At 37.1% G+C, this 144179-nt stretch overlaps 1 protein-coding gene across 2 annotated transcripts; it reads right to left on the bottom strand.

Moving 5' to 3' along the window:
• Positions 1–28294: 28294 nt before the first annotated feature.
• On the bottom strand, positions 28295–99554 carry PLPP4 (phospholipid phosphatase 4). 2 transcript variants are annotated; one of them, XM_032191750.1, is made up of 7 exons: positions 99514–99554; positions 64280–64388; positions 58942–59032; positions 55652–55715; positions 53972–54096; positions 30335–30505; positions 28295–28634 (listed from the first exon to the last, which is right to left on the bottom strand). In XM_032191750.1, exons 1-7 carry the CDS (start codon positions 99531–99533, stop codon positions 28435–28437), a joined length of 780 nt encoding a protein of 259 aa, XP_032047641.1. In that variant the 5' UTR covers positions 99534–99554; the 3' UTR covers positions 28295–28434. The 2 variants fall into 2 exon arrangements, with proteins under 2 accessions (XP_032047641.1, XP_032047640.1); XM_032191749.1 differs by lacking the exon at positions 99514–99554 and adding an exon at positions 84479–84672.
• Between the last annotated feature and the right edge of the window lie 44625 nt (positions 99555–144179).

Below are 144179 nucleotides of genomic sequence, written 5' to 3'. Positions count from 1 at the left end.
CCCAGTATTTCATTACTTATTTCTTCACAGTGCTCCTACAACCAGGCTCATGATATTAAACAACTTGTAAGTGGAGAATTGAGATACAGGATATATCCATGTGGTTTATTTTCAGGTAGATATGAACTTTCTCATCTGCACTCACAACCTATGGAAACCTGTGTGAGTTAACAAGGCAGTAAACTCAGGCTAGCAGGTGATGTTAGCTCAGGCAGAAATGCAGCTTTGTACCACAACTTGTGGCTGCTGGTAGCTCAGGTAGAGCAAAGCTCATACTTGCCCACACTGCAATATGCAGAAACTTCAAAGCTTAACTTCCCAGAGGGATTGCAGGCTTTACATCACCAACTACCACAATTTTTTAGAGAAAAACCTGTGGTCCTAAATTAGATGCCTTGACTTCAATTCACAGTGCCCCATCAAAATGTAGGTACCAGGGACCGTAGTGCTAACACTGTGAGCAGGGATTCACCTAAATCTCAGCCTCATGTGCACCTGAAGTAGGAAACTCAGGATGTGAGGAGTGCTACTCTCACCAGAGATGGTGACAACCAATGTTATGACACTACTTCTTCCCCCAACACTCTATGAATAAAAAGTTAAAGTTTTCAGATAGGAAGCTGTAGGAGTTTCCTTTAGTCTGGTCTGGAAAGCATTCTCTTGCAAGTGTATAACTTGGATCAGTTGGATTATAAATCTGCAATACATTTCCACCGTTAAAAGAATGGCTTTTCAAAGCCTTAGGTTAAACCCCTCCAAGAACCTTTCTCAGCTACATCACTATCAGATTTTCCTCCTCCAGGCTGTCCCAAAAATGACATGTCATGCAGAGCATTACAGATGCAGACTGCACTTTCTCTCCTGTGCCCATCATATTTTATCTTTTTTTCCCCCAACCTCACTTACTTATTTCTGCCTCCTGAATTGTACATGGGAAGATTCAGGAACCTATCAAATGACTCAGGCTAGTGGAATACAAGTCACAGGGGAGAGTAAAGGAGGGAAAAATTGAACCCTCTGTCCTCATTTGTCTACCTCCAGCTTACTTTGGGTCCTGAGGCACAGGAGCAGATGCTCTTTGCTGACTCATTTCTTCCCTTTGCCAAACAGCTCGGATAATTTCCCTCTCCTTTATCTCTCTCTTCAGGTAACAGGTAGAAGGAGAGGAAAATTCTTCCATGACTTCCCTTGACTCCTGGACTCAGACCTGTGTCTTATCTCCCAAACTACCATAAGAAAATGATTTAGTTGTAACAATCTTGTCTACTCTGTTGACTAGGTTAGCTGCTTCGTTTTCCACAAGAAAACAGAGCATCAGGTCACTTGGCTGAACTCATATTATGGTTTCGCAGAAAAGCAGCTTGCAGACATTTACAGATAAATAGAAAAAATAAAATATTTGAGACATTTTTGAAGGTGCTTGAAGGAGCCATTAATGCATCCATGGCTGATATAATGGGTCACAGTACGAAAGAGCAAATTAGTGCTGCATCAAGAGGAGAAAAAAAAAAAAAAACACAACACCTTCTACTTAAATTAATCCCTTTTTACATAAAGTTAGCCTAAAAAACCATCAAGTTCATTGGAAAAATTTGCACTTTGTTTAGACAGACCAAGTTATTAGCTACTTTATTAGTCATTACTGAAGAGGGGGCTGTAGGAAATATCTTTTGTTGCTTAGGAGATAATACAATGGAAAAACAAATCAAATTTGTTAAGATTGTTTTGTGAAAACTCATGCATTTTCCCCACTTAGTTTGCATCATTTTACATTTTTCCTTCCATTCCTCAGGTATTATGATATAAATAACAATCTAGTGTCCTCTGTAAACCCAGCAAAATTTTACATATCTTTTTTCTCAAAAATCAATTAAGAGAATACAGCAGTGTGTCATTCAAGGCAGCCAATAAGAGATTATTTATTATTGGATTAAAATGCAGGAAAGCTCAGCCTGGTTCTTAGTTAAAAGCAAGCAATGCTTTGAAGATTTTTTACAATCCCAGGAAACAAACGGTTGAACACATTTACAGACAAAGAAGAGGAATGAAGAAGCACTTCAAGGTTAAAGAGAGGTCTAAATCTCCATGCAGCTCACTCCAGGGCTCTTGTGTTTTCTGCCTTGCCCAGGACCTTCCTCACCAGAGTTCATCTCCCAGAATGGGTCGCAGTGCGCTGGAGCCAGGCATACAATTGTGGGGAGTGCTCACTGGGTACATCTGACATACAGATAGCAAGGGGATGAGTGAACTACAAGAAGATCCAGACTATAGTATTTGGGAAGGAAAAAAAAGAAAGAGAGACATTAAATCAACAAATCAATTATTCTAAGGCCCTGTGGCAACAACTTAAAGCACTCCTCTCTCCAGTTTTAGACAGGCTTACAACATTTGTGCCATGAAAAGTCTAGATTTCCATGACAGATTTTTTCCTCAAAATACTGATCCAAATACTATTGTAATAAAATAAGAAATTCACTGAAAAAAAATAATTAATCCAGAGTAAGTTTTTTGACCAGCTACCTAGTTCATTTTTTTTGTTTTTAAATCAGCTTTCTAAATGAAATACGCATTGAACATAACTCCCCTCCAGCCTACCTAGAGAGTTTTCTTCCTTACTAACAAACAGCTTAATATTTTGCAGCTCCAGTCTCCTACTTCATCAGTTGTCCCTCAAGAATCTACCCAGCTCTTTAGGATTATATTTTCATGGGTCAGTTTTCACAGAATTTTTTATGGTCCTGCTATGCAAATGCTATATAAACATATAATGCTATACAAAGTGCTATACAAATGAAAGAGTATCTCCAATGCATCTGTTGACACAGACAGAGCTTAGTGTTCTTTATTCTGAAGCCCTACCTGTCTCAAAATGAAGATCTGCCTGTTTTCAAATGTTTCTGTGCATTTCTTCCTTGCTGTTTAGTTTTCAGTGAAGCATTAACCATGTTTCCTAAGCTGAAGACCCAACTTTAATTCTGCATACATATCCCTAAACTTCAGCACCATCTTCCCAGAGAATACAGTTCTTGTTAAACAACAAAAAAAGATATCCATAAAATGTGGGCCTGATTCAGGTCTAAAAAGAGACTTCATGCAGGATAACTATTTCAGAAAGAATTTCTGCTCCTTTTATAAATCCAGCTCCATGGAGTTTGGTAAGAACAGTTTGGCTCACTTGGCTTTAATCATGCAATAAAAATTTTTACCACCTTTAAGCAGGATACGGGAAGTGCAATAACTGGTGGTTCACAAATAAAGTAATAGGGTTACCTCTAAGCTGTATCGTTACTGTGTAATATATTGTGTCTGAGCCCAGAATATTGCTTTCATGAATAATGATAATACGTAGCTCTAATGCAATGTTTTGCATCAGTGGAGTTCTAAGTGATTTATAAAACAAACAAGTAACAACTGAGGGTAACTTAGTTAGTTTACTTAAAGGAAAAAAGTTTACCTTAAAATGTGAGAGTAAGCTAGAAACGAAAATTAGAATTACAGTGCTAAATTATACGACTTTCCCAGGCTTCTAGGAGTTATATATCATCGTGACTAGGATCTCACTAAAGCTCCAGAAACCAACATTCTGTTGCTAGAAAGGACGAAGGTAGTACAGGAAACCACTTATGAGTGCACTTCTGACAAACAGCTTCTAGAATTTGCCCCTCCATTCCAGCAGCAGCAGTTGTTTGCCATCATGTCCCACAGCCAGCAGCCCCGATTCTTTTTTCCTTAGTTAAGCTAGACTCCAGTGAATTCCTGTAGAATCTCTTCCAATCATTTTCCCTTCCTTTTAAGATCATGTATGGAAATCATCTCTTCCTTGTATATGTTTCACAAAAATTACAGAAAGAAAAACATTTATTACTCTTAATTGCATTGTTCAGTCCTGAGTTCATTCTGAGATGAGGTACCCAAGAGGTTTAATATAAGACATATCTGCACACCATCACACAAACCTTCCTTGAAGAAATAATTGTCCTGTGTAAATCAACGGACACAGTCATCCAAGATGCAGAGAAACTCAACTAGATTTCTAATTATATTCTTTTAAAAATTGAATTAGGATCAATAGGCTTTCCTGTGGTCTTTGGCTCATTATCCTGTTATCCAAGCAAAAGTGTAACAGTTCACTTGCCAAACAGAGAGAATGAAATAACTCAAGGCTACCATGCCTTTGCATGAACTAAAATCCATGCTGTCATGGAATTGGATGCTATAAAGCAAGAATGATTAAAATTGATAAGTACAAAGGCCTAACACATTTTCCAGAAGCAGTGATACAAATCAAACCAATCAAACTGAGCAATGCAGCACATCCCATCCCATGTTTCAGAGGCTGGCTGAGCAGCCAGACGGCCACCCTGGAACAATGTTTTCAGCATCCTCCATGCTGAGAACATGACAGTTCTGCTCTAACCTAACAAATCCAGTTTTCAGTATGTTAACTGAGCGTAGAAGCAATACCACAACTCTGCCATCATTATAGCTCACTGCCTCAGGTTATGGCCTTCCAGTTGAGAATGTAGACATTGATCTCTGCGCCAGGTGTGTAATGAAAGAGTACATTCTATTTTATTTGGTGCTCCCACTGTCACAAGCAAGTGTCCTGTCCTCCTGTGGCGGTTTTACCCAGCTGGGCAGTTGAGCTCCACCCCAACCACTCTCCCTCCCTCTCCTCAAAGGAAAGGGGGGAGAAAATAGAACAGAAAAGGGCTCAAGAGCTGATGTAAGAACAAGGAGATAATTATTGTCACAGGCAAAATAGACTCAGCATAAGGGAAATTAATGTATTTTATTACTTATTACTAACAAGCTAGAGCAGTGAGAAACAAAGTAAAACCACTTTCTGCTCATCCACCCTCTTCTATGTCCTCCCCGAGCAGTGCAGAGAACAGTCAATTAGGGCTGCAGACAGTCCTTGATGCTTCATCTCCACCGCTCCTTCAGGGCCACTTTCTGCCCATGCTCCAGAGCGGTGTCCCTCCCACAGAACACCATCCTTCCCAAACGGAACCTGTGTGGGCTTCCCACAGACAGCAGCTCTTCAAGAGCTGCTCCAATGCAGGTCCCCCATGTGCAGCAGCTCTCCCCAGGCCCTCTGCTCCTGCATGGGCTCCTCTCCACAGGCTGCAGCTCCGGCTCAGGGCCTGCTCCTGTGGGGGCTCTCCATGGGCCGCAGCCTCCTCCAGGCCACATCCAACTGCTCCACCAGGGGCTCCTCCATGAGGTACAGCGTGGAGATCTGCTCCATGTGGGACCCATGGGCTGCAGCAGGACAGCCTGCTCCACCAGGGGCCTCTTTATTTTTATGATAATCCATTTCAATGACATTTTTAATCAAAAAGATATCTCACCATCTCCTCCAATAGCAACAGAAATTCACCCTTAATTGGATGCTTTTAAATTTCAGGGTACAACCATACCTTATGTGACACACTGCAATGAAAATCAGGTTTACCTTTGAAGCACTGTACTTTCTTTGTAATTTCAGTCAAAACAGTAATTAATTACAAGAACTTATCTGATGGAAGCTGACTCCTGAAAAAAAAAGGCTTCATGAACATATTTGAGATGGCTAAACACACCTGGTGGCTGCACTTTTTATTCAATCACCAAAGAGTAGTAAGTGAGCTTCAGGGAGTAAATTGCTTCTTTTGCATTATCTTTTCTTGAACATATGGCTCATGTAGTGTCAGTGATCTATTTTCTTGTGCATCCAGTTTACTTTTTGACTTCAGCAACCACAAGACCACTTAATCAAATCAAGGTTAACCCAGAGACCAGGTTATAATTCATGGATAAGGGATACTAAATTTTATAGTATTTAAAATAAAAGGCAGATTTAATACAGTTATCTGTGGCTCTAGGGAGATTGAGGGAGTATTGCTTCAAATTAACTAACTATCATGCAGAAAAATTTCTGACACCATAAATGTGCCATCTATGTGTGTCAATTATACATCTTCTTCAAAGGGGCAGGATATATTAGACTAATGTGAAACTTGTCACTCGATATTCAATCTTAAACCCTGTAACCTTGACCTTTACAGAAACAGGTTTCTTGAGCACCTTGAGGACTGTTACTCAATAATGACCTGTTTGGTTAGCCTTCACCATACCTTTTTGTCATGACATATGTTTTTATGCCCTTCATTTTACACAGGATGAAAATTTTATATGGAAATCCAGCCAAGACATGGTTCAACTTCTTAAAGTGTCCATGGATACCAGAAGTACTTTTACTAAAAAAAGCAGCATAAAGAGACTAACTACCGCTTTTGTAGTAAAAAGATTGTCTCAGAGCAAACTGCTGTAGCAAGTTTTTGCAAGAGTAAACAGAGGTTTATCAAAGGTTTTAGCTTTAACGTTTAAAGAGAAGACAGATGCTAATGAAAGGAAAAACACTGAGGTTTTGATGGCAGGGCCAAAACAGAAGGAAGTGTATTAGTGGACAGCTATGGCAGCCTAGAGAAGCAACCTCTATAAGCAACTTCTTGAAGTCCAGGGCTCAACACAGTCATCAGATTCTGCTGAAGGGGTGAAGATTGCAGAGCAGCATTCCAGAGAAAAGTAAAGGGTAAAAAACAAAATGAAAGCACTGGGGTATCATCTAGTGGGTGACCTGGCCCATAGCAGGGGCTTGAAACTAGCTGGTCCTTAAGATCCCTTCCAACCCAAACCATTCTATGATGCTATGACAATGACATTTGAACTTAGGATAAGGGAAAGGGACAAAATATACTCCAGGTCTCCCCTATAGTCTCCTCCTGTCTAGTCACCTACCAGGAGGTATAGCCTTGAAGGCAATAATAACATAAGTACACCCAGATCTTGATAACATTAACAATTCATCTTGTTCTGTTTTTAATGCCTGACAGTGGTTTTCTATCCTTTCTCATTCATAAAGTACTTTATCTTTTAAAATAATCTATATGGAGTGTCTCCAGCTGCTCTGAGAGTTACTCTTTGGGATAGAAAATATCTAAACAAAACATTTAAAGAAAAACAGGGAACCTCATAAGCTAAATCAGGCCCTGCATAAATAACAATTCCATAACAATTATGTATTTTAGCCATAACTTCTGAGAATGGTTCTACTCCTTTTTCTGTACTGTGCAGGCTGAACATTACCACTGTTGATTACTAACAGTAAAAGTTTACCGAGTAACCTCAGTGTCTTCCAGAGTTTGCCAAACTTTTTATTCAATCCATACACATGCTGCAGTATTATGAGATCACAATTACCCAATTTTCCTTCCATTTACTTTTAATTTTATCCTAAGTGAATATTTTTAGTCTAAGCAGCTTGAGTTAAAGCAGTAATTTTCCCTCTCATCAGTCCATGTAAGCCTTCACTTTCAACATTTACTGTGCATATCAGAAAAATCACTTACATTAAATATAAGTTCTGGTACGTTTTACCCATAAGGAAAAAAGTGTGCCTAGAAACACTTTTCTTTTAAATGCATACAGCTTCAAGAGCACAGAACAGAATATTATGAAAAAATGTTAAAGCTTTAGGGAAATAATTTCACTGTTTTCTCTCTCTAAAAAATAAAAATAATAAAAAAATAATTTTAGTTTTAACAAGAAACTGAAGTTTCTTTTCTGATTATTTCTGTTCCTGAGAAATCACTGTAAACTAATACAGAGCAAAAAAGGCTTAAAGTTTTGACCATTAAGATTTTTACTTAATGTTTGGGTAGTATAGAAGGCAGAAATACAACTCATTCAGTAGACAGAAAAATCTTCTATTGCCATTTATCAAAATGTTCATTTATTAGTCATCACAGACAGTTGATGAGAGGAAGAGAGAGACACGGTGCAAGTCTCCATCATCATATGATGTTCAGAACAGGTGGTAAGTCAGGACATATTAGAACTGCTATATTGATAGCAGTTAAGCAACATATAAGATATGTTGTTTAGTACTCTAGCTTTTGCCCTGAATATTTTAATAAACTGTTTTGTTGTTTTTTTTTAAGGAAACAAATTTTTTTGTTCAAAAGACATTTTGATTGAAACTTCTTTGGCAAACTTTATTGGCTGGCACATATTGTAGAGCAACTTGAGATAACCCATGTAGAGTTGGAAGCTCTCAAAAACCTAGGAGTATTTTGCTAATATCAAAATGAGATTGTTCAATTTAATTAATTGCCAAAGTCAACAGAACTTGTGAAAAGACATTTGTGTTTGTTCTTCGCAGAGGTGGATTGCCAGGTAAGAGGGAATCAGATGGAAGTGCAGGCAGACAGCTGAATTAGTCTCTGTACAGCATGGCTGGTGACAAAACAGAACTGGTAATTCATTAACAAAATTCCAACTTTGTGCTCTCAAAGACTACATTGCTTGCCACCTGGAAAGAGAATATATAGGAAGGCAGCCAACAAAGCACACTGAGAATGAAATTGAATTCTTACTTACATAAAGATGCCTACTTACTTTTGTCAGGTCACTAAACTAGATTGTAATTACAAAACTGTTAGCAGTAGTTTTAGATAATACCCAAAATTTGGAGATTAAGGGAACAGTGATAAGTTTATTATATACACAAGAGAATCTTTAGAAGCTTTAGAGCTGAGTAATCTAACATTAAGTAGCATTAAACACAGTCAAAGAGCTACCAAAAAGAGTAAGAAAAATTAAATCCATTCTGAATCTGATTTGTAGGGTTGAACACATCTATATTTCAGAAAACACTGGAAAATATCCCAGAAGAACTGGATTTATGAAAAGCCACTGAAGCCATCTAAGTTAGGAAACAAATGCAGCTACATGTATGACAGGCTGATTTAGGTCTGCATCTCCACGCTTTTGTCTGTAAAGGTTTATGCCAAAACCAGAGATTGAATATCATTTGTTTCTATTCTCTTCCAGCTGTTCAGACTCAAAATGTTCCATATAAACAATTAAATTCTATGATATTGATCCAAACTGAAGTGATGCTCTCAAAGTTTCAGTATTCACTTGTCCCTTCTCTGCAGATTGTAATTTTTCATCATTGGCTTCTTACAGAACAATTAGCTTGGTGGCAGCAGTGATTGGAGAGATCATGAGATGAATGATAGCATTAGTTCTGTGATAAATTTTAAGGTTTTGTGCTGAGCTAGTGGAATTAGTATGACAAATTGCAAGTGATGGCTGCAAATGATCTGAGGAATCCCAGCCTGGAGCATGTAACTGCCTGTGAATTTGCTGAGTGTTTCTGCCTGTGGAAACTCTTTCTAGCAATTTCAGAAAGATAAGAAGGGTTTTTTTTTTCTAGTTACATTTGCCATTCCTTCAAGTGGTCTTCACTTTATGAATTTTATGAGCAAATGGAGCTTTAGACTCCATTTAGATTAGTAGCTTAGACCCAGCTTTTCTAAAACTTCCAGCACCTTCGCTAGCTGACAACACATAGGGCAATGAAGCACTACTCTCATATGTCATATTCATAAAGCATCAAAAGAGTATTCGGAAAATGTCTTATTCATTCACTGGCTAACTTCCTACTCGGTAAACTTGTTTAATAGCTTTTTCTTTAGTCTAAAGAGCAAGATAATGTTAATATATAAGGAAGCATTTTCAGAAAAATTATACTATTATCTGAATGCTTTCCATTTTCCCTTTCATTTCATTAAGTTTCTGTGATACAAAACTGCCAATAAGTCACTGTGTGATTTACTGGTGAGATAGAAACGTACTCTTTTCCAATCATATGGAAAGAGTATATCCATATTTTTGGAAAGAAGTACTAACATTCAGATATGCCTGAGGCTTTCAGTTTTATGAGATAAATGTTTGGGAAGCACGGGAATAGCTTTTGTTGCTGACATTGTAACCCTAGCAGAAGCACACAGCCCAGGATGTTCCTTCAGCACTGCTAGGATGCCAGAAATGAATCTGTTACCAGCAATATAGTAGCCAGCCACAACAGCCCTCAGCCTTCTCCAAGACCTTGGTGTAATAACTACCCAGAGCTCCATTTTTTCAGATTTCAAAAAAGTAGTATTAACAAGCAAGCTCATGCTGGACCTGGTGAAGTTCTCCCTTTTCCCACCACCTACAGTCACAGATCTCCCCTGACCAGATACCAAAACTACTGGTAATCCCAAACAGGGGACCTGCAACAGCTTCTGTGGGCTGGATGGAAACGCAATGAGCACAAACATTTTTGAAAATAGTTTCCTTCCTAACAATATTTTTGTTCAAAATCCAGCCTTTGGGTATAACTATACAAGAACTACCTCTTCCTTAGATAGTGATGAGAAAGAACAAAACACTTTCATATCTATTTCCAAGAAAGCAAGCGAGGTATGAACTGAACATATTACCACTAGACACTAAAACCTGGAGACATGAAAAACTAATTTCTTGAACTCCGTAAAATCCATTACTTTAAGAATATTGAAGTCTCATCTGCTTGCTTTGTCCATGTTTGCAAGTCCAAAAGAGCTAACTGAGAATGATTTGACAGTCAGAGTACAAACAATTCACTAGGAACAATGTCACCCAGTCAGCACATGCAGGCAAGGTCCAAGGACCTGCTTTTACACTCACAAGATCCTCAGGGGCATTTCTTGAAATTCCATTAGGAAACTGGCTATTTTAACATTTCCCTTTCTCAATGTTAGTATTCTACAAGAACATATTTAAAGTTGTCTATTTGAAGCTAAGTGTACTAGCTTGAGATATTCTTTGACTTGCTGGGCAAGTCATAATATCCCACTTGGTACCACTTGTATGAACTGTGCTCTGTTGGTTCAGGGCTCTCCCCAAGACCAGTTTCCCTATGTAATTATTTCCTCATTTTATTCTAGTTGGACTTGAGGAATATTGAACCACTTCTCCTTCAAGTGTATTTATTAAAGAATAAACATCTTTATAATTACCATTATTGGCAAGGGTAAAGGATTTACTCTAATTAAGCCAGTATGAAACTAATTATCCAGTGCATTTATATAAAACTTTAATTCCATGTTCAGCTGTGTTTAGCTCCTTTTATAAAGTTCCCAGTAAGCTAATAACCTTTTGTATGTCTTGTTTCTCTGGAAGAATTAAGCATCCCTCCTTCTTGGGGCTACATTTAAATCTTAGTACTGAGAGCCCCTGTTTTCACATGGGTCATTGCTTTATTGGTCTGCTCCGTGGAAAATGTTTATTGAGCTGTAGTGACACTGAAAACATAAAGTGAACTTGGCTTTTAAGGACCCTCCTGAGCATTCAACAGTCAGATGACCAACCAATAAATCCCACACCTCCCACAGGGCTTTGTGCCCAACTCATTCTTCATCAACCATGCACGACCCTAGAGCCGAAGCAGTCTCAGGACTTTGTCTGAGTGAAATGAAATGTTGGCTGGTGTCTGCTTTTTGCTCAGAAACTTCCCCAGGCTCTATCCCTGGTGCCAAAGTCATTTTCGTACCCTTGGAGACATTATGCCTCCAGAGGGAGAGCACAAACTGGAGGGAATCTGGTACACAGAGAGCTTCATAGCCTAAAAGCCAGCAGGCTAGGGCGAGTAAGCCTTAGGCCCACCCCATTCAGGTTTATCACTCTGAAGCATGCTGAATTCCACATTTTCTTAAATTACTTTAGATTGTAATGAGATAAGGCACACATGGTATGCTTGACAGGCAGTGAGGGCTTCGCAATGCTAATATTATCTTAATGCAATCCAAACATTGTTCATACAGACTGCTGAAAAAAAGATTACTTTTCTTTGGGGGTAGATGCTTTCTTTCCTCAGTTTATCTTTCACCATCTGCTTCAGAAAGATACAGCTACTGAATTTATTGTGAACTGTGCACACAGAGCAGCGAGGGGCTGCAGGCCCCCTTGGCTAGACTTTGGTTAACCATAACCCAAGCCAATAGCCACAGCCATTTGTTGCAGGGCTGCATTGCCTGAGTGGATATTTGTCAGCTCAGTGCTGTACAATTCCTTATATTTGAGCTGATGCTTTGACAATCACAATCAATAAGACATTTTTGGAGAGCTGGTAGATAATTACTCTGTTGACTCTCCTCAAACACATGATCTCCAGTAAACTTTTCTGCCCATTTGTTTATTGACCAGCATGATAATGTTATCTATTAAACTCCATTCAACCATCAGGTAATACAAACACTTTCGTGCAGCTAGATGCAGTCAGAAAGGCCAGGCACACTATTACTGCAGTTTATGAATTTTCTGAGACCATTAGCAGCCTCAAATTGGTATTAGACAGGAAGAAAAAGGATTCTAACAGGAGGACCAAATTATTTCTTGCTGGAATAGAGTTCTGAGGAATGATGGGCACATAAGGATCGTTTAACAGGGATTCATCTAAGCCCTTACCTTTCTATTAGCAATTAAGAGAAAAGTCAGTCAGTCTTCAGGGGTAAAAAAGAAAAAAAAAAAAAAAAAAAAAGTTACTGTAAGGAATTTCTTGACAAACAAGAGTTAGAAACTGCAGGTATCTTATGCAAAGCTCCTCATTCACCTTATCCCAGCACTGGAATCACTTTTAACATGGAAACCTGTTTGTCCTTTGGTGATTCCCTAATAACACAGTCAGCAGAAGCAAAGCAAATCAACAAAAATATCTTGAGCAGGAAATAGAAAAAGTAGCAGTATGACAGCCAAATCCTCAAAAACTGAAGGGAAAGAGGACATAAGTGAAGATGCAAATAGGCCTCTGCCCTGCACCTGTGTGCTACAACTAGTAGCAAATCTAGGCAGGAGACAACTTGTTCCTGATGATATCTACTATTGCAGTATTTGCTGGTTTAATAGTCTTGACTTAGTTCAGGAAGATGGATTTAAATAATGAAATTCTGTTCCAGGGGGTTGAGGAATCACACACCTGCATGAAGCACATGAAGTGTTTTAAAGGAAACCCAAAAAAGCACTAATATTTTATTCAGTTTCACAATCACACTGGAGAAGGCTCCAGGGAGACCACATTGCAGCCTTCCAGTGTTTGAAGAGAGCATACAAACAGGAGGGGGAATGTCTGTTTATGTGTGTTGGTAGTGATAGGACAAGGGGGAATGGTTTTCAACCAATAAATCAAGGGAGATTTAGGCTAGAAATTAGGAGAAAGTTTTTCACTCAGAGGGTGGTGAGGTACTGGAATGGGTTGCCCAGAGGGGTTGTGGCTGACCCATCCCTGGAGGCATTCAAGGCCAGGCTGGACACAGCTCTGGGCAGCCTGATCTAGTGGTTGGCAACCCTTCCCAGAGCAGGGGGGTTGAAACTGGATGATCTTTAAGGTCCTTTTCAATCCAGGCCATTCTGTGAAAACAAATGAACAAACAAACAAAAAAAAATTAAATTGCCAAAATAAAACTGTTATGTATTTGGAATCCCTGTTTTGTCTATTCAGTCCTAAAGACCTGACCTAAATTTCCCTGTCAACCATTGAAGAGTAAATTCCAACCTGAGGAATTTCTCTGAAACTTCTTTGGATCTTTCCAGCTGTCACAGCCACAGTCCACATTGCAACCACAAAGCAATCTCTGGCTTTGAAGATTTAATCAACTTATGTAGATTAATGGATTTTAAAGTAGGAAAAAAAAGTGATTTTTCTTTAGTCTGACTTCCCAATAGTCTCAAATTTAATTAGAGCACATCTACTAGAAAGACATGCAGCCATGATGTATGGTAGTTAAGTATTACTACTACCTATAATTAACAATTGGAAAGGATTAGGCATCTCTCTCTTTGCTAAGATATAACTTTTCTAATTTCCACATTGATTGTATCTGTCTGAGACTTTCTACCACCTGCTCTTGTTCTGAGATTTGATTTTTACTTTAGATTCCCTGCCTTCAGTAAGAGCAGAACACTTTAGGACATCCAGCCAGGGGCTAAGTATTGTCCATGACCTCATTTTGTTCAACCTGCAGCCACATAAGACTATCCCTCCATACAAAGGTAAGCATTGATGTGTGGTGTGCTGGATGTGCGCTGTCCCTGGTGGGAGGGATTTTCCTGCCAGCTCCCTGCTTCAGCACTGAATTGCAGCTAAGTTGCTGCTTAACTTGATCTGGAATGTAAAAGCTGAACTATTATAATGATTAGTATGCCATGAGTGATTAAAATTCATTAGTAAAGATAAATGTAGGTTATTTAGCCAAATTTCCATGTAATTGATCCACATTCTTTCCTGGGTACTTCCAGACTTATCCCTTGGTGGATTTAAAATGAAGTATATCATTTAAAATGGATAATTCATGACAAATTATGTGAAGGAAATAAAAGCCATTCATACATAAACTGTTGGTGAAAACTCAAGAGGAATGGAAGTACCATTTAAGAAGCCAAATTTTAGAGCTCCTGCCAGAACTCATCTGATGCTATTTGCTGATTGAGAGGCAGAAACCTTGCAAGCCAAGGAAGTCAGCATCTGCTCCACTATGCAGCATATTCTTTGGAGCTCTTCAATTTTGCAAAGCTTTCCTTCTCCACTGACATCTGAATGACATTATAACATCAGTAAGGCTTTCATTGATTATTAGAACTTATATAAGCAAGCTACAAGATTTGCTGCCACATTTATTGTTCAAAGAATGATGTTGATTTTGGTAAAGTGAAAATCTTGTTAAAATATGCACATATCCATTAGATCAGCAAAGCATTATTATTAAAGCTAACTTGAGAGGTTTGAAATCCTACTCTTAAATCTTTTGGGGTGTGGCTATACCAGAGCTGAATTTTAATTGTTGCAATGAAAGATTAAGCTGAACATCATTATTCTCCTTACTGAACTTCAAGAAAGAATACTAGGAAAAGCATGCAATTTCCTTGACACCCAAGAATGTGACAGAGTCCGCAAATTGAAGAGCAATACTGTAGCCCCCTTTTTCCCTGGTTTTGCACTCTCTCTATGCCAGACTTTACCAAACTTTCGATTGGCCCAGGCTCTGACCTCTTGCTGCAGTCAGATTTTATAACACCAGTGTACTTTACACACCGCTCCGATTTCAGCATCGCCCAGCAGCTAGAGACACAAAGAGAAGCCAGATTAACTGTGTCCTAAATGCTATGCAGCTGGGTGCCAGAGAGTCATTAGCTCTGTAGTCATCTATCTAACCAAGGATAGACATTCATTTGCAAATTAGTGACCCAAATTCAGACTTTGTGGTTTGAGGGTTTGAAAGAGTCTGCAGGATAATTTATTAGTGTCAATATCTGCAACTTTCCAGATGTTCTTGCTCTGGAACATACACAAAAGAGAAGATCTCAAATGTAATCAATAACGGTTTGGGGACACTTTTGTACTAGGAGGCATGAAGCCTGAAAAACTAAAGATGTTCTCCAGAAGAGGATAAAATTAATGAATGACTTTGAATTGAGGCCAGAGGCAGAGAAAAATATCACTGCAATCTTTCCTGCTTATGTCAGGGTGAAGCAAGTCTCTGATCACTACTGCACAAAGAAAGCCATAGAAGCTCTGCCATGGGAAGAGGGACACCTTCCTGAATGCCCAGGCACTATCCCAGGGACACTATCCCTTTCTCAGCCCCACATCATGCTGATGATACATCATCTCAGGCTTCCCTGTACAGGAAAGGGCTTTGTTCAAGAATGGTGGTAGCCTATTGTGTCCCTGCTGTCCTTCAGCTATTTAATGAAGGTGTACTACATGGACACCAGCCCAAGGGATGCCACCCCAGCCAAGATAGCAGTGGTAACCTCTTTTATCGGTCGCTTTTTCTTGCCATGTTTTATTTTTTGCACAAAGCCACATTCCTCTGGGTTTTACAGGTTATTTGCAATGCTAGATGGGACAATTTAATATAGGCTTACTTAAAACAAAAAAAAAAAAAACAGCCTATGTCAATGACAAATGCAAGTTTATTGACTTGCTAAATTGTAAAGAACAATTCCTGAAATTAATGTGGATCTTACAGAAATACTGTACATCATCAGCAACTGCTTAGTGTCAAAGAACTGAAAGTGTCTCCAGATACTTCTTGTATAGCATGTAGGCAACTCATGCCTGTGAATCTCTTCTCCTTTTTCTCCTGAAAAGGGTCATCTATTCTGTAGACCCATCTACAGATATATAGTGCCCAGTATCTATCATTTTCATTCTTCTGTCCTCCCTATTATATGGAGGGAAGCCATGGTTATAGCAGAAACGAGCAGATGGCTGTAAAGTGTCCACAACAAAGTGTCCACATGACGAGTGAGGCATGTCACTGGAATTTAGAAAAAAAAAAAAAAACAAACCCACAATCTGCCTTCCACATGACAGTCACAGGAGTAAGAAAATTGGAACAAACCGAAAAGGTGAGGCAAAACACTTCTACTGCATTTCTATCCGTATTCAAAACGATTTATTTTTGCCCTATGAAGTCAAAGCCATTAACCTCCATCTGCTCCAGGAAACGGGTTCTACCCCAAAACATAAAGAGACATATCTGGAGCACCATGCAAACATCTACCTACCAGAAAAGAGCCTCATCCACATTTTACAGACAGGTGCAGGAAGATCCTGAGCAGGTGAATCAGCAGTGGATGACAGTTCACCTGTGGTTCTGGGGAAAGGCTGCTTTGGTGCCACATGCCCTGAGTAATTGTTATGCTCCGCATGGCAGATGCAAGCAAGATTTAAGCATTTTCATCCCACAGTCAAGTTTTCAGAGAGATCAAACTTCTATCTTGGAAGATTGCCTGAGTATCCCTCTTCTGCTTGGCAATAAAAATAGGATAGTCAAAAAGAAAGGCAGTCTCTGCTTTCTGTCTGCAGACAAGCAAAACTCAGGTTAGAGCATCTTAGTCAGCTGCAGGCTGCTCCTCTAGCTCAGCCCTCTGCCATGGTCCTATTTCAATTAATTAGGAAGTGACCCTGAAGTCAGGCAAATTTAGGTAATGAGAGCATCACGGCACACAGCCATCTGTCAGTGAGAAGCTCCCAGGTGTCTAATGAAGTTGTGGGGGCACAACACCCAGCCCATCAATAAAACAATCCACAAGACGTGACACAAAACCTCACACTTATTGTCCAAGTTCCAAACAGGCTTTTTGTTAGCACAACACCATAATAACTGAGGAAGAAAAAAATTCATATGTATAATTAGCTATTAGCCTACTTGATATTAAGTACCTAGAATAAAACTCCTATTTAATACCTAACACTTAATAAGGATTATATGGATAATTCTAAGTAGAATTAGACATTAATACTTCATGACTTGAGAAACTCCAGACTGTTATAACCTACATGAACACACTTCTAAACACCTTTTCCCACAACAGAGGGAAGTTTGACAAGGGACAGCAGCCATAGACTTAGATTAATTTTTATTATTTTGAGTTAATAGCTGTCTGTACCAGCAGGATCTACTACATGCTGAAGCTCCAGGAAAAAGGTAGCAGGACTACGCATTCACAGAAGAGGTGATCATATAGCAAGAATTACATTCAACAGGTGGGAAGGTATATGCATATGGGACAACACACAATGGGGTCAGTGGGGTTCTAGCAAGAAAGCCTGGACATCAGAGCAGTACCTCTGGAGGAGAGGAGAGTCAGAGTAGACTAGTGGTCTTCCAGGATTTTGTTGTAGAATAACCATGTGCTATTATGCTTAGTGTAAAAAGAATTCAGTAGCAATTCACTTTGATGGTATTGATGCAACTATTCTTTCCCAAAGAATATTGCATGGATCCAATATGACACGTACATTTTCCCTAGGAATATACCACGCAGAGGAGGAAGGCATTTTCCACAGGCTCATTTATCCACAAAGAAATAATAAATACAAAAAAAATCTTAAATTCAATTCCTCTTAAGACACTTAAAACACTGCTTCTGTGCGAATGATAAACAGCCCTAAACATTAGAAAATACTTCTGTCAAATGAGGAGTGAAGAAACTTCTGCTGATAAATGTTGCCTCTAAAAAGAACCGTTGTCAAAAAAAAAAAAAAAAAAAGTCCTTCCATGATCAGATTGGTTTTACATTTCACTGAACAAAACCTACAAGTCAATAGCTTGTAACATTGAATTTCTAATGAATTTTCTGGTATCTGTTACTGTGACTCCAGAAAGCTTCCTGGTGTGACCCGTGTGCAATTGCACTACTGCAGGCAAAGAGTTGAGGCTCAGGTACAGCAGAGCCACAGGGGACCTCTGAGCACCAGGATGGCAACTTGCTTTTGTAGCACAGGCCTTCACTGTAACAAGCACCGAACAAAGAGAGAGGAAAACAGCTTCTGCCTAGTGGAGTTTACAGGCAGAAGAGCGAAAGGGAAGATGAGATACTTTTATCCCCAAGGCCTTTCATGTCTTTCACTGGTGTTATCAGGAATAACAAAATAGCCTTTACAGGTGATTAAAAGTGATTCAGCCTATGAATATCCCAGACGACTCTCAACCCCACTATCTGCATTTGCTATGTAGCAGGAAAGAGCAAGAGATTGTATCAGAGCTCGAGTACCAGTGTGAATAATTGATATTAAGATCTGCAGAAATGAAACAGTTTGACTGACCTACTTTAAGGCTTCAGGGAGGTCTATATCATAGAATGAGCTAATTTGAGTTTATGACCTGTTTAAGAGTGTAAGCATGCCTGCAAGCACACTTTATCACGGACAATTTCATAGAAAATAATGTACAGTATAATGCTATTATTCCTCAACTATATTTGGCTCCCATTGATTTCAGCAGTGATCAAAGGCAACGCTATTTCTTCATGATGAGAAGTGACATTTGTTTTAGTAAAAATAAATAAATAAATATTTTCCTTGAAGTGCATAGGCAGATGTCTGTTCATCTCAGAGACTGGTTTCACAGGCAGTTGGAGGTTTGAGATCTAGAGCAGCCTGAGCATGAAGTGGTGTGCTGACAGCAGAGAAAGCCCATAGCCACCAAGCCTCTTTTAAGGGCCAACTGTTCAATGAAGCCTGTCTCCAAGCACATTTTTGAGCCACTTCCAGCTCCTATGAACATCTGAGCTGCTCAGCTGTGTGCCTGGTCCTGCTGAAAGCAGACACAAAACTGCCATTTAACTGAAGTAGCAGGAACAAGTGCTTTGCAAAGAGATCTTAAATAATTGTCTTCAGGAACTACTGTTTGATAACAGCAAGCAGCCACAGCAAAAAGAAAATATTGAGCACCGATGTAAAAACCCACAACTGAAAACCCAGCTTATAGCTGGTCTTGCTCTGTCCTAGCAGGAGCCCACAAGGGTTACTGGGAGCACTAACCTAAGCATTTGGAAATGGCCTGAAGCAAACACACAGTTTAGCCTGACAATGTGGTGTGTTTGATGAAAGCACATCACTGGCCCACCAACTATCAGCTGTGACACTACACCAAGAGAAGGCCCAGGAGACTCCGTGGATCTTTAGTTGCCTGAGCATTTTATGATTAGCTTCCCCTTTGAACCTAACCCTTATTCCTTTAACACATTTGGGGAGAGTAAGTTATACCTCTTTGCCCTCATCTGAAACTAAGTGAAAATTCAGTGTGATGGGGAGGTGACAGGAAAGCTTTTAGTGGAGTTCAACTGACAACAAGATATATTTTTGTCCCTCTCTCCCCTAGCAAACCCATTGAAATTCAGGTCACAGGATTGGTTTAGATCATTTGCACCTGTTAGTTCTGGTGTTTAAACAAATTCTTCACAACCTTGATGCACATACATGAATGTCAGCAGCTCTACCAGTGAAGATTTAGCAGAGGAAAAGCAAGCTTCTAGGCCTGAATGTATTATTTACTTCACAAGGCTCTGAGGGTATTATACATTGCATACATTTCTGAACATTAGTGTTAATTACAGTAGTGACTCTCGTTATTTACTAGATCACCACAACATAATGAAACAGACTTCCTATGATTTAATTTGTAAATACCTTTGTCACAGACACATTTACTGCATTATAAGTGCTTATTCTCTAGCTAATACCAGTACCATTAAACAGTAACTCCCTAAACCATCATGTCATGGCTACAGTTTTTAAGAAAGATGTTGGGTAGCACAAGTTTTTCCTCTTATTATTAGTGAGGACAATATATTGGGGGAAATATACACTTACTTGCTCAACAGTTCTATATGACTCCTTAGAAGCTATCATAAACATTAAGAACATACGGATTCAGAAAATTGACTTTTTCAGAACTATCTTTCCAGAAAAAGAATGCTGGAACACGTTAGCAGTCTTAATTTGTTATAAGCCATTGCACTTCAAGCTAGAAGCCAACCTTTATTTAACAGCAGATAGGAAAAAGATTAAGAATAGAAACCCGAGAGCTTCACAGTCTATTGAGCATTAGGGAGGAAAAAAAATAAAAAGTAAAAAAAAATAAAAGAAAGCTGAAGCTCACCAGGAGATCAACTCTCTCTACTGCAGAAACGCTCCCCAAACCAAGAGCTAGTAAAAAACAAGATTAACAGTGGTGCCCCCTAAATTCATAGGAACAAGCAGCTCTGCAATCTCACTGCCTTCCTACTTCAGCTTAGCACATTTTCATCTCAGAGCTAATTTCCACTTACCTTAGGAATTTCCAAACAGAACAGAGGCTGGGTTTCACTCTTCCTGAAAAACATAAATCCATTTACTTGCTATACACTCCTATAACACTTCTTCTTACACCCTCTCCCCAAACTTGCTAGCTCTCATATCACTGATGCAGTGGGCTGCTTTTGTCTGTGCCTGTGCTTGTTCTCAGTTGCCCTGAGCTGAATACTCAGATCAGCTGTGCTATTCTGGAGTTGCACAGGAGTTTCCCTTTAGATTAAAAGAGGGAACTCTCCCTGATGCTAAAATAAAACTAGACAAAAATTAAAATGGAATCATTTCCCATGTGAACAAGTCACAAAACCAAAACAGTTGCATTGAAATTCTGGGGGAGGTTTCTCAGCCCAGTAGAGAATTTATGGTCATATTAGGAAGGTACAAATCACCTACTTGAAAATAAATCCCTTACAGTGGGTATTTGCCTGGCAGCAGTGAGCTGGAAGCCTCAAAAGAGCAAGGGTGGAAATTATCTCCACATGCTGGCAGAGGGCTCTGTACACTGAAGTGTATGTAGGTAGTGCAGATTGTTTCCCTTAAAATATTGTTAAAACTCTCAGTTTTATTAATTTATGGAGTTAAAACTATTTTCTAAACCATTACATCCCTGTGAAATGGAATTGCTCTTTTCCAAACAAACCATCACAAAAATATGATGTCTAGCCCTTTGTTTCATGCAATTATCTGTTTAAAGAGGCCAGCTCCAGTCTTTTTCACATTCACTGATTCAGAGGATGTTTTAAGCTGCTTTTTCTTTGTTGAACAATACCGCAGATATGAATTCCAGCATATTCGTTCAACTGACAGACTTACTGACAGACTTACACCTCTTAGGTTGAAGAATGACACTGTGACATTGGCCGGGTATTTTTTTTATTTTCTTTTTCTTTTTTTGTTTTTTTTCTTTTTCAGTGATATATTGACTTCAAGATGAAGTAGAATCTGAATCTTTTATCCTGGCTTCAATTGGTTGGACTGGAAACAAAGATGAAATGCAGTTGTGTATACACAAATGCTCTGTAATGTTGTTAAGAAATGATGTGTACAGAATTCAGACTAATATAATAGCATTGTATATTCAGTCTGTCTGGTAACAGAGATAGTTATTACAATATATAATTTGTACACATCACCCTAATAAAGTGGGGGTCCTTTTTTCCAAGTGACCCTTACGCAAAAAATTGAATACAGAGTTCAAGGAGAATTGTGACAATAATGTGACTCCAGTGAGGCAAAGCTGTTTGGACTAATAAACCAAATGTTCCCTTGTTGAGACCTCTTCCAGGAATTAAGTAATGGGCTTATATCTTAATTAGGATCTCTTCACTCTTAACCCTGCAAATGGTGTCAGAAAGTCACTCTGAGAGAAATGCTAACAGGAATAGTGGCAAAGCTGGCCTCAGCTATGGTTCTCAAATGGTTCCCATGGCAGCAGATAACTTCTTTATTTCACAGTTTGTTTCCACTCTGCTGCAGTGACCACAAGCTACAAAGTTGAAGGATAGAAATAGACTTGTGACTGCAATAACATAACAGTGGTGGGAACATGGAACAAGTGGAATTGGAACAAATTATTTTACAGAGTTTTTGTACTTTACTGAACAATACTAACAATGTAATTTCATTAGGCAGTGGTCTGAAGAAGAGCAGCCTTATTAGGCAAGCTGTGTCTCTTCTTGAAGTAGTCACATCAGGATTTTTGCTACCTTAAGTGGATGATAAACTGGTACCTGTGCTAGACGGAGGGTGTTTGATGACAGACTAGAAGCTTTTAGTATCTAGATAGGTTCTTGAAGTGGAAGCTGGGAGTATAGCTGCGTTGTTAGACTGCCTTCTGAGGGCATCGTGGGAGAAGTGAGAATTCTTCTGAATTGATGTCCCTGAATTGCACTCTTAAAAGTGCACTCACCAGTCACTCAAAGCATCTAGTATATCAAATGTGCATTTGTTCAACTGATAACATCGTAACGGTGAAGAACAGGAATCTGCTTCTGCTCCAGCTGTGGGTTTGTGCATTTGGAAAAGTGAAAGTGCACTGGGAACGCTTCTCATTACTTACTGCACTTGCTGATTGCAAGAACTGTAAAAGCCACTTCTTAAAAGTGTCCTGCACCTTAAGAGGGAGAGGTTTTGCATATCAAGCAGTGGTAACCTGAAGTCTCCCACTGCAGCTTGTTTTGAGTCTATCAGGCAATTCTATAATGATATCTAGTCCCTTACAAGTTGCTTCTGTGTAAATGTTGTTTAGAATACATAAATACATTAATTATATTCAAAAACTTATAGAAAGTATTGCTTCTGTTAACCCCAAATACAAAAGCTGCCTCCCTGGAACAAGTGTCTATGTAAGGGATTAAGGGGGATGCTATTATAAATATACATTTAATTCTTACTTCCCAAACTATTTTGTTTCAGTGGGTTCCCATTATTAATTTATGTCTAACCATTTCCTCACATAGGCTTGCTTACGGTGGCCACAGCAGGGACTGGGGAGGAAGAGGGACTTTGTTCCACTCACAGAGCATCTCTGGAAGGGGTTTCATGCCTCTTGGACAAAAGTTTCCACTCCGCATGCCTGGTGGACTGCACTGGTTAACCCAGAGGGGCAGGAGGGACAGGGCAGGGCGCACTCCCTTGTGTTGCAGTGCTCGTGGTCCTGTGAGTTATTTCACTGCCTTCAATCTATGTGTGCAGATCCCTTAGTGTCAGCCTATTTATTTCATTTAAATCAAAGAGTGAAAGTTAACCCAGACAGTTGATCCCAAAGCAACAGCCCACTGCTTTCCCTGAGCATGGAAGTAACAGAGTTGCAAATGTTAGGCCAAAACATTGCAGTCTATAAATAAAATCAGGGCTCCGGAGGGGGGTCCTGTTCTGTTTAGTAAGCTGACTAAAGCTTTGACATTAGAAAAAGGCAGTTTCCAAACAGGAACAGGACAGAAATAACAACAGAAAAGAACATATTTAGATCCTCTAATTAACATATAAAGGATAGAGGAGGGTAATGGTGGGAGACAGGCAGGATCCAAGAGAAGGTATTTGTGGATATCAGCAAACATTTCTCTTCCCATTCCCTTCACCAACAAAGTGGCTGCTCTGGAGACAAAGAGAACAAGAAGAAGGGATCTAAAGGAGCTCACAGGGCTTAGGGTTGTTAAACAGCAGAGTTATGCCTATGAACAGGAGACCAAAAGAAAAGCCAACCATATAAAAGTGTTAGAATGAAAACAAAGATTCCTTGTGCTCAGCCCCATCTATTCCTGGAAATAAGCTTGTTTCAGACCACGTGAATTGAATCTTCATTATCAAGAGTTAAATTTTAGTAGGTTTCTAGCATAATGGATGACAGCTGTAAAGCTGCCAGTGAAATTGAGGGCTTTTTTTGCTCTGCTAACAGAAACTCAGTCCAAGATTTAAGATCTACATAGCTGGCTGAATCACATTTGATGTTTGCCGTTCTGCAATACATGTGAACGGGTCCTATGCATCGCTGTGTTGTTTTTATTGAGTCAAAGCACTGAGCGAGGGTTTTCTATTTCATGCTCCATTCATACCTTGCTGCACAGATTGCATGATGCATGCTACCCACTGATGCCCTTTGGTTTTCCTTTTGGAAAGATTTTGAAGCTAGCAACAAAATAATAATTAACAGATCTTTACTTCTATAATTTCTGTATACACCTATTGCAGCTCAGGTGCCTTTCATATGGTTATCTGGGTTTAATCAAGATCCAAATCTGGCCTGAAAGGCAATTTCTTGGCTATCTCTGCAAGTTTCATCAAAAGTCCTGTAGCAATAAACCAATGATGGGATGTGCCAGGCATATGCAAAAGGTGTGCTAAGTGACTGTAGATTTTTGACTTCATCTGAAACTAAATTGAAGCAAGAACCAGCCTACAGTGAGTGAAGTCCACAATCTGCATTGGTAAGAGTGGTATTGTGGAGTAATCCCATGTGATATTGGAGCGTTTGCCCTGGTGTCATGAAGAACAGAATTTCCTTTAATTTCTGCTTGTGTTAATATAAGCACAGAGTAACTCTTTAATAGAGGTGCCATACTGTACTTGTCCCATCAGGCACAGGACTACTGTAAAGCAGTAACACTGGTGGGGTAGACAATACAAAAATGATAATCACTGTTGCCTAATGCTTGCAGCTATTTCCACATTCTGAACATCAAAAGCGACAGAAACAAGTGTCTGACCTTTTCACTCCCATTACCCTGATGCTGCTGCATTCAAGACTTTTCCCCTTGGGTCAGGTCAGAGCAATCCAACAGTTTTCTAACTCAGAAGAGATGTATGTTATCACAAGAAAACAAAATTGCAGTCAAATTGTGGCAATATTTCACTACTTACAGTCCTAAAAATGTAAGAGTTTGAGCAGGAACTGTGTGAAGGCTTTACTCCACTTACTGGATGTGATGTGACTGGTGAAAAACAACAGTTCCACTGAAATTAACATAATTTTACTACCATATACCAGAAATAAAAATATTGTATATTTTTTTATATCCATCATAAATTGTTTTTTAGCCATGGAAGAAAAATGAGGTTTTCTTTTCATATTAAGTACAAAGAACATGCTGCATTCATGAGGAAGGAAGCAAGAGTGAAATCAGGCTAAACTGCACAAAGAAAATCTGAGAATGAAACAGCAGAAATGCTCCAGCTCTAGTCCTAACACATTGCTTGAGATATGCATTCACTACAGGGACATTTTGCTGACTGGTTTGCAATCTTGTGTTTCTCTTGGTTTCAGGATATTTCTGTTGTGTTCTATTAGATCTTGTTATCTTTTTTTTAGTCTAATCGCACTTCATTAAATATGGCATTCTGAGTATCTTTTGAGATATAGAACTTGACAGATAAAAGGGATCTGTTGCAGTTTAGCTGATTGAATATTTTAAAATTTCAGGCTCACGAATTTATACTGCATTTTCCTGGATGAAAGGTGGGTAGCTTATTTTGGTTAAATGAGGTTTTACTAGTAACAGTAATCACTTTTGGAACTGCTGTTTTTCATAAGTAATTCAGTTACATTAGGGCGTGGTTTTTGCAATACTCTCTGTGGTTTATTAATTAAACTAACGATAAAAAATGATAACACACAGATGTACAAACCCACATTCATGTGTTGTTTTATTGGTGCATTACAACATTACATTTCCTTCACATTGAGAAAGCATGAGATTAAAATGCATTGATCCACAAAAAATGCCTTCCCTACACTGACTTTGCACTGGTAATTACAGCATCTACAGATCCCTCCATAAGTTTTACTTAATTATGTCTTTGATATTTTTAATTACATTTTAATCAAAGCTTTTACATTGCCTGTTTTATGACTTTTAATTTAATTATTCCCATTAAAAATGTTATTCTTTACTGCTTTGCAAAGTTCTCCAATTACTCTTGCAACATAAGTATTTATGCTGTATTGCATCTCATATTCCAAATCTTTTAACAGTCCCTGTTCATTTCAGGGCTGTATAAGCATTCCCAATCCCAAAGTAAATCACTTAGTTGTATCAAAAGCCATTAAAATACTGGGAATGTGAACAGCACAGTTAGGAGGCCCCACTCACTTTTGAGAATAAGCCAGATCTATATAAAAACATGCAAAATGCACTATGCACTGGTATTAAACTTCTGATTTTGATTTAAGATTTTATTATTTTTTAACATTTGCATATAACCTGGAAGACTAGGGTTCCTGCTGAAAGAAAAAGCTAATGGCAAAGCCCTATACAATGTAAAGATGACACCCTTACTCTAGGGCTTTATTTTAACCCTCAGATATGAAGTAATAGAAAATGGTATCTCTGTTATAGAATTCCATAGGATGGTTTAAAAACTTCATAGAAAGATAAACCTCCACTGAACTGTGTGGATTTCTACAATAAGACCTCAATTACACTAGAGAAGTGTTCTGTCAAATCCAATGCAAATGTTATGCCAGCACAATTTTCTTTCACATATGCTAGGATCATGACCTAGCACATATACACAGCAAGATGTTTGGCTGTCTCTATTCTAGAGCTCAGAATACTATAACTGTCAGTAAAAAATCCTGCCTGTAACTGACACAGTCAAACTGGCATCAGTTTTACAAGTAAATCAGGCCTAATATCTACTGAACCCTACTGGGTTCATGCCTATTACAATCTGTTCCTTAACATCATTTCCTATTTACAGTTATTTCCAAATATCATATGTCTATACATAGTATGGTTGCATTCTCAAGTACACAATTATTACAGTTTTTTAAAAGGGACTCTAATTTATGTGTTTTCTATAAAAATTCAAGTGTTGCCAATCAGGAAATAGCTCTTCTCAAAAAAATCTACAAAGCTTACCTTTGACAAAAGTAAATGACAAGCGTTACATAAAGACATTGAGCTGTTTGAATCACAAAATGCCTACAAGGCCAACACATATTCCAACAGGAACACATAAATTATAATTATGGCAGCAGTCTCCTCCAGTCTAAAGCACCATAAAAGTAGTTGTTGGTCAATACTATCTTGCTTTAACCAGCAGCCCCTGCTAAGGAACATTCAACTGCCGAGACGCGGTCTAGAACATCTACCTGTATTTTCACAGGATACCTAAGAAAAGAGATTCTGGAATCTGACATTCTGCCATCCAAAGTTACATCATTTCACAGGAATGTGATGTATACTGCATAGTGCATATGTAACAGAACTGGATCCTAACAATAATAAATTAACTAAAGTTGTTTGGTCATACACTTAGTAATCTCTGTACCAACACCATTTTGATTGAGGTGAGTTTCAATTCAGGTACCAAGCCAACCTTTGCAAACACCATGCACAAGAACATGAAGAGCTGAGAATATGGAATGGTTTGACTGGAACATCATTTCCAGCATTCCTCTGGATATACTACAGAGCTGGAAACCCCCATAAGCATTCATAGTGGTGCACCAAAGTCACAAATGAAAATCTTTGCATTTCTTCAGATCACCAATGCTACAGTGAGTCACCACACAAGAATGAGCATGGTACATTGAGATTCACAAAAAAAGATGTTTCTTTATCTTCAAACTTTTAGGATTTTTAACAATTAGTTTTAAATACTTCAGCTTGTTGACTGTGTTCTTTACTCTCATTTTGTTTTGATAGTATTTACTGCAAGAGCTCTCAAAAATGTCAAATGATATAATACCAAGTTTTTGATCCATTCTACAAACATACATTTTATCACAAGCTGATAATTTTAAGAGTGTGGAATTTCTTGAATGGCAGCATCATTCTGAAGAACTACTAATGTAACAATGCTTGGCTCTTGTAATCACTCGCACCTTTTGGCTGCTTGATCATTAGTAGCTCAGAATGACCTTGCCAAAACTTAATACAAAGTTCTTCCAGCATGTGGAGTTTATTATGTTAGAAGGCAACAAGATAAACAGAAGGATGATGCCCTAACTTATTAAATTACACAAAGAAATGTCTGGCTACAACAGACGCTGAACATCTGATGAAAAGTGCTGTGTGTACTCACCACTCATCAAAGTCAATGAGTGCTGAAGACGACCAGAACTTTCTAGGAGATACTCAGAACTTTAAAAAATCTGTTTCCAGATCTACCGTATCCTCAACTACATCTTAAAATTATTCTCCTGACCAATCTCCACATGGAATTGTTTTTAATGTTCTTTTCCCTTCCCTCAGATAATCTACCTGTTTGCAGTAGACTGAAAACAGACAATTCAGCAGTCAACACGAACTGAAAATTTAAATTTAAGTGTATAATGATACTATGGCATTAAAAATAAAATATTCAATTTTTCTTTATAAAAAGGAAAGAAATTAAAGAAAAAGTACAGATCATGTGTACAGTAGGAAACACCGTGTTAAGAGACCAGCTTGGAGAAAATGTGAGAAGGCTAAAAGTTCATTCTGCATTTCTCAAAGTCATACTGGACCTTCAGTTATTCCCTCTAGAGGCAGGCCAGTAGCATTATCTGCTGTAGGTCTCTCTTCTTTCTTCATAGAGTTCTGGTCTAGCAGGCTGACATAAGATTTATGACAAGCTGTATTACCCAAAGGAGGGTAGTGTTGTCTGTAGCAAATATAAGCAAAAATGAGGCCAATGATCCCTCCAACGAAAGCATCTAGACAAAGAAAGCAACAAAACCAGAAGCATGTTACCACAGAAAGGACAGCCGGTACTGAAAACTGTAAACAGAAATCTAAAACGTTAGATTGACCTGCAAGTGTTTAACCCAGAATCTGTGAACTGTGTATTTTCATGAACAATTTGAAGCCAAACACCACAAAAAAAAAAAAAAAAAAAAAATTCTTGCTATATTATACTGCTATATTATCCACACCCAAAACATTACAAACACTTCTTATACTAGTTGCTAAGTGGTTGCAGCAACACTTTTTTTTAAAGAAAAAAAGTATATTCTTTCAGCCTTGGTATTTATCTTTACTTTTTTTTTTTTTTTTTTTTTTTTTTTTTTTTTCATACAAGCGTTCCACTTATTTCATGAGCACACTAATATTCTCAGAGCTATAAACTTATATAGTGATCTAGGGACTTAAAAGCAGCCAATATATTCAGGATTCATAATGAAATATCCTAATGTTCACCAATATCAACACTAAGCTCCTGAATACTACATTTCCTAGGCAAACTGAAGGGACTTCATAAAATACCAATAATGTTAATGTTCTCAGCCCACTATATGGTTTTTTAATGTAAAAATTACTCTACTCCACCTTTCACCTACAGTATGCTGTCCTGGACATTATATTGATGGTCCTTGTTCATTCCCCACAGCATAGTTAAGACTCTATTATAAAGCCACCATAAATAATTTAACACAATTGGCTGACTCTGCTGAACATAAAAGACAAGGCCTGAACTCTGGCACTGCATACTGCAGAGTGAATGAGTCTCTCCCTTGAGATCACAGTTCTCTCAGCTAACGGCATGGGTCACCTGCAAGATAATGTCTGCCAGCATGGTTCTAGCTTGGGAAGAGTTATCTGAGTCTTCAGACCCATCCCTTTGAACTTCAGAGATAAAAATCTGAGCAGCTGTAAATGGACACAGTCAAAACCCTCTGGGGCTGTGTAGTTTCCTTCCATCATATTTAAAATACACCACAATAATCTTCCCCAGAGCACATGTTTCAGTAAATAAATGATTCTTACTCTTGGCAAGTAATAGTACACACTGTAAACACATCCAAAACTTGATTAAGCTGTATGTTGCCACTCATGTTCATTTGCACCCTTCTCTCTCTAAAAGAGACTCAAGCCAACCAGGTCTCCCACAGAGCAGCAGATCTGTAACTCTGCCGCCGGGCAAGGCAAGCACCTCCCGTTCAGCAGCTTTGTTTTGGGGGCTCTCAGTGCCCCTGCGTGTGCTGAGCCCTGCTGCAAGGCAAGGCCTCTGCAGGAAGACAGGAGACTCCTTGAAGAAGATGTTTAGGCTAGTAGATGGTGATTAAGCTGCTATAGGAGAACAACAAGCTGCATGAACACACACACAAAAAAGAGTGAGAAAAAGCATGTAACAGGATGAGTCTTGCTCTGGTATGGAGCCAGCTGTATGAGATAAGAGTGCTTGTTGGGACAGAGGTACACTGTACTAAATTGAAACTACATAGAGGAACCAAAAAATGGGAAGCCAGGAGCATCAGTGCCACGAAAGTCTGCTATAGCATTCCATCACATTGTAACTTGTGATTTCAGTGGGAAAAAAAAAAAAAAAAAAAAAAAGCACTACAAAAAATAAAAAGCTAATTAAAAAAAAAAAAATATATATATATATATAGAAAAAGATATCTCTATGGCTCACCTTGCCAATGGTGTTTGTAATCACACATACGTGACAGAGCAATCATCATGGCACAGTAGAGAGGCAGAATAGCTGCACAAAGCCGCCAGCTCTTCCCCCGGCCATTTTCTGTGAAGCAATGCAACTTTCCAGCTAAGTAAAAGGTGGTAAAGCCAAGGCCTGAAAATGCAACTGAAAGAAAAAACAAATAATTGTAGTATTTTAGTATTTGGCATTATAGTACTTTGTCATTATTGTTCTACACTGTACTATCCCTTAAGATCTGGCAGCAGCATCCTTCTACTGAAGAGAAGTCTTGGGCTTTACAGGGTGATGTTAGGAGGCAAGCTGAGAAGTTGAGAAGGCCTGTCTGCAAAAACTGAGGGAGTTTCATAACTTGCATGGTGATCACATGTAACTATATAAATTATACTGTTATAATTTACTATTTTAAAATAATATATCACATACCCTAGGCAGAGGTATTTTTGCATTTTTTTTTTTAATTAAACAATCATTGTACAAATCTTTATTTAAAAAAAAAAAAAAAAAATCACTACTTTGCAAGCTGAATGGGAAAAAAAATCTCCTATTGTGATGTGCAGATCCATGATGTGCATACGTTCTCCAGAGCAGTGGCATTATCTCTGTAGCAATGCAAGCAATCAGGCAAGTAAACAGTGCAAAGTAAATCCATTTCCTTCTCATATGTACTCAACATTCCCACAACCTGATATGTCTACAAATACCGTGGTACCTATAGATGTTCACCTTTCCAATAGCAATTGATTTTTTTTTTCCTTTAGAAATTCACATTTTTCTCCCAGGAGAGAAATTGGCTGCAGAAAGAATCACTGATTTTCTTTGCGCATTAAATTAAACATTTAGACGAATTTTTAGCTTGAGTCACAAAAGCCTTTTCACGCTTAACCTTCAGCATGTCTTTCCTGATTTGAGATCTATTCTAAAAACCTCAGGTTCAAAGCAGAAAAGGATTCAGTCAGTTTGTACTGACTGAATTGTATTACATTTAAATGATATTTTAGGTTCCATTAACCTGTTTCTTCAGAACATGTTGAACTGACAGCAATTACAGAACCCATATACCAAGTTTTTGTACTGAACTTTTTTCCTCTTGCAGCTGTTCACCTTCCAGATGAGATGCTGGGTGGCTTTTTTATTTTTCCTTTAAATGTGTGTGTGGTTTTTTTTTGTTTGTTTCTTTGTTTGTTTGTTTTTAGACTCTATAATATGTTATATTACTGAAGGAAAGTTAGTACTGCTGCTGAACAGGTAGCTCTGGGAAATACAACAAACATCCACAAAGATCACACGGTTTTGCTGCTGACTGCAGAAATCAAAATAGAACATAAGGATTTAAAGCACAAATAGCAAAAATATAAATATATATCCAAGCACTTGAAATCCTTTTTCTGACTAACCTTTATACTTTTTACCTTTGTAATACCTAGCAACCTCTGTGAGAGGTAACAGGTCACTTCCATAGTACAAAATTCTGTGTTTCTGCTGCTGGTGAATGGAACAGTAAAATTGCCCTCAGGGCTGAATCAGACGTGCATCTTTTTTCTAATCTCCTGCTCAGGCTGTTCAAATGGCCTTGTCCTCATGTTCACAAATGCTAAATGTAATAAAGTAATCACCCTGCATTTTGCTGATCAATCTACGAGATGTACTATCTTAGCTGGCAGCACAATAGAGTGGTTTCATAAGTTTATGCTATACAGCTGTTTGAATGCAATTACTGAAGATTTGCATTTCATCTTCAAACACACAAATAAGTCACTTCTCTGGACTGGATATGGCAGAGCAAGACAGAATGTTAATTAGTCATCAAACCAATACACCAAATATTTTGTTTCCTAGCCACTCTTTCAATCAGGGTAGATTTAAATTAGTTTAAAAAAAAAAAAAATAAAATAAAAGAAGAAATTATTCACACTGAGGGTGGTGAGGCACTGGGATCTGTTGCCCAGAGAAGCTGTGGCTGCCCCATCCCTGAAGGTGTTCAAAGCCAGGCTGGATGGGGCTTTGGGCAATGTGGACTACTGGGAGGTGTCCCTGCCATAGCAGAAGGGGTGGAATGAGATGGTCTTTAAAGTTTCTTCCAACCCAGACCATTCTGTGACTCCATTCTTTGATTCTATTTCCAGGAAAGAATGTAAAAGTTTTTGTGGTTTAAAAATCATACAACCTACAACAGTTCATAAAGTAGAGGGCTTAATGAAGCAGCTAAATATAGTATTGACTTTTCCAAATCTACTATTTAAACTGTTGAGTGTTATCTTTTAATACTAAGAAACCTTCATGGTATGGATATATATTGCACAATCCATAGTGTAGGTGTCCAGTACACACATATTTGTATTCAGAATTACTAGAATTTAACAGGCTATTCCAATGCAGAAAAGAAAGGGAATAACAAGACAAAACAGAACGGAACAAAAACAAGCAAACAACAAACAGAATTTGTGTTTCAGCCTGGACAACGTCTCCTATCAGAACAAAACCTTGTAAGAAAGATTTATGAGCTTTGCACAGAGCACAAGGAGAAAAACAGCACCTGAAATACACCTGTACATTAATGCCTCTGATATACAGAAAACCAGACTTCATCATGACTGAATCAATATTTGCATATTATGGGGAATGGAGAGAAAGCTTTTCTTTATGCACCTAGACTCACAAGTCCTTCTGCGTTATACATGTATATTTTGATCTAAACCTTACTTTCTAAACTGAGCTTTCACATTCATGATTCAAGCAAGGCAAAGCTGACCTGCAAAAGCAGTAAAATGAATATTATAACACAGCAGCATCCAGTAAAATAAAAATGCAGTGCATTATCTTTCAATGACCTAATTTAGTCCCTAGTTAACAAAAGACGTAAAAGAGAACTTTTTTGTCTTTGAAGATAACTTCTTCATTTGTTTTTGAAGTAGGGTTTTAAGCTGAGATCTTCCTTGATATTTAATTGCTTGTGAAAGATTCATCACTGTAGGACTGCCAGAAAACTGACTGGAGAGATCAGCACTTTAAGAATTTGTTCTAATGTAGCTCTTGTAGTAAAGCAAGATTCCTCTTTGGTATAAGACAAATTAATTTTTTAAAACACAAACATAACTACAATCGCATTGACATGAATTATTCTGAAATTGAACAGGAAAAGTGCACATATCATATAAAATATCTGCCGCAGATGGAATTGCTGACAGGAAACCATTCTCCACAATAATCTACATTACAAGCATGTAGTTTGCTGCAATGAATATTTTCAGGAGGTGAAACAGCATACAGGAATACTCTTAGCCAAGTAGCTTTGCACATCTTAATATTTTCATGATTTCTGGACTTGCTTAAGACTCTGTGGATGTTATTTATTCATTTATTCATGTTTAATTATAAATATCCCATTTGTGATCTTGGATGTAACTAGATATATTCCATAAAAAAAATATATGGGTGTTCAACACAATGGCTATAACATACTAAAAGCAAAAGTGTAGAGAAAAGTATAGAGTAAAACCAATTTACATCTCTGGACAAAGTTCAGGAAGTGTTCAGCTTCAAAGAATATAAAAAGAAATCAATGTTTCAATTCAGGAACTTTGCCTTCTTTCTTTAGGTCTGTTCCATCCCATCCAGTCTAAATTACAACCTCCACAACTGCAGCTGTATTATCCTGATAGCAAAGGCCTACAATAAAGGGATCCTTTAATCAAATGCATGGTGGACAGCAGCAGCAGGTTTAGTTAAATGAGCTTTAGAGCAAACCTCGTGATATTTAAAATAAATATATAAATACATTTCCCCATCATTTTTTTTTTCATTCTATTTTCAGAATCCACAGCATTTCCAGAAGGAGGTGCTCATGAATGAATAGAGAAGGTCAGCAGTATGTATTTACACTAGAAACTGAGGCAGCTCAGATGGTCGATATATTCCTCTAAACTGAAGGTCAGGAAGAAAAGAAACTCACATACGGTCCTAGAGGGGAACTTATCTCTAACAAAAGATGGAAATGTAACATAATGATGCTCTAGCTTGTAGCTATGAAACTAACAATCTGTAGAGCAGCTTTACATTGCAATATTGTGAGATTGGTTTTCCTCACCCTGCAGTGTGCACATCCAGAAGAGCTGCTTGACCCTATCTGTGTGTGTGGAGATAGCAGCAGAGAACATGGAATGAACAGCTAAATGCTCTGGGAGGTGGCAGCATCCAATGCAAAGGTAACTAATTATTCTGAAACAACTCAAATCCTATGCACTTCATGTATGTTGCTTATTTGGGTGATAACTACATTTTGAAGATGTGGTCATTCAATAACATTAAGAAAAACAATTCAGTCTTCAATAATCCCTGGATTGTAGGTGATATTTACACTGAAGAAATGGTCAATCAGTAGAATGTATTTGAGCATCCTTTGATTTTTTTTTTCCTTCACATTCTAGACTCCATAGCTCACTGTATCACAGAGAAAATGCAAACACAAGTATACACACATCACATGTCCTACTATATTAGATATGTCTTTTCAAATTGCCTAATGTTATAATATAATTAAAGTTATACTTCTGCATAGAACAGATTCCAAAGAATCAGCAAAGCAATGTTCCTCATCTATAGAAATACTCTTACCAAGTTTGCTTCTTCCTAAATCACAAGAAAACAACAATTTGTTTATATAAATAAAGCATGGAGCTAAATAAAATAAAAGCCCAGCACTTTTTGGGGACATTGACACAAATGAAAATGAGAAAATCAGTCTAAGTTTAAAATACTGTTAACTTAAGGCAGATATAATAAAAATTCCAGATAGAAATATCTAATTAATTTTCAGTGTTCAAAGAGGAGGAAGGAATGATTCAAAAATGAGCCTTTTTGCTCAATCAGTGTAGTTAACACAAATCAAAGTCCTGACATTACAAGTTGTACACAGGGAAACCTCTCCTCTGAGACAAGCCACATGATCTCCCAGGGCTTGGTGAAACACTGTAGATTTTGTGAACATACTGTGCAAATATTCTATATTCTGTCTTTCATTATCAGAGAGAGAACACAGTCCCAAAAAACTTTGCAACTAAGGATACAGATGCAAAGAGACAAGGTGGGAGCTCAGGAAACAGAAGGGATTTGATCAGTCAAAGACAAAACTTGGCAATGATACATGCAGATACTTCACAAAACAAAACAAAACAAAAAACAAACAAACAAACAAACAAACAAACAAAAACAACAACAACAAAAAAACAACAACAAACAAAAAAAAAAAACAAAAAAAAAAAAAAAAAAAAAAAAAAAAAAAAAAACAAAAACAAACAAACAAACAAAAAAAAAAAACAGACCCTGGTATGCCTTCTGCCCAAGGAGCTCATGATCTAAGCCTTTATTTTGCAACTGGATCAAAGCATGCCAAATTTTGCACCATGCAAAGCTTGGTGCAAAGTGGGTGATGGCAGTCTCTAAGGTACCGGGTTCAACCCCTGCAGATGTGATGAGCAGTTTATCAGTAACCAGTGGAAGGGTGAAAACAAGCAATTGAACAGGTTTTTAGATCCAACTGACTGGCTGTAGCCTCCTGTATGAAGACAACATAATGTTACTTTGACCTTTATGTCCTAATAGTTTAGGAAGTACCAACTTAAAGAGCACCTTTTACTCATTTTGTGTAGGTGGGCTGTCTGGAACTGCAACTGGAAGGCACCTTAATGGCCCTTGAAGCTTCTTCTCAGCATTATCTTTATTGGAATATATAAAACCTTGTTAGAATCAGCCTTTCAGATTGTTTCTTTCACTTTCTTTTAGAAAAAAAATAGTTCAGAGAAGAAATAAAGAAAATTATAGCATCTAGGGACACAGCAGACCCCGTTCCAATATCTTATTCTCTCCAGAGAAGGGATCTAGCTGGGTTTTAAAAGCCATCTGTATGGACCAAACCAATTACTGAGTTAAAATGCATAAAGTGAGAAACGGTGAACAAGAACCTGATCTAAAGCCCCCTAAATAAATTATTCATTAAAAATGTAATTGCCTTTGTGGGTGTTTTCTGGAAATTAAAGTACCTCAGGAGGATCTTCACCTTCACCACAAATGGATGCTTTGCTAAGCACACAATACATGCCTTCCTTACACTAAGCAGTTTCTGAACTGAAAAAAAATATATAAAAATCTTCAACTCATTTAAGTGGCAACAAATTATGAAACTGTAGAACAACTCTTACAAATGGCCTATGTAACAACAATCAGAGAAAATGATCCATCTCTTTGTCTGTAATGCCTTATACTTGCAATGATTACTGTATATTTTTCAAATGCAAACACATGCTATTCATCACTGGAATTGCACAGCAGCCTACTGCAATTTTAGCTGGGGTAACTGGTGAATGTTTTCAGTTTCACACTGCTCAAAGACTGAAATATTTATCTTTCCTGAAGGAAAACGTATGATACCAAATGACTGCATAAATTTTAATGCTGAAATTCAATTCAAAGAGGATTTTATAGGAGTACAATTCCCAGAGAACATTTTGAGTTTATTATCATTTGCAATATATATATATATATTTTTTTCCAACTGGGATAGTCAATCACCTTTCCTGTGGCTTAGCTTTATTAATTTATTTTTACAAATAACAAAGAAACACAGTTCAGCAGAAGCAACATGAAAAGCATATCACACAATACAAATGTATTCAAGGACCTGGGAATCAAAAAGAAGATATTGGAGACAGAGACATATTACAAGAAAGATAGACCTATACTATCTGAGAGGCAAGTAACTAGAGTACTAGTCACTAGGGTCATTAGGTTGCTGTTGTAGGACACTCACAACAAATTCTTATGAACCTGTTTTTTTCTTTCTTTCCCCTGACAGTTTATTTACATGTGCTTTTCAAGATACTTCATTACACCTGAAATATCTAAAGTGGTCTCAGGGTGTACATTACTGCTGTGAAAAAATGGCAAAGTTGTTCTGAATTGTTCAGTTAACGATGCCAAAAAGTCCTAAAGGTGGACCTGTTGCATGGCCTGTTTTGCCAATTCTGTCGACAGAAACATTGAACAAATCTGCTTTCTCTCACAACACAGTAAAACAAAGCCTAAAATGTCTCAGATTCTGGATTTACTTTGAAAAGAAAGTGGTCAACACTTAGGCACTAACCAAAGCAGCCTTAGCATTAATGTAAACTGCAACAAACCACCTTGTAAATGCAGCCCTGATCATACAGCTGTGTCATACCAGAAGACAGCACCGAAAGGCACGGTTTTTACTCTTTACTCACTGCCAAGATCTCTGTGTCTCAATCATGTTTGGTGAAACTATGACCCACTAATGAATTTGTATCAGATTTAAACCTAGACAGAATGACATTTGGCATGTGACACTGCTCTAGTGTGACCCCTGGATAATGCATTTTTCTCCTTCCAGGCATAAGGAGTACCATGTGTTGACTGAATAGCTTTGTTAGATCAGAACTGCATTCCCTTATGAAATAAAGTCCTGAAAATTCCCTTATGAAATAAAGGGTTGGAAACTTTACCTCTAACTTCTTCAAGCAAAAAAGTAAAAATAAAAAAATGTTAAAACTGAGGTAAGAGTTGCCAGATTAGTTCAAACAAGTCAGTACTAATTAAAGAGCTACTACCTTGAAAATTATCAAATCTAGAAGATAATTTTCTCTATCTGCTACACTTGAGCAGTACCTAGACACAAGCTTTAGATCACCAACTATCCAAATCTAGCACAAATTATTGTCACCAGGGGTTTATGAGGCAACTAAGTACATAATAAATTGTCAAGGACGCTTTCTTCTTTACAGCTCAACACCAGAATATACCAGATCTCACACACTGAACTGGGGTAACTTCTTGCCTCCTACTTTGCCACACATAAACCATCAATAGTGTCCTTGTAAAGGGATCACATCCTGCTCAACTACTTATCATCCCATTTATTATGCCAGGCATTTTTATCAATCTCTCAGGGACATACAGATTAGCATATGAAATAGAGTCAAACACATTTTGAAGAGTACTTTGATGGACAGAAACTTTTTATAGAAAAGGATTGGAGTGTTTCTGCCAAAGACACAAAGCAGCACAGTAGGGAGCATCAGGGAGTTTACTGGATTATAAAAGTGTTTGTTTGTTTGTTTTTATTCAAGAAAAATAGACAGTCTTCTGGAAGTATGTTTGAGATATAACATAATCTGAATCTCAAATAGACTAGCAGGAGTTGATTTATTAGTAGGGCTGGAGAACTAAGCTTTACAGAGTTCATCTCACAAGCCCCTCATGAATTCAAACAGCCTTTGTTATTGAGTGCTGAGAGGTAAATATGTCAGAGAAGAGGTAAAAACCTTAAAACACAAACATTCCTGAGTATGCTTAGAGTTTGAACTAAGAAGCCAATAAACCCTACAGGAGACATTTTTTCTTGCATATCTAAGACATTCATTCCTTATTTCCCTGGATTCTTCTTTAAGTGGATGAAATATTTCAAAGAGACGTTGCTATACCGTTGTTAATTAAGAGATTTATCTTGAAAATAGGGGAGTTGCAGCAATTACTGCCAAAAACCTGTGGCTTGCAGCTCATCTGTTACTTTAAATGTTCACCCTTAACTAAAGGAAATATGATTATCCTCCATGAAATTTCTAGCTAAAGATAATTAACAGTTCAAATTTAGATACCCAACTATAATTACACGTACTGCAGTAATATTTGACATAAATTATCATAGAATAGCAAACAATTCTATTGAAATTCAATAATTTCTTCATTCTGAAGTACATAAATCATTTTAATCTCTCAGACAAATGAACGATTTTTAAAATGTAAAAATATCTTATTTTCTACAACTGACTAATATCGGTTACTTAGAGATAAAGGGTAGGAGGACCTGGCTCTTCACTCCAAAGCCATATTTTTCCAGTCTCCACCCCCCCCTTTTTTTTTTTTTTCATTTTAGTGACAAAGTATCACGACTACTACACATACTTAGTGCTTCATCAAGGAAGTCTGATGCAGGCATCAACCGTGTAATCTTCGTGATATTAAAGAAGGAAACTCCTCATGGGTAATACAACACTAAGCACTATACAATGACAAATATTAATACATGTGGAATAGATAATTGAAAAGATAAAGGAAACATGAAATAATAAGCAAGTCATCGAGGTTTTTTTGTTTTTGTTTTTGTTTTTGTTTTTGTTTTTTAATTATTATAGCAGTCTTTGCCCATCTAAGATGATAAACTCACACTAAAATTGCTCCTAGCCTGACTATGAGAGACTTTGCAACAGTTTTAGAGAAGGGAAAAAAGCAAGAGATTTCTCTCTCCCAAACCAAGGGGTTCACTGGACACAAAAATCACTTAGGAGTAATCTTGAGAACTCTTTCTGCACAAATAAGCAGAGGTTAGCCATGAGGAATGGGACATACAAACAAATGAAGGCACTGTTACATGAACGAGTTATTATAAACTAAACTTGATAGAGATAAATAGACATTTCCAAGGTATGGCATATAAATTCCTTGGTAATTGAATCAAGGGCAAGCTCTTGAATGAATACATCCCAGTTGTGCTCCTGCACCTCATGTTTAACCTTATTTAACCCATTTAGCTATATTTAACCCATTACTGACCCTATTCCAATAGGCATTTTGTGATACTCTTTTTCCATTCAGGCTCCATTTTTCAAGACAGGATCTTGCTGTGTTCATTCTCAGAAACTTAGTGATTTTAAGCAGGCCAGCCAAAGCAAGGAAGACAGAGAAGACAGGATAATACAATGAAGAATAAAATAAATAATATGATAGAAAACTTCTTGCATTATTGAACACCTCCCACTAATTCAAATTACTTGTAGTTCCAGGTGTCTGTAGAAATGCTTTGCTATCAACAACATCTGATCAGCCATTCTGATTTCTCTTTAATTCTCTCAGCACAACTGCAAAAGGATTTTTCCCTCTCCCCACATCTCCACACAAGAGATCCTTTAAAAAGACATCCTATGCTATTATTTACTGGCAACTTAATCCATGAGGTCTTTCAACATGATCAGGAACTTCCAACATGATTGTTTTCCAAAAGTTTTTGCTTGTTCAAAAAGAATGCAGAAACACCAGTAAGAGAGAATACTAAAAACCGTCTTAGTTCTGACTGAAACAAGTGAAAACTAAAACTCTCTAGAGAAAATTACAGGAGAAACACAGGAAATCAGTTGACTGCAACAAAGCAGTATTAGCTTTTAAACGTTTTGCATAAACACTTTATATGTACGTTTTGTTAGATAAAACAGTGACTTCATTATTTGCTCAGTCCTCTGTACAAGGAAGGAAAAAGTATTACCTATCTACTTACTTAGCTGTAATAGCTGGTACTTTCTATGTAGAACTGACAGTAATAGCAAAATCCAAATGAGGCTTTTTATAGAGGCACTGTTCTTTATGGCATAAATAACATTCATGATTTCCTGCGTTTATTTCAAAGCATTTATCTCAAGAGACATTTAATATTCCATTGTTTTCATCAGACTTAAATTAACATTTCCAGAAATCTTTATTATCAAGATTTCTACATTCTGATAAATCAGTCAGACACCTCTAAAGAAGGGTGCCTAGCATTTTAATTCTCATTTCAATTTTGAGGGTTTTATTGATTTATTTTCCTTTTGCTTACAATGGAATTGTAGTTGAGACTCTTATTTTACTGCAATAATTTTGGATTGACTCAGGTCAATTTGTATAACATGTTTCTGTTATTCAGCTCTATCGCTCTTGCTGCTCAAAAGGGTTTTAAAAGTCAACCAGTGTCATTTGGAGACAGAGCACTGCTAGCTTTTGTAGAGTAGAAAATATGAAGTAGAAATGTCAGTACCATGTTGCAATGGCAACTTCAAGAAATCTCTGTATTTGCCAGCGTTAGGGAGAGACTTCTGTTTTCCTTTTCTCTTAGAGGAAGGTTTTGCACTGTTTTTTTCTTAAAGATGGTCTGAAATCTGTGTGCCAGTCTCCTCTGTCTTCAGGTCTGAGTTGATAGCCATCCGTTTTCAAATTATTCTTGAGCTTTCTGACCTGTTTTGTTCCAGAGAAGAGCTGCAGTTCACAGACAAAAATTGATCTTCAGATCTTCAGTGCAACTCAAGGTCCTTTTAACTGAAAAAGCTGGTCAGAAGAACAATGCCTTAGCTTTGCGTATGGCAAAAGTCGACAATACCATAACCAAGATTTCTTCAGGCTATGAAATCAAGCATATACCTTAACTTTACTCATTTTACTGGAGTTAATGTTAGGCAAAAGAAATGGGAGAATTAGACCAAAACAGTTAAGCTTTTCCCCTACACAGATGAAAGGGAATTGCACAGCTAAAGCAAGCAAGCAACAGCAACAGCTTCTGGGAAAACTGGTTTATCCAAGTCAAATTACGAGATTTATACTATCAGCTTATTTCTTTATCTTTGTCTCTCCGGCACTTGAAGAAGAATCATATTAACTCATTAATGACACATAAATGACACATGACGCAAGATGATTCCTTATTTATTTATTATTTGTTTACTCTTCTTTGAAGTCTCAATCTATTACTAAATTCCCTGTATTATATGCATTGTTTGGTACCCTATGTGAATCACAAATTATAGTGGACTGCGAGTCAGTAAATCACTGTCCTGAGATCAAGAAAGCAACAGGCTTATGGTTTAATTTAGCTTCAAGTTTTTGATTTTTCATGCAGGCCTTGGTATTGCTAAATAACATGTTACTGTGAAGAATTACTCTACAACCAACATTTCTTCAAGAAGGTCTGGTGAATTTTGCTAGCTAGCAGAGAGATCTAACATCTCATGCTTCAGTTCTTTCAGTCATTTTTAACGAAAAATGCTGTGTGATGGTGAGAAGCAAATTTATACAGATTGGAAGCAAGCCTACTGTTTTCAGAGAAATTGATAGAAAGATAAGGACAGGCCCTTTCACCTTAAGATTTTGTATATCTTCAGACTGCATGGCTGTCTTTCTTCATAAAGAAAACAAGCAGGTAAATAGCTACCTTGTTTACTGCAATAGTATGCATTATAGCTTTTTGATAAACTACCAGGAATAATTCAACAAATACTCTTGATAGCTTGTAGAAATTAAACGTTGTTTCTTCCTAGAAAAAGGGAGGAGCTGAAACTTGCACGTCCCACATTCTGGATTAGAAAACTCTATCCTGAACACTGTCTCTGAAGTTGCTGTATTGTCATTCCTGAACAAGATGGGGTGCCCTGTAAGGAATGAGGGTGCAATGTACGTGGCCATTCCCTTTACTGCCACATGTCTTCAATGACAGTTGTCAAATGCAAACGCCAGCAGTAACAGCAGCTTTCTGTCCCTTTCATTCTGTGAGGAATCTTAAGGGCAGTGCCTTGAACACAAGAACTCTGTTTCTTGGAAATGCGTCAGAGTTGGAAGGAAAGACTGTTCCCACTACCTGCAGAATGTGGAGGCTGACCTTGCTCACAAAGGAAGAAATGGAAATGCTGTGAAAAAGGTAGCTGGGATTTCTCTCTCTCTTTAGTCACACATAGGGCTGGAAGATCTCTGCAGAATTTTCCATATATATTCCTGGGCTTATTACAACAAACTGAGCAATTACTGCTGTCATTCATAATGAAATTTGGCTACTTAAAGTAGGAAATTACTATGCAGGACTGGCCCGAAGATGTAATCTCATTTATTACACCAGAAGAAAAGGATAACGATTTTTTTTTCCTATTATTGTTTGTACTTCCTTTCTTAGAGTAACTGTTCTTTCTTCCAACAAATAAGCACACATGACCTCATGTTCAGTACTCTTATAATGTACATGTCCTACTTCTAATATAAACAGAATGTGTAATGTGCTATATGCTCTACATGAAAAATTTTCTTAAAGGCAGTAGCTATATTGAAGTGCACAGTAGGTATCCTAATTCTTTGGTCACTGCTCCCATTAACTTTGTTTGCTGATCATTTATTTTCTGCAGAAGCGATAACTATTAATAGAAATCTCCAGCTAATTCAGTTCTGGCATTGATTTTGATCAGCAAGATTACCCCCTATGTTGGAAATGGACGTTCACCTTAATTTGTGAGGAGTTTATACCTGCAAAGGCTTACCCTGAATAAGGAAACTGAAAAACCAGTTCCCTGTAGTGTTACAATTTGAAATATGAAACCCTTACAAATCTAGTCATTGGGAATGATTATTACCTCACTAGCGACGTGTTTACTACCTAGGTCATTTTTGTATGAAAAATACAAGTAAAAAATGTGCAGTGACAGGAACTATTTCCTTTAAAAACATGAATTTCTTATAGAATCTTATAGAAAAATGGGGTCAACTAATACACGGAAGTTGAGTGTCTGTATGTTATTTGCCATCCTGTCTATGAAGACTGTGAGGTAAGTGCATACTTTAGTCTGAAAGAGACAGAAAATAATTTTGTTTTTCACTTTAAAATTCTCTCAAGCATATCAAGAGCCTTTCATTCATCAAGGAAGCAATTCAAAAATATATGACATAACAGTTGCTGTTATTGTCCCTACAACTGTATACACTGATTACATGTTTCACCTCAGGTTTCTGATGAAATTCTCTAATTTCTTCAGCTGTATTTGACAGTACTCACTACAACTCTTTTTCAGCCTATATAATACAAGGAAAAAAAAGTTTAAAAAGAAAAAAAGAGCTCTTGTACAGCAATGTTAACATTCAAGTTTCAAGCAGTTCACATCAAATTGAGATGTTACTGCAAAATAATTTCTTCAAGTTTTGTGTTTTTTTTTTTTTCTCCTTGCAAAAAGAAACTTCTGGAATCAATAAAGATTTCTATGTAAAAATAAAAATAAATAGCACAATTTAGCCAAAATTCAACTTTTTAATTAGATTTAGATATCTACCTAAAAGAATAAAATCACATAATTATTTTACTTATTTTGCTGTTGATACAACATTTTTATACATAAAATATTTTTAATTGAATTTATTACCATGAAATTTTAATTATCTCCATGTCTCCTGTAATATTTAATCAATTTTAGCTGTTATAAAATTATTTTTTCAGTTAGTTGATTTGAAGTCCAATGGCTCAATCACCATCTTTCTGATAACAATGGCTGACATAAATCTTATGATGTTCAACACAAGGAAGTGTTGACACTAGACAATTTTCAGAGGTTCCTTCAATCTAATGATTCTGTGAATCAGATGGTACAAACCAGGCTGGAAAGTCATTATTCATTCACATCAATTATTCAGACACATCAATTTCAAGCTGCATATGTGGCATCCGTGATAATCGTGGGTTTGATCTTCAACTGAGTACTGATACGAAGCACACACAAAAAAAAAAGTTCAGGCTCCAAGGAGTTTAAAATGCCTTCTTACCAAGAACACTCTTTTTTGTTCAGCACAGAGGAATCAAAACCAGTTTCACACAACTTCCCCAAATCTATGAGAGCAATCTCTTAGCTGAAGAATGCAGCTTAACTGCTTCTGACCAAATCAGAAACACATTCAAAAATAGTAACTTACTAAAGTCAAACTCTGAGAGCTGCAATCTGCTTGCAAATGTTTTTGAGCAGAATAAGAGCCTAAAGAGAGTTATTTCATGAGTAATTAATCTCTTCCTCTAAGAAAGCAAACAGGGTCAAGTGTTTGGCATTTCATTCACACAAGATTTTTGGTGTTTCCAAATAAAATGTGTTGTTTTACTAATATTTACCCATAGTTGCTTGTAGAAAGACTTCATTACTATGATTATGTCAGCATACTCTAATACATGTTTAGATGTGACTGTCTAGGAATTTTTATTTTAATATAGACAGCCTATATTACTGGACAACATACGAAGCAATTTTGTATTGCTGAGTTGTCACTTATTTTCTAAGAAAGCTTTGGGCGATAAACCATTCTGAAATCACGTACACAGCAAGCATATCAAAATATAACACTATGGGTTTTGCTACTATTGAAAATCTGGATTAACATCAGACTGGTCTATTACTTGTTGAGCTGAGCCATGAAATAGATCTCTGGACACACCCAGGACATGGCTCTGGATGTTCTTGTAGCAGTTTACCACTCCCATAAAAATATTTTCTTATGTCTACCCAATAAACAGTCGACACATGTGAAAGAGAAGTCAGGTTATGACAGCAAATTCACACTGAGATGACTGTGCTATGCTCCCCTCAGCCTTCTCCGCCATCACAGATCACAACATTCATAACCAGATGCACTAACATAAGACTGACGTGTGGCTGGATGCAGAACAGGGGTATTTCTGACTGTCAGCCCAGAGGTGTCTACATTAACTCTGCTTGCTCACTTACTGCTCTGGAAAGTAATATATGAAAATAAGCAACCATTTAAGGTTGGATCTAATCAGGAAGTTGACCCAGTTTTTGGAAACAGGTCAAGACTCATGCATTTAACTATATTAACATAAACAAAAGCATATGATACTTCTGCAGCCCATTTCTTCTTGTTGGTGGTGGCCTATCTTCATTTATACAGATCAATTCTGTGAAATCCATGTCAAAGACTCAGTTAAAATGCCATGTATCAGGTCTTTCTCTGATTCAGAACTCTGTATCAAAAACTCAGTATCACCAATTTAGAAACATGATCTGGATTCACAATTTTAAACCAAAATCTTTGCAGCTGAAAGCCTAGGGAAAATAACTGTAGTCAGCAAATGGAACAAACAGTGGAACAAGACATGGATTTCTATGCATTTGTGCTTTTAAAACATGCTTTCTTTGATAGCTATTTTTCTTATCTCTTTCATTAACCCTCAATTTAAACTTCTCAGATCTCTAAGGTGCCTACTGTTTTCCTTCATCATGCACACAAAGTATGTTTAACTCTTTCTCCACCTACAGAAATCTATTTGCAGAAAATATGTTTTTTAATCAATTATGAGTCATGATACAAATAGTCTAAAAATATCCAGTAAATTAGATAAGCATACATTCTTACACTGTATTCTGATTTGGTCCAAGAGCTCTACTAGTTCATTGAAAACCTTTAGCTTTTTCTTGAGGCTCATCATGGGATCTTATATAACATTTTTTTAACAGCACTATTTAAACTATTTGTAAGTGACCACACGCTTTTGCTAAAATAAATCAGCAAATGTAGAACTCCATGGGATACTCAGGCCAGCCTTTCAAAGATTTCAAACCTAAGGAATGGAAATTTGCTTTGGTTCATTTGCTCTGCTTCTGAAGTTGCTAGATTTTAAATGCATCCTAAAATTCAGTTCCTTGCTTTGTATTTATAGAGAGCCTCACAGGATTTTCAGCAGCCTAGAATGTATATTGTGATAGCATCTGTGTTACACAGTACCTATTTGTCTTAAAAAAAATAAAAAATAAAAAAAAAAATTGTACTTCATAGCATATTCCACAAGTTCTATACTATCTGATAAGAACCCTGCATTTAAGCTTACTTTTACATTGGCAACTTGCCGCATATGCAACATGCGCTGATGATCACTCTACTTCACTGCCAAGAAACTATCAAGCAACTACAAAGAAACCTATAAAGAGGCTTTAAAAATAATATCAAAGATACTCTGGCAGCCCCTAAAGCATCATCTTGATGCTTGTATTAACTGGCAACCAGCTCTCTTTGCAGCAATTCCCACACGTAGTATATTTATAAGAACTAAGGGAGCCTGTAACTTAGTTCCCGTTCCAGCACAACTTGCATCCCTCCCTCATCATCACCATCCTATTTAGCACTACCATATAATTCTTTCAAGTTATCAGTTGTTTTTCCAATGTTTGTGATACCTGTGGAGTTTCACAGTGCAGTAGCCCAAAGAGTATTTCCTGGACTTCTCATTAGAGTACTTGGTGAGAAACACAAGTACAGAAATGAAAGTCACCACGACAACAAAAACAAAGCAAACAAACAAACAAAAAAAAAACACATACATACAACAAATTACTGAAGTGCATGATAAACTGCAATATTCAGCTGCAGCTTAATAGGGGAAAATCATACTGACGTGATGAATTCAGAGCAATTTGAAATGAGGCACCAAGCTCAGAAGAGAAATATCCAATTAGATGGCTCAAGATTAGATCAGAGAGAGGTATTTATCCTACAGTGAACTCGCAAATCATGTAACAACCAACCTAATTTCAAGTTATAGAAAAATCCTACCATGTAAGATGTTTAAATAACAACATTTTTTGTTGTTGTTTTGTCTTTTTTATTTATGTATCATCAATCATCTACACATAGCAACAAAGTATGTACTATAAATACAAAAATGATTTTCCTTCTCAGTGTCTCTGAATCTATGTGTAGATCTGAAAGACAAAGTGTGCTTCCAGACTGAATTCCATAAGATTTCAGGGTAGCTGGCTTCCTGGTCAAATTCTTTATATCCGTGACTCCCAGAAGGTAAAGGCTTAATATCCTAATCATTGGAAGAATGGGCATGATGATCACTTCATATATTTTAAAACATTTCCCTATGCTTAGGAAAATAACTGGCTTTCGAATGGTTTGTGACAGAAACCTGGACTTGTCAGCATCTCTTAAAGTTGAAGCATATGACACTAATATAGAGAGAACGGCTACATCTGGCGTTGTCACTGTGTGTGCTTCTCCCAGAACTCTTTAGGAGTTCCCAGGGCATTCTTTTCCCTCCTTCTTGAGTAACAAATGTAAGTTGCCACTGCGAACCCTATGTGCTTTTGAGAAAAGTGAACTCTTGTATGGAGAACATGCTCAGGATTTCTGTCATCTTAAATAAACTCGTACTTGACATATTGTCTTCTGCTCACAAGAAGCAGAATCAGACAGTCTTCCTGATGTAGGGAAGACTGATACTTTGTAGACTGAACACATTTGCTGAAGAAACAAAGATATTTTCCTGATAACAGCAATGACATAAGACTAAAACCAGGATTAGAAAACTGTCTCCTACAGGATCTCATGGTAACAATAAAAATCATAAAATAGACTGATTTAGGATTTACTTAACACAACTGGTCATGAGAGTTAGCTATGAAGAAATAATACATACAAAACCAGATTAGTGAAATTATTCTCAAAAATTATTAGCTTTCTGTTCCTTTTTTTTTTTTTTTCCCCACCAAAATAAACTCAGACCTCTCTGCCCACATAAGTACCAACCAAATATTCAGTTTGAAGAATATCTGAAGAATGAGGCATTGTGAAATCTTCCTGGAACCAGTAAATACAAATCAAAGTAATGAAGTACTGATATTGAAAAGAAACCTTCTGTTTTTATTCCATGTTTAATCAATGAATGTCTGGTCTACCTGGAATTGCTCTGCCACATCTAAGCCTGGTATTATAAGGCTTTATTTCCTATGCATTTTTTCTGCACTCTCTCACACATAGAACAATAATTAAACTTCACAAGAGGCTTCTACATGGTGGTAACTTTTCAACAACAAATACTAAGAGTTAGATACTGATTTTGAAACAAATAGCACTTCAGGACTCTAGGTTCATATTTTGGGGGTGAAAGATATCATCAGCCTGAGACGAACATCAAAATGATGTCATGATATCAGTTAAGAAATCTGGTACAAAAAGATTTCTATCCATCCCATGAGCACACTGTATGCCTACAAACTCTGTTCTTTCCAGCTACCAGTTACACATGTGGCTTATCTAATTAACAGTCCTGTATTCCTTTACATTATTTTTCCTCTTATAAATTGATTTTCATGTATTATGTTCAATTACATTTTCTTTACCCATACATTGAATTTTTCACCAGTTGGCATGCTGGATGATAATTACACTTATTATTAATTCAAGGCAATAAAAGGTTTATATTGATTTCAGCATAATTTGGTCTCTGTTTTACAAACCATACTTTCTTTACATTCATCCATTTTGCTGTTTGTGTTTTTGTTTGTTTGTTTTTTATCTGTTTCCTTATGGTGCTATTTGAATCTTCAAGGAGAGGTCTTCTTCCTCCACTCCTTACTACGGCAACCACATTTAGATGGTGTAACTGGCCTTCAGATGCTCAGGAACTCCCACTGTTCTCAGGGCCATGTTTCAGATAGTCTTGCTTATTATTTGGAAAACAGGCTGGCAGAGGATATCCAGAATAAACTCTGAAGGGTTACTTACATGCTTATTCCACTTACATTGGGAGGTTAGGATACCAAGAGGTACCTCCAAGGCAGGATACCTGAAGGCCCTGTGCAAGGCAACTGTAGACATAACACATGGGAGGGATACAGGCAGTAGGAAGAAATGCTGTGCTTATGATCTTCATCAACATTATTTCAATGAAGTCTGGTTTTTACAGAAGCTGCACAGTATCTTCAGAGGTAGCAGCTTCAAACAGCCAATAAATTATAGAGCTGTGGAAATACTAAGTATGGAAAATACACACATATTTTGGATGCATTTTGGTTGGAATAGCCATGTATAAACCTGAAACTCAGGAACACCTCTGAGCTACTGGACCCAGGCAGGATTTTTTTCTCCTTACCCGTAAACATCTTTCCATCAAACAAACATAGCGTCAGTTCAAGTGGAAAAGAGGTAAATATGTTCCAAACAATCCTGAAGGCCTAGGGACTTCTTTAATCCAGTAAAACATGCACTCAGTAAATTTCAACAGAGTCCTTGAATGCTGGGGTCATGCTTGTGTAGATTCTAAGCTGAAGTTGCAGTTGTAAGAAGTTATCAAGAGAAGGATTTGCCTAACTTCAGTAGTCTTTCCAGAAAAGGACAGCAAAAGGACAGAGTTAGCAGACAGCAGCCTTGAATGAGGTAAGCCAACTCAAAGTATATTTTCTGCAGCTACCACAGGTAGAGTTCTTCTTCAGAGAAGGCAGTAACAAGAACACTGTCTTCATGTTGGTCAACCTCTTTTTTCCTACTTTATACAAAATGCCTTGAATTTTTCAGGCAGCTATATAGTTCACATATGGCTGGAAGTCTCCCTTTCACTTTACCAAACGGTTTCTGTTCCACATATTTTCTTATTTGTGTTACACACTGCTTGGCACAGGGAGATGGAGATGTGAATTTAATCTCCCCCAAAAAATCATCTGTGCTCTAGTAAGTAGAATGAACTCTCCTTCAGGGCAGAAGTTCTCTCTCAGTGGAAGACAGGTAGTTCACCACAATTTTATTGAGTACACAAGGTCAGGTCAGGCCATCTGGGTGTGCCAGCACTGTCACTGTTGTTAAACAAGCCTGTTGTACTACAGGAAGGTGGTACATTCACAACACAACAGACTTGCTTGTTAAACGCCTCATTTTGCATGGATGAGGTTTTAGATCCTGCTATAACAAAGCTTTTGATTGACATCCTGTCCAAGGAGTGCTGTAAGAAAAACGGGTTTGAAGATGAAAATGGCTCTCGACTGAAGCCTCTAATCTCTCTTTACAAGCTGCTTGGAAGCTTTCACTCATGATGCGTTTTCTTCATGCGTTCAAGTGAAGTAGAAAATACTGTTACAAGTAGCCCACTGCAGTTTATTAATTCCAAGAGAGGTGCTGGAGTTTATGTCATCCACCCCACTTAAATTTCTGCTGCCATAAAACCAGAAAACAAACAAACAAAGACACTAACAAAAATAAACCATTTTTGCTGTTGCTTCACAAATTCCACACCAAACAGAGACGACAGAAATCTGAAGAACAGAACTTTTTCATTTTATCTAGTAGCAATCTCATGCCATAGGAAGAGAGACAGTAGCAAAGAAAAAAAAATCTTGGACTGAGTTTATGGAAGAAAAGCTTACAATGAAAAGTATATTAAGAAGACAGAAAGGACAGATTTTTAAAACTGAGACAAGAAAATTTTTCACAGGGAGTTGGAAGCAAAGGAGGTATAGTTTACACATTACACAAAAGACTGAAAATGTATAATAGCATAATTTCTAAACATAAATTATTATATCCTTAACATCCTCATTGCTTCATACATCCAGAAAGGAATTATAATGCCATGTTTCCCATAATAATGTTTTCTACTCTTCATTCTAGTAGGGGATGAAGTAACAGCAAGAAAATAAATTATCACAAGCATAAATTATTCTTAGTAACTATTTTTTTAAGTGTTATTTTATCTAAATAATTCTACTACACAGAAGAAGCAGAGGGTGGCATTGTAAGAACATAAACTTATGATTATTTAATTCTCTATAGTAAGACTAAAATATGCGTGGATTTTAAGACTTCAAAACACATGGTCTTGTCAGGGACTTCGATATTATAACATCAGGCTTCAAACAGTTAAGTACTTCAAGCAACTGCAGAATTTCCTCACTCAAGCATACACTTACCAACAGATAAAAACCACCATATACATAATCTCTTCATTCTCATCACATGGTAATAAAAGACTTTGTACTAGGGAATATAGTCAACTCAGCCACATGCTAATATTGTGTTAGTCAGTGAAGGAGAAAGCTATTCTCATAATTTTGATCTAAACCCACTGCTCCCATTGAATTTTGTGTGAGCTGCAGTAACATAACTCAGTGCTTATAAAACCAATGGCAGTTAAAAATAACACCTCAGTACGCATTCTATGAGCTGCTTTACTGGCACAGAGACAATGCACTTTGCTGCGTGACAAGCAGTCTTGGTAAGAGAACTGGGATGTGGGCCAGAGTTAACCAGAGCACGCTACATACACAGTGTTTGCAGTCTTAGCAAAAACAAAAGCACATCAGGTGTCCTTCCCAACTTACAGTTTGCAGCCCCAGAGAGTAAACTATTGCATTTCAGTAAAGCGAGCAACTCTAACACTTGATGTCTATTATGGGCTAACCTGTAAATTCTCAGTACATCAGTGTACTTATACTTACTTTAAGCCTTTGTTGTTATTCAGAACAGAAATACTTAGCCAAGTGGATTGCAACTAAGTGTGACAACCGGCATCTGAAGACTGTCTAAAAATAGCAATAAATGCCATTTGTTCCAAATGGCATAGGATATCATCTGTTAGTGTCCCTCTAATGTGAATCAGAGCTCATAAAAAAAAAAAAAAAAAAAATGTCACAGCTCAGTTGGTTTACTGTTTAGGGCTACAAAGGTTATAAGATAACAACAAACATTTACTACACCTTTATTTGTTCTGGGACTTGAACAAAGAAAAGAGAAAAAGAGCAGCCCAGAATTTCATTTATCTCATTACCCAACTCATTTCCAATGCATAACTCTATACAATTAGACAACGGGAAGTTATTACTTTGAAAGAAGATCAAGAGAACAAATTCCAGAGGTATGACTTACTTGTACGCAATTGGCACTTCTTGGAAGCAGAACAGCACAAGACAACAAACATATATCAGCCAAAAAGCAAAAACAAACAAACACTGACAATAATCAAATTATTTTACACATCACAATAAGTTTTATTGGACTTCCTGACATAAAACACTGTAGAAGTAAGCTCCTCAAGACAGAGAAAGGAAACTTTGTAAACATCTGAGTTAATATAACTAATTAAATCAGGCATATGAGTTTCAAAAATCACCTAAACGTATGCTAGGATACAGCACTAGCTAGGAGCAGCTGATCAAACAAACCATCAGACCTCGGGTAGGGACCAGTCCACAGCCAAATGGAGAAACAAAGGACTGCAACAGCCATGCCCCAAACTCTTCTCTCATTGCTTGCTACTTCAGTATTGTCATGTTGACAGAGAATTCAGGACTTTCTACTCACTCTTTTTTGCTTACTTGTGCTGGGAACTGAGCTACCACCATTTACTTTATAAGGGTGCCTGCACCCTTGCAAAGTAGCCCAGTGGCAGTAGACAGATGAACACGGATACAAACCCCTCAGGATAAACGCCCACACAAACAAACATCTCATCCACTGTTGTCTGTAGCGGAAGGTATCGTCAAGGGAGTAAGAAAATAGGGAATGAAAAAATCATTATAATACTGGCATATTATTATAGCTTCTAGAGGTACAGGGACTTCCTGAATCCATCTTTGTACGCAATTCATTATGACAAATAGCACCACAATAATACACCATGATCTCTGTCCGTTCCTTCCTTTCACATCCAATCATACAACCTCCTATGAAGAAAAGCACTTTAGTAATGCTGTTTTTGTGTTTTGTTTGTTGTTTAAAATTTTTAAGATAAAAGTAGTTGAACTGTCTTTGTGACTTGAACTTTGGTTCAACAGATCTAGTACTTGAAAGATATTAACTACACCTCTTCAAAACTATGTTGGTCCCACATGTCCTGCCACATTTCATATTTCAGTGGAATATAACAAAATAAATATTTACTATATAAACAATAGTTGCGCAAAGAGGTTTGCATTAGGAACCAGGTAGCCCTTCAGAATCACACTGTTTTCTTTAACCCTGAATAGTACTTCACTGTACTGACAGTTCTGCTATGGCTCTCAGCATAGTCATGTGGTTCTTGAGATAAGGAAGGGTCACAGGCTCACAACTGTATTTCCAGAAGTAAATTTCTGGCAGGGTTGACTGAAGACAGAAGTGACCCTGCAGCAAAAATCAGGTTCACCATCTAACAAAAAAAGAGTAATTCCAAAACATACCATAGCTTTTTTTTTTTTTCCCCCCCAAAAAAGTAGTACTGCATGTGAACAAACTTACAGGAAGAGTGGATACTTGGAAAGCTTTTCCTGCCTTCAGACACCAGATCTGGATCACCTGTGCAGTGCATTTCAGAGTTCATTACTCCATCTGGAAAGCAGCGGTAAAAGAAATCGGGACGCGGTCTACAAAAAACACCATGGACATTAAAAATATAAAATGCTGTAGTAACAAATAAACCTCAAAGTGATTATTACATTTACTGCCTATTATATACAGAGTATGTTTATTTCTTTCTGCTTTAACACAAGAGCAGAATTGCTTCATTTTCCTGGAATAATCAAATCAAAACAATATTTTATTTATATTTTCTTTTTCTCAGGCAGGATCTGTAAGGGAGGCTTCCAGTGCATTCAAGTGGGAGTTGTAGCCTGTCTCTTCTCACAGTGTGTTTCATCCCAAAGAGGACACAGAAGTTCTGTTCCAAAAATGAATATGCAAGGCTACTTCTACCTAGAGCAATTCATCTTCACAGTACTTCCAGCAACAGAACAAAGTAGGAGCAACCCCACAAAGTCGCACAAGTCTTGCTGACACATCCAATTGAGAACAGGATGACAGCTTAGGCTATGGGATTGGTACCAAAACAACCACCAAATTATATTGCCAACCTTGATGCTGCCTCTCTAAATGCACTAACAAACCTCTGAGCTTTTGACCCTGCTCTAGCTAAAGAATAGCGTGTAGGTTTGGCTGGTTTCATACTGATCCTGAGCTAATAAACCCTGAAGAGAAACGAGGCAAACGACCACGTTCTGAGACAAGCTGACAGAGCAGCTAGCTGGCTTGGAGTGCAGGCAAAATGAGCTCACGTCTGCCTGAAGAAGATGATGCAGACGTTCTTAATTACATTTCAGAAGCACTCTTAAAACAAAAGTGCCAAGTACCATTATTATCAGGGCAACAGTACTGTAGCAGAAAGTCCATCACAAACAAGCACAAAAACTGCTTCCTCGATGCTACAAAACAGGTGAAGCTGAACAACAAATGCAGAATTGGACTCAATTAAATGGTGTACAAATTCAAGTCAATTACATACTTCTCAGGTGATTATTATTTTTTATTTTTTTTTATAAAGAAAAAGAGCCAAAAATACCTAAAAATTGTTTTCCAGAGAGTTTTGTTTGCTAATATTTTTCCGGTCCCTTCATTCCAATTTATGCTTCTCTAAAAATTGTCCTACCTAGGAATCCACTTATTGCTTAGCTCCAAGGTTTGCTCTGCCAGGGATCTTGATGTTACCTGGAAATACCATATTCAGTAATATGCTTCACACAAAATGCAAGCAGTAGGTTATATTAAAACTCAATTGATTTCTATTTTATCAGACTAATGGCATTGGTGTCTAAACTCCCACATACTGTGACTCTTCTGTGTTGTCAATGTAATGAACTGATTTCAGCTCACACCTTTCCTTTCAAACTCCTCATTTCTCTGGATCCACCAACCAGACCAACAAAAAATAAAACACAAGGGTACACATTCCTAACACAGCTGGATGTCACATAATGAAATTATGCAACAACTGCACCAGGGAAAGGCCAGTTTTACAGGGACCCCTGCTAATTCAATATTCCTTGGAGCAGTGGTTATCGTTTTATTAAGATGTATTGCATTTGCCACCTCTGTCTTCATTTCTTTAAAAGTTATAGCCATCATTTATAACATGACAAGACTTACCTTCCCACTATTAATTTAATAGTATTTGTGCAGACTCCATTCAGAGCTAGAGCCAAAGAAACAGCTACAAAACAGAATGAACAACAACATAAATACCAAGATATATATTGTAACATCACAGCATTTGATTTACAGACTGAAACCTTTATTGGACTGAAAACTGAATGAGCTTTGTAAGCCACTGTTATTAACCTATTTTCGTATTAACCAGAATGAGGATAGAGCCCCCAAAAATCACACAATGTTCTTTGTTATGCTCTTCAGAAATCTTATTTCCTTAATTCAAGGCTGAATCTCCTATCATGTCATTTGCAGAGGCATAAATCATCAAATAGCAATAATTAGAGAATCAAGTTCTGTGTTTAGAAGGTTTGTAATTTACTGTCGTGGTTTAACCCGACTGGCAGCTAAACACCACGCAGCCGTTCGCTGAAAATCGTACACTCTTTGGGTCAAGAATTTCTGTATAGGCCTATGTTTATACACATTTTATGTGTGTGTGTGTCTGACCCAATTAAGTAATCTACATTAAGACTAAAATCTGACTTTTAACTAAAATTAGAACTGGATGGTGTTGGTTTTTTTTTTTGTTTGTTTGTTTTTTGTTTTGTTTGTTTGTTTTTAATTTCTTTCAACAAGATGTGCATGTTTTGACTAAAAATCTTGACATTTTCCTCCTATGTTACCTGCCAGAATTAACCAACTTTCCTAATAAAACGTGAGTAACAAAGAAGAACTGTCGTGCTAGGTATGATTGTATTGATCTTCTTTATTTGTACTTACATATCAGGACTTTGCAAACAACCTCATCTAGAGCCTGTGGAAATCTCTACCTAGTTTTCAGTGGCACTTGGATCCAGTGTTCACTCTTTTTAGTATAAAGCTGACCCGATGCTACAGTCCATACTGTAGCTCCCTGTTACAATACACAAGTAACTAACTGATTTCAGGCAAATCTCTGATTTCCAGCAGAACAGTTACAGTAATAGAACTTTTGATTGTGACAGCTGCATGAGCTATTTTCTCTTTGGACTGCTGCCTCAGATGCTGCACTTCAGCAGCACTCATCCGGTCTCCATAAAATCTTTGCCTGAGGATATTATAGATCATAAAGATATGTGTTATAGTATATATTTATCTTCAAGTTAAAAAAAATAGGAAGTCCTCAATCAAAAATAACATTTTTCTTAGATGTTAACAATAGCTGCCAGTAAAAATAAAGGAACAAGTAAATTTTAGAGACAGTGATATTGTTCAAAACACTCTTCCACATTTTATACCTCTGCTCACAATGACCACTCATGCCCACGCTTTTTCCTCTCAACTGTATTTTCTCAGTTACTTATATTGATCACGTCTTAACTGAAATGAAAGTTTCCTAAAAATCAAATGCAGATCACCAGCATTGTCATGGCATTACATTCTCCTTTTCAAAAAAAAAAAAGGATTGGATACGTAGAGATATCTGCTTTCCAAAACATGAAGTAAAGTTTACCCTTTTCATTGAGCTTTATCTTGATTGTTTATGGCATGTCTGACTGAACGATGCTTCTTCCACTGTTGTGTATTATTAATGGTGGCAATCCAAGTATCAAATGTCAGTGTGAGTGTTAGCTGAATTGCATTTGCTCTCACTTTTTTCACTTTAGGAAAAAAAAAAAAAAAAAATCACACTGCCCACCACAAGACACATAACCCACTCAGTACAAAGAAAGAGGCAAGAGAAAGGTGTAAGTGCACCAGCATCAGGAAACTAACTGTTCCTTATCCTAGATGCATGGAATCACCTTCCTTATATTAATTGCTATGTGAAAGGCAAAGCATTTTCACATTCTTTTAACCTTTGATCTCTACCTATGATGCGTAAAGAAGTTTACCTTTTGAGGGATTTCTTGATTATTCATTATGAACATTATGTGACAGATCTCAGTGCAAAACAGCAAGGCTCTATCACATAATGAATCTTAACACCAGCTTCACACCACCAGACACATAGACACATTAACATATTGGATTATATTAATGTTCTTTATACTTGAACACAATTAAGCCACAAGAAGTTCTGTATTTATGGCATGTGTTGAACAGAGATACTCTGCAGAACAGAACATCAATGTTGGGGTTTCCTTAAAATCTGAGCATCAGGGAGAACAGAAGGGAAGCTGATGTGGACCCGAGAAAACAAGTTACTCATGAGGATTATAGACGGAATCATAAAGAAGGCAAGGTGCCTCTTTAGAGAAAAAAAAAAAAAAAAAAAAAAAAAAAAGGTAAGAGCAAGTGATGGAGAAACTAATCCAAAGCTTAATTCTCAAACAAGAAATAATACTCTGACTGCATGCATTTTTATTAATCAGGGTTATCTCTACTGAATGGACTTGTCAATAAAATATCACTATGAGACATGTCAGAACTTACTACAAATTACTCTCAGCAGACAAATCAAAAACTAGGATCTCCTCACACTTGTGCAAGAGCTACGGGTGAAAGAACGTGCTACAAGAACCCAGCCTGGTCTAAAAAATATTCAAAGGCAGATGCATTGTGCCATTTATATCCAGTCTAGCTAAGGCAAGGTTGAGTATTAGTTTGACCTTATGATCTAGGCTCCAATAAATTCAAGGGCAAATTAGCCAATAAAACACAGAATTCCAGAGTTAGGTATATTTCAAATACACTGCCACAAAAGCTTCTTCAGTTCCCAGTGCTGGAAGCTGTTGCCTCCAACTGCAATTAGACCTCATCCATAACACAAACATAGCAGTTCGTGGTCCAGGATTAAGTGCACATCCAGCTACACTGGCATTTTAAGATAAAACATCAGCTTGTGATTGCAAAAGCTGAGCCATAAGCACAGATTTTGCAATGGGGAACAGAGTAAGCTCCAGGAGAAGGTCAGAGAAAACAATGAGAGAAATAATTTTCTAAACTAAGCAGCTGAGTCTCACAGGACTCTCCTGTCAAACCCTGAATTTAGAAGAGCTGCACTGTAAATAAGAGGTAAGCAGCAGATTAACTGTGACAGAAAAAGGGTACATCTGGACAGTCTGATCTTGATTTTACTGATCAAATTCTGACCCTTGCTAGCAAGACTGAAGAACTAAGGCACAGAATTTATACATTTAGAAGCATGCATAAAATCAGAGACTTTGGCAGGATTGCTTGCAACCATCACTGCACTGAAACATACTGTAATGGAGACAAGGTTTTCTTCAAGGCTTACACTACAACTGCAATCAATCTCTGAGTACTATCACATATTTTCCATCTTGAAATACAATACACATTACCTAAGAAAGCCTCTTTAATTTCAGTCTTGTCTGTCCGCCGAATTATTTTCACCACGAAAATGACTGCTAGTGGTGTAAGGAATGAAATTGCCTGTAAGAGATAACAAATACCATGTGTTAGAGCATCAATTCCTTTTCAGTCCAACTGATTAATAATTAGTTCCAGTTAGCTCCATTTGAACTGGAAGGCTGAGTGATCTTTATCAAACTCCTGACCTCAAGTAAAGTGGGATGATTTGTCTTTGTAACTACAGGGCAATGAATACATTAAAACTGTAATATAATTGTGAGCTATAATTGATTTGTAATTGCCTGGAGCTGCATTTAACATGTCAGCTTCATAAATGAAAAAAAGCAACAGCCTATACATTCTCTAAATTTATAGACAAAATTCACTAATTTCATACTCTGATCCACGGAGATCTTGAATATTTTTTTTACACAAAGCATTACTCCAGAAGGAAGCCCAACCAGTCTGTGCTCTTAGCAAGACCCTATCCAATGTACCACAATCTTCCTGACAACACAGAATGCTATATTAAATTTATTATTATTTTTTTGAACTGTCATTCTTGAACGCATTGAGGTGGCTTTAGAGGGATCTTTAAAAGATCACAACTTCATGATTCTTTCACTAACAGACAGGAGTTTGGAAGTGGAGCTACCTGCTTGATTTTATTCAAAACCAGAAAATCAACACCTAAGCAGGTCAAGTAAACTCACCTGTTAAGCACAACCATATTCTTATACTGTAAGCACTGTACAACAGTGTCCCTCCTGTAAGCAACCTGCACACCAACGCACATATCTGATGAACATCTCCATTAGCATAGAACAACTGGACTATGGTTGATGATTCACTGTAAATGTTTCAGTTATCCCAAAAGGATCCTGCTTAGAGTAGTGTTGATACATTGCAGACTGTTCTTGTATCCCAGGTATTCATCTTTCTACAGAGAAACACACTGTTCTCCCAGACATAACAACCAGCAGTTTATCAATAGTAGCTTCCCACTGAAAGTATGATTTTGTTCCTAAATGTCTCTTCCATCATCCCTTTTACCTCTGCAGTTGAAGGTCCAACTCAAAAGGTAATTGGTAGGCAAGATATCCCAGAACTAGCAACAAGCATAAATGGGCTAAGTTAACTAATTCCTTTCTGGAATTAGTTCTGGAATTCCTTTTTACAAACCTCTTCACAATCACATCTGTTCAAAAGCAAAGAGAGGTATTTCAAAAGCATTCTAGCTCCTGAAGAAAGAATGAAAATGACTATTTTTAATGAAGGCAAAATTGAAGTTATATGTAGCACTGGGGGGCACCAGACTCTGAGTAAGATTACACTGTCTTTATTGAGGCTGAACACTGCCTTACTCCTTAACCAGCCCCACTGAAATGAAAACCAGAGACACTGATTCAGAACAGACATGTTATGATCAAAGATATGTGACTCCTTTCTTCCTTTTAGAAAACAGATTAATCCCAATCCTTATTTTCTGCTTTTCATGTTGATTCAAGCTGCATATGAAACAACATGAAAATGAACTCTATGATTTTTGTAGTGCATCTTGGACCAGATTCCCCTAACCTGCATCTGCAGAAGATTATCTACCTCCATGAGCCATGCAGATTAGAGCAGTCTGGAGTCTCCTTCCCTTTTTTTTTTACATTTAGAAAGAAAACTAACAAATCTTGCACAAAAAAGGTACCATTTCTACTTGAATTTTTAAGTTAGGTTATGTTACTACTTCAGAAATGTTAATTTCTCTCCCTACTCTGCAATAGTTTAATTTCTGCTTTCAGAGACAAAGAGAAAAATAAAAATGGTTAAAGCAAACCTAAAATTATTAGTTTCATTCAAAAAAGTAAGGACTGCTACCAGGCAAGGAGAAAAACATCTGCATTCCATTGCTGAAGAACATGTAGAAATATAGCCAGGCTGACAGGCTGCTAGACGTGGTTTAATGGAGTTAGAAACCTTTTGAACAAGCATGAACAGCAGAAAATGTCAGTAAAGAACAGAATTAAAGTGGCAACTTGTCCCGAAACACTTCACAATCAATCTTCAGAAATCTGGTAAAACTACAGATTTCCTCATATTTTACAAGCATATGGATTTTGGAAAGAGATTAAGAAATATTCATGTTTGTGGTACATTGTTTGCTGTTCCTTGCACACATTACTTGGAAGGTGTCTTTTTTCGTTTTTTATTATTCTGCAGCAAAACACCCTTATAAAGAAAGTCTGGCTTAAAAGGACTCATTTTCCTTTATTTTGCAAAATGATTCTGTATGGCTCATTTCCATAACAGATTTGGCAGCAGTCTAATGAGCAATACTCTCCTCAGATATATCTCAGTAATGTTTTCTTTTCCAGCAGTGAAATATTCCAACATATTTCCTCACTTTGGTGAAATAAGGACAGAAGTCTATATATCTCATTCATTATTCATCCTAGCAAGACAAAGACAAGCTAAAGTTACAAAAATCCCACAGAGAAGCACTCAATCTGTTTTGAGAAAACCCACTTCCACAAGTGACACGATTCTCACGTGGGACAACAGTGATTTACCATACTGTATGGCTCAGAACCTCACAGTATTTTTCAGTGGCTTGGAGTTAGACTGTGGTTTTGCTGAGAGCCCTCCTGCAGTGGCGAGGCAGAAGAAATCCCTCTTTCCCCTTACTACAGGGAATCTCCTACATGCCCTGCTCCTTCACACACCACTCTTGCCAAACTGGACCGACAGTTACATTCAGTCTTACTCCAGTCCTACCCCCACATGGCATGCAGAGCTGTGGTGTAAGCTCTGTGTGAGGATTCCAGTGTCTTCCTCTCCCTGTTAGGATTACCGCAATGTAATAAGGAGAAAAGAGCAGTGCACAGCAGTCTGGAGACACACAATACCAAAGCACTTGGCACCGGCATTTGTCACACTGGCCACCACATTAGCCTCAGACCTACTTTTCCATTCAGCCTTACTGTGCATTTTCTTCTGCTCTTTCCTTCCGCTTGCCAGCGCTTTGCAAGCTAGCTGCAAAGCTTGTCTCACCAAAGGATGGGAAGGAAGAAAAAAAAAAAAAACAAGAATCTGGATGGAGGTGAATGAGGCAGAGGCTCCTAGCCCTGTATCCCTGGAAAGTGGGGAAGACAGAAAGCAGTCTCACCATCCCAACACAACCCTGCACTGCAGCTTTCACTGGAGGGTAAAGTCCTTCACAGGAGTTCTCACCTTCCACTGATATCAGAATGTGAGATACCTAAATTTCTGTAGAAGTACTTCATTCTGTTCTGGCTAAAGATACTCTGGGGCAGGGATCCCCATTTACATACATGCATTCAAGAGTAATTAACAGTACCTTGCACCTTCCTAGACAAGGAATATCCACTGCCAGAGAGAAAAAACAAGGCTCAGGTCTTTCAGTCCTAATGGCTTGCTTGCTAACAATGCAGAAGTCAACTTGTCTAACTTGTGTCTGGAGTATTCACAACATCTCTTAAATTCAAAGCTCTCAGCATATTAAAAAAAAAATAAAAAATAAAAATCCAGCAGTTCATAAATAAAATCTAAGAGATTGCCTTCTGACAAGCCATAGCCATACATTTGAATATTGGAAAATAACACTAGTAGCAAGATGAGATCCTTACACAATGAGAACTTGAAATCAATGTGAGGGTTGGATTTTTTTTTTTTATATTTATTTTTTAATTAAGGAAATAAGAACAAACTATTTAGAAGTGATCTACGTTTCTTAATTTAAGAAGCTGTTCCTTGAGTTACTGGGATGTCATGGTATGAGCCAGAAAGAACATGAATTATACAGAAGTTACTGACTCAGAGCTGCCTGGAAGTTCCAGCTGCCATAAAATAGACCAAGAGCTGGCTCAGTGGGAAGTGGATAACAGGGAGATGTTAAATGTTAATGCTTGCATCCCAGAATTGTTCTTCCCTGTGGACACTTCCTAGAGTACCAAGGAAGGGCTAATGATCACTCAACCAGTTTCAATAATAGTTTAATCACTTTAGCAAACCCCTCCAAAGATTCACTATTGGTCCTTGAACTGTTCAGTTATAAACACAGATCAGACAAACCATGTAGCAAGGTAATGTTCAGCCTTTCTTAGCACAATGATTTAATGTTTCATTTTGGTTGTAGTTATTGTTTTAAACAGGAGTCTCCCATTTCAAAAAATAAAAAATAAATAAAAAGATACCCAGCCTGTAAAAAGTACATAACAGAGCTTCCTCTCAGTGCCATATAAACAAATAGGTTTGTGATTTTAAAACCAGGCCTTCAGCTTCTCTTTTAGAAGGCTCAAATATGTTGTTGCCTCGTAAACAGGAAGCATGCTCAAGTTGTTCCACATGTAATTATCACATTTCCCTAACTGAAAGTTTTAAAACAAAAGAAGACTACAACTGTGACAAATTACATAGCTGATTTGCACTTATTCTGAGTTCAGACTCTTCATCTGAAAAGTAAACACCTGGCTTCACTGAAAATATAGGTAAAGATGTTTCAACACAAGGCTACAAGGATTTGACCTAGTCTGTCATTCCCACTCCTGAAAAAAAAAAAAAAAAAAAATGTTCATCTGATTGAGCATTTGCAGACTGATGCATTTGTTTTAATAGCCCAAACTATACCCTCTAATTCCTTAGCATGTATTTACTGGTTTATCTTACTGCACTTTTATACCTGTAGATTATTTGATTTTAAATCATTATTACTAGTGAAGGTTATCAAAACCACAAATTTTGGTAACCAGAGAGTCCAAATCAGACAGCCAGTCTGCATGTCAACATGTGCCATGCTGGGGAGAACCAGAACAGAAACAGCAGAGCAGCTCTGGCATATATTTAATACACTCCCACTGACCTCAGGATTGTTGGCAGAATCTAAAGCAAAGGTTTTGTCTACAAGAAAGATCCAAACAGTAGTTGGAGGCAAATATCTCTGTGCCTAATATGCCTAAAAGAAATTGGATTTCAAAATTTAAGCACTTAACCCACTAAGAGCATAGCAAGGTTTAGTAAGGTCACCTAATTAGCTAATTCGAAAAGCTTCCTTGATTGAGCATCCTTCTACTTAACACTAGCTTAAATCTTAAACTGTAAAATCAATGTTCCTAAATTCAGTTAACCCGGTATTACTGCTTTCTAGAAACTCTTCACAATTCACTACATTTTGTCAGCTTAAACATCCCTGGTTTGGAAAACAATTATCACTAGAATTAAAGGAACATCCTGTACTTCTGAAAGGTTTCTTACTGCTTAACAAGTGGAAGTGACCTTGGTTTACAGCTATCAAATAACCATGAAACCTTTAGTACTTACAAACATAAGACGAGTAGGTATGTTGTCTGATTGCACCAAAGGATTTTTATACAGCCAGATCTCTTCTGGCTGGATAACCCGCTGGAATGGATCCAAAAATTCTGTAAAGCTGAAAAAGAACAATTGAAGACTTTTTTTTTTTTTGTCATTGTTGTTGTTTTTTGTTTTGTTTTTTAAGGTTAAATGATGACACACCCACAAAGTCCTGCTATTTTAAAATTTCCCTCCAAACTAATTATGGTGTAGCATGCATTGATTACCTTTTCAATATGCTGCTTTCCTACATCAGTGCTTCTTAGTACTATGACCTTCATTAACATACACTTAGTAAAATGTTTTTTCAAAGTTTATACTCTACATCTTTATAGACATTCCACAAACTTGTAAAAAAACTGTTACTATATTTTTGTGGGGAAAGTGTGCAAAGAATATTGTGGGATTAGAAAAATAACATGTAGCAGATGCTTTACACTGAAGAAATTATATAGCAGTTATTAAATACAAAATGTCTTTAAACTTCAAGATACAGAAATACAGTTGTATTTGAGGATCACAAAACAAGGAGAAAGAAGAAGCCCAGACAATCCCTTCTGCAGATAGAAAGAACAGGTCATTTTAGAGAACATCTCCAAAAGACACGTCCTCCTAAAACAGCATGGGCTCTTAGAAATACATAAGAAGTTCTTATTTCAGATTCACATATTCGATTTGGTGGTAAAATTTAAGAAGAATGTAGCTCTGCCATGAATGAGAAATTTGGTCTCAATTCAATCAAAACTGACCGTTTTACTTTCATTCTTACGTCATCTCATTTAAATGATGTCATCATCATTTAAAAAATAAAAATAATTTAAAAAATCAACGTTATGGTTTCATTGTTTTGAATTGAGGATAATCAAAATAAAACACTGAGATTATATCACTATTTAGGAAGTAAATGATTTGTGCAAGGATCTTTGGTACAGCACTGAAATTAGGAGCAGGAATTGTCATCTTTTACTCTAGTCAGAGGTTCCAGAAGCTTTTGAAGACTACATAAACTGTCTCTCTTTCACAAAATCCTTCTCTGTCCTTTAAGCCTTCTTAGCTTTGAAGTCATATCAGACTTTCTGGAAAGCCTTGCCTTTACTTTATAAAACTCACTTCAGGGCTATTTACTGGGTCTGAAAGAATAGCTGCTGAAAGAAGATATAGGGACCAGTTTTCTGCAGATTGGTCTTACCTAAAATGTCAAAGCACACAGGAGTAGTTGGCCAAAGCTTTTCTTACTGTAAATTCCCTGAAGCCAAGGGCTTCCAACCCTCAAAACTAGGTTTTATAGAAGTAACAACTACAATTAACTTTGTAAACAGAAAAAGCCCAAAGCAACTTGTAAAGCTGAGTAAAACTGAAACTGTAACTCCCCCCTGTGAAGTACAAGTCCTCGAATCTAGCAACCAGCCTTATTCAGTCCCCTGCACCTCCAGGAAATTTTTCTTTCTATCTGATGAGTGACCAGCTGCTCTTTGTTTTCTCCCTGTAGTCTATGATCTCTCTGCTTTATTTAGTTTCCCACACCCCCAGCCCACACTGCTACTGACTCACACCACCTGAGCACGCTCAGGTTTCCCTTAGAAAGGGATGTAAAACTCTATCCCAAGGAGCCCAAATGACCTCTTCTTCCTAAAGGAAAGTAACAAAAACAGGACCAAACAAGTCAAACAGTGTTGTTACTTGTAGTGATAGTTAAGTTTCCATTACTGACCTACGTGAAGAACCAGATTCTTCTGAAAACTTTAAGGAGTCTACTATTTCCACAAGGTTATTTACTCTTATATTCATCTTCCTTAAACCCACAGTCTGACTCTGCTCTCCTAGGAAAGTGCAAGGTGAATTTCAGAAATGTCAAAGCACATTGTTTCAGAGTCTTCAAAATGAAAACTTTTATCCTTTTTCCTTAAAATCAATGGCTCATGAGAGACATAAAAGAGTGAAATGTATCAAAAGAGACCATTTCCAGGAAATAAAATATTCCATATATGAGAAAATTAAATTTTTCTCTTCAACTAGAAAAATAAACGTTGATTTCTAGACAATGCAAACAACTTTGTTTCTAAATTGTAGAGACATGGATTTGACAGATGGACTATTTGGTAGATATGAAATTGTCAGGATGCTACATCCAAAGAGTTGCAATCAATGGCTTTATGTCCAGATATGTAGACCAGTGGCAAACAATGTCCCTTGGGGGTCTGTTCTGGGACCAGTGCTTTTTAATAGAAGTTGGAGGTTGGACTAGGTGATCTTGGAGGTCTCTTCCAACCTAGATGATTCTGTGATTCTGTAACATCTTCCTTGGTGACAGACAGTGGGATTGAATGCACCCTCAGCATGCTTGCAGATGACACCAAGCTTGCAATGCAGTTGACACTTTAGAAGGACCTTGACAGGCTTGAGGTGCACCCACGCAAATCTCATGAAGTTCAACAAAGCCAAGTGCAAGGTCTGCAGCTGTGCCGGGGCAATCCCAAACATCATTACATACCGGGTGACAAATGGATTGAGAGCAGCCCTGCGGAGAAGGACATGGGAGTACTGGTGGATGAAAAAGAAAAAAAAAAAAATTGACATGAGCCAGCAATGTGCACTTTCAGCCAAGGAAGCCAATCATATCCTGGGCTGCATCCAAAGAAATATGAGCAGATCAAGAGAGGCTATTTTCCGCCTCCACTCCGCTTTCAGGAGTATCGCACCTAGAGTACTACATAAAGCTCTGGGGCACACAGCATGGACCTGCTGAAGCAGGTCAAGAGAAAGGCCACAAAAATAATCAGAGGGTTAGAGCACCTCTCCTATGAAGACAGGCTGAAAGAGTTGGAGTTCATAGATTCATAAAAACACAAGTTTGGAAAGGACCTACAAGATCATCTAGTCCAGCCGTCCAATTTATTATTTATGAGGTATTTAGCATAAAGAAGAGAAGGCTCTAGAGAAACTTTGTTGTGGCCTTCTAGTATTCAAAGTGGACCTAAAAGAATCTCCCTATCTTTCTTAACCAGGGTGTGTAGCACTAGGACAAGGGGTAATGGTTTTAAACTAATAAGAGGTAGATTTTGTAAGGATATAAAAAAGAAATTCTTCACTATGAGGTAGCTGAGACAATGGAACAGGTTGCCCAGAGAAGTTGCGGACGCTCCATCCCAAGAAGTGCTCAAGATCAGGTTGGACCGGGCTTTGAGCAACCTGGTCTAGCAGAAGGTGTCCCTGCCCATGGCAGGGCGGTTGGAACTAGATGGTCTGTAATGTCCCTTCTAACCCAAACCATTCTATGATCCTATGACTACATCTTTCAGGCTGTCACATCTTTTCTGACATAGTCCTTCAGATATCAAGGAGATCTCAAAGCACAGGAGCTGATGGATATGCCAAGGAATGCCTTGAAACAGAGACACGTTCTTTGACATTTCTAGGCCTCAAAGGATTTTTTTATTTTTTTTTTTTTCAAACTGCAAAGAACAAATGATACACAAACACTTATGCTTCAAGGTGATCACAGTATATACAAGCACCACTGCACTTGGCAAATGTGACACATTAGACCAGAGACATAATTATTTTGACATTATGACATTTGACATTAAGAGCAGATGCTAAGAGAATTAAAGGTTTGGGGCTTTTTCTTCATTGCCTTTTCTTACATAACTTGAAGAAAGGAAGAAACAAATCTCATGTTAAAGTATATTTGTTAAAATCTGAGAAATGAAACAAAAAAATCAATTTAATCATTCTCACAGGAATCATGATATGGCACTGAAAGTATGTACTGAGTCATAAGATTGAATTCCTTTAAAAGAAAAATAATACATGTCCTAAAGAAATGAAACGGTAAGAAACACCATAAATTGTATCTGATTCCCATGGATGACTGATTTTCTGGTTGTTATACACTATCTTTGCAATCTTCTAAAGAAAGATTAATGTAAACAAAAATACCAATGACAGTAACAATTATTACCTTATTTAATAACAGCAGTTTTTTATCCACCACCTATTAAATTTCATTATGTATCTATTTCTTCCTCTTACTTTTGTTCTAAATGTCTTCCAAGAAAAGTACTCAATTATTATACTGAAGCATAATGCAAACAACACAAAATTGTTGACACTAGGTAAAAAAAAAAAAAATTTGAAAATCACTACTGAAGGAGAGAAAAGTAGGTACAAAAGGTGGAGGATCATGTCTTTGTGAGCAACACAGAAATAAAAAGTAAACAGTTAAGGAAGGTGACTATATGTTGTTTTTTTTTTTTCCATCCTCAGAAAGAGCTCAGCTGCTAATTAAATTTTTATGCCAAGATTCATATGAGAACAATTCTTTTCTATATTTGAAGCACCATTGGTGGGCAACTGGATACAAGATTTCTCTAGCTTGAAGGCAATTCCCTTTGTACTCTATTAAACAATACTGAGGATATTCTGGTTTCTAAGCTTCCTGACACTTAGTGATTTATGCTCCTTCATTCTATCTGAAAGTACTTTCTATTACTATTCATAAGCTAGCACAAGCTTGTTCAAATGACTAGTTGTTATTAGAAATGGATGTTGTCTTTGGATAAAGCAAGCCTGTTTCTAGACATTTTCTGTTATGGCTAAAAATAGGAACTCATTCATATCATACCCCTTGGTAGCAGGTGGGCAACTTAGTAAACTTAGTTTGGATTTGTAGATGAAAATATACTATTAGTTTTTGTCTTTACTTTTTCTGCATGTTTTTATATTTGCTCAACATTTTTAACAGTGTAATAAGCAATGTTTTGAACACACCAGCCTGATAGCACATGTTTAGGGTATAAAAGGACTTCCTTTAATTTCAGCAACCTTTAGCTGTCACTTTCAAAGCACCCCAAGGGAAACCAGAGCCCTAATAACATTAAAAACCTCAGAGAGGAATGGGTGCCCAACTGCCTGAGGTTGTTTTGGACAGCCCAGTTTACTGAATAAAACATTAGACTAAATAAAAATGACCTGCTTTTCTAAGGGCACAAACACTTCCAGGTTATGTTAATTTCACTTCCATTTAACAGCATGTAGCCCTGTAAAATAAGTTCTACGCAAGCACCACATCACGGATAAAATTACATCGAGATAAATTTGCACAGTGGTTTTATGAAAATATGTAGTAATGTTTTATTATGAAGCTATTCACTGGTAATGAATTAAACATCACATAAATACCCTCACAGAGCATGTGCTTCCACTGTGGTCTTATCTCCTATAACTACTGGCAGAGCATTGTTTAACATTTCACCTTAATGCCTCAGACGCTGCCTGCAGTAGCCACCATTCCCTGGCATTCAGCAGGAAGTGGTCAAAACCAAATGACATTTGCAAGTCGTTAAGATCAGAGGTAAAGCAATAAGCAGTACTGCACTGGCAAAGTTGGTAAGACAGAAACCTTTCAAATTAAAGCAGGAAATTATGTTTCAAATCTAGCAACAAGAACAGGACCGGAATAGGATAGATGGGCTCAACTTTTGAACTGTATTGTCGTACATTATTAGCACAAAGTACTAACAGTACCTTTCAGAAGCTAACAGCTGTGAAATCATGGACGGCATTCACCTTAGAAGCCTGTACCAGAGTTACACGGACTCACCAGCCAACAGCTCCATTTCCGGAGATTAACAACATGAAATGGGATGGGAGATGCAAGGGCTTTGTTCCAAACAATCCCAGGGATCTCGGCATCTGCTCTATTGGAAGCATCCAAAGCACACTGGAAGATTAGAAGATCATTTCCCGGTTTTGAGAATCATCTAAAGAATGTATGACATGTTTTTGTTTTGGTTTGGTTTGGTTGTTTGTTTTTTTGTTGTTGTTTGTTTGTTTGTTTTTTGTCTCTTGCCTGGCCCTCTGAAGAATTTATTTTCTTCACAGATGCAGGCAGTGGATTTCCCAGAGGAAAGGAAAGTCCTTATGGCATGACAAAGCATCAGAAGAGAATGAACAGGAACTTGTTATTGTGGTACTCAGTTTCTTGTATCAGATAATTAGTGACCAATTCTCCTCTTTTCTAAGTATAATCTGTTGACAAGCAGATCTGATCCTAAAATGGTTTTGTATGCAGTTTTTCATTTGAGCAAGTAACAAAGAGATAGAAGCGAAGCCACAGGTGCTAGTGAACCTCTCTTATAAATCACCACCAAGCACTTGTAGAAATAAAGTTTGGCTCTGATCTTCATTCCCTTACTGCAGGACTCTGAGCAAACTCATTAGTTCCTCTCCCACCAAAACAGATTAGCTGTGGCTGTGCTATTCAAGCATGCACTTTCTTTCTAGGATATTTTCCTCCTTGAATATTCCCCAAAACAGGCCTCAAGCCCAGGAGTAAAAGCTTTTATCATGTACCCGCCATGTTAAATCGGGCAGTCAGTTGTCCTAGTACTAAAGCTTCATAGTCATGAGTAGCATCAGTGAGACTCATTGAAGTTGGGAAGGCTCTGTACAAGTTGGTCTAATTACAGGGGCATACACAAAACACAATTCACTGAGACATTCTTACACAACTGATTTGTAGCCCCAAAGTTTTATAAGAAAGGCCATGAAGTAGAACACAGCATAGGGCACAACAACTGTGAAAGGAAGTTTGCTTTAGTGATTTCCAGCAAGCAACCCAGGCTAAATAGAAAGAGTACTCTGGCTAGGTACGTTGCACAGAATACTGCTTTCCACTCTTACCTGATACACAACAATAGCTAGAATAGCATTCACATCATGTTATTTGCAAATACTGGAGAATAACTTATTCTCATGCCATAAGAAAACCTACTCATTTCTTCTCTATATTAAGGAAAAAATAAAACTTTGCAATGGGTCTTTTATGGACTCCTCCAAAGACAGACAAAGTAGGAAAAGCTTGAAATGGTCTGTGCATGGAGTGCAAAATTAACAGAATTGAAGGTGACAGGATAGTGGTAAGAATAGCGAGATAAGAAACACTACCCATAGTTCATCGCCATCATATGGCTAACAACATGAATGTTGGAATTCATTTTCTGAAATAATGCTGCATACTTGGATGAGTGTGATGAGATGGCTTTGTGTTAGCCCAGAGGTTAGCAGAAGGAAAGAGATTTGAGTCATTTAATTTTTAGAGTTATTTGGGAAAATCCACAGTTCCTCAAACATCAAGAAGGGAGTTACATATTGGGGTACAAATACGTGACCAAGGCCTGATTGTAAATGATGAACTGCAATTCCACCACGGAAGAAGCAGACATGATTTAAAAACATGACTTCAAGAGAGCATAAACTCTAGTTTTGATAGAAAAAGCAGCTTTCCCTATAGATAAGGCACAACACTGGATATCAACAGATTTGATGTTGTCTGCCACTGTTTTCCAATGCAAAGCGGGGAAAACCATCCCAGCTAAAAGTATGAATATCTGGCATTTAAAGTAAGACTCCTAGTGCTATATTTTGCTCATTACCTGGACTGGTATTCACATATGCCCAGTAGCCATGGCTGACAAGCGTGTAAACAGAAAAGCAGAAGCTTCAAATTTCCATGGAAATCAAAAGTTGAGTTGTATATAGTATATAGTACAATAGAAGTTATATTCCAGTGATTATTGATTACACAGGAAGTACATGAGAACAGAAATTAATGTTTTTATTGGTTCTTCATAATCTTTGATGGAAACTTGTTATTTAAACCATTATATTGTAACTGCACTAAAGCCAACTAAAAAACTAAGATACATACTTCTCAATACAAGGCCATGCAGTTTAGACACCTGTCACTTTTGATTAACAATCTGTAATCCTAATATGGAGCTTTATTGGGTCTGAATGCCCTGCAGGGTAGAGGAAAGTTAATATGCACCAGCAATGTCATACAAAAATAATTAATAATAATTAATAATAAAAAATAATTGCTACAGAAATGAGAGGATCTGTTGCCTCTGTATATGCAGTAACCCTTTGTTTGTAGGCTAGGGCTCATAAAGACTGTGAGGAGTACTGACGGAAAGTGAATGGTAAGAAAAATGTTGCAAGAAACTTGATTCAGTTCTGATTCAGTGCCCAATGCAGCTCTGGCAATACTACGAGGTGATGGCATTTTAAACTTCTGCACTTTTTGACAAAATAGAAACAAAGGTTTCATACCACCCCTTCTTGATAAGATTAGATATTCAAATCTGAAAACATACAGCCTTCCCCAATCTTAATGCTGCGGGTGCATTTTTTTTTTTTTTAAATGCAGCGAGAAGCTGTCACTGGAATTAAATTCTGGGACAAATAAAGAGAAAGCAGTGCAGGCAGGTGCAAATTAAAAATTATTGAGAATTTGGCAATGGTGGAAAAACATGCAGAGACTAAGCTATGCCTGACTCACACTGAGTCCTTTTCTCGTTGCACGTCCTTATGTCTACACATGAACATCAGCATTTCTAGAGCTCACTCTCCCTGAAACATGAACCAGGACTTCCTCTGTCCTCACAAAATACCGAAGACGGTAAGAGCTGATATAACCAGTGTAACCTAACATAAGGAACTGCTAAAATAAGGTACAAAAGATATTATACAGATGAGCTTAAGTCATTGATTAGAATAGATGCAATTAAGGTTAGTAAACTTCTTGTGGCCCTGGTCTAGTCATCAGGTGATCATTTCCTACCCCTGAGAAATTGTCTTTATTACTTATACTCCCAGTGAAACAATAATTTGCAGTCCTAATATTCTTATGGATATCCTGAATGAAGAACAATGTTAACCTAACATTTCTAAAAAATTAAAATTTTGTCTCCAGTCAGGCATCTGAATTTTTTTTTTCCCCATTTGAAACACACACACACACACACAAAATCATCAAGCCTTGCCCACAATTAAAGGAAATCAGCAAAAATACTAAATTATGAAACGTATGAGAGCAGAATTGTTGGAATAAGAATAACAAGGAAGACATACAGCCAATATCTTTGTCTCTATATTAACTTAGTAAAATAAAGGGTAAGGAAATGTAAGAAAAAAAAAAAAAGTTAAAAAAATTACATCTTTTTTTTTATTAAATGTGACTGGCAATTAGAGGACTGGTTCTCACAAGTAGGTTTGGCTTCAGATGAGTCAGTATCACCTGATGGAAAAGATTTCTGCATATTTTAAATTTGAAATTACAATGTTACATTTAATTAGCACATATGGCCACATTAGCCCTTCAGATATGAGAAATCATTTTGATTAAAAAGGGATTTAAAATAAATCCTGATGCAGTTTAAAATATATATATTATTGTGGCTGTCATATTTCCCAGATGTGCTGAAGGAGAATGAGAGTTTCCAGTACTTTTCTTCAACCTGACTGGTGTAGCACATTTCATAGATTTGCCTCATATAGGCACTGATTTTACAGATGTATCCGGGTGCTACTGATGCCAAAGTTGAATGGTCACCCTCTTCACTCTCCCCTTTGCAGCTATTGTGGCACCCCAGTCAAGGCAAGCTGTACTCTTATTGAGACAACAGAGCCCACCACGATGTGCTCTTCAAAACCAACATGCCTGACAAGATAATTGAGTCTGTGCCAGATAGTGTTTCTGAATGATTACCAAGCCACTGGACCCTTCTCTGATGTGGTGTCTGAGGCTGTATTTACACAGACTTCATCATCTGTGCCTGGGATTAGGCTCAAGTCTGCTGGTCCAAAATCAAGAAATTATATGAAATAAATGATGGGAGTTCTGCTGCTTATGAGATAATATATGCGATATGTAAATGCTCTCAGAATACTTAATATGAAATAGTGAACCAGCAATTCTTTCACAATGCTGAAGAGAGAATGGCCTGGAGTTTATGTATCTAATGGTATCTAATGTGAATTTCTTTAGTCCCTAAGTTATATATATCTGCTGTTTTTCTCAAGACCTGACATTTGAACTATCTCTTGATAAACCATTTCCTTCCTGTGACATTATTTCAGCCATACTAAAATGAGGAGGAAATGGAAAGGATTACCTGAACAGGTATGACCAACCCAAGTAATAAACAAAGCCAGTCAGTTGTTGTTGTGCCAAGAAAAAATCCAGGAACTTCGAGTCTATACATTCTCCTTTTTCCTGTGCTACTTGCATTCCAAGTGTTTAGCCTTAGGTATTGCTGAGCTTCATTATTGCCACTGTGAAGTGACTGAATCTGAAAAACTTCCATTCAAGGGGAAAAAAAAAAATAAAAAAAAAAATGGTTACCCAGGAGTTAATATGCTTAACTGGCTTAGATACAACCTTTCCACCATAATTTCCTCCTTACAGAAGTGAAATATTTGGAAATGAGCAAAGTGAAGGAAAGAAACTGGGAATAGTTGGTCATGCTGCGTTGCAGCTTTAAGAGTGGTTATACTGAAACAAGAAAAAAGCACTGCAAAAATTAGTCACATTACCATATTTAGGCTGTTTTTATATTTTCTAAACTTTCTTTCACCTACTATGGAAAGTGATCTTTGCCTCTTTTGCTTCCTGATCAGCAGAATATAAAATAAACAGATTTAAAACAAAACCACATTTGATTTGGCATTTAGCTGCTTCTGAAGTGGAAAAACAGTTCAGTTCTTGTGATCCCTGCTCACATGGAGCAACTTGAAGCACGAAGAAGATCAAGCACAAGGCATGCACGTATGAGCTGCTCCTTATTATCAATACTTTAGGCAGTGCAGTACAGTAGAAGTACTGCAACACAAATAGTCACAGTGACACAATTACCAAACAAGTGAAAACTGGATATTCCTTACATAATTTATCTATCATCTTAGTTGATAAAAACATGATTTATAGTAAGAAAAATAGATCACAGAGGCAAAAATTAATAAGTATACCTTATGATGTAAAATATTTCACAAAAGCCATGTTTATGTGTGTGTTTGGGGAGACGGGAGAAGACAGAAGGGAAATCTTCAGTAGTACAAACACTGAGAGCCATTGGAAGTTTCAAAGCTTGCAGTGTGGCACACTGTTCTAAATAATGGAAGAGCAGAATTCATATTATAGACAAACTACACAAGCAAGTATCTGAATAATGAATCTAAATACACTGCAGATGGTCAAAATTTTTCTTTTGATGCATTTTAATGATTAATTTTATTATCTCAGGCTGTTTTCAGCCAAACATCTCCCAACAGTTCCTCGGACAATTATCCTAATGTCATAGCCATTTAATGGTGCTCAGTATTCCAATAAGGTTTCTTCTGTTTTCATACCTGTACACCACACTCCTACTGACTATAGATTTATTTTTAGTCTAGCGTATGTTTATCATCTGCATTTTTATGATTTGTGTCTCAGTCCTTAAGCACCACTTTTCCCCTTAAACATACGATAGGTGGACATGACCTTGACCTATATGGAAGTGAAACCTGTCTTCATGTCATGCCTCAAAAGCATAAACCACATCAAGAGGTACAGACCAAAGTAAAGTGAAGATGAAGTAGCATCAAACGAATAATCCACTGCTGAAGCTAGGAGCCAAAACACATCCTCAGAGAGCTTTTTGGATCGAAAGCTTAGGAGTTGGTAAAGAAGTGAGAGGGAAGAAATACTATGGATCAATCCAGAAGGCTCAGTCAAGAGTTTCTTTATGTCAAACGTAAGCATTTATTTTTGGTCAAGCTGGAACATATCTTTCTAACTCAAATTGAGATTAAACATTTTATTGGAGGGGGGAGGGAGAGGAGTCCTATTAAAGTTATTTTAATACTAATAAAAAATTGTTTTAAAAATGCAGATTCTAAAAGAAAACACTTCAGTATTAATAAAGAGAGAATTTCTGGGCCAAGTTATTCACTAAATTTAATATGAATTTACAAATGATTTTGTTCCAGTTTTTCCTTCCAAGTTGCTTTATGCGATGACTTCATTTTTCTCTGGGGGAAAAAAAAAAAAAAAAAAAAAAAAAAAAAAAACTGTCTAACTACATTCACAATCAAATCCAACTATATTAAAATCACTCACTCCAAAAACATTTGTATGAATAATTACATGTTCTGGAGACTAACTTTAATAACAATTAAAAAACTGTACACTCATGGGGAATATGAGCTTCACTTTTAGGGTTTTGTGGTAATCACTGAAGTCCAATCGCAAGAGTTACACTCCTGTAAAGCACCTTGGCCACTAGATGAATGAAATTATTAATAGCTTCTCTGTTGGCCGTGAGAGTACCGTCAGGCTATTGGATCTGTTCTCCCATTAGGGAAAATTAGCAGCTAATGAAAATATAACACTTCATATCAAATGATGTTCTCCTCTGTTGTTTTCAATTTGTAAGGTTTCACAATGCTTGGCAGGGTGCCACGAGTCTTTCAAAGTTGAAACACTTCCAATCTGACAGTCACACCTCCGTTACAAATTCTAAGGACAGCAGTAAAACACCGCACTAGAAATACAGTAAAATGTTGAAATGCACAATTGCAGATAAATTTCTCACCTAATCTAAGATTTCATTTTCCTCACATTCTTGTCAATGCAGAACATTCAGAATAAGGTATCTGACATTGCAATGCCCTCGAGCCATAAGGGATCAGCAGCAGCTTCTGTTCAGGCTTTGCTAAAGTATTCTCCAAGTAACTTTATATTAGTAGCACTGTTTCCTTCTCTGCCTCTCAGCATGAGCCAAATTTCTCTTAAAGAAATGTTGCTGTAATGTCTTTCAGCTTTTCCCTCACACTGGGACAGACTCGGGTGGTACAAGTCTCAGCCCACCAAGTCACTTCATGTCAGCTTACAAGGCCACCAAGGCTATCTCCTCCCAGCAATGTGGATTCAATTTGAGATAAAATGCTCCCGATATATTTTAGCATAAAATATAAAAATTTCTGGCGGTGGAGATTCTACATAAGCCTCAGGCAATCCTTTCCGGTGCTCAGATGTCCTTACAATTAGGTTGTACTTCCCCACACTCTGCCCAAGTTTCCCTCAGTAAAGTTTAAAACCATTCATCTCTCTACAGTCCCAAAGGGTGCAAAGAGCAGTTTGCTCTCTTTATACATCTCTCCGGCAGCCACTTGCATGTGAAGATTACTGCCATTTCTAGATTGAACAGCTCAATCATTTCCATCTTATCTCAGTAAAGTTGTTTTCTATACCCTCCTACCATTTTTCTCAGTCCTCCCTGGTTCTCTCAAATTCACCTGCATGAGTTATCTTAATCAGCTACTTACTATGAAACCACCACTTGCAAATCCTGTTACCCAGGCCTCCGGTAAAACAAAAAAAAATAAAAACATAACCATTTCAGCTATGTACATTTAGATGTGTTATTTGAACTAAAATTCCATAGCATTTTAATGGGGAAAGCATTTATCCACTTGGATAGTAAAAAACAAAAATGTTTTGTAATGCAGAGAAATAAACTAATACACAAGGAATGTACCAATCTGATTTACAGCTAAGAAACATTCTTAATCTGGTTTTCTGCAAAATCACAGAGGTCATTCACAGAGTTTCCTGCATAGCAATGACTTGTGGTCCAATGATCACAAGTTTAATATTCACAAGGAAAAGGTAAAACATGAATGGACAATCCCTTAAAAAATGAACAATTATGAAAAGCTTATTTCAAGTGCCACACCTGATAAGAACTTTGTCTTATGAGAACAATCCAGTTGGATCGTATGCAAAGCTTTCTTTAATCAGGTAGTAAATTCCTCATGTTCATTAGCTGATCGCAACTTATACTTTAAAAAAGGATGCACATCTTGTCTTTAGCTTTCTCTGTGTCTGTCATTCCTTGCCAATATAGATGCTGCACTCAAACATCCCCCGTTCTGTATCAACAGAGTACTAAATACAGGAGGAAAAAAGAAAAAAAAGATAAGATACACATTAATCTAATCCTTAATCCAATTTCAGTGTCAAATATTCTGCTAACTACTTCTGAGCACTCACTTTTCAAAGTCATCAACAGATTGGGAGACTGAAGATTTAGATTTACTGTGCCAGGTGCTGGGCACGAGCACATTCTCAGCAAGAAGATTGTGGTGCAACTCTATTTCTTATGGCAAAGGCTTTCATAGAAAGTAAAGCTTGACTGTGCTTAGTTCAAAGTATAAAATTCATTTTTTAAAAGAAAACTTTCCCTTACAGAAGCTCTGTCAGTCTTAGTAACATTCTTGCTATAAAAAGTCCTCAATCAAGGCTGAGAGCAAAGTGCCAAAGCCAGTGAGCAAATAGGATTCAATGTGAAGAGAGACAGGCACCATTTTCTCCTCAAAAATCTGGAGCAAATGCTTTAGCATTTACAAAAGCATCCTTTTTTAGCATGGGTTCAGCTGGGAGTTTAGCAATGGACATAACTGTGAATCCTACCCTATTAATAGGAAAATTAAAATTCTTGCCATTAAATCCCATTTAAATCCTGGAACTCAGGGAAGTCAAACGAAACAGACTTAGTTGTACAATTCAAAAGTAATGGGACTTTTGCAGATCATTGTATATCTTTTGCACAGATAAAAATCTGCACACACAAAACAAAACAACAACAACAAAAAAACACACAAGTGCACATTTTTCCTGAATAATTTTTATTAATGTCAGTAAAACGCTACCCTAGTCTCAATGTATGAAGAAAACGATGTAAACAGAAGCTTCAGCTCAGTGAACACCAAACACCAAGTGTCTCTGTTAGCCTGGTGATATGTCATAGATATTAGGACAGACACACAATCATTTTGTTGTGTGCTTCGTATTACACAAGGTAATAGGTATTTTAGGTATTTATGACATTTTGTTTTTACAGTAACCTCTCAAGGAGACAGAGTTGAGAGGAGTTAAAAAAATCAGGTTACTTCATGGTGTATCAGCTGCTTTCAGAGAGTTACAGAAGCTCCATGGCATTCTAATTCTTCCATCACTTCAAAGGCATAGCAGACTGCTGAGCACTGGAACAAGCCTTTTGCTTGCCACTGAGCTCAATGTGCAACTTTTGATATATGCTCTCAGATCCTAAACACCAGAGAGGCAAGGGCTTTTTTTAGGGCAGACCTCTCCCTTAACTGTGCTTTAACCCTATTCAGTGAACTAGAGTTCAACCTGGGCTGCTAAGCTACATCTTTCCCTCATTTTAGCATGATCTCAACTGTGGTTTGCAATAGTGTAACTGCTTTTAAACAGGCTAGTAATCAAACCTGTTGGTGTTCTCACTTTCTATTAACATTACTATTTGTGAAACTAACCCTGAAAAAGCTCCAAGCAAATTCAATATTCAGTGGGTCTGGCTACTGTCCATGTACATTAGAACAAAGAATTTATCATCTAAATGGACCAAGTGTGGGAAAAAGAGGTATTACTCTCCCTTTGTAGATGAGAAACTAGGGTACAGAGAAATTAAGTCCAAGACTCCAATCAGTATTCAGTCCAAGATCAAAAGCCAAAAATCAGGTTCCAAACAAAATCAAAAGTTGTGGGCTACTAAGGTCAAGAAAACAGGGAAAAGAGCCTAACAAGCTCATGTGGCCAAATATTAACTTCTCTTTGACATGTTCAGCTATAGATCCTAGACTTGAAACGTCCGACTGATTTGTGTAATTTTTCTCGTCATAAGGAAATATCTTGACGTCTCAGCCTGGTGTTTTCTTCTCAGTACCATTTTCCGTATATTACCTACAGTTCTCCAACTGCTCATCAGTCCCTGCTCAGTCTGTCTTCCAAAACTCAGTGGATATGACAGAGAAAAGGCAAACTGTGACCAAATAGGAAAGCAGAACTGTAGCATTGTGGAATTGCCTCAGCCAATTGATTTTCTGTTTGTGTTAACAAGACAATACATAGTATAATTTGTGAAGGCAACCTGTATCCAGAAGATCACCACCCATGACAAAGAAAGCTACTTGAAAGTGACTTCCAGCCTAAATCACTTCATGCATATTAACTTGATTAAAATCTTATGATTTTAAATTTATAAGAGAACCAATACATACAGGATCAGCTTGCATTTACTTAAATCAGAGTCTGATCAGGTCATGCACACACAAGATATATCAGTGTTAGTTACCACTGTACACCCATGTATGTAATATATGTGTGTATCAGTCTGCACATAAACATTTATCCCCAAGGGAGACTATTAATGAGACTGTGCTGTAGGGAAGATATCCAATTACTCTGAATGACATTTATGTTTTAATCACATCACACTCACTGAAGAGCTGGAGGTTTGATGAAGCAATCCTTGAAAGACTGTCTTTTTAATCAATTAGACAGCTCAAGAAACATCAGCAATATGCTGTTGACACTAAAAGTCATTGCACTAAACATACCACAAGACACAAAAATTCTTCTGTCTTTCTTTTAAGACAATGCTATGGTCTTGAAACTCTTGAAAAACTTTTCCTTGTAGAAGACAACTAAAACTGAACACTATGTACTTTTCTAAGAAACAAAGGCAGCCCTACTGGCAATTACCAACTCACTCAGAATTACCACTCAATGTATTTCTTCTTTTTAGGACAGATGAACATCACTTTAACAACATCGTTCCTGTGTCAAACACCAGGCTGGCTCACAGATCTTTTTTACAGTTACCTTAACTGAATGAAAACAAGTCAGTCAAAACAATTTACTTTCATCAAGCATTCAGTAAGTGACAAATGCCACTATTCACATGGAGCAGAAAGACTGATTATGTTTAACATGTTTTAGCATTAATTCAACATTATAAAAAGTCATAGGAATAAATACGAAGTGAAGAAAACAGAAGTAAGATCCTATTTTGATCATTCTTCAACTAGTGTTTGATTTTTTCTATAAACACAGTACACGCTCACAGTTGTTGTATTAAATAGACCATTTCTACTTCTGACACCTTACATGAAAAAAAATCTCACTTTCCAAAATCCACTTGTATACTCACACGGTTTAATACGTAACATTTCATGGTTTTGTTTTAGTTTAACTGATGAAATTTAATTGAAAAATATTTGATATTGCATAATATAGTAACTAGTCAAAACATATAGTGAGAATTTCTTTGCTTAGCAAGAAGAAACACATCTATGCACATTAGCATCAGTTCAGCCCAGTGAAAAGGTGCAAGGCTTAAGAACAAAAAAATGAATTTGTTAATCTTGGGGAACTGGGAAAAGCTGTAGGGCAGAATAGGAATATTGTTGTAATTTGTGGCTTCAGAGCTACTTTTCTGAAGGTAGTCAAAGAACGGCCATTTAGCCTCCCCGTAAAGTGAGCATCAAGCATGTTTTTTACTGCAACCTTTTTTTTTTTTTTAAATCTTGCTTCTGAATTTTAGACAGCTGTAGGTCTTCAAATAGATCTCCCCTAACTAATCTCTCCTTCAATAGTAGTAAATCCTGAGGGATAAAATGCCCTTCAGCACAGATCTCTGTAAATGCACAGAAGCTTGAGCTGCTTAATTTCAATGCTTAAACCAGTCTTTAATTGGCAAGTGAACACTTAGCAATTGCTAAGTACACAACGTCTAGAACTGAGTCAGTTGTTGCTGTTATTTTTATTGAAAGTCTCTTGAATTCATCTAAACCAACACACAACCATCAAAAATGCGCATAACTTGTAATGGTGTACATTCTTGTGATGGAAGAGAACTTAAATAAAAAGTATAGGGCTTTTTTTTTGCCTTCGAGTGGAATGACTAAAGTTGATAATTATAGCTACTGGGGAAATAAAAATGTTGCCAGTCTTAAGTATTGAAAACATGGCTGTTGTTGCTGTAAAATGCATTCAGATTGGCACTATACTCAATTTCAGTAATCAACATAAGTTTTCACACCTCCATTTTTATGAAATTACATTTATCACCAAGAAAAACTACAACATGGAATATGCACCTTCCCCTTTTGTATTTTATGGTAGAAAATATGCCAGCATTTTACTCTGAGTTATATTAATCAGTAGGTTGAAGCTGAAAAGACATCTGGGAGGCACAGATGGTTCAAATGATTGGCGTATAACTCTGGAACCACTCCCTTCAAGGTCAGACTTCTAACACTGCACAGGTTGGTAGTGACCCAAGTTATCAACACCTCAGAATGAACTAATTCCCTTCAGTCCAATTCCTGGTGGACAAACATCTATGCTGCAGTTAGCACTGACAACAAATTGTGTCTCAGACCTGGCCCCAACTCACTGATGTTAGTGGCATTTCTTTCCAAGGGAGGGAGGAATTGTACAGCCTTTTCATTCCTAGAAATAGTTTCTGCAGTACAGCTTACATTGCTGTTGCCTGGGTTCCAGTCCCAGAGCTTCCAACTTCATCAGTAATTGTTCATACTTGAAAAGAAATTTCAGTGAACTCAAAACTCCATAAAAATGCAAGCTCTGGCTGTCTAGAAAACCACAGAAAACAACAAATAAAAGTAAGTTTCAAAAGATAAATACCTCTTTGGAAAAAAATAAGAAAAATAGTGACGACTACTTCAATAGAAAAAAGAAAAGTCATTTTATGTTCAGATTATTTGACTATAAAAGCCATTCTTTTCATTTACCTAGAGTTTATAGACTTGCAATCATTACCAACAAATAAAATGCAGTTATTCATGACAACCCTGATGTGAACAATGTGTTTAGCACTTTCAGATGTCAATGAATGCCCCTAAAGACTTGTTACAATATCTAAGTTATTCCCCAGAATTCCAAGACAGGAGCTATGCCATGTGAAAACATGAAAATCACTTGTGTAGTCACTAGCCATTTTGCATTTGCCATGTAGCGTTATCTACCAAAAGCATTTTCTTCAGCCACACACTCAGTTAATTTTAGAACAACTGCATAAAGAGTAGTAAAAATTACAAAATCATTCAGAGAGGAGAAATGAGGACAGAAGACAAACACAAGCAAGAAATGATTGCTTACAGTGGCGCATGATTTACATATGTGGTAATACGCTCTATTAGGAGATCTCTTACTAGATGGTGCAAGTAAGGAATTACATGTGTAAAAGGTAAGGTCCTGATGTAGCATCTGATCCTGAGGTCTTCACTCACCCTGCAATCCCATGCAGTCCACGTAAGAGTTTGGTTGAAAGGAACAGGGCTACTTTTAAAGTAAGACGCAATGGAATAGAAAGGTATCAAACGTACCTCAGAGCTTTTTGAAAGTATCAAAGCCTATCCTAGAATGAAAAGGATGACACTTATTAAACATCTTGCAAGTCTTTTGATTTGCATCAATATTTGAGAGAAATGAGAGTTGAGGAAAGGCTCCACTACCAGTAAATTGGGTGAGTTATTCATTAACCATGAGAGGTTCAGAAAGGAATCAGATCAAAGTGTGCCAGTATCACCAGCTGTAAGTCAGTACCGTGGTTTAATAGCTGCCCTGCTACTGCTGCATCTGCGACCAACAGAATCCACTGCTAAGGAGGCAAACAAGCAGCAGTAGAATCTGAGCTGGTTTCTGTGATGCTTTAGAGAGATCGCAAAGATTTAGGATACTCATCTTCAAACGTTAAGGAAACTTAAGAATCAAACTTAGTATTGTTGCTCAAACTGCCAGAAAGAAGTGGGTACAGCCCTGAGAGGGAAACGAGAAGCCTGCCTGAAGCATGGACTGAAATACCACGTAACTGCTTTCTCCGAAGGAAGGCAAAAGCTGTGTTCATGCAGCGGTAGTTGCATGTCTTTCAGCAACCAGCTTTTCACGACTTTCCTTCCTACATACCAGGGTGCACACACGCTTTTCAAACCCAGCTCCAACCTACATTTCATGGCCAAGGTCCTGATCCTTCCCCAGCTCCCAGCCGGGGGTTCCCAGCCAGGGGTGCCTGCCCCGGGGTACCCACAGCTCTTCTCACCTCCTCAAGCCAGCTGCTGAGGTGCACCTACAGCCTTATAGCAAGAACCACAGCTGGCCAAACGACAACGGCAGCAGATTTTTGTTAATATTTTGCACACTTCTCCCACAAAGTAGCAACATCCTTCTCAAAAACCTTCCCGCAGGTCGCCGGCAAACTCCCAGGGCTGGGGTGCTCCCCGCAGCCACCCGCACCCCGGGGAGAGAGCCCAAGCCGGGGGGCAGCGGCTCACCTCCGCTCCCCGTGTCCCGGGAGGGCAGGGGTAGTCCTGGGGGGCTCAGCATCGGCGGCTGAGGGGCTGCGGAGGGCTTCTCCCTCCCCTCAGCCCCCCGGCACCTCGCCCGGCCGCCGGGACGGAAAGTTGCGGCGGTATAGCGGAGGTCCCCGCTGCCCGGGGAGGGGGGTTACTCACACGAAGACCCCGAAGAGCAGGATCCGTATGCCGATCTCGATCGCCAGCTCCCTCATGGTGGGTCCCGGCGGGCTCCGGCAGCCCCGCGCCGCCGCCTCTCATTCCCCGCTCGGGGCGGGGGGCACCGGGGGGCTTCAGCTCGCCCCCGCGGCCCGAGGGAGCCCCGCCAGGAGCTGCCCGGCTCCTGCCATCCTCCCTGGCCGCCTCACGGAGGGCAGCGAGGAGCGGCGCCGCCGCCCGCTGACGGGGCCGAGCCGGGGGAGGGTCCCGGTGACTAACGCCGCGTGTCCCCGGGCGGGGGCAGCGGGGGGGGGATCCTGGGGATTTCCTCGCCCCGCCTCAGGCTGAGGAGGGGGCCTCGTCTCGCTGCCGTGCCCCCCAGACACGTCTCGGAGCTCCGCCGGTGCTGCCCGGGGGGCTCCCCTCAGGCGCAGCCCCCCGGGGGCAGCACAGCTGAGGCGTCTCGGTGCGCGTCGCAGGCGAACGGCTGCGCTCCCGAAAAGACGGAGCCCAAAAAATTAGGAGGGGGGGGGGGAAACGGGTCTAGGTATAGGTCGTAGCGACTGCTCCTAAAAGCTCTAAGCTGCCGGCACCGAGCTTGGCACGTTTATGTAATCTTTGCGTGAAGGATTAGCAGCGTGGGGATGTTTTCTGCAGTACGTATGTAGCGGGCTTTCCAGGCGTGTAGGCATCAGTGTTGTTTTTAAAGCCTACTTATTGTTAATGCACATAGCCCAGGGAGGTGCTCGGCTCCTCTCGCTAGGCTCTGCCCAGCAGGTGAGCTGACCTCCTCATCTCCTCACGCAGCCAGGTGTGCCCGGTAATCAGGCAGAAGAGGTGGCTGTGTGGGACTGCAGATTTCTGATGTGGGAGAGAGGTGGCAAAACAAGCACAGCCTCGACTTTTTCCTCTGACTCCTCCAATCCATCCTCCGTTCTTCCCAATGACAAGCTCCGAGCCACCTAATCCTTCTATTGCCTTAGCCTACTTTTGCAGAGGGTTTGTTTAACTTCGTCTGTGCAGGAAGAGATTGAGTCCCGAACACCTTTATTGTAAGGGAAGTTTAGGCTTAATCCACTAAATGCAGCAAACTAATTCACATTTGAATGTATTTAATTATCTGCTTTCCTGTGGCCTTTGAAGACATGTCCTTCAGGAAAGTCTTCCTAGCTATTAATATTGCACATAGTTACAAAGCACCCATCAGTACTGCATTGAGGAACCAATTCACTTTAGTGCATGATTATTGCTTGAGAGTTAATGCTAGAGAGGGTTTATTAAACCTGTCTGCTTATTATAGCCACTATATATCAGATAGAGGCTTTGATCTCTGAATTAACTACCATGTAGGAAAACTCTTAGGGACCATGTTTGTGGAAGAACTTCTCAAAGAAGCTTCCATGCTAGCATCATCTAAACAATACAGCTACATTTGATGCCAGGAGAGTGACAGAAGCTCAGAAAACACAGGTGTGTGGCTGCCACTGGAGAAAGCACTTAAAATGTTACTGCTACTTAAGTGAGATCTGCCTCCCATGTGTGTCTCCTTTCACTAATTTTCAAGACAGAGCTTGGTTGACTGTTTATATTCTGGAGATACATATGTATATAATTCTGTTTCAGGAAACAAAGCTGTGAAATCTCCACGTTGTTGCCAATGGACACATTCCCTTCCTTTGAGAACACTCTTTTGGTTTGTTTCCTATTGTCAAATTTTTGTACTTTCTCCAGTTCCTGCCCCAAGTGACTGGTGAATGTGTACGTACACTGTTGCTAGGTATGCAAAAGAAAAATCATTGTTTTCATGAATAGTCCTTACTTATGGGAACAGCCTCATGATTTGCGTGAATCAAGCCAGTCATGTAAACTAGGGGCTGCAGGGACTATCAGATACGTTGGCAGCCTGTACGGCCATTACCAGCTCTGCACCAGCTGTGGAGGAGGCAGGTGACAGAAATGTGGGAGCTGTGTTTTCCCTGAATGTGCATCTATACACCAAACATATAGTGGTCAAAGGGGAAACAGTCATACATCTTTTCACCTCTACTTTTTTTGTCCTGCAACTGTATATATATTTTTCTGCTTGCCTTAGCCTGTGGATCCTCCTGCCCCTTTAGTTTTGCTACAGGACCTTCATTACTCTCCTGCTACAGAAGAGGGGATTTTCCTCATAGCTTTCTGTAAGGGTGGAATCATTCAACTCATATCAGCAGAGCTCATATATGATACTGATTATAAATTAGAAATGAAACAAAATTTGTCTTACTGCAGCTATCTACTTGCAGTGTTCTGATTCTCCAGTATGTATTAGCTGATGGTGATTTACGAGGCATAAATACTTCAGATTGATTTTTTGAAACTAGACTAAGCCTACAGCTGGCTGCCAAACAAAACCTGTTTTGACTTATAAACCAAATATGAGATACAGGGATAATTGGCAGGGAACAGATCTAAGGCTACATCGCGGCATTAAGCTACAACCCTGCAGCAGAAGCAGTGCAGAGTCTCTGTGCTGCAGCAGATTCGCAGAGCAAACCACAATGACCCTGGAAACAACCCAGCCTGCTAATCACCCCATCCCTACCATGGGCACAGCAGGTGGACTTGGTGCAATTCATTTTCTTAGTTGTTACTGTGAAGGAGAGAGAACTGATCCCACTCCTATGGAGGTGGCTATCAGCCTTTCAGGTGGGTATCCAGAGTTCTCAACAGTTTTCTCTCCCCGGGATTAGAGTCCCTATTTCTACTGACTCTAGTTTGAAGCAGAAAGGAGAAAGCTGCTTGCATCCTTTCCTCAACTGTATACTTATGGGAAAGGCAGAGCCACCTGCAGCCTACTTTTAATTCACAAAGAGATGTTCACAGGCAGAAACAGCTGCAGAGCTCATACAGCTTTCCTGGAGCTTACAGTTCTTTGTCAGTGCAGCAGGATGCGTGAGTGCTTCTTACCTGCCTGGCTGCAAAACCTTGCAGCTCCTGGTAAACTGAGTTTAAAAAAAAGACTGATTTTGCACCAAAGTAGGTGAACTTTACCCTACCAAAAATCTGTGGAAAATAATAAACTTGCAGCAAAAAGGACACAACAAAAAACGAAGTGGTAGTAACAATTGAAAGTGCAGACATCATTATGTCTGTTTCCTAAGAACTTGTAACTTTTCTGGAATCTTAGCACAAAATAAAAGAAGCTTGAAATAATATTGTCAGGCTTTTTTTATTATTATTATTTATTTATTTTTTTATGGATATTAAAGTTACGGACTTTAAGTCCATAGATTTTCACAGGCTGATGGTCACAGGGCTTTGCTTTTGTTTAAGAAATTCTTAAAAAGCTTCATGATTGGAGGATCATATCAATGCAAACCCACTGAAGTTCACAGGAATCTTACCATTGGATCAGGATGCTAAAATCTGTCATTATTAAATGACAAGGGCAAATCTGACTTTATTGCCCATGTGAAACTTTTCCATTAATTTGTACTGGTGAAACCAGTTCACATCAATTAGTGAACAGGAGTCACTTTTTTTTCTCCTCTTTTTCCCCTGAACATGTTTCCCAGATTTTATCATTCCATAGCCCTCCTCTGTCTGTCAGCCACTATTTTCTGTTACTTAAACTAAACAAGAATGAAGAGAACAAGAAATTTTGAACACTTATAAGCACAGAATTTATTTCTGAGAAAATCTCTATGTATACGTATGAGTACCTCCTGGGAAACTCTTAAATCTGCATAAGTCATTTCTTAATTCTGGAGCTCACTCCAGAAACAACTGGCCTTTATTATTATCTTATTATTATTTGTTAATTTCTGTAGCAGAAAGCATATCTACAGAATGCCTTAGCTGGCTGCCCAGGGAAAGATTATGCGGCAGGTTTGTACTACATTGGTAATCTTCACAAAAACTTCAAGGCCATGTTATTTAACAGGGGAAAATGTTATGACATACTTTGTGTATTTTTACAGTTATTGCCAGTGAGATTGTGATTCCTTTAATCTAAAACATTCCCCAGAAAGGAAAGTCTAACCTAACTTAAAGATAAGGTACAAAGAAATTTGTCTAGAATTTCTGAAACAGTCATGCTGTCTGTGGACCAAACACTCTTGTTCTGTCTATAAATTTACTGAGGCTTTTTACTGAATAAATGTCTCACTGCTGAAGCCATTACATCACTGGTTGTACCTTGTGTATAAAAAGGAGCATCTGACAGCAGAAAGCTTTCTTTTATTTTTCCTCACAATAGCCCCAAAACTGTTGAAGTTGGCAAAGTGTACCTTCAGGAAAAGTCTTTCCTTTCAGAATTGTGCCTCCAGTATACAAAAATATCTTAAACAGATTTTAGATAGTACTTCCTATAAAGCTTAAATTTACTGCTATGTCTAAGTGGTATAGATTATTCCTGGTGCAGAGAAGACAGAGCATTGATTCTTTATAAACTCATGTAAGGCATTTGGAATGAGCCTTGAAACTAGGCAAGGCGCTCACCCCAGCCCATATATGTCAAATAATTTTGTATGTTTTAAGAATAGTTTACGTGATATTGAGTGAAGATTGACAATTTTGTCAAATGTTCATATTTTTGATGCAAAACCAGGTGCAGATTGGCAGCCAGCTTTCATTTGAGGGTTATTTATATTCAGAATTGTCATTTGACATAAAAATGACATGGGTTCAAATCCATTCAAAATGGATTTAAAAAATTTCAGTTTCTAATCTCATAAGTGTACAGACAACTAGAAAATTGAGAGAAAAAAAAAGTCCAAACAGTCATTAAAATCTAGCCTGGCTCAACAGCTGAGTAGCTTCTCAATGAACTGCAATAAATGATAAATAATTAATCTAGATTTTAAGAAAATTTACATATTATTTCAAACATGCAAACTGAAGGGTGTTGTAGGTCTTTCCTTATACTGACTTTATTTCTGTTAGTATTATTTTATTTTATTTTTATCTAGGTCACCACAGGGAAAAGCTCCCATTTAGCTTTCCTGTTCTGCACCCAACACATCCGTATTCCCTAAGCATGCTCACAAAGCCACCCTGATGTAACTGCTTTGTGATGACTGACACTTGGGACAGCCAAGACTGAAGCACAGGCAGAGCTCTCATCTAGGCGGGTGGCAGCCAGGAACTGAACCTTTAAAATGTCTTTTCCCAGTTTATGGAGTTAGTAAAGAGTTTTAGCTTACTGAATAGGCCAGACTTCTTGGAGTACACTGCTAGCACAAATAGTTTAAATAGTTTAATTCAGATAACTGATATACTGTTTAATTCAGATAAATGGAGATACTGTCTATTAGACCTCATTTGTCTATTACAAATTAGGCTGTTAATTTTGGTAAATTAATTTTGTTTGAGACATAAAAATTCAATTTTTACCAATGAAATCTATTCCTAGGGCAGCAATCTTTGCTTAGAGTAGAATAAATGTCTTAGGATGCCAAGGGTTAAGGAATCAGTATATGTCAATGAAGACATTGTTCAACGAAGGCTTTGTTCTAGTTCTAAGCCTACAACAACCTCACAAGGAGAGACCAGGAACCTCAGTACCACTGCTGATTTTTGGAGAGTTTCACCTCCACTGCACAGCCACAGCCCTCAGTAGTAAATTTAACCTTAGAAAAACTCCCAAGTCCTGGAGAGACTAGTTAAGGAAACGAGAATCAAGACTTCTTAAAAAAGTTGTAGTTATTCCGTACATGTCTGCACAGATGCATATGGCAGCTGGGAAGTTCCCAGTACCAGTGGCTTTGTCTCCCTGCCAAGCACACTGCTGCCGATTTTGGTCCTAAGCTGGTGTTCTCACGGACAAAGTAACTTCAGAGAACAAAGCTCAGAGGAATTATCAACTTCAGGCAGCATGATGTAGTCATGCACATTTTAATTGCCCTGAATATCATATTTAAACATTTATAAAAGCAAATTGTTAAAGTTTCTGTTTAGTTACTGTACAAGTGCCTACAATTGGCTCATGATTGTGCCTAATTAAACCGTTCTTCTAAACATTAAAGTATCAGCATGTTTCAGTACTTGCCATTTACCAGAACTGTGTTAAGTATATAATCTGAAATTTATTAGGCTTGAATGTATGTGCTTGGAGCCATCTTGTGGTCCAGAACTACACTGCAATAAATGCATTACTGCTGCCTGGAGCAGGGCATGGGCAAAACCTGCCAGCAGCCACCTCATCCTGCGCATCCCACCCAATGCGGAGCATTGGCTCATTCAAAATCTGTCCTATAAAGTGTGCTTGCCTATGACAGGGACATATTTTCAGTCTGCACACTATTGCACCTAATAATCAACCTCTTGGTGAAATTTGATAAGACAAGATAGTTAAACTCATGCATATATGAAATAGATATATATTATTTATAAGCCAACCAACCTTTGCAGCACTGAAGCTTTAGTACTCTACTGTGTATATTGTTGCGGGATTATGGTTGTAAAATTATTAATGTTCCCATAACAAGCTTGTGATAAATTGAAGTCCATAACATTTACAATATATAGTATTGTTGTGCTGTATTTAATAAGAGGCTGTGACTTAAAGCTGCTGACTTAAATCTGCTGTTTTTAATGGTAAGTAATACTTCATGCCAAGAATGGCTGTACTGACTTCAGTGAAATGGTTGTAGTTCTTTTTTCTTTTTCTTTTTCTTTTTTTTTGCTTGTAAACTTAGTAGAAACTTGGCAACAGTCACGTTAAACGACTCTTGACTCAAAACAACAATGAAACAGGACAATTAAATGCAAGAGGGAAATGGAAGAACAAGGATAGCATGAATAGTGCAAAACAGGATAAAATGGCCACTTCTAGAGTTGGACAAAAGTTGCAAAACAAACACTCCAAACTTTGAATATGCCCTGGTGGCTTAGTACTCAGTAACAATAAAGTTCAATTTGTTCATATTTCCCTTGGATTTTTTGAAATTACTGGCCATTTCATCTGGATTTTCTGTTTCAAGGAAGCCAGAATATCGAAGCTGCTCAGAGCAGGCTTTTGTTCTATCCTAATTCTATTGGAAATAGCCCCTGGAAAAGCAAAATGGGATGAGAGAGTGTATTAACACAGCTTCAGACTCTGCATTGCCCTTTAAACAAGCCATTTGTTGCCCAGCCTTAGGAATCAGAGGCAGTACGGGCACACTCGGATGCACAGGAACCTGCATTCCCAGCCCTGGGAGAGCACGGCGTGCTCACTGCAGTGGTACTGGAGAGCTCCAAAATCAACATGTCAGGGGGTTCCCGGCAGGAATATTGCCTTATTGCCATTCTGTGGGGTTCCTCAGCCACTGATCATGTTGATGATATGTAGGAGGACAAACAGGATCTTCTGCTAGATGACAATGACAACAGTTTCTAAGTTGTAGCCGTGAGCTAATGTGAAAGCAATTTCTAAACCAGGGACTAAGATAACTAGTCAGCAGGGACTTCCATCCTCTTTAGATTTTGTGATTTTATGAGATCTGGTACATTCGCTTACATTGCAGCAAAAGGAGGAATTTCTTTTTTCCTCACATTTATGTCTTACGTTGTTGAATGCTGAACTGTGCCATCAATAACTGCAGAAGCAGAGAGATGCTCCCATTTCTCTGACTGGGACACGCTGACATTGTTCTGTCAGGCACGTCGCACAGGTCAAAGGAGGGCAGGAATATCCCAATTTAATACCAATTTCCATGAATGCCACTGAAGGCAAACTGCAATTAGATCTGAGCACTCAGCACTACACATCGCTTGGGACTGAGGGAAAAAATCTTGTCCCACATTTCCTCAGCTTGAACCCTGGATTTCACACATCACAACATTTACTTAATCAAATCACAGTTTATCTGCTTGTTTATATTCAGCAGCCACTGCTCTTTGGCCCGTCTTGCATGATGCAAATTTCTGTCAAATGATGTGTGGTTTAACTCTTATCACAACGTAGAGTGAAGGGTATATTTTGCCAGTACACAGGAAGAGGAGGGACAAGGTGTCAAGGAGTATTACCTTTTAGATGCCTGGAAAATGTAATAATAATTAATAATTTCATGGTTTCCTGCAAGAGAGTCTGAGAGACCTTGGAGCTTATTTTTACCTGAGGAGCACTATGATGGCCTCAGTTCTTTATTACTTTTGCTTTGCTCTCTGTGTTATCCACATTTTAAAAATCAGCAGCTCTGCAGCTTGAGCAGGCTAAGGAGTTGTTTGTGTGTGTGTGCCTGTGTTACCACTAATTTTGCTGCAGATCTTCAAAGTGAAGACTATTTACTAATTAAACAGTGGCTGAATCCCAGCTTACAATATAAAGCAGCCTGTGTTCCAGGCTGGTTTGATCACAAGCCACTAATGTTGCCTAGCTGGGAAAGTACCCACCGTTTATTGAGTAATCCTATAGTCTTGGACATCAGCAACTGCATGATTTGGCAAATCTAAATGCAGTTCTTTAGGTGAACCAGATATTGATGGCCATGCATAAGTTGAAAACGGGAACAGTTGATGAGGTAAAATGATTTAAAGTAGCTCCACTGGGCTTGGTGCCATCCTAGGCTGTGGCAGCGTGGATGCTGGCCACTCCAGGTACACAGTCAATATTTAGGTTTCATTTAATCAAGCAACTCTGTCTCCTTTTAGAAGTAGAAATTAGCAATTCTGTTGCTGGTCAAGGTTTCCTGGGAAAGCCTCAAGCAAATATTAAATATTTATTTGCCTTTTAAAACATATTATGAATTTTTATGTATTTGTTTATAAATTATGATAATAGAGTAAACCATAGCTAAATCATTTCATACATATTTTACTTTCTACAACTGCCAACAGATTTTAATCAACTAGTTTTAAAGAATGAGCTTTCATACTCTTTGATGGTAAAGAGAAAGCTGTTTAACATTATGCTGTACCAATATTGCTGTATGTAAATATTGTACTGTAAAACTATTCTTGGTTAAAAGATCTCTTTCTGCTGTGCAAGTATCCACAAAAGGATCCTATTGTGGATTCAACCATAAATTACAAGGTTTTGAAAAGGATATCAACTCAAATGAAATGAAACTGTGGGATTCCCACAGAATTCCAGATTTATTAAAATTAGTTCTGTGTATTTATCACAATTAGTGTTGTACGACAGCAGTGATGATGATTAACTACTTATTACTGTGTTTTAAGAAGGAATCTAATATTACTCTGAATGTTTAGTCTCTGAACAAAAAAGCACAGAGCATCTTTGTTAGCAATTCAGCCCACAAATATAACAGGCTTTCTGTTAAAGTTCCCAAGGCTTTTAGAGGAAGGCTTGACATGTTTTGTGCTCTAATTTGTTCTAGAGGGAATATTCAACTCAAATGCACTGGAAGAGGGGTACCAGAATGCAGTAGGCACTTACCAGAGTTAGCTTAGAGGCTCTTACACTGGGCTGGCAAATGATAATGTTGCAAAGATACATATTATCTAAAATGCTTTATAATATTATCTTTAGAAATGCATTTAACCAGGCACACCAGGAAATTCCTGTGTAAGCGATAAAGCTCTTTTTCTCTTCCATTAGGTTGACTTCACTGATTATTCTAAAATAGGTATTTTTTTCCTCTTCCTATTGATTTTATTTTATTTTATTTTATTTAAAGGAGTAGTATGAAAAAAAAAAAAAAAAAAGAGAGAAGGAACAAGAGAGAGAGAATTCTACTTTTACGGAAAGATATGAAAAAGAAAATGTTTTCAAGTGTCTATTTATGTTTTTTACTTGAATAATTCACCCTTCTTTAGTCACCAGAGTTGTTAATGATAATGCGTGAATGTGATAACTAATCAGTTATGCTAAATTTGTGCTGAATACAGAAAAAAAAAAAATAATACACAAACACAAACTCCTTTCTAATTACCAAAATTCTTAAAAAAATGTCCCTTTCTCAGTATCCTTAGTCTTCTCACTTTGTCTTCCAATCCTGCAATTTTCTTACTAGCTAGAATTCACATTGTCTTATTTTCTGTTGTTAAAAAAAAAAAAAAAAAAAAAAAAAAAAAGCAGAGTATTTTCTAAAAACTGGACATGCAATATTCAGTATTTGTATATATTTGTATATACCAAAATAGAAGGCTATCTGTAGTAAAAATAATAATGAAAAATGTACAGTAAATACATACATTTTTTGGTACCTGCAAAATTATGGATATCCATTTTGCCCAACATTCATGAAATTGGGACCTGGTAATTTGAATACTGGCATTCCATGGATGTTTCCTACACACAGGTGGGATAAATTAAATGAGTGAATTACTGGAGTCAAATGGTAAGTTCAGTTACTCTTATTTTTATGTCCTCCGTGATTTTCTGATTATGGTTTTCCAGGTCTCTTCTGATTCTTCATATTTCTTCTTCTTCCTACCCAATATTTTTAGTTTCTTCTCAAAGAGTTATGCCTGTTTCCAGCCCCATTTTATTGCTCCAGCTAATCAAAAATACATTTACTGGATTGCAGTGTAGGTCTTGATGGAGAAAGGGGATAAATAACCAGCTGATGTTTCAGTGCTGGAGTTATCATAGTTAATAGAATGATCCTTTCCATGTTCAAGAATTGGAATTGAGAGTTGTTTAGATTTATAGTGGTAGAAAAATATCAAAGCATTCTCACATCACTATAATACAGAAATAACCTTGATTTGTCATTATTTCTGAAGTGAATGTGACTTGTCCTCCTTTGTAATTCTCTGCAACAGTAAAGAGCCATTGAAAGGCTATGTCTCTAATTCTGGCTAGAGGCAATGAAAAGAAGGTTGTTTAGATTTACAATAACAAACTAAGAGTTTAGCAGTGTAGTGCAGGAGGCCACTTTTGACCAAAGAATTCAGGTTGTGATTTGTTTCAGTGCTATTTTCAGTCCACATGTGTGGGCTGAAAATTCACATCTTTCCTTTCAGGACTAGGTGATTTAGATCCTAGACCAGAAAATGTTATTCAGGTTTATTATTTAATTGGTTTTAAAGGAAGCACCTGGATATACCATGAAGTTAATATTTCATACTATGTTTGCTGTGGTGCAAAGGCATAAATATTTATTCATAGTAAGAAAAGGTTAGCTGTATTTTGACAAGCTGTTTGTGGGCATGCCGATGAATCTTCAGTGGTCTCTGAAATATTGGCAATGTTCTCACTTACTTATTGTCGTGTTTTTATGAAACAACAAACGTGTAATGGTAAACTGATTAGTTACTCTTAGAGAAGGGCATAAAGATTCTATGTTTACCATATTTAAATTTAAGTTTCCATGGCTAGACTGATTAAAAAAAAAAAAAAAAAAAAAAAAAGAATAATCTCAGGTTACAGTAAACTCTGAAGAGATAGTAATGGAAAGGTTTTGTAAACAGTAAACCAAACACAATCATTTTATAGGTATGAGGTGCATTTTTTCATCTGTAAGTACTTGTAAGTCGTGAACACTGGATATTAGCTCATAATTTTCCTTTCAGTGACTGAGAGCACAACAGTTTTCTGCAACTGTATGAGCTTCATAGACCTGGCAGAAAGATAAATTTGTAACTTTGGTCTACCAGGGATAATTTGAGGGGAAAGTGCTGTGCTGGAGCACTTTGTCTTTGAAAAACAGAGCCTCTGTTGCCTCCTGTCTAGGTAGACACTGCTGTAATGGTAATCCAAATTAGCTCAGTTTCAATTTGTGTCCAAAGCACTTTCAAAAGTCACACTGAGCAGGGTTTGTGAAAGAAAGTAAGAGTTCACTGGTTTCCTGTGCTAAATGTCTCTGTGGGGGGATCTCAGTCCTCCCTTTATCCTTCAGTAGTAGGTCACAAGACAGGCATACAGTTTTGCATCAGACACATGATGGAAAAGAGTCCACAGCACAAGTTTCTGTGGAGAAATCCATGTTTCCTAACTGTGGCACAGAGCCACAGCTTCTTTTAAATTTTCCTTCTCTTTCAAGCTCTCCACAGAGTCAGATGCTAAACTACAGTCAAGAGAGTAGACAAATGAGGCTAAAGCTCTGTGAGTCTTCCTCCTTCACAATAAATCTATTACAGGAATTCACTTTGTATCTAGAGACAGCAAACACTGCTCAGAAAACATATGAGCAGCCAATCTGGGTACCTGATTCACTCTCTGAAAAGTAAAATGCCTTGAATAAAGAATTAAAATAACTAAGATTAAAAAACAAGTATTTCTTCACAAAAAATGTAGCTCTATGCAGATAATAATGATAAATGTAGATAAAAATGAGAGGGTGTGAGAGAAAAATGGCTTAAGTTCGGCTCCTGAGATATAATTGTCTATTGTCATTATGCTTTGCAATTTTGAGTTGTCCAACTCTCTTTTATGAAGCCTGTTTCAGAACAGTCTGAAACTTTTGCTATTCAAGAGATCTGACATAAAGAAAAATACAGTCCTGTGTAGAGCAGGCACCTGTTTTACACAGATGTCATGCAGTATTTATATTAACATTTTAAAATTTAGAACACTCTTTACTCAAAATTGAGTTCATTTTGAAACATAGCTCCAAGCTGAAAGAGAAGGAAAAATATTTAAAGCCCTTCTTTTTTACTTTGAAGAGCATAGCAATTTCAAAGGCACACAAAGCTATCACAGTCTAAAATGAGGTGAAGCTACCAGTTCCTAACCACGGCCTTTGGAGTTCTTAGCCTTGTAAGATGTACTTTTAATTATCAGAAGAATTGCATAAGTATTTAGTAACATACTTGATATTGTAGAGTTTATCATATATGTGTAGGACTTTACATATATACTTATTATAAAAATAATAGCTCAAATTATGGAATGAATTAAATCTTGCCATACCATATGGGAAAGTTATCTATTATTTCATGTACTGCATGATTCTAAATATATTTACTGTGACATATCGCTAGTAAAATAACTTTTGACATACTGGCTGCCATAGGAAAAACTGCGATACCTACTGCTCTCAAAAGCTTGTATTTTTATTGCAACCATTAGGATTACGGTAACAATGACCTTCAGTGTTATCAATAGTTATGACTAAAAGCCGTGATTATGATTTCTTTGTTCTCTCCCATTAATCCCAAAGATCTGGGTTCTCTCCCCAGTAACCCACAAGTCTTCGGGCAAGTCAATTACATTTAATGGGAGCTGAGAAACTCCAAGGTGATGCTGAGTTCTGGGTGACCTTCTCCACCTAGGGGTATGAACTGTGCAGCATAAACAAACATAACCCTGTATTTCCAGGGTATTTATATATATTAAGCAGTCTTGGAGCTTGTGTCACAAGTTGCCATTTCTAGATCTTTAAAATATCATTGCAGTAAACATTAGTGTTTTGTTTTTAAATTCCTCTTTGTTTCAAAGAGTAGTTGAAACAACAGCAGGTTGAAAAGCCTCCATCAAAAAGGGAAAATACAGGTTTTAGATTAAATTAATTTCTTCACTGAAAGGATCTCATTTTTGGGAGATATATTTTATTATTTTTCCTGCAAGGTCCAACAATGGAAACATTTTGCTTTTCAGAAAATAAACATAAATTATTTTCCACAGAAACATGGTGTCTGGCCAGCTTTACTGAAACAGTGACTTCTTTATGAACTACCTACTTCTTCCCAAGATAACACATCTTGGCATCCATGCAGAGAACAAAGACAGTTTTGCTGCTTGTGCAGCAAACGACTTCACATCTTGTGAAAGGAATATTACAGGTAAACATTATGCTTTCCTTTCCTTTTTCATCATCCCTATACCTTTGCTTCTGTAGTAAGTTGACTTTACCTGTCAAGAGCACACCAGATGGGAGGCTGCCCCTGCAACAAATATATTTTGAGACACGGAGTAGTGATAGAAACTCTGAAACCTATCATCAAAGCAATAGTATAATGTCCCACAGAGAGAAGGAGTTGCACAACTCACATTTTATCTCAGCAAGACTGCACAGCTAAATGTAGGGATCACTTTGAAAATGAAAAGAGGGTGGGAATTTGATAAGATACTGATATGATTTTATATCTCATTTTCTATAACATTTATTGAGGAAAAAAAAAAAAAAAAAAATAATCTCAGAAACTCTCAAACTATTCATTTCAGGATTGGGCAGAATTGGAGAATCTTAGGAATAAGGTACTGTGCTATCAGCTGTGATAATATCAGTAGAGCCTCTGCAAAAGAAAAACAAGTTATGTGGTAAACAAAGGGGATCCCAGCAGAGCAAAATCTTACTGCAACATCTGTGTTTATCCTGTAGCTGTTCTACTGGAGGCTTTTTCACAAGGAATGCACAAGGGAAAGTCTGGAAAACAGGGCAATATTCTAGTCCTTACTAGGCTGTGTTGCATATGCATACATGTTAACAGCATGGCACAGCAGTGAAGTTGCACAGTGAAACAGTTCGTGCTGAGTACTTCATGCCTGTTGTGTGTTTGGGGGATTGCTCCAGACTGTATGTAGGCACTAGACTGGTGTGATACATACACAGACTGTATGTATCACTAGAACTCGATACCCATAAGGGATAGGAGAACATTAGCTGAGTTTCAGTTCAGTTCCAGATAAGGTGGATATTCCAGCTTATTTTCATCCAAATAAAATTCAGTAACTGTGCTCTGAGATGACATCTCATTTCTTGTCAACTTCTGTGATCTCTTAATGACATCATCCTAGTCCAAACTGGTTAGGAACCTTCTGGAGGATGAGTTCTCAAGAGACAACTCACATCATTAAGAAGCAGGCTCCCACTGAACAGGGCTGAGATTTTTGGTCACCTAGAAATCCCCAAAAAATCCCACAAAACTTTGTTCTACAATATATAAAGAACTTCATCAGAAGGAAATATGCAGCAATTGTAAATTATAGATCTAATGAGTTCTAATTCGAATTCATAGAATCATAGTATTGTTTAGGTTGGAAAAGAGCTTCAAGACCATCAAGACCAACCACCAACCTGACCTACCAAGTCCTATTGTTAAGCCATGTCCCTTAGCACCACATCCACAAACCTCTTAAATACTTCCCTCAGCAGTCCAACACAACGTTTGAAACCAGGCTGTATAGAATTTAGAAATTGGAAATAGCATCTTTTACTTACTCTGTAATGAAAGTACACATGGAAGATGCAGGCAACACCCAGGACTTTTCAATTACAGATCTACAGATGACAAATACATCATTATTACTTCTTTTTATGAAATCTACCTCTGGTACTTTATGCTTAATGGACAATGAAATATAAAATCTAAGTCACTACTACAAAAAGTAGGACAAAAAAGCCATATTACTCTGCTGCCTTATACCTAGTCTGGCTGCAAGTCTATACATTTTTCTTGCCATTTTAGAAGCTACATTTTAGTAAGCACAGTTTCAATATTTATCGTGTGCGTTTTGGCTCAGGGCTGTTAGTGTTTTTAGAATAAAGCTTCTTGCATATATTTATAACTTAATTCCTTGCCAAGACCCTTCAGATCTTGGCCATGAGTGTTCAGTTCTTAAGATGTTTTTACTATTAAAAATACCTTTAATTTTTCAAATAATAAGAATATATTTTTTAATAAAATACATTAAAAATGCTTTCATTTCATGCTCCTGGGACTCAGGGAGAAGAAAGAGTAAAAGCTATGTTAGGCATTTTCTCCCTCCTGTTTCTAGCCTTTAACATGCCCGAAAATGCACCAGTAAATAAAGTGACCCACCTAAAATGTTTTAGCTATTGCTAAAATATTTTTTTGTCCCCTCTGCACTAGCCAACACTCATTTTAGTGATATTCTTGGAAAAGTCAGCTAAAATATAACAGAAAATTAGTTCTTTTTATGCTATTTTACTAGATGAATTACCCAGGAAATTCTGTGGAGAAGAACTCTTACCCTAGCATATTTTGAAACTTTATAGAACAAGATTTGTACATACCTGTTCATTTCAATGCTACACAAGCCCACAGTAAAATCAGTGTTAAGTCTTTATTCATGCTTTTGCACTTCTGTACTGTGGCTGCAGGAAATAAGCCATTAAAAACAACACAAAAATACATAATATGTTCTATTATTAGTACTATTCATCAATACTATTACAAACAGCTCCTAGAGAATAAAATTAAATCAGTGTTGTTGTCTTATGTGTTATTCATAGGGATAACAAGGAACAGTCTTGGTCCAGGAAGTTCACATCTTTATTGGTAAGTCAGAGAAGAAATGGGGAAGGGTTGATTATATTGATTTCAGGTATAAAAAGGGCAGATCCAAAAACCATTTTTCATTTAAATCCTGTTGACTTTCATAGAAATTGGGATCATAAAAAAACCTGCCTCAGAATGTTTATCAAAGAATCTGAATTCATCATGGTATTCATATCACCTCAATTTGTCATCTCATATGTTGTGTAATTTAAGACAGACATTTAAACTTCCTTTATAGTCAATGCAGACAGAGCAGCATCTTAAGAGAGGAAGTCATACTGTTCATTTTTGGTACAGATTTGTGATGGGATAAATTGCTTTATGGATGATATGCCTGAGTATGATGCTACTTATGAATGTAAAAATATACGCAGGTTAAAATAAGCTAATTAAAATATTTCTCATGAGGGCTAAAAGGCTTTATAATTTTTTTCATTTTCTGTGGTTTTACCTTTGTTTTCGTTAAAGCTAGTTTGACAATATTTGTTAGTAATGTTTAAAAATGCATCCACCGTGAAATATATTTTAAAATATTCATGGGATTTATTCAATGAAGTAATCTAAGCCATAAGATCTTTAAACTCCAATCATCTATTTACATGTACAAGATATTATAAACTACCTAGTCTCATGAACTTGACTCTAGGAGTGACCTTGCATTTCAAAGAGGTATTTCAAGCTGATTTCCAACCTCTTGAGAAAGAACTCAGTCAAGCCTAAAGACTTTGGCTGTAGCACAGATTTCAGCAGATGCCAGCCAGTGTACAAAGGTTAGGTCCCAAGTTATAGGTCAATGTAGTGTTTAAAGTCACTGTAAAAGGAAATAGGATTTTAAATGATGGCTAAATCTTTTTGAAGATTGCACTTTTTGACGTCAGCCAATCTCTCCTCTGGCAGGGGCACCATTGGAGTTTTAGATCTTGGGCAACCACTGCTTCTCAGAACTGGTTGCCAAGTTCACAGCATGCGTTTCTCACCAGGACCTGCAGCTTGCTTCAAACGAACATAGGCTTCTATTTAGTAACTCCTTTCAAAATCAATACAACACAGATTTGCTGTGGCACCAGACGGACTTTTGCAAACAACCTGGCATTTATTACTCATTTGGAAAACATTATCTTAGGATTCTTAAATCAGAAGAAAAACAAGAGGTAAAAACATTTTTGACGCTGCCTATCTCCTTGTCCCCTTCTCTAAAAGTTTCAGCTTCCCCTCTCTAATGTTCACAATGTTTGCCCAGTTTCCTGACATGTTATTTCTTTCATTCTGGGTTGCACTCATTCTGTTTTCAGAGGTTCCATCCTCCTTGGCTGCCAAAGGCTAAAAATATGTCTGGTCACTCATCTTCTACCAGTGCATCCAAGATAATCCTATTCATATGCTGATGGTCCTTGAAAAGCTCTTCATTCCAACCTGGCAAAGCCTACAAAAGTTACCTAATTCCCTTCAATTCTGCTTTTCTGGAATAGAAGTTTTCCCTTAGTCCTGACAGAACCAAAGTAAATGGGTAAAATGAGCCAACACAGCAATTGACAATACAAAAGATGAATGGGTAAAATTAACCATATCCATCTTTCATAAGAATAACATTAAAATTTAGCACCTCTCTCACAGCTACTCAAAAAAGATGCCGTTGGTTTAAAAATAATGAATTTTTAAATGTAGCAGCTTGGATTTATTTCTTTTTTTTTTTAATTACTTTTTTTTTTTTTTTTTTTTTTTTTTAATATTCACATGGCAGGCATTCATGGTTACAAACAGGAGATTTAGACTCTCTCCTAGAGTGTTTTGTGTCCAGTATGGTGCAGTGGGTGCATAGGGACAGAAATATTATATGAGAGCAAGAGAAAAAAAAATCTTGATACTGAAATATTAATTCCTGAATCCCACTGCTCAACATTTAGCTTTCAATAAAGGAGAAAATTTTCTGGTGAAGTGTGAGAGGGCCCTGAACACATCGTCCCTTTTCCCAGTGTTTTGGGGCACATGGCAGAGCTGCCCCTTCTCTCTGGATGAGCACCCACAGCAGTACAGCCAGCCCTGCCCATGGGAGCTGCTGGATGCTGAGGCTGTGCTACAGCCCCCTCACCCAGTTTCAGCACCCACTGCACTACAGCCACCCGCACCATGCCCTGATAGGCTGTGTGCACAGAACAAAAACGGTTTAGCTTGCAAAAGACAAGAAAATGTTGTGTAAAAATGCCATTAAGGATAGAGCTCTGAAGAAAAATAGCTATAGCACACCCATAACTAACCACAATCTCTTAGCTCTGATACATTATTACAGAAAGTGGCATTAAAAGACTCTATAGTATTAACAGAATTACATACTGAGCTGTCTAAGAGATCCAGATGGTTTCTTCCTAACACACACACTCCTCAGTTTCTCATACATTGGCTTCCCTGCTAGCAGCTCAGGTCTGCAATGCTGTGAAAATCTGTAATGTGAGCTGCTGTTCCAATCATCCTTCCCATGCCAGGGAGTGAGATGGTTTCAGAAAACATTGGAATCCTACAAAAATGAACACAGGCCATGAATTATTGAAGACAAGTATTAATATCTACAGAATAAATAATATATGTTGAGGCAAGTCTCAACATTTTCAAACTTCTTTTGTAATTTGACTCATTGTTCTTTGCATGCAAAATTATACTCATATAATCTACATTACAATCAACTAAATTTGGATTTTTGAAAATCCAAATGCGTTCGGATCCAAATCCAAATCCTTTTTTTTTTTTTTATATATATACTTCTTAGCTCCACAGAATGCAATACAGGAGGAGGCATTATTTTTACTGGTGGACCAGAGATGGGTTTTCAACATCCCTAAAGTTTTAGACAGAGAAGATTTGAAAAACATTACAATTGTATCATTTAAATTTGAAAAAAAAAAAAAAAGAAATTGAAGATTAGCCACAGAACCATGACAGTCTGACTGAATTATTTTGTGGTGTGCAATAAATACTATTGTAGTGATGGGTACCAGGGGACAGTAAGAAGATAAAAGGAAGTTAGAAAGATGGATCCATAGGATGTCAGGAAGTGATAAGGTTGAGCGATAGTACGTTTGCTGACAGTGACAGCTTTTGGATTTGTCATATACAGAACTAGAAGCATGACTATGTGACAGCTTCTCAATGCAGTCTTTGTGGCTCTTCACGGAGAAATAATCCTCTCAGAAACTACCATGGCTCTGGACTTAAACTTTTGGCAAAGATCCCAGAAAAGAAATTTTGGTAAGAGACTAAATTATTGGTTTTTTGTTTGTTTATTTTTTATTTTTTTATATATTTTACCAGCAGATAAAAAATATCAATTCAGAAAGTGTGCCTGAGCAGCAGAAAAAGGAAGAAGTTCCATATATACTATATATACATATTTTTATCAGACTCATCTTCAAATGACATTATAACCTCTCTTTTCAAAAATGTGTCCTACATTTTGTCATGTAACTGCACTTGCCTAAAAGGTGGAAAACAGACCACAAGCAAATTATTCCATACACAAATATCCTAGTACATATGACTGACCTTAGAGCAGCAGCCTGGTTGAGGACTGTGATGGCAGAGGGTGTTTTTCCTTTTGGGTGTGAAACTCCTCAGATACTTCAGGTTAGCACTTAACAGAGGCTGTTTCCAGATACAACAGGTGTTTCTGGAGTGCGGTAATCTAAAAACAGGAAAAGAATAGTTATGTTTCCATCAGAAATAGAAATATAAACATTTTTTTTTTTTTAAGGACTTATTAAAAAATCAGAGTTAACAGAGGCTTTTCATATTGTCTGTTTTAAAGTGAAGAATCTTATGAGAGCTCCAGCAGAGATTTTCCTGCTCCATGTCTGGTAGATGAGACTTCTGAAAAAATGAGATTTCAGTGGTACTTGGATTAGACTAGATGCCTGAAGATACAGGCTTTACGGATTCATACCTTTTGAAAAGTCTAGAAATTCTAAATTCCTTTCACATACATGGTCCAAAGAAGACCAGATAATGTGTCCACCATATATATGTGAACCACAAGTCAACATTTCTAAAGCAATCAGCATGCAAAGACTGTGCCAAAATTGTCTCAGAAGGGAATGAAAAGCCAATCTAAGGCTGCTCTGTTATCAAAAGGCACCGCCCCATCCTTCCTCTTGATCCTGGTTCCACGTAATTGGCCTTAATTTATTGCTAATATTAAGTGGCCTACAGGGTAAATTCAGTCACTGGGTAAATTCACTACTCAAACAAAACCATTTAGTTTTTGGAGGTTACATTTTCAGTCCAATGATTCACTGCAAAACTGCTTGAATACTAATGCTTGCTTAAAGAAGGAGGAGGGAACTTGCAGCTGGAGGAGGTGAAGTTAACCCCTTGAGGTGGTGAGGCCAGCTGTGAAAACGCATCCTAATATTCTCAAAGAGTCCTTTATTCCTAATAGTAAAGCTTTGAAGTATCGTGCATAATAAAAAACAATTTCATATCCACAGGAGATTTCAATTAAATAATTTCTAAAGAATGAAAGATTTTAACACAATTATTACGTCTTTCATTTAAAAAGTGGTAAAATAGTCTGCCCTATAATCACCTCACATTTGAGCAAGCCATAAATCATACAGCTGTATATTCCAATTCAGAAAGCATTTCAATTTTTATTTATCTATATTACAGTTAAGAAATATTATGAAAATGAGTAGCGTTTGATTGATTTTGGTGATTTTGTTTGCATAATGATTGTGTAGATTCCCTTTACAGTGATCAAAACAGAAGTAAGGACCAAAATAATTTCCTGAAATATAGTGAAAAAAAAGTAAAAATAATGTTTAAAGTAATATATTTACCTTCCAGCTTTAACTTCGGTATAGACAAAGTAAAATATGTTAGTTGCTCCAGAATGCTTAAGATTTCTGTACTATGAAAGCAGCTTTGAAATATCAATTTTCTAATAGCAAAGAAAATATTAAAATGAACTTTTCTTTGTAGTCTAGTTAATGTAAACACAAAATGATTCCCTTCCTCCCCACTTTTAGTGACAACTAACCTTGTTTCTGTTTTGTCTTCTCTTAAGTATATCTATATTATAAAATGATGAATTTTTAACTTATATTCTGTGGTGTAATGGTGAATTAAAAAAAAAAAAAAAAGGAAAAGAAAAAAAGTATTCAACTCCATGGTGTTCTAGGCTGGTCCACTGTTCTGTTGCTTGAATGAAATTATACAAATTCATTTACCAAACTTAGTCCTCAGTAATGTCACTACACTGTTTTGGCCCCATAAACGTGAAATTATTTTAAGTTACTAGAATTCAGTGCTCTTCAAATCTAGGCAGTTTTCTCTATAATAACAGCTAATGTAGACTAAGCATTATGAATAAAAGCTTAAATATGCACACCTCACTTTGATGCTGAAAAATAAAAGCTGCCTTACAGTAATATTGAAATGAAAAATGAATGCAACAGCCAAAGCTGATTGGCTAAATTGCAGAAGAATATTCGGTATTCTGTATGCAGAGCTGCCATAGCACATAAGAATAGAACCCCATATAACTTAATCCAATTAAAGTAACTAGAATTTTATTCAGATTAATATAATTTCAAAGCCAATGTTATTATGTAAGTAAATTAATACATGTTTGGAATGTAGATTTATTCTGTTGTAATCCTTGCCAATTTATCAGACTGTATATATATATATATATATATATATATATATACATATATACATTAAACATCCAAACCAGGACAAGTATTTTCTTATTGAAACCAAATGAAAAACAGCCTGCAAGAAATTTGGCCATTGCTTTCTGTATTGCCACATAATAAAACATATAGCACCAAAAAAAAAAAAAAATATATATATATATATATTTCAAAAGGTAAATTAAAACCCTTTTGATGTCTTCATACGGGAACTTGTTATTACGTTTTAACAAAGGCAACAACATATCCCAGCATTGTTTAAAGTTTAGCCAGGTCTTTGAAATATGTGACCTCTGAAAATTGTCCTGACATTTGCCTGTTCCCATTTTGAAATACCTCTGCACTTTCTGATATGTTTTCTCTTCTGTTAAAATTAATGATCTAGCTCTCTAAAGATTTTCTTGTAGCACAGACTAGTACAGTGATATAGATCTCCCTAAATTAAGATGAATGTTTTATAGCCTTTTTCTTCTAAGTCACAGATTCTTCTGAGAAGTTGCACGAATCTGGGACTTTTTAGTGACTAAGCAGAATGGGCAGGTCCCCAATTACTGAAATCAAATCTGCATGTTTGATGTTCATAGTATATAAAGGCAAAGCATCCAAGAACTGACAGACAATTCAGAGATTCTGCTGTCTCTGTGATATAGAGTACATTACCTTCTTTAGAGCTATACCAGGAGTTTCTCAATACAAATTGCTAATTTGAATTACTCCGTTTAGTTTGCAACTTGAACTAACTGAATGGCTGGAACTCGAGTTTATGTTGGACTCCAACGGACAGACAGTGATACATGTATATCATATTTGTGCGTAGAGGAAAACAAACCTCTGCCCCTTCCCAACAAAGGCATTTTCAGGTCTACATATGCAAAGGGTAATGTATATAGCCTGCGTCTGTGTGGTCTGGTTTTGATTTTAGTCTCATTTGGTTTGTACACAGTTTTATTTTCAGTCTTTTCTGAAGAATTCCCACCTATAATGTGATTTTAAAGATCTGAATATACTGCTGACCATTCCACCCTCATCTCTTCTAGCATCTTCAACTTGATCCTTATCCTCTGCAACTCAGTAGGAATCTATATATAAATATGTACTTTAATGCACTTTGATACCTTGGAATAAACTTTTCAGCCTTTAATTTTTTTTCTCTTACTGACTAACTTGTCAGTTCTGCCACAGAGGCTGTCAGGTGCTACATGAAGTAAATGCATTCTGTGAATTAATATTTATAAAGATGGGCAGTAGGATGTGATTTTCATGAAAGAGATTTCATGCCAAATACAAAGTATTTGTGTATTAAATTGACCATCATCAAAAGAAATAATGCATTGAAAGATGACCTTTACTTATTCATTTATGCCATCAGCCTTAATTCAGAAACCCAGCAATATCCTTTAGAAGGATAATTATATAGTTAACCTCACACATAAATCTTCAGTATAAAAATTAGGCATATGGACTGAATGATATTTCAACTTTCAGCTTCCATTCTACAGCATTTATTTAGGCTAACAAGAAGAACCAAAGAAATAGCTTGTAAATTCAAGGACATTATCCCGAGTCCTTGCTTGAATTCAAATCAAGTCTAAAAGATCTGTGACAGAAATACCTCATGTTACTTGCTTCATTTTGCAAAAATCTGAATATCATACTTTAGAGGGCTCATAAGTGCTGTTTGTTCTTGTGCTGCAGAGAGCTTGAGATTGAAGTGTCATGGCAGTGGGTGAGCAATCTCATCTCCCATCTCCCAGTACTGAATGTGTACTGAGTCCGAGGATTCATTTTTGATGAAAAAAGGATGATTATGCTTCCCTACAGAAACGCACTTACCCGAGAAAAGTGATCTAGAAGCACACTTCCTTAAAAGAGTGCATAAATGTCGTAATATTTGAAGTTTCTGTCCTGCAATAAGGAGTTTGTTGCTTATAGAGTACCTCCTGAAGCACATTACTGCTTTTCCACATGCAGACCACCAAGGGCATTGTGAATGAGCTGCAGCAGAGGCTGTGCACTCAAGCAATCAGTACACGGATTGCTGTCAGTTTAAGGACTATTACTTCCCCAATGGCTTATTCAGGGTTTTGTCAGTAGAACAGAAGTTCTTCAGTAGAAATCAAGGTGCTGACATGATTTATGATGTATTCAGACAAGCTAGCAAGTTGCAAAAATAGCTTTAAATCATACCTATTTTCCATCCTTAGACCTGGTCAGGAATGAATGTGGATTTTTATTTATTTGGTTGTTGGTTGGTTTGTTTTTTTTTGGTTGGTTGGTTGGTTTTGTTTTGGAATTACAAATAAATGCATTAAAGTAAGTTTAAACATATTCCCTAACACTGGCAGACAATAGTCCTTCCTGAAAGGTTGTATTGACTGCCAGGGACTGGCAGAATGTGATTTGGATATATCCACGCAGAACATCATAGCAGCTGCTGCCTTGAGAAGAATTAGTTCCTTTCAAACTATGCCTAGATAATCTTTCTCTAGTGCCCAGACTTGTTCAGTGATTTCCATTTCTGTGTCCATACCCTTCCTTCTTGTCCAAAAGAACATCCTTTGTGATGAGATTAGGAAATCATTCCAGAGGTGATGTTTCTAATTGCAGACTCACTATTTTCATATGTGTATATTGCTGCAATTTCTTTCATCTGCCTTTGCTCCTTAGTAGACAATAAGATGTTTAGTTTTAACTTACAAATTCTTAATGACATAGTTAAGGAGCATTGGCTAAACTTTAGCTACAGGCTGTAAGCTGATGCCTAGTGTAATGACCTTTTCACAATAGAAATACTATAATTTCTCTTTTCTTATCACAGACTAACATCCTTCTGTAGCTGAACAAGTAAAATCAATACAATGGTAATTTCACTGGTTATCATGTTCTTCTGATTATGAAAGACTTCATTCTGTGGAGCATTGGAAGAACGTGATAATCAATGCTAAGAACTCCCTAAGTATTAAACCAATTCTATGTTTTTCTGTAAGTAAACACAAACACGTATTCATCTCACTCAATGTGGATTCCATTGGATTCTATGGAGAGTCTGGGCTCCATTTGAAAAATGCAGCTGACTCTGCTTTCCTCATGTAGTTCTGCTTACTCTTACTTTCAGACAGCAGACTTAATGAAGGAAAAGAAATTACCTCAGAATTAGCTTCACAGGAAAAGCTAGCTCAAGAATTGATCAATTTGATTGTTTCAGAAAGTTCGTAAGTGTATCATTTTTCCTAGCTGACATATCCCTCAGAGAGATATTGTCTGTAATGGAGCAAGTTAAATTATTAATAGCTTTTTAAAATGGGCAGGCTTATCACAATGTAAAATTGGTAAAATAGGTGAGCTATGGAATCTATGGAGAATCATCTATCACTGTGTACTAAGTAACCTTCATGTACATTCCCAAGTTTCTTTAAGGGCTTTTCATCTGCAACTTGTGATAAATGTGGGAGAGTTAATATCCATAAACTCGTTACTGAGGACAGAAAAAATATTACAAAACAGGAACAGGACAGTAGATAGAGAAACCTGTAGGGTTTCAGAAAAAGAAATATTTTTCCATGAGGAAAAAGAAAAGAGACTTAGTTGTAGCAATGTCATTGTAAGTGCATTGTACCTGTTTCCTGCACAGCTTTTACGTTTATTCTAAGACTATTAAAATAAGTAAAGCATGTAAGAGGAAAATGGCTTTAATAGTTGAAGTCTGGGGACTTCCCATAAAATAAATAGGGACACAATTTGTTAAAAATATAACTGCTACTACTAGGATATTTATTCTCTGTGATCTTGTGGAATAAGTGTCTGTAGCATTAATTAATGCAACAACACGTTGTTTGCCAAAGATTCATGCTCTTTTAAAGAGGGCCCTATAGGAAATATATTTGGAAAGGTTCCACAAATCACTGATTTATTTATTTTTTCTTACTGAAATAAAGGTAACCTGAGTGCTGACAATCATTGTTTTGCTAAATCAACTTATTTTCCAAATACAGTGAAAGAGATTGACGGCAAACAAGGCTGTAGGAACTAAAAACTGTCCACAAGACTTACATTTATTCTTCAGCTCAAAAATCTGTATGCTTCTTTGAAATTTTTAACAGAAGATGGATAGAGAATTAACATTGTTATAAACACACATATTCTGCAAATTTAAGTTTTAGAAGCAGAGAGAAAAATTAGCTACTTACTGCTTTCTATTTTCTTGTTTATAACTTAAAAGGTTTCAGTTATCTAGTTAGACATCAGAAAGAATAACATGATATAGGCGATCAGTTACCTACAAGAACAAAAAAAAAATAATATTACTCAGGATGTAAACTGTTTGTCTCAGCTGTTCAACTTTTGTCTGTAGGAAAATGACTGCATTTCAAACTTCTGATTTTTTTTTCAGTGATTAAATATAAAAAAAATGATTAAACTCAAAGAGAATCTTGCAACATCAAGCCAACATAGAACTTACAGATAATAATGCTAAGTCCACCAAAACACATATAGGAAAGATTTGCTAGCTAACAACTGTAAAACCTCTACTCCTTGACTTTGGCTCATGTCCTGCTCTTTTTAGTCAACAGCATAGCAGAGAAAACCTGATTAAGACAGAAGCTGTTTGCACCCTGATGTTAAGTGCTTTGATATCATCCCAAACAGCTGTGGCAAGCTGAAATAATTAATTGGGGTCATCTGTTCACTCTCCAAAAAATCAAAATCTATTATTTTCTTTAATAAACATACTTCTTTTATTCTTTATGGGCAGAGCTTTTCTATTATCTTCTTTGCTCTTAGCCTGTTCTTCACAATACAACCAGGCCAGTTTTGGTGGTGTTTTGTGTCTTGTATTGCTGTTGCTCTCCCAGCTGTGCAAAGTAAATTACTGCCATTCCACCTGCTACATTTGGCTTGACAGTTCTCTTTTCCTGTGACTTCCAGAAATCAGAGGCAAGTTTTTACATGAGATTCATCCCAAAATCTATGAGAACCTGTTCTGCTGAAATCTCATGCAAAGCCTAATGACAACGTGTTTTTTTTGTTTTGTTTTGTTTTGTTTTTTGGTGTGTTTTTTTTTTTTTTTTTTTTTTGAGAGGTGCTATATTGCAACACCTACCTATCCATAAAGACATCTCACCTTTTTCTTCTGACAGATGGTGGCTCTAGAAACAACTTCAGCATTACTACTCTTGAAATATCAAGGATACCTACTTCCCCACATGTTCCACAATTTTGAAGTTGCTCCTCCAAAACAAATTCTTGACTGACTCTTTCCAGTACCATTTCTAACTGTTGGGTCTTACACAATCCATTAAATTTCTCTTTTTAAAAGACACTGTAATAGCAAGAAAAAATCAGTTAATTATATATTTATTGTTTAGAGGATAACATTTTAATCTTTCCTTTCCCTACACTTCTAACAGTTCAGTCATGCTTATTTGCTACAAACTTCAGTTAATTTCTTAGCAAGGGCCACAGGGAAATTGAGGAGGTGCCCTTCATTAGTCTCCCTTGTAATTATGTTTCTAACTCTGCTGTCTAAAACAGCTCTCAGTTGCCTTCAGCTCTGGGGCTGTTTTGAATCTTGTCACTGTCTCATTACCTGACATTTTTAGAAAACTGCTAAAACAGATAAAGTAGTTTAACATGGTGACTACAGCAGCGTGTGTCCAGTAACTTCACCTAGGAAGAGGTGTGAGGGAGTGCATTCAATAGTGTATCAGTCCCAGGCTGGATTTGGTTTCTTTCAATTTTGTGATATTCCTGCTAGTGGGTATAATCCATACAGATTCAACCATTCTTAATAACAATGCTTAACTCCATTGCAACCATCTTAAGGACTGTATGGCCTTGATTACACAGGCAGAGTCAAGGTATATTTGCTAATGTAACTGGAACAGCTAGTTTGCCCCTTAGCTGACAAATCGACTATTTTTCTGGTATTTGATCTAATCTGAAGGAAACTACAGTATTTTTATTTTTTAAATTGGCACAAATTTCCCATCTATGGAAATATCTGTTCATTCTCTATCATTCTTCTCTGTGTCTACCTTTTGAAAAGGGGTCTGTTCATGAGCAAAACCAATTTAGGAAGCATCTGGGCAGGAACGCCTGAAAACTATATGGTTTAATCAGGGTATGATATGTCTCTCTCTCAGGTAACCTTAGCCTACATGTATTCAGCTTTTACTCAGCAGTGCATTCTTTATGCTCTTTTACAGACATATCTCACTTTGGATCAGCAAGGCTCTGTTAAAAGGTGATTGAATTTATATTCATCACAGAAAGCAATTAACTAAAAGGAAAACATTATTAAGAACAAAGAGCAAAATACCAGGTGGGAAGCAGCAGAAATAGAAATAATGTGAATGCCCTGTTAAGTCCCTCAAGTCCTCTTGCCCACAGCTATACCTTATCTCTTTTTTTCCCGGGAACCGTGCTTAGTCTTCTCTTCTTGGCAAAATCTATACTCATGATTTTATCCTGATGTTACTGTATTAAAATTGAATGCCAAGAGCTTTACAGTTTGATAACATGATGTGATATTGCTTTTAATCCCAAATGAAATAGCTGTAATAAACATTACATAAAGCAAAACAGCAAACCAATTAGAAATTCCAGAAAACATAAAATAACATCATTTTGTGTTGTTTTTGTTTTTTTTTTCTATGATGTAGTCATCCGATTTCATTTTTCATTTTGTGCATTACAGTTTTTCTAAGTGTCTGTTTCTAGTCTTAGTGTTTTGCTATTTTCACAGCCACGAAAATCACAAGACTCATTACTCTCCCTGGGTTTTTTTGCTTGCTTATTAATTCAGTCTGAACTAATCAAAAGGAATTCTCCTGTAGCATTAGTTTAAGATAAGGATCAACATGGATCAAAAAGCATGGGTTTTCATTTTGAGGGAAAATTCTGTTACCAGAATAAAACTTACATTTTTTTTTTTTTTTTAGAACCCAAGCCACCAGTTTGATTTAGAAACATCCAAAAACCTACAGCTTCTCAGTGAACCTGACATTTGAGAACATTAATACATGCAGTGGATTTCCTGGCTTTTCTACAAAACACTCCCACTGCAAACTTAAAACTCAGTGCCCTGAGGCATCCTATGATTAATCTTTTGGATCTTGTTTTGAATTCAGGAAGAGTTCATTATACCTCAAATCTTTTGAATAAATTTCCAAAAAGATTTTATTTAGGTGGAAAAGTTAATTTACAGCTCAAAAGAGAAGTGGTTTTACTGGAAATAAATTACATATATATGCCATTTAACATATAAGCTGCTTTAAATAGAATTATATTGTCAGCTTCGCAAGTTTTCTAATAAATCAGAAATATTTTATCATAATCATTAAAACATGCAGTTGAAAAAGTTGAAATATACTTTCAGATGAGGCAGAAAGATGTGCAATTTCTTACTAGAAAAAAACATTTATGTTAAAGATAAAATTTAGCTTAATACTGAAATGTTAATTAAAGCAGAATTTAGTATTGATGACTTTTTTAATGTACGAAAAAAAAAGGCGACTGTGAAATCCAAGTGTGAATGCAGCGTAAACACCCTTGTCCAGGTAAGCGTTTACCTAAAATCAGAGGATTAAAGACCACTACCTCCTACCAGTGCCTGGGGCAACATACTCGCTGGCCAGAACCACATTATATACCAAATTCATGCCTGCATATGTAACATTTCTGCCTTGCAACTGGATCAGGCCTTGCTGTAGTTCTTGCTCAGATAGCTCATCCATAAAACATTACACTTATGTGGATCAGCACTGAAGAAAAAACATTTTATTCCAAGCACCTCCAGAAGAGTTTAAAACAAACACTGGAGTGTAATTTCAGCCAAGAGGACTATTTTAGTTCAGATAGGCACCATATTAAACACCAAATAATAAGACAAATTCCAAAAATATTGTCTTCAGCTGACATCTTCAGCTGTCTAGCCAGTACCAATGGAAGGAGAAAGACTGTCATCTTCCAGCTGCCAAAGGCACAGTGCAGGTATATTTGCCAATAAATCATATGCTCAGCTCATCACAAGTCTCAGCACTAGACTCTCTTGAATCTGCAAAAAGACTCAGTAAAGCCTACAAATAAATCCCAAGCATTATATATCTGAGCAGGGGAGAACCTGGCAGCTGGAGGTCCTTATCAGGACTTCCACTTGACTTCACACATCACATTTGGTACTCCTCTCTTTGGAAAGCCATTACCGTCATGAATATCCTCATTGTTATCACCTGTGATGCGAAAAATCCAAACAAAGGCTCCAGATGCACTGGATTTTATTTTTGGTAGCTTTTGTTACGCACATGGATGTTAAATTTTTTTAAAGCATTGTTTTCAAAATACCTTTAGTTGATGCTCAGTTGCCATTAAAATAAATAGAAAAGAGATTCCAAATCAAATAGGCAACATTACTCAAGTAATTTTGGAAAGGCATAGGCTTGTGTCTACCAGCATCTGTAGCTGCAATTGTTTTATATGCTGGTTAAAGAGAGCAATGAAAAATGTGTATGACAGAACAGCTTCAAGATGAAACAGCATGCTAATTTTTCAAATACTGCACTCAGTTTGGAGTTTAAAAGATTTTGAAATTGGAAAAATTAAGAACTCTTCCATCTGGATATGAAAGGCCAATAGGAAATAACAGTCTTCCAATTACCTTAAATAGTTTTAATTTACTATCCAAAGATTACATTTGTCACTTCCTTCATAACCACTACAAATGGGGGGCTTCTCTCTAAGTTTGACTGGGTACTAGGAAGGTCAAGGTGTGGAACAAAGACATACAATATCAGGTTGTGACTACCAGGACAAGTACTGGAGGCACTTCTGTCATACTGCTACACTGAATGTGAAAGACATTAATCAGCTGTCCTTGCTTTGGGGTACACTAGGGAAGAATGTGCTGATATTCTGAGAACAGCTAACATTCTCTATAATATTGTATATGTTCATCAAAAAAGTAATTAAGCTATTTTTCAAATTATAATAACAATAAAAATACAATGGAAGACCTCGAATAATGAGTGCCATATGTTGCTGGGAATAGATTGAGTTGATAAGATTTAGTAAATTGTGGATTAAAGCTATGGAATTCTTTCAATGTAAAAGCACTTGCTACTCTGTGATTTGTGCCCTGACAGTGTCAAAATGGACTCCATGCAAAAACACTTGATTAAAAGACATTAATAGTAGATTATATGGAAGTTAATTTGTGAACTATTGCCTGAAATGTGTGCCACTGCGCTGTTAATATTACTTTAAACAGAAGCGTCAAGAAAGCATGCAGAAAATTATATGTATATTAATGTATAATATAAAATATTCATTAACATACATTAAAGTAAGATAGCATCCAATTAATGTTTAACCTTTAAATGACTAACTAATCTCATTAATATAGTCAACATTTGCTGATAAATAACAGAAATTAACTGCAGTTATTTCCTCTTCCATGTTTAGGAACAGCTGTGAAATCATTGTAAACACAGAAATTTTAATAGGTAGATTTTTCACTGTGTTTTTAAATGGATATTTCTAAGATGTCTTCATGAAGAAGCTAAGAGCAGCAGTTGCCTGGAAGTACAGGAAATGAGCCCAGCTGAGCAGCACAGATGTAGGAAGTTCCCTTTTAATAAATATTTATTACCTTGTTATTTGTGAGGCCTGGAGCCAAAGATATGGCTTAGCTCTTATAAAAGTAAATTGGTTTTCATACTTTCCCACTTCTATATATTTAATAATAATGTTTTACCTATTTTTCTGCCTGTGCTTCAGTTGTGGTACATTTCCACATGATTGAAGCCCCATGACCTTTCAGCAGAGTCCAATCCAAAAAGAGGCATGAGGCAAAATTTAATAAGCGTAATCACAATGTAGACGAGACTCATTCCTGTTGCTGTTTGTTAGTGATTATCAAAAAAATATGCCAGAAGTCCATTTAAAATCTTGTTTGGTCAGGAATTTGAAAATCAGCCATAGAATGAAGTTGGTATTGAAACAGCGTATCGCAGCTCAGCTTAATGAGGTTTCATAAATAAGTATGTTCCATGTAAAGGCCTAATGATTACCTTTTTCAGTAGCAGTTCTGGCCATCTGGTGAACTGATATCTTTTAAGGGGAATGGTTGAATCTAAGGGTGATGGAAAACTAGATTCAGTATCAAGCACTAAAAGAATCTTTACAAACCAACAGCTTCACAAAGCACATTTTTCGTTCACTGCGTCCTAGGAGATGAACCACCTTAGGCAAGAGCCATAAAACTAAAGCAATTTCACTTTTTTTTTTTTTCCTTCTCAAAAATGCTGACTTGGTAAAAGAGAGGAGATGGGAAAAAAAAAAAATCACAATTCAAAACACTTTGTGATTATTCCTGTCTTCTAATTATCCCTAAAACTTCTTGAACTTCTTGATGTTCATTGTATGCCTTCAAAAAAAAAAAAAAAAAAAAACTTGTTAAAGCCTGCATACTGTTTTATTCTAGGGAGCAAACAAATAAGCAAAATCTGCTTAGATGGATCCAAAATTAGATGAAATCAAAAATTAATGTTAAAAATTGACCTAATTTACTATGATTTAAATACACCCAGCCATTTCATTATCCCCAGTGGCGTAAGTAATATCATGCTTCACTCTAGATGGAATTAATTCCCACACAGCCTGGGATCTTTGAATATACTATGCCAGATGCAAAAGGAAAAGGATGATTGTTGTTGTGTCCCATAAGAATAGAAGGATAGGGAAATATTCATTTTCCATCAAAATGTGTTTCTTTTGGTGAAATAAAAAAAAAAAAAAAAAAAAAATCTGCAAGATTAAGCTCTTGATACATCAACCTTTTCAATAAAAACAGAACTACAAATAAGTAATTCATGTCACTGACTTCAGTGGAATTGTTAGTTGCCTGAATTAATCTGTGTGCTTATATGTTTTTGTTTTTTTTTGGAGCAAGTCTCAAAGATTTTGACTTCTTTGTATAAAGAAAAACTGGATTAGTTTATGTACCCATGTTCCTTTCAAAATATATGTCTATTAAGACATTTAAATTAAACATGATCAGTCAACTCTGATTTAAACCTCAGCATTTGTAGAGTTTTAATTATAGTACAGCATGGGAAACCCATACAAATTTTGTTAAAGTTGCAGTTTTCATTGGCTGTAAGCGTCTAAAACTTTGTGATGTGCTTCTCTCCTTGTATAAACCCCGCAGGAAATTAAAACATATTTGATTAAACAAATATCATTGTCCCGTTATTGATCTCTCATGTAAGACAGAGTGGAACCTTTCTTATATTTTAGCAAAATCTGTTTACTTCTTCCAGTAGAAGAATATTTTGTGCATCTCTACAATCTCATCAGTTCCAAAGATGAAACTCAGGAGGCTATAGCAACGTCTAAAGAAACAAAAAGGAAATATATTTCTCAGAAAACTCCATCTTCAACTTGTTACAAGCCTAGACAAGGACTTGTAATTTGTGAAAAACACTGGAGTGCTGTCTGAAAGTGTGCTTCTTATGATCATCTGCTGCATGTTTCCAAACACTTACTAGAAGCATTTCACTTTCATCTGGGAAGCAATTACTAATAAGTCATGGACTGGCAGGGAGAAAGGAGGACTTACCTTTTATGTCATTTGTTCTCCAACAGTTACAGCAAAGAAACCCAGATATACAACAAAAAGTAAAGATCTATTATTTCTATTGGAAATAAAAAACAGAAACAATAAGATAGGTTTTGAGTGACTATTGATAATATTTCAAAATACAATGAAAACTCATTAACATGGGAATGCTGTTATGTGATGCCAAGAAATTGTTCAGGGAGAACAAATGCTCTAAGGCAGTGGAAAAAGATGGGCTATCAAGTTAGCAATGGCTGGAGATAAGTCTCTTACACAAGCACATAAATTGCTATTGTTTTCTATCTTCTAGTCTCAGTTCTAGAGTTGGAATGAGCTTCAAAAGGAATTTATTAGAACTTGTATGGAAAGACCAAGATTTCAGCAAAGGGATACAAGCAGAACAAGGACGGCTTTTTCAAAACTTCTTTGTGTGCAATGAGCCTTTGGCTAAATTAAGTTGTTTACAAGTATAAGTCACTTTAATCAGCAACTTCTACAGCTTTCTAAAAGCAGGGCACTCATAAATACTCGTAAATGTCTGATATAATTGGGTTTATTGTTTTGACATAGAGGAGAGAGGAAACAGAGCCCAGCTATCCAATCTATGTGTCTATTACACAAACACAGCCAGCGAGGTTATTACAGTAAGTCTTTTTCACAAAAAGAAGCATTCAACACAGCTTAAAGCTATAACTGGAGCTAAAACCTTTGTGTCATATCCCTTGCCTGAGGTGTATCGGTTTTCAATGAGTAAAGTTTCATTAACTTTACTGCCTTTTTTAATCAGAACAAGGGCTTCTAAGAATATAGCACATCTCTGGGTATGAGGTAGATCTCACTGAAAATATGTATGCAACTCTTAAATATTGCACCACATCTTAAAAAATATGAAAATGCCAGTACCCTTCAGCCCAGGAGCAAGAGACAATTTAACCTCACCCATACAACCATATCTCTGCTGCTATTGCGTCCTTGTATCTATACCAGCCATTCTGGTGCCAAAGCACAGACCAAGCAGAGCCAATAAAAACCTGGTACAACAATAAGAGATTTTTGTACTCGCTGTTTTCACATTGGTATAATTTCACTGACATTAATGTAATTACCTCTGATTTACTATGGAAAAAGGATACAGAATTGCATGCCAAAGATAGAGAGGTAGTCTCCAAATTACAACACAATCCTTTCAAACAAAGCAAAAGGCAAAAGAAAGCAAAAGGCTTTCTTTCCACGTTTGCGACTCTACGCTTTAATGTTATCTTAAAAATATTTATGATATTCATTAAAAGCCATATAATATTTGAGATTTAATTGTTTAACAACATTAAAACTCCATTTTAACATATGCTATATAATTTCTGATTTCTTAACATACCAGCTCCAGACCATGCATTTTTAAAATGTAAAGGCAATAATGCGTTTTCCTTCATGGGGTCAGACGGGTTACCAAATGTAATTTTCCAGACCCATCTAAAACATTATTAATTCTGTTGTTTGCACCAAACTAAACTGAGTTATCAGAGACACCTTATTTTTTTTATTATTTTTTTTTTTAAGACTTTCTCATCCACTGTCCCTGAAATGAACTTTTCAAATTGACAAAATCAATTAAATTAAAACAAGAAGTCATATTGGGAAAACATGTTAAAAAATCATAAATTAGGTTAATATTCCATAATGCTAATAGTTTCATTAAACAGTATTAAACACTAATTTGTCTTATTGTATGCAACAGGGAACTTATTTTGCCAGATTGCAAAACAGCAACCATTTTGCCATCTTCTTTCATTCTACATTTACAGAAATTCGCTGCCCAATTTACCCACAGGTTCTGCTGAAAAGCCAGTGGAATTCCTCATTAGACACCAGACCTAATGTGGTTTATTTCTTCAGCTGAAGTAGATGGAGAAATGTTGACAGGTTTGCCCTGTTTCTTTTCTGCCAGCAGCTTTAAAAAAAAAAAAAAAAAAAAAAAAAAAAAAAAAAAAAAAACAAAAAAAAAAACAACAACAACAACAAAAAAAACATTTTCTGATTACTCTGGCATCTTGTATTGCACCATTTTAAAAGGGTTTTAAAGGGTCTGTTACTGCAAAGCGTTGTTCCTGCAATAGCAAAACAAAATATGGTTCTTCCTCCCTTTTTTATTGTTAACAGTGCAAAAGGAACAAAATTTAGCAAACATATTTCAGTCAACCATTTCAGCGAAGAAACCCTTCCAAAGGGATTCCCTTGCCCTGAAAAGAAATCAGCAGAGACCTTTACATGATACTCACATGATACGCCAACCAGGTCCCACAACCCCACGATTTTCTATGCAGGAGGTAGGTTACCCCTGTTAGGATAGCAACATTTTACAAATTGAGTTGCAGTGTTATTAGAGAGCAGAATTTGCGATTCTTCCCAAGGCAGATCCTTCAATGCCCTTAGTGACACTTTTTCTGGATAAATTAGATGGATGTAATTGAATAGCATCTATGACAGAAATAGTTAGCAGTGGGATTATGAATTCTGAAAAATGGCTATATATCTGCATACTAATGTTAATCAGTACATTACCAATTAACATACAGCCACTAAGACAATTTTACTAAACTGACAAGGTGGAGGAGGCAAAGAAAACTCATGAGCAGCCAGTATAAGGAAACGACTGGCAGAGACCACCTCTGTGGAGGAGGTTTCAAGGGAATGAAAAAGCACTGAGTTAAGCAGTAATTATTATTACTTTTAGGATCACAGAAATATCAATTAGAATGGATCCCTGGAGATCATCTGCTCTGACTTTTCACTAGAAATGGGAGTATTGCAAAGGGCAGATCATGTCAACCATGTCTTTTTCTACTCACGTCTTAAAAAACACCATGGATGGGAGATTCCACAACCTTTCTAGAAAATTTTCTTGTGGTATCACACCACCCTAATAGTAAAAAGATTTATGTTCATCCTTAACATCCCAATTTGCAATTTACTGCTGCTGCCCTGTGCTGTACCATCTGCCACAGAAGAGTTTATCTTCAGTGCCTTCAGCACTCCCCTTCAAACAACTGGAGGCTGCTAAGTCTCTTCTTCAGCGTAAAAACTTGCTCTAGGCCCCTGACCTCTGCAGCACCTTCTGTGGTTTCCTGAAATCCTTCTTTATCTGGCCACAGTATATGTATTGTCAGATGGTGAAGGCTAACAACTTCCCTCAGTCCTCTTGTCATGTTCGTCCTAGCCCAGCCACACCTGCACTTTCTATTATTTACAGTGAGCACACTGTTGGGACATGCTTGGCTCAATAGCCGTCATAAACCCCATGTCTTTTTCAGCAGGATTGTTCCCATCCTATACTGGTGGGATGGAATGGCTTGCTCCAACTTGGATGAAAAACAATACTCACTGAATGTCCCAAGGTTCTTATTAGACCAATTCTCAAGAGCCCTCTAAATCAAAGCTCAACCATTTAATGTGATTTATTCTTCTTTTACTATCATCCACAAATTTATAGAGGATACACTATGTTTTTCTGACTGTAATGTAAATATGCTGTAATACACAGTTACAAATAAAAACAGTGCCTTGTTTCTCAATTATCTTTGTCACCGTTACAGAGGGCATTGTCTTGCAGTCAGAATCCAAGTCACATCTGCTGAGATGATCACAGCTGTGTCAAGATTTCCTCTCAGTATCAAGCCCATAGGCATAGTAAACATTAAAGTCCAAGACATGACAGCATTGACTGACAGTTTTCGAATATTTTACTTATGACTTTTTAGTTTAAAAGGTAGCCTTAGCAAAATTAAAAGTGGAACTAAAAGTTTCAGGAACTTCTTTCATTTTGTGTATATAATTCATTCAAGAAGTAACAAATCCTTAAAATCTAACATCTACATTTCAGTATCTTCTAAACAAAATATTTTGATTTCAGCTTAAAGCCATGTTCTAATTTAGAAAATGATGAAATTAAGATAGTCAAAATTTAAATGTCTGTTCATTTGAAAAATTATTTCTTGCTTTTTAAAATAAAATATCTGCAAACTGATGAATCCACTATTGATACAGATGCAGTCATGACCCAAAATTAAATGCCTATTTAGGTACATTTTAATGTTCCATAAGGTGTCTTAAGACTAAGAAAAATCTTTTATATCCTCTACCATCTCTCCTGTGAAAGTGAATTTTATAAGCCTGAGTATGACTAAATATAAGATGACAATGTAATGCCATTTTTTTCTCTTAATTATAACAATCTTTCTCAACTTCATAGTAGTTTTCCATTATGATTTCACTGATTCTGTATTAGTGTCCATCAAACATTGTTTTCATGAGGATTTCATGGTAACTAATGCTTGGTAAGGCGTGTCAATGAGGATTCTCAAGAAGCAGAAATCCAGGTGCAAAAGACAAAAGCAGTGAGGACACTGGAGCTCAGCTCTGTGCCAGTACCCCATACTTCACAGGTATCCCAGTTTTGTTTCTGCATACAGCCTCTACCTGGTGGGTCACAAAACTGCCAGTTTTGAAACTAGGTAAATTTCATTCTACTTCTGGATGGGATTATTGCAGCCTTGCTTTCTGTATTGAAGGGTTGGTCTAATTCAGAGTGCAGTTTGACTCACAAATAAGAAATAAGACAGACACAGTCCTGAAGAGTAACAACCATGATTACTTTAATGGAGTAACTCCAATAAATGTATTCAGTGCAGATATTTAATTGAACTCTTAGGATTTTTCTGAATTTGGAAGCTTACCAAAATAGCTTGTTAAGAATAATTACCATGCTAGGCTCTCTAATTCAGATTTAAAGTGTCCTTTTCCTATTTAGTATAACCTATGCTTGAACGATGCCTGAAGAGCTGTTTTGGAAGATATCTGAGTGAAGACAAGTCTGCAGAATTATGAAAGAGCCACACAACATAATATACAGAAACCAGGCAAAGAACATCCAGTCCAGAAATTATCCCAATTTTGAATTCATCTATATCAAAATAGAGAGTCAAATACAACTAACTTGTGCACAATAAATTGTGAGTTTAAAGAAAAACTGAGAAGTATCATCTCACCTCAGATCTCAAGAATTTCTTAGTCTCTGAAATTTGGTTTAACTACATTTACATCACTAATAATTGACAGTTATCTTAAGATGGCAGGGATTGCGTTTTATCTACAACTCCTTTCATTCACTTTGGCTATTAAAGTTAATTTATTGGCATGTGTTAATTCAAATACCTTAAACGAGTTTATACTGGGGAAAAAAAAAAATAAAAAAAATCAGCGTGGCATTTATAGATCATTTTTACCTAAGGCAGTTCTATAACAGTGAAAAAATGGTTTATGTAGAACCTATCCCTCAATGTCTCCTGGAGACAGAATAGCAGGAGACATTGCTGGTTCATATTCAGGTGGAAGCCTTAGCATAGAGGGAATTATTTTTACCTACAATGTCTAAGAAGTTTGGTCTCTTGTTAAGGATTCACATGCACCTTGTAAAGATTTTGAGTTTTCAGTCACTGCTATTGTTTTTATTAATGCTTTTAATGGTTTGGGAAGTTTTATAAAATTTTAAAGAATGAAGTAAATGAAACACGTGTGGCTCACCACATCAGTTCAGGGCAGTAACACATGCCAGGTTTAGTCAGATAATTGCATTTTACTTGACTGCAGTACATCGTGTCCTGTCACTACACATTACATGCCATTATACACACAGTTGAATTTGATGTTCTAGAGGAGACTAACTGATCTAGTTTTACAAGAAGGTAAATTGATTTATCTAGCATGGTTCACAAAATTAAGTCTGGAAGCATATGTCCCTTTCTATGGGTAGTTACTAGATTACATATGGCTATGAGTCTCAATGTATGAAAACCATTTTGAAAAAAAAAATCTGTGGTACTACTGAAGGTCAAACAAGTGCTGCTACTTCCTTCTAACAGTCCACTGAAGCTCTGAAATAAGAAGACAACAGTTTTCTTATTATTCTGTGTATGTTTTCCTCATTCCCTCAGGAAAATCATGCCCTGTTGAATAGCCAGAGTGAAAAGCAGAAATATGCTAGGAACTATTGTATTAATTTGTGGCAGCAGGATCTCCATTTGCTAAACCTCCTCACCCCAAAATGCTGTCCCATCTGTAAACTGAATATAAGCTCCAGCAGTTCAGTTCATTCCAAAATGTATTGCACTACTGCACTGCTACATCTTTAACACAACTATAAATAAGCCTCTGGTGCTGCTGCTTGTTTTTGTTTTTTTTCACAGCTAGTGCAATGAAACTATGCAGCAACAATTCTGACAATGGAAGGAAAGTATTCTCAGCTAGTATAAATCAGGGTTATTTCACAAAAGGCAATGGACTGAAGCTAGTTTATGGCTCCTGGTGATGTGGATCAAAGTAGTATTAGCGTGAAACCTGTTACATGGAGCAATTTAGAATTATTTGTGAAGCACCTAATCTCCAGAAAATTCTTTTCTGGTTATTAATCACAATATGCTTGTTATCCTCACCTACTAATAAAGCAGTTGGGGAAAGATTGAATTCCTATACAAAATTCTGCCTCATCTATCCATTCTATATATTGTTCTGTTATTTTGCCTACCAGTAAAACAAAACAACCTGCACTTCAACCCCCAAATGAAATCAAACAAGCCCCACTTTAATGCAATATCAAAACAGAAAGCTATCTTCTGAATTCTATGACCCACTGAGGTTCTAACCAACCATTCTTTGTATATTTACAGAAGTGTGACTACAGGTGTTTTACTCATCATCACCAGTTTTGAACACTATATCATTCATTCTCAGATACACTAGAAAGCTCCATTTTTTCAACTTTCTATTAAAAAAAAAAAAATAAATCTAGGTCAACCTGGGAAAGATCAGAAAACTATAACCATATTTGTAGCTATTCCTGTTTTTAACAAACTATAATGAAGACTATGGGATCTGTTTTAAAATAATTGAAATAAACCATTTTGTGGACTATGCATTTGACAGAATTCTCTAAGGCAAGTAATGAGGAAAATGCAATCAGCTGATTTCAGTGTCATCACAAGAAATTGTTCCCTGTGCAACTGCCTACTGCTAATAATCACTGCCAAGAAGATACATTCTCAAATGCTGGAAAGGGACATTTGTTCTCTGGCTGCTGAAGTGAAGAAATTTCCTTATGAAGTGCAAACATCTTTCAGCTTTCTCCATAATACTGTTGTATTTTGATTATTTGAAAATGTATTCTTTCTAAATAGACTGCCACTTTTGTTCCTGTGTAAGTGTCTGAGGATCCTAGCATAATGGTGAAAGTAAACTGAAAATACTATGGTGTAACAAGGTCCTACAAACAAACCTTCAATTAATTTGAAAGTGATACCAAATGAACAAAAGTTATTGTCTTAGATGTTGTTTTCCTTATTACTAATTTTTCCTTTCCTGGCCTGCCTTCACTTCAGACCTGATGTAAAACTATATATATTAAATGTCTCTAATTCTTGTATAATGCCCATTATATAACATTAGAGAACTCTAATAGGTCACAGACTATTGCATGATAATAATCTGTGCCTGTCTATAAAGGATTTTACATGAAATCATGAGACATAATAGAATGTAAATTAATAAAATTACTATGATGAGTAATACTTTAAACCAAGCATATGGTGCTTAATAAACATATTATCCTCAAAACTCATATCTATATTTAGGATTCAGTTCATATAGAAAGTCAGACAGTAAAGAATGACGATCTATGACTAATACTAAATAGTAAGATAAATTTAACTAATAAAATTGTTCAGTGTCTTTTCTAATCTGTTTGACTGTTTCATAAATAAACTTTTAAGTACTTCTCACTTCTATCGAAAGAAGAATAAAGCTTTTCCAATAAGGAACAGAAATGGAGTAGCTAAATTATTTGTTTAAAGACAATGGTGTATGTTAATTGTGAAACAAGAATTAATAAGAAAGTCACCGTATTCATCCTCGAGTCAATTCATGTGTTTGTTCTGTCCCTGAATGAATTTTGCTAATCCAATTACAAAAGAAAAATATTCTACCTGACAAATATATTACTAATATATTTGTCCAGAAAGTGGCAGAGAGATTAGAGGATCTTTTTAGCCTCACAAATTCGATTACAGCATGGTAAGAAAGCAAAAGAAACCTGGGTTATGTTCACTCTAGAATTACATGTTTCTTGGATTTGAGTAGATTGATTGTTGCATACTGCCACATGAAACATAAAAAATATAGACACTCAGAAGTATAACATCATCTAAAATTTGGGGGCTTAGTTAAACTTAGGATATCAAGGAACTCTGAACATTTTCTCCTTGCTGTTTTAAGACACTGCCTTCTAAGTGGCATAGACCAAACTACATTTCTAGTCCCATTTCAAAAAAATACTTCAATCTGATATATTAGGTTCATCAGTTTGAAGAACAAAATATTTTCTGGTAATTGGTTTCTTCTTGTTTCTGAAATATAAAGCATTTTTGCTTGGTCCTTGAAATTTCTGATACCTATATAATGACAAAGAGAACAACAACAACAAAAAAAAAAGCCCACTTTTGCAATTGTCTCTCTGTGATACCTCCAGCCCCATTTTCATACACAGAAAAAGCTTTGTGCATTTTGAAGATATATCACACATTTGTAAAATAATACCAGCCTATTTATTCAGGTTTTACTGACCACAGAATAGTAGGGAAATGCTGAGCATAAGACAAACATCTTACTTTGATTAAGTTGTGACTCTCTTCAATAAGTAGTTTTCATATTTTTTGAGGGTTTGGAATTCATATTCTGGCTGCTCAACTAATCTCCTAAAGGAGGTATGTGCAAAATATCTTTCTTATGGCATTGAGCTTTCTGGCTGACAGTTTCATCTGGAACAGTCCTGCGCCAGAATGGGCTATTTTTCATTTTGACAAGTGGAAAGGCAAAAGAATATAGTAAATGGAAAACATTCATCTGGCACAAATCTTTAAATGCAGTCATGCAATCATAGAAACGTGTGGTTGGCATAGACCTTAAGAGGTCACTAAGTCCATGTCCCTGCACCAAAACAGGATCAATTTTGACTGTCATTAGTAATAAATGTGTCTCTAACTCAGCAGCACTGACACCACCATACCTTTAGAGGACAAGGGATAGCAGTTTTAAACTAAAAGAGAGTAGATTTAGATTAGATATTTTGAAGAAATTCTTCACATTGAGGCTGGTGAGACATTGGCACAGGTTGCCCAGAGAAGCTGTGGATGCCCCATCCTTGGAAGTGATCAAGTCCAGGCTGGATGGGGTTTTGGGTAGCCTGGTCTGGTGGGAGGTGTCCCTGCCCGTGGCAGGAATTTGGAACGAGATGGTCTTTGAGGTCCCTTCCAACCCAAACGATGATGGTGTCTGTTACCTTGCCAGAGAAAGACAACAGTTTGGCTGACAGTTTGTTCTTGGAAAATTCAGTCTATAATACATGATTATCTACCAGGTATTTAACAAAGAGTGTATGATTTTATTGCAGATCCTTATAAGAATTAAAGGTTATCATATATTCTTGCAATTTAGTTTCTTACAATCTATCATACTTTTCATCTCTTTAGTCATTTTTAAAGATAGAAACTGTATTTGCCTTTCCACTCTCCTGAAACACTCCTATCCTCCAGAACCTTTCAAAAGTAGTTATCTCAATTGTTTATAGTTAACTGATGCAGAAAGTGTTAAAATACTGCCCTTTTTGGTGTCATACACTGATAGCTTTCATTTTCATTGGCTAAGTCAACATTTTCATTAGTCATCTTTTTAGTATTAAAATGCATAGAAAGTGAATTCTTAATCTTTGCTGGTAGTTGTATCTTCCTTTGCAACTCAACCTGTATGATCTTTGTGTGTTTGTATTATTCTTTCTGTCAGTTGCTCCTAGTCATCAGGTCTCATTTTCTTTTGCCTGTTTTTTTCATCTTCTATTAATGGACAATAAAGTATTTATTCCTATTCTTAATATATTTTATATATATATATACACATTATATATATTAACATCCTTATTTCTTTTGCCAGGAGCTTAAAAATATTTATTGAGGAAATCAGCAAATCATCTTATCTTTAGCCCAGTTATTTTCTTTTCAACACTGCCTGTTGCTGGTTACTCACAACCACTTACTTATCACTATATCATATTCATACTACATCCTATCCTACCCAAATTAACACATAATTTCACAAGTGATACTCCATCAAACATTACAGCAGAGAACAGTTCAATTTATTGCAGGTTTGTTTGTTTGTTTTTAGATCATCAGTGACCCTAACAAAGGAAAATATGAGAAAAAGTCTGACAATCTACTCTTTATTGAGTTAAATAGACTTTTTTTTTTTTCTTTTTTCCTATTTTACATCTTCATTTAAGCTACTATGATTATGTTTCCAAATATCTGTCTTCTGTATAATTTAAACCAAAGGGCTTGTTAGGGCATAATCTCCTTCCCTTCAAATTCTTTAAAAATATTTACATTGCATTTTTTAGTTTTGTGCTTCATTATGCACTCCTAAACAGATCTTCCTTACTATCACAGTTTGTGATTTTGGGGGCACTACTTCAAATCTAATTACAGTAAATTCTTGACATTTTATCCAGGATAGTTCCTGATGATTTCCTCACTCCCATCACCTGTCTTCTCTTTGCCCACATGCGCAGTGTCATTATCACTATCACTACTGAGTCATCAACCTTTGCAGAGGCAAATTGCTAAGAACCATCTGTGTCCCTTCCCTGCAAAACAGCAGTCGAGCTCCTTTCTCCTTGTTTCCTATTTATTCTAAAAAATATTCCAATGTATTTCCATACCCTTTACATGGCCTATCCCAGCTAGATATTTGATAATTCCCATTTTAGCCTTAATCTCTTTTGCCTATAACACGTCTGTGTGTGGCCCAAATGCATAGACTAAAAAAAAACCCATACAATACCAAAACATTCTGCTAGTTAACTGTAATGCTCTTTTCTTCTTTCACAGCCTCTGGTTATGGATTTATTAAAAATAAATGGGAACTTGTCACATACATTACCAATTTGGTTGATGCTTGGGGGGAGATTAACCAGAGAAAGCATTATTCTGAAAATAAATAAATAAATAAATAAAAATTAATGCAAGACAAAATGGTGTTTGTTTCAAATTGCTATATTGGCAGAAAGACTTTTAGACAGCTAAGACAGAAAAAGTCAGAGAGCAATCATCTTGAAATTGCCCTGACACTAATAAGGGTTATGAGCTTCACTGGATTAAGAATATCCTGGCAATTTTCACACAACATAATGTCACTGCTTCAATAAAGTATTTTGTTTTGTTTCTTTTTCAAAATAAATATTTTGTGTTAATTTATTTTAGGAATGTAAAACATACCATATAAATAATTCAGTTTTCAGAATCCAGTATTCAGTTTAAATTATTGTCCTTTTCATGCATGCCAAGTGACATGATTAAAAATATAGGAGCTACCTACACTCACAGGACACTAGAGGAAACTACTGCAGAATATATTTTTCACATTTACTAGCTCTTAGCAAGATGATTAACACTGAGAACAAGATGAGTGTTACCGGAAAAGCATTATTTTCCCTGGTCTTTTCCATTGTGCCTGTTGTGGAAGGTTCTTGGCTGGACTGCACTGATTGTCATTCAGTCTTGGCTGTACAGTCAAAGGGGACTCAACAAGAGTTCAAAACTCTGACCTCAGCACCACAATCTGAAAGAAGTAATAAGAAAAATGCCATCTGCTAATCACCTCATCCTCTCTCAATTGCACAATTTCTAATTACCTAGAGTGCTTGTTGTCTTCCCCTTGCTTTTGCATGCAGCTGGCATGCTCAATGTTTAAATATACTCTCCTAGAAATATAATCTTTGGTACTGCCCTCCCTGACACCAGGCTGGATCAGCATCTTAATACAACAGTAAAGCAGTGACTCAGTTCAATGCCCAGAAAAAAAAGGGTGGAGCCATGAATCGACAACTTTGTGTATGATCTACCATGTTGACCACTTCCTTTTGCCTAGTGAAACAGATGACAAAAGCTTCCATTGATTCCCATATGGCAGATCAAACCCAGGAACAGAGATAAAAGGTGCTTTGTTATTTCTCCATATATCAAGAGAATGAATTTGGCTCGCTGCTTTGTTCTGGGGGCTCTGTACCACTAGAGAATTCACAAATGTCTCAAAATTCACAAACGTTTCCTTTAGGTCTTGTATTTTCCATGCAGGGGAAAAAAAAAAAAAAAAATCAATGTGATTTTTCACAACTTGTTTTAAAGTCATCTTTCTTAGGAAATCAAGTATTTCCTCCTTTGCAAGTAGGTTTTTTTTTGTTTTGCTTTGTTTTGTTTACATCAGAAAAGAACCTTTATGCAGCTCTGAGAGTCTTTTTCACATGAATGTCTCACCATCTGACTGTGCAGTTCATTTGACATCATTTAATGCTTGTTAAGCAATGGCACTATTTTAGATGCTTTTGTGTTATTGTGTATTTATTTGCTGGCCAATAGAGCTATATCTTGAAATATAACAGGTTTTATTACTTTAATATTACAGTTAAGAATTGAGAAAGAGAAATAAATTAATAGAAAATCTAGCTAATTAACACAATATTTCATTGCCAATGGCAAGAGGGTTGGCAAAATATGGGCCAATAGCATATTTTAAGGAGCTGACATTTCAAATTTCAAGAAAAAAAAAAAAAGTTGAGATTTGTAATTTCAGTCCTTAGCATTCCACTAATGAATACGCTGCTATATACAGTAATGAAGTAAATCATTACCCAACTGCACCTATTGAACTTTCCCCACAGCAGAAGTTGGCAGCAATCTCTCATTGCTAAATGCCAACCTCTAGTACACAGAGCAACCCATAAGCTTAATTGTACATTGCAGTCTTCATTTCATCATCAGTTTAGCTCAATGGATCTATCAGCTAAGATCCAGGGCTATTATTATTTTATTATTACATTGGGTTATTATTACAGTTAATTACACTTGTAAACATTTAGTCATTGATAATATCACAAACTTAGAAAAACTCAGATCGATACCCACTTGAGGGATCAGAATTCAGCTACAGGTCCAGAAAAAAAAAAAATAATAATTAATTTTCTGCTGTAAAATTTCTACACAATGAAAGGCAGGATCGTAAATACTTTGCAATGGGTACATGTTGAGAAAGTGTATTCAAGTTTTTGCACTCATCTTCTGTGTTATAAAATACAATTCTTCCCATATCTGCAATATTTGCTAACTCTCTAATGCCACATCCACAAGCCTATGTATAGGAAGAACTGGATAATGACCCAGTTCTGGTATTGACTGAAGCTTTAAAGACATTGCTTTTCTGGTTATTTGTGAGGTTCTGTTTGATGTTGGCTTATTTGTGAGGTTTTGTTTGATGTTATTGAGTTAGTTTGAGTATGTTATAAGTAAATTTTGCTGGGTGGCACAATCTGCCCTAGAAATATCAATAATGTAATAGCTGCAGTGAAAAACAGCACATTATTTTTCCTGTACTTGTAAAGTAGACAAATAATTTTATATGCTCTAGTTGAATATAAATTATAGATTAAAATGTCTCTTTTATTTACAGAAATATTTACAAGAACAGACCACACACTGAGAATGGGAAATGTTCTGGCCACATCTCTTCCAGTAAAAAACTGTTTACAGTACATTTGTTTCTTGATTTGCCCAGCTGCTAGCCAGGTACCTCTAATCTGCTGGTTCCTTTTTAGGGACTAATAGGCTTTTCTAGTGAGAAACCTCTAATGATAGTCAGCCAGATTCTCCCTTTCTCCAATTTATCCGATGACAACTTGATCTAAATTGAAGCAAAAATTGCAGTGCCACAAGCTGCCCAGCATTCTTCTATTCAGTGCAGAATTAGTCACACATTAAACTTGCAAAACAATAATTTTCCCTTATGAAGTTTGGCTTTAGTAAGTAGTTTGCCAAGGCATATATGCAAAAACCAAGGCATTGTTTGTGTGAATGCTCCTCTGATGGAATGCATTGCTTGGAGAATATTGTTGGTTTTTTTTAGAAAGGGATATCTAACAGTTAATATTATTAAATTTAAACAATTCTTCAAACTAATGGTATACCTTTTCCTTGGCTCTACGTACTTGCACAGCAAGACATCATTCTCACTGCAATTGATATTATTTATCATTTGCACTGAGACTTGGGAGTTGCAGTTCCAGGCTGTGCTGTACAAAACAGTGTACAGGCAAAGAACAAAAAAGGTCCCAGGTAAAGCTGTAAACAAATGAAACAAAAAGGGGGAACAAGAACAGAATAAAAGATTTATAATGGTTTATCCAATGTCATGCAGCAAGTCAAATGAAATTATGTGAAAGATGCTGGTTTTTGCTTCTCACTCTTGTTTCTCTGTCAACAGTATGCTGCTTTTCCCACAATTTCCACAATGTCACTTTGTTTTTTTTTTCCAGGTTAACATCCACGACTTACAGAAAATTTGTATTGCCTTTCATCTTTCTTCATACCTATACACTGGGAAATATGAGATTCATAAACAGACCAAGGGATGTGAAAATAGCTGCAATGAGTATGCAGGTAAATTACTTTTAAGAACAAGCTTGTCCAAAACTTTGGGGACAGAAAACAGTCCAGATTTATGCCAGTTAATGATTTTGACGCTCACTGTTTCAGAATTGTGAATTATGTATAATGCCAAGTCACTTAAACATAGGCATGTGCTCTGTTTCTCCAATGGAATACAGTAGTAAGACAATAGTGTTTGCCTACATCTGTCTAACTTTTTCTTAGATACCTCAGATAACAGAAACTCCATGACTCCCCCACACAATCTACTGCAGAATTTCACTTGCCTTAGTCTTAGAAAATTTTCTCAATATCTAACTACCACTATCCACCTATGCTATTGAAACTGCAATAGAGGTTTTCATTTCCACTGTCAGATGTGAGTGTAAGACCCCAGAAGTCTTGCAGCAAGGTACCATGGCATCGTTAGTCTGTTGAAGAAAAAGATGGCAAAAAAAGATTTTGCTTATGTTGATCTCTCAGATACTCTAATCTGATGCACGGGTCAGGGGGACTACATTTTTAAAATCACCTCTCTCGTTTGCACAGAAAACATTTAAACTAATAAATAATTAATTTCATGGGACCCTCTTGGCAATTTTCATTATAAAATTCATGATTAAATTATATTTCACTTCCCACGAAACAGCAAACCATTAACCAAGGTCGAGCCAAGTTTCAGCTAATCTAGGAGGAAATTTGGTTTATACCTGTTAACTAAAAATATGTTGAACTGAACAAGCGAGACACTGAAATAACAGCAAGTGCGAGCAAGTTAAATTACCTCCAACTCAGACCTCAGCCAACTCAGAAAACATAGAAAAAAACTCGAAGTGCTGACAAGCACAAACTCTTTTTCTTTGGTTTTCGTGATATGTAGACAGTAGCTACATGACCCTTAAGGACTCTTGTAGCAACTTCGCTGAGATGCTGACAGTTGATACTTCCTGGATGAGTTAAGTTGCTCGTTCAAAGGAAACATTAGTCTGTGCTCAATAATTAACGGTTGGGTTCTTAGCCCTTCTTTGAGACCTGAGAAAAATCTTAAAGAATTCACACTCACAGATACCACCTGCCCATCCCAGCTCTGCTGCCTGGAAAATACCTGCCTTCTCTGCTTCGTTTGCAATGGTCAATTCTTAATTCTGAAATTATGGTAAATTTTATAAATAAGCAAAAGAATAACAAGTACCTGCAAATTAATAATGCTGGGGTTTTCACTGCTTTTTCATTTTGTTGTGTCCATCAAAAGAAAAACTGTTATTTTAGTCCAATTGCTCTACTTCATATCATACCTGTTATTAAGTGGTTCAGTTGTCAGAAGGATTTAATCCCTGATCAGTTTTTGTTATCAGATCATGGAGACTGCCAGACAAATGCCTGGCTTTATTTCACTACATTTAATCTTGATGTGTGTCTGCAGTACCAGATGCAATGCACAGGGAAAGAAACAATGCTCCATCTGGGACACCTTGCATTTCAGCTTTGCTGTTATGTTTCATGAGCTAACCACATTTTTCTTTCCTTCTGCTCTCCCAACTGAGTTTTTCACAGTTGTTCTAATTAGTAGTTAGGCTTGTTATTAAACTTAGATTCACATGATTTTAACTTCCCTTAGAGCCTTAGCAAAAGCAATGCGTTAATATCACTCTTCCAGACAGAGAAAATATTACCCTTCATTTGAAAAGCTCTTTAATCTGCTATTTAGACTTTCTTATATTTTCTAGATTGCTCATTACCTGCCTATAAGCATCATCAACTCTTCCCCATACTTCATAACATTGACTGCTTCAGTATTTAGCTATGGCCTTGTCCACTTTAATGAATAGCATGTAGCTATTTTGGTTTGTAAGCTTTAATGAAGCTTGTAAGAAAACATTTATAACCCAGGAAAATGTGCTTTACTCAGGCTGAAACATGCATTAGTGTTTCTTCACCAGGTCTTTATGTTTCTTCCAACTCAATTGCCCAACTTGTTTTTCTCTCTCTTGATCCTACAACTTGCTCTTGAAGTTAACTCCTTCCAACTTACTTCACATGCAACTAATACACTACACCTGTTTGAAGCCACAGACAAGTCTGAATGCAAACACACAACGTCAACCAATTTAGTCCACTTTTTAGAACTGGGTTAATGCACAAACACTACTGGCCTTTGGTGGATCCACTCAGTGAGATGAACAATTTAGATTTAATGTAAAAACAGTTTCTAGATGTAGAAAAAAAAAAAAAAAGAAAAAAAAGAAAAGAAAAAAAGAAAGGAAAGAAAAAAAAATTGAAGTTATGGCTGAACACACAGAGAAGATGAGATGAACCTCAGACACATGAGCTGTCCTTACATCAGACTTCTAAAAGCTGCTGCTCCTTCCAGTCTGGATGCATTCATGATGTGGGTGTGATGGTATTTGGAAGATTTAAGAGTATTGTTCCTTGTTCTTAGGATCATTTCCTGAAATGCTAGAGGGTTACGTGAAAGAATTGCTTACCTTCTCTGCCTACTCTTTGATAGAGTTTCTGATTTGCTGGTGTCCCTTTAACTTTATACGATATAAATTACTCACCTTAAACAGGGCCTAAATAGCCACAGAGAAATCCATTTAATCTTCAATTTGCATTTAATTTAATACTTTCAGATTAATGAGGCTATAAAACCACAAAGGCTATAAGAGCCATTTTCCTTGCACTCTCTCTTATGCCTTGTGTTGTAACTTAGCTTAAGCTCCGTTTAGGTAGCTTGTGAAGGTATCTCCCCATTTCCTCAATAAACATGCCTGGCATCTAATCCAGCGCCCTGTGCTGTGACTGGAATTGTAATGTCCAGGCAGGTAGTTGTGGCCTCACTGAGCTCTGAAATAAATCAGGCATAGGTAACAGCTTTTCTGTCATACTGGCATAAGCCAAAAATTTCTAAGTCCCCAAATGCTGACAGCCATAATTTGTTCTTCAGAATTTGGAGGAAAAGTGTCACAGAGTACAGCTTTCCCTCAGGAGCCACAGCACAGCCACCACTAGTGAAGAGCCTCAGAAATCAAACTTCCCATTTCAGATGCTACTTTCTGAAAGAGGAGAAAAGATGCTGATGTTTGAACTCCAGGGAGATGGGAAAATTTACTTCCAACTCACTGCTTATTACAAGTGCCAAAAAATGGCAGTTGTGTTAGGGATTCAGATGTCTAGGCACCATACATCGTGGTGATAATTCTTTCAGCCTAGAGGTCTGGAATTCATAAGAGCATGAGAAAAAAAAAAAAAAAAGTGAACAAACTGGCAGCACTACAGTAAGCTTAGATCAAAACTACATTTGTGTTAAGAGCAAAGCTGAGGTCTGCCTTAAGAATCTTTGCCCAATGCTTAGTCCTCTGCATCGTTTTTTCCTTTAAAAGGAAAAACACTAATTTGAAAGATTTCACAAACCTTTCTCTACAACTGCCTGTATCATTTTTTTAGCTTGCCTCTCCCTGCACCTTTTTTTTTTTTTAAAAAAAAAAAATCTTTGGAACCTCGTACTTGGAATCACTAAAAGAAGGAAAGTAAAATTAGTTCTGAAAGAGTAGACAGCAAGGTGAGAAAAAAGGTGGGCTGCATGGGATGATTATGGACTCATGGAACATGAGAAATGAGTCACTGATCATGAAACTGAGTGAGCATAAAGGAATGAGGAAAAACAAAGGGGAGAAAAATTATTTTAAAATGTTAGTATGTTAACTAAAACCTCTTGAAAAGCATTACTTTAAAATAAACTAATTAATGATATTATCAAATTAAGTGTGATTACATAGCAGTGTAATTTTTAAGATTTTTTTTCCCCCGCACACAAGTACAATCTTTAGATGATCATATACCAGTAAGAAAATTACCACCGGCAAAATTCCCAGAGGAACATGAAATTATTACTGATTAACAAAATTCAGATTGCTACTGGCAATGGTACAGACTGAGCACAGGAAATACAATGATTACAGATTCATCTTTCAAAAAGTTCCTTATAGTGCCTTATATTGCCTCAGATCCTCTGTATAAATTGTCTGCTACTTTTTTTTTTTTTTTTTTTTTTTTTTTAATAATGTCGAGCTTTGGGATTTTTTGGTGGTCAATAGAAAAGGGAATGCACAAGAAAGTTGCTACAAGCAGTAGCCTGGTGGTTAGCATGCTCCCCAAGAAAATGAGCATTTGTTTGATGAGCTCTGCTCCAAGGGAGGTCAGGCACCCCAAGTAGCAGTGATCTTTCTTTTATTCTTCTCCTTACCCAACAGCTGGGTTTCAAAAACAAATCAGTGTTTGATGAAAGGTCCAATGGTATCCTTACATTAAGACTGCTTAGATCCAGGCTACAACTGTCCAGACATCATCACCTGAGGTTCCCACAAAACTCTGAGTGGCATAACCAGTGCCTGCCTGCTTACATTTGGATACTTGTGAACCTGTAGCTTTGCTAAATGCTCAAGCCTGTTGGGAAAAAGAAACATCACTGAGCAGAAGGCTCCTAACTCTGGGCTGAGCCTCATAAAATAGGATTTCCATTAATTTAATCATCTGTAAAAGATGTTGTCCACTCTTACTGTTTAGAGTATTTCTCTTACAAGCTAACAGAGATGGACACCCTCAGAGGACATTACAGCCCACTAAAGTCCAAAGCCTTTTCTAGGATAGAGAGATGTGTCTTCTCGAAGTCCTTACCATTATCTACTGAACACTGATAAATCAAGGTAGGCCAAATACCTCCCTGTTAGAGCATTAAGTTTATTTATACAAGGTGCCTCTCAGCCAAGGAGACATCCTAAATCTGATTTTAGATACCTGCATTCCTCTTTAGATATTTGTCCAGAGAACCTCAGCTTCACACTCCAGCACTCCCTAAACACATGGACATTTTCTTTGCACAGGTGAAATCCAGAAGTAAATGAAATCACATTTGGTAGAATTATCCTCTATCAGTAACAACAAATCTGTTATCATTTGCAGTAACTTCTGCATAAGAGCAGGATTACTCCCCCAGTCAGGACTATGACAATGCAGAGACTTTCACCGCAGGGCTGCCCCATCAGCAGGCAATTAAAGATTTGAGTCTCCTTTCTCCCAAAGGAAAATCAAATACAATAAGCAATGAACAACAAAGTCATGGAAAATGCAGCTTTAATGAATGCCATCAACTAAAAATACATCACACTAATACTAAGCATTGGAAAATCACAATCCTGTTCTGTCATTTCTTGAAACAATCATAAATGCTCATTTATGTCAGCAGGTTATAACTAAAAATGCTCTGTATATTCAAGTATTAAACAGTTTCAAATTTCTCCCTCGGGAATTTTGACCTAGTCCCTTTCATGCAAATTGATTATTTCTTAGCCAATAACAAATGTTAACTTATTTTAAAAGAGAAGGACTACAAGAACAACATCTACTGAAAATAAAGTACTTCTCACTTTTCTCTGTAAGAATAGAGATCCTGCTGAAAAAAGAGATGCAACAGAAACACCTGGTTATGAATAACAAATACCCTGTGAAAGAAAACAGAAATCATCTAAAAGAAAGCTATCTGTAAATAATTCTGAAAATGGTCCAAGATAGTGTGTTGTGAGTTTTCTTCTTCTTCTTGAAGAGAGAGTTGGAAACAGCCTTTCAGCCTTTAAAACCTTTCAGAGCATTGCACTGAGAAATTAGCTTGTTAGGTCAAACTTTTCTCTAAGCTATGTGATAGCAGTGCCACCAGGGACATCATATGAGGCATCTTTTATAACATTTCTATCTTATGGACAAATGTTGCCAACAGGCATTCAAAAACAATTTTAAAGCCAGCAAAGCAGACATTCACTTGAGTATATTTTGGACTATACAGACAAGAAAATAAAGATTTAAACACTTTACTTTTTAAAAATGCATTTAATAAATTGTATTAATAATTTGAAATCAACTAATTTCCTTGTTATTGATGACATAAGATATCTGGAAAAGGATCGATTCATCGTAAATTAGCTAATCAGCTCATTAATTTTCTAAGACAGAGTTTAATTAAAATCAATTACCTGACTCTTATCTTATATATATATCCGTCATTTGAAATGAATATCCTTAACTTTTGCAATGGAAAGAAAGTGGCTGCAATACATCGTGTGTTTTTTTTTGTTTGTTTGTTTGTTTTTTTCAGCAGATACACAGGATATGGTTTTTTGATCACAAATATAAGAGGAAAAAGGTCATCTCTGCATCCTTCTCACATGTTTTTTCATCACTTCATATTTTAGATTGAATTTATTTTTTTCAAGAAAAAATCTTATACGCAAAAGTACAAATATTTGTCTTAATGTAGAGGGGAAAAAAACTTATGATGAAATTCATTTTGATTTACAGATTATCTCTGCTTGATCATATCACATTTGGAAATTTTTAGATGCTAACTGAGAAAGCACTTCCTATTTGCAGGGAAGAAGTTTATAAGCACAAGATTGTCTAAGGACTAAATACGGGATAGCAAAGACTGAATCTGGGCTGAATGGAGTATGGTGGGCTAGCTTCCATTTTCACAGAATGGTCAAGGTTGGCAGGGACCTCTGAAAATCATCAGGTCCAACCCCCCTGCTGAGCAGGATCACCTAGAACACATTGCACAGGATGGCGTCCAGGCGGGTTTTGAATATCTCCATAGAAGGAGACTCCACAACCTTCCTGGGCATCAATTTTCTTAAACCACCAGGTGATCAACAGACTCTCACCCTGTCCTCATCACTCCCATTAGGGCAGGCCTCGTCCCCACGCTGCAGTGACAGACACAAGCTGAACCTGTAACCATGCAAGCAATGTCAAAACTGCCCAAGGGAGCCTGGTCCTTGCCCGTCAGCCTAGCTGCTAAAAAGCAGTTCCTGCTTTCCTCCGTGAAATCTTTTTCCTCTGGCATTGTTAGATCTGCATTCAGTCCTTGCAGCAAAATTTTAAAGCCTTGAAACTTAGCCTCTTTGTACTTAGCTCTGGCTGTACAAGTTGTTCCAATTTCTAAAAGCCTACAATATCACGCACCATCTCTGACCACTGATACGTTTAAATGCCATCCCTCCTTCAGATATTCATAGTTCAAGCATCTGTTTTCCTCTGTGATGCTCATCTTGAGTGGAAGAGGTTGCAGCCCAGCCATGCGTCCATACAGAAATAAGGGTGTTAAAGACCACCTTTATTTTTCCCTTGTGTCAATGAACTGGAAGATGAAGAGAGAGGCTTTCAGTGAGGTTATTAAACCTTCAACATGCATTCAGCCCACATTCGCATGGACAAGTTTGCTCCAGGCTTGTAAATAGGGCAGCAAGGTCACAGCAAGGGAAGCAAATCTGCACTCAGTAAAATGTGAGCTGATTACTCACATCGCAGCACAAAAAGGGCAACAGAGACCAGGTTGGTAGTTCTGGGGTCATGCTCTGATCCCTGCCAGCTCTTAGGGCAATGCAGCTCTACGGACACGCTCCTTATCCACAACATGGTTGTGCCAGAAGTGAGCGCTTATAACTTGCTTTGATCTTTCCAGCTCATTGGTATTCAGGAGTGTCAAGGATTACAGGAATAAGATGTTTCTGTTTCAGCTGATCCAAGCAAGTCTGAGACAAAATGCTCAGCCGGAGCTTCCCTCCCTCCTTGTAGCTCAGCAGAGAGGTGACAGGTGAACAGAAGCCAAGAATAGAGCAGTTATGTCCATCGGGCTCTGATACAGGAACACATGGATTAGGAAGAAGTATGGATTTCCCCAAGAAGCAAGCATAAAGCAGTCCAAAAACAAAAACATGGGGGTCCTGGGACAGTCCTACATATTTTTTTTTTTTTTTATTTTAACCAAACTACACTTTGGTTTAGAGTTAACACATTCTTTAGTTTCCTTCAGAACTGCAAGTTGAAAATGTAACTTTATTTGTATACTTTATTTTAAAAGAATAGGAAAATCCCAGAAAATGACACCTTTAGCAGGACACAAACTGCATCCATATATTTCCCATGGAGATAGCTGATTCCTATCTCTGTACTGGGAGCTTTTCTTCCCAAAATGAGGAGCATGACAAGAAACAGAGAATTGACAAACAGAAAGATTTGAATTTTCCTTCCAAAGCAGCCAGACAAAAGACCTGGAAGCAGTAATTACAAACCTAGCCAGTGAATGGGGAGCAGGGATGGACTGGGTGATTTGTCTTACTTCAAGTAGCAGAGAAGTGGAGAAATTGAATCTCCACTGAGAGAAAGGTAAGAAATTGGTTGCACAGAAGCATTAGCAGCACAGACAAAAAGAACAAGCTGAAGCAGATTTTATTGCTTCACCATATGGAGTTGCCTTGTGCAAAGTGAAGCCTTCCCCAGAAGCAGCCCAAAGGAGCACTCATGGTTGCCCTGGCTCCAGAGACAGCACCAAGCTGCTTTCACTTTTCTGTTTTTGCTTCTCGCTTCCATCCCCTGCTGACACAAGAGTAAAGTTACAGACCTGCACTCTCTAGAGCTTCAAACAGATGAAAGGAATAATAAATGACAGTTCTACTTCTACAGCTCATCTACCAGAAGGGTTATCAGGAAGCATCCTTGGGTTCAAATCCTGTCCTGTCCTGCTGCTTCAGGCTAGGTAGCTTCTTGGGCCGCTGACGTGGGAGTGATTACTGCTGGTCATTATTTAGCTAGAATTATGCCCAGAAAAGTCTTTGGTGAGGTACTGTTGGAGCCTGATATCTCTGAATCTGCAAGTCTGATGTTTCTTGTCAGGAACTTGTGGAAAAAGGGTATGGCTCCGTTTGCTCATGGGCTGCTGGTCCCAGGAGCAGGAGAGGACTGCAATGCATGAGGTGCAAACTCAGGAATCAGATCAACAAAGCTGTGATCTCTGACATTCAATGTCATTTCATACCATTTGTAGTAGCAGCTGCCATGATCAGTGTCCCCGTGGAAGTGTATGGTTCCTGTCTTCACAGCATTCATGCTTTTGACCTGCAGCAGTTACAGAAGGGCGTACTCGCTAATACTGGATGACACACTCATACCTCAAAGCCAAAGCATATTTTTCAAAGCAATTTGCTAAAGACACCATCCTGCCTTGGAGTCTCTCTTTGCTTCCTCTGACGCTAATATACTCATGGATTCCGTATATTCATTTTATACATTACAGCTAAGGCACAGCAGACATTTCTTACCTTTACTTTTGACTTATTGCTGCTATTGCAGGATATAATGAAAGGCCCTGTATTTATTTCCAAATTTAAAGGTTAATTTCAAATTAAAAAAAAAAAAAAAAATGAAAACCTCCACTAAATCCAGTAAAACTATGCCTATTTAAAGGCATGTGTTGTGTTTTTCAATGACTCCATAGGAGACCAGGGTTTCCTTACATTTACTGGTCAAGGTGGTAATAGTTGTCTGCTTTCAGACAAGCATGTATTTTTAGCAACTTTTATCTTTATTAAAACCTGATTTCATCCAACAAGAGAACAAAAAATTGATCTTTTATTATTCTGTAACAAAAAATAAAAATAAAAAATTAATTAAAAAAAATCAGTCCCTTATTTTACCTTAGCATAATTTAAGAGAAAAAGAAGATACTACAGGTAGCACCAATAAGAGCTAACAATAATATTAGTACAAGTCCTCTAGTAATCAGCAAAGTCCATTTCCAGCAAAGTCCATTTCTGCTACAGAAAACACTGCAAGGAAATGGGGGGACAATGATGAAATCCTATATTTGGCTCAAATTCATCAAGATGCTTAGTGAGATTTTTTGATGTACTTTGACTGCTTCTTACTTACCTAGAGCTGCCCCAAATTAGGCACCTGGGATCAGTTTCCAAGTGCTATCTGCACTCAGATTTTATACAGATTTATGTGCTTACTCAACACACTGAACTAATTTGAACTTAAATTGGCTACTTCTTTCTTCAGAAATAAATCTCACTACATTTCTAGTTTCAAGGCATTTTAGAGGTTATTAAAATATTTTATTCTTTTAGTTGGTTAAAAAACACCCATCCCAAATAAATGGTGTTACTCTGATGTGTAATGAACACAGCAGCGTTCAATGCAATGAACCACCCAGGTCTATAAGCTGATTGTTGCTCTCATCAATTATCTTCTAAATTCGAATTCATAAATCAAAGCCTAATAGGTCTCCCAATACCGCGTATTTAACAAAGATTATACCACACATTAATTATATTTAAATACAAGGGCAAGCTCTGTTGCAACTACTTTTCCATTTATCATAATTTCTGCCAGAGGCTAGAAAATTAATGATAAACCAGCCTGTAAAACTTCCCTAAAACACATTAGGGCATTATCAAGATTCAGGTACAGATTCAGCAAGACAAAGCAGCCTGACCAAGTAGCTCCTAAACACTGCAATTTGCTTTCCTTGCTTGGGAAAGTCATAAGTCTTCCAGGGTTGGTAATGACCCATCATCAGCATGCATTTCCACCTGTGCTGGTGGTACTTTGCTGGTGCTGCCACAAAGAGGTTTTTGGAATCAAACCCTGGCTCAGGTTTGACCTTTACTTGGTCACCAGATTGTCCAAGAGATCAATCAGAACCAGGTATCCAACACACTTAGGGCCCAGTCCTTATGTTCTGCAGCAAATTACACGATATTCTGCTAAAAAACAAATGATGCAAAGGAACATCAGGGAAAGAGATTCTCAGGCACCAGCTTTCATTGCACGCCAAGGGTCTCTGCCACAAAGTTCATTAGTGGAACGACCAAAGGACAGGAGACAGCCCCAACTGACCCTTCATATCAAATGTTGAAAATTTTTCATAAGGAAACTTTTGTAAACATTTCAGAAACCAATGGCTCTCATTACTCCAAGTCCATATTTTGCTTTCTTAAACTGACAGAGTACTGCAGGCAGAAAGTGTCTATGCTTTTTACCCCAAGGAATTGAGCATGGCAATTTTCATTTTTCATCTGTAACTTTCAAAGCTGACATTTACAAGGATGTCTGCAAGATAGCTACTTCTACTTGAAAGCCATGTGAAACAAACTGTCAAACTTTTTGACTATAAACTCATTCAAACAGAAAAAAAAAAAGAATATATATAAAAATATACATATGTATATAGATATAAGAAAATCCACTTCAACTCCCAAAAAATTCTTCTCATGCAGTAAACATGCAGAGAATGGCGATACTTTCTGCTTCAGAGGGCTCAGCCCTAAATTCCTGATGAAACAGAAGAAGAGCTTGAGCCGTTCCTCATCCCTCTTAGAAAGTTTCCCTCACCTCTGCTGATTTAGAAAGGTGAGTCACCAGCTACCTCCCTAGCAAAAGCTGAATTTCCTTGGTGATTTCTCTCGCCTGCAGAAGCTGTGCCTGTCCACATGCAGCTTATATAAGGCTGAGTGGCTACTGCCGAATTAGCTGTTATCTAACCCTCTTCTCCCTAATGCAGATAAATGATTAAGCGCTTCCATAATGAACTACCTATGTGGTCCACTGACATTTTCAGCACCATTTCCCCGTCTGATGCACACCACGCCTCAGCAATCAAGAGGAGGAAGCATTTTTATTCTGAGCATGGACAGGCTGAGCAGCAATACCTGCTGCTAAAACTTACTCATCTGAGGTCTGATGAATATGCCAATATGTTTGTCAGCTTTTAGCACCTTTTTTTTTTTTTTTTTTTTTTTTTTTCCTTCGAGCTTTCAGAGATAATTTAGCCAAGTTTTAGAGCATTTGCTAAACTAAGCACTTACTCCCATTTTAGG

This window comes from Aythya fuligula, chromosome 7 (genome assembly GCF_009819795.1).
Source record: "Aythya fuligula isolate bAytFul2 chromosome 7, bAytFul2.pri, whole genome shotgun sequence".
In the NCBI taxonomy this organism is placed as follows: Eukaryota; Metazoa; Chordata; class Aves; order Anseriformes; family Anatidae; genus Aythya; species Aythya fuligula.
Note: the sequence above shows the minus strand (reverse complement) of the source record. Positions and strands in the feature narration are given on the sequence as shown.

Excerpts from the sequence above, each read along its gene's own strand:
- PLPP4 (XM_032191749.1), bottom strand. The coding sequence starts at position 84,534 with ATGAGGGAGCTGGCGATCGAGATCGGCATACGGATCCTGCTCTTCGGG. Across the intron at positions 59,033-64,279 it reads TACCTACTCGTCTTATGTTT|GCAATTTCATTCCTTACACC; the intron begins GTAAGTACTAAA and ends TATCTCTTACAG. Across the intron at positions 54,097-55,651 it reads ATTAAATTAATAGTGGGAAG|ACCGCGTCCCGATTTCTTTT; the intron begins GTAAGTCTTGTC and ends TGTTTTTTGTAG.